This window comes from Scyliorhinus torazame, chromosome 22 (assembly GCF_047496885.1).
Source record: "Scyliorhinus torazame isolate Kashiwa2021f chromosome 22, sScyTor2.1, whole genome shotgun sequence".
Lineage (NCBI taxonomy): Eukaryota > Metazoa > Chordata > Chondrichthyes > Carcharhiniformes > Scyliorhinidae > Scyliorhinus > Scyliorhinus torazame.
The window spans coordinates 11,171,635-11,298,551 of record NC_092728.1 but is presented as its reverse complement, the minus strand read 5'-3'; the positions used below and the strand labels follow the sequence as shown (position 1 = coordinate 11,298,551).

The window sequence follows — 126,917 nt, the reverse complement described above, 5'->3', positions numbered from 1 at the left end:
GGGGGAGCGGAGCAGATGACCATTCAGTCTGCTGGCTCTTTCAAAGAGCTGTCAATCAATTAAACCTGCCTCAGGATCCATTCCCACGCTCCCCCGCCAACCTTTTCCGCGCCATCCTTTCAACCGTTGACCCTCCCACGAGGAAGATCCCATTTTATTGTTTTTACCCTCCTGGGAAACACATCCAGTTCTTGGGAGTTACCGGGGTGGGGGGGGGGGGGGTTGGATTTGATCAAAATAAATCACTTTTCTCCCTCTCCCCATCCCACCAACTACTCTTTGCTCCCAGTCTGGGGACCTCCACTCCATCCCCAATCCAGTTGTTAAAAAGAAATATTAAAAATAAACACACACACACACACCTCAATCTCTATTTGATAAGAGAGGGTGCCAGTCATGCATATTAGCGACGCAGTCTAAGAACCAGCCAAACTATTATTAGTGTGCTTTAACAGTGAGTTCCTGTCACAGAAGATGATTCTTTTTTTTAAAAATCATTTTGGTATTTTTTTTCTTTAGTTGCGGTTTCTCGCTTTCGTGGTTGCGCCTTGCTCAACTTCGAGCAGAAGATTGAGCAGAAATTAGTCTTTCGTTTTTTTTTTTTAAAAAGAACAAAAATTAAATCACGTCAGTTATTGTGAAGAAAATCTCCCCGTGTTCTTTGAACGTACTTATTGATGAGTGAGGAGGGGGAGAAAGGGAGAGGGGGGGGAGAAAGGAAGAGGGGGGGGGGTGAAAGGGAGGGTAGAAAGGGAGAGGGGGGGGAGAAAGGGAGAGGGGGGGGGGAGAAAGGGAGAGGGGGGGGAGAAAGGGGGGGAGAGAAAGGGAGAGGGGGGGGGGAGAAAGGGAGAAGGGGGGGGAGAAAGGGGGGGAGAGAAAGGGAGAGGGGGGGGAGAAAGGGAGAGGGGGGGGAGAAAGGGAGAGGGGGGGGGGAGAAGGGAGAGGGGGGGAGAAAGGGAGAGGGGGGGGAGAAAGGGAGAGGGGGGGGAGAAAGGGAGAGGGGGGGGGAGAAAGGGAGAGGGGGGGGGAGAAAGGGAGAGGGGGGGAGAGAAAGGGAGAGGGGGGGAGAGAAAGGGAGAGGGGGGGGAGAGAAAGGGAGGGGGGGGAGGGGGGGGAGAGAAAGGGAGAAGGGGGGGAGAGAAAGGGAGAGGGGGGGGAGAGAAAGGGAGAGGGGGGGGAGAGAAAGGGAGAGGGGGGAGAGGGGGGGAGAGAAAGGGAGAGGGGGGGAGAGAAAGGGACAGGGGGGGGGAGAAAGGGAGAGAGAAAGGGACAGGGGGGGGGAGAGAAAGGGACAGGGGGGGGAGAAAGGGACGGGGGGGGGAGAAAGGGAGAGGGGGGAGACAGGGAGGAAAAAGGGAGAGGGAGTGAGGGGAGGGAGGGAGTGAGAGAGAGAGAGACAGGGAGGGGGAGAGAGACAGGGAGAGGGGGGGGGGGAAGAGAAAGGGAGGGAGAGAGAAAGGGGGAGGGAGAAAGGGAGGAGGAGTGAGGGGGAGAAAGGGAGAAGGAGTGAGGGGGAGAAAGGGAGAAGGGATGAGGGAGAGAAAGGAAGGAGGGGGAAGGAGAAGAGAGGGAGAGTGTCGGAAGGAAAAACAAAGTGTCATACTTGTGACAAGAGTGGCTCTTCACGCTGGAAGGTTGGTGTGGGACAGCCTGCCCATGCTGACAAGGGGGGGGGTGGACAGAGAGCAACTAGGAGAGCCAGCACTGGGCTGCATGGCGCTGCAAGCTCTATTGTCCATCCGTTCGTCGCAGAGGAGGGCTCCCACTTAACAGCTACAATGACTTGAAATTTTCAGTAATATATTCCCACCCCCACTCGAAGCTGTCCAGCTGGAATTGTCACTGTTGCTCATTGTTGAAACCAGGAGACATTAGGAGTACAGGGAGTACATAGGTACAGGGTTCGCCACTGTAGAGCGTGGGGATACAGGTCTAAACGGCAGGCACGACAATGATGGTGCAGGTCTGTCCCTATTTGACCCGCCTGGTTGGAAGGTGTGCAAATTCGGAACGAGAAACAACGTCAAAGTTTTCTTCTCTTGAAGGCCCCCCCACTCGGATCTGACCGCTTGCCCTGGGAGTTAGAGCTTGAGCTCCGAGCGGCAACGGTTCTGGGGAAAATCCCTCAGCTGAGCCAGTTGCACTCTGGTTGTGGGATGTATGTGCGGGGTGGTAATGGCGGCAGCTGAAGGAAAGCGGGCACACTTTCCTCTTTGGGGTGGGGGGGGGGGGGGGGGGGGTGGGAAAGGGGGGGAAAAGTGTGCTCGCGAGGGTGCCTGACCAGAATCCATTGAGGGGCTTCCTCACCCACCCACTCTGCAACAGGAATCGGGGCCCCACCCAGTAGCCACCGAAGAATGCCGACAGGTTTTGGTGAAGGGTCCTTTTTTTTAAAATAAATTGTTTGGCTCTCTTTTCTAACGAATCCTGAATACGTTGTGGGAGGAAGGGGCCGGGGAGGAGAGACGGCGGAGTTCTATCATGGAGAGAAAAAGAGTCAGAGAGGCAATTGGCAGAACCGTTGCTGGCGTGTGCACACATGTCCGCAAATCTGAATGGCGTGTTTGCACTGCCTGTTATCAGTATGAAGAGTCTTTCTCTTATACATCTATCCTTATAAAATATACACGGATAGATCTATAAAAACAGGAAAGCAATATGAAGTGATTTTCTCGACATTGGATTCCAGACAGGTCCTTGCTAAAGTTTCACGCTGTAAAGTGCAATCTTGCTCTCCCGAGTGCTAGAGGACCTTTTACAAGCCACACCACCTTTTTTTTTGATATATACAGAGTAGCTCTGTCAGTTCATCCCACAGGTTCTTCTTTTAATAAACGGTTACGTGTTTCAACCAGAGACTTGTCATGTCTCAAAACAAGAAACTGTTCTTTCTTCCTCTTGGCTTCATAGCAGGGGGGCTGCGGTGGGTGCACCGGGCAGGGGGGCTGCGGTGGGTGCACCGGGCAGGGGGGCTGCGGTGGGTGCACCGGGCAGGGGGGCTGCGGTGGGTGCACCGGGCAATGTGGGCAAGCCGCTAAACCAAAATTGGCCAACCCCGCCCCCCCCCGCCCCGCATCCAAACCGCCCCAAAGCCACGCCCCCCCCCCCCCCCCGCGAGTGGTTAAAACCCGCCATTTCTATGGGGTGATAATCAGGGGAAAGCAAATGGGGAGGCCAAAGCGGGCAGGGGGGAACAACTTTAGACGGGTTGTCCAGGGAACACAGGCTTTCACAAAGGGGAGATCGGGGATGGGGCAGGAGGGAAAGGAGCCAGGGCTGATTTTAATGGAAACGTTCCCAAATCGTAAAAAAAAAAGTTTATACCTGGTGACTTTGGCATGATATTGCAAACACCCTCACATTCCTTCGAAAAGCCCACAACCCCAAACACAATTGGCCGCAGGAGATTTTCTCTCCCCCCCCCCCCCCCACCCCCAATATCACCACACCTACAATTAAGAGCAGAGGTTTTGGTAGGCAGCAGTGGGGGGGGGGGGGGCTGTTGGTTTGGGATAGATGGGGAGGTGATTGAAAAGTATCCAGACCGGAAAAGTATCCAGACCGGACACTCCCTAGTTTTGGATCACCCATCAGCATGACACAGGGGGAGCCGGTGATGTTGTGGGAGGCGCAGGAACGGGCCACCCGTTGGAATGGCAAGGGAGTCAGGCCTGAGGGGGATCTGGTATGGGGTGGGGGCCTTCTTTTCCTAATGGACCGCAAGGCAGTCGATAAAGCAGAAAGAGAATCCACAGCCCATATCGTTTTAAATTCCTCGGCTAAATCGCCACCTCACCCGCCTCAGCTCGTGCCAATCCATCGCGCCCTCCATCACCCAGATCCTTTTCAAAATCTCACTCATTTTTTGTACTTTAACCAGCACGTGAGATACTCTCATTATTCAGCAGCCCAAAAATATATATCAATCTGCTGCTGCTTTCTGACATTCAAACCAACCCCTTCACGCAAGGCTGGACCCCCCCGCCCCCCCCCCCCCCCCCCTCCCCAAAACGTCACGCAGGGGAAAAAGTACACGTTTCGATGAGGGTCGGAGGAGAGTTATACTGCCCGGAGGGAGCTCGCTGGATCCCGGGACCAGATGGCCTCAGGTTGTCAATTGGAAACAAAAGAAAGTGGGAGGGCCTTTCCAAAATAAACTGCAGTTATACTGCACTGGCGGTGATACACGAGCAGTGCGACACTGCCTGCCCCAACCCCGACAATGACAAATCCGTCAGCATCCGCAGACAGGCAGAGGCACAAAGAGAGAGAGAGGCAGACAGACAGAGAGAGGCAGAGAGAGAGAAAGAGAGAGACAGGCAGAGGGAGAGAGAGACGGCAGAGGGAGAGAGAGACAGGCAGAGGGAGAAAGAGACAGGCAGAGAGAGAAAGAGACAGGCAGAGAGAGAAAGAGACAGGCAGAGAGAGAAAGAGACAGGCAGAGAGAGAAAGAGACAGGCAGAGAGAGAAAGAGACAGGCAGAGAGAGAAAGAGACAGGCAGAGAGAGAGAGACAGGCAGAGAGAGAGAGACAGGCAGAGAGAGAGAGACAGGCAGAGAGAGAGAGACAGGCAGAGAGAGAGAGACAGGCAGAGAGAGAGAGACAGGCAGAGAGAGAGAGACAGGCAGAGAGAGAGAGACAGGCAGAGAGAGAGAGACAGGCAGAGAGAGAGAGACAGGCAGAGAGAGAGAGACAGGCAGAGAGAGAGAGAGACAGGCAGAGAGAGAGAGACAGGCAGAGAGAGAGAGACAGGCAGAGAGAGAGAGACAGGCAGAGAGAGAGAGAGACAGGCAGAGAGAGAGAGAGACAGGCAGAGAGAGAGAGACAGGCAGAGAGAGAGAGACAGGCAGAGAGAGAGAGACAGGCAGAGAGAGAGAGACAGGCAGAGAGAGAGAGACAGGCAGAGAGAGAGAGAGAGACAGGCAGAGAGCGAGACGGGCAGAGAGGGAGAGAGACATGCAGAGAGGGAGACAGACATGCAGAGAGAGAGACAGACAGGCAGAGAGAGAGACAGACAGGCAGAGAGAGAGACAGACAGGCAGAGAGAGAGACAGACAGGCAGAGAGAGAGACAGACAGGCAGAGAGAGAGACAGACAGGCAGAGAGAGAGACAGACAGGCAGAGAGAGAGACAGACAGGCAGAGAGAGAGACAGACAGGCAGAGAGAGAGAGACAGGCAGGCAGAGAGAGAGAGACAGATAGGCAGAGAGAGAGAGAGAGACAGATAGGCAGAGAGAGAGAGAGAGACAGATAGGCAGAGAGAGAGAGAGAGACAGACAGGTAGAGAGAGAGACACACAGGCAGAGAGGAAGAGAGAGTGCAAAAGAGATAATCATGCAGATAATATCCAAGAGGATCTTCTGGGATACGCCATTATAAGAGTATTAAACTTAAAGCAGGAACAGGAGAATTGACACTGGGCCGGTTCCTCGTGCGCGGTCTAACGCAGGTCTTGCAGACCGTGTTCAAGCTGCCTAAAGCCCAGGGGGATTCTCCCTGCAGCCCCCATACCAGCGACAGCTGATGAAAGCCAGGGGAAGCGATGCTGGGATGAAGAAACCTCACCGCGTAACCAATCGGATATCAGAAACATGTATTTTTCAGATTTTCTATAACCTGCCCAGTTCCTCTGCCCCCTGCCCCAACCCCCTCTCCCCCCATAACCAAAATAAAGGGGAAATGTGGAAGAGCAGGTCCCGGCTGATGCAGGGAGGAGGGAGAAATGGGTGGGGCCGTGCTTTATTCCTCCTTCTGGCGGATGGCAGCTTCCGCTCTCTGCTCCCAGTGGCAGCTGTCACCTGTCTTTAGTGCATTGAGGTGAGAAATACTATTGCAAAGGTCACTGTCCCTCTTTAAGGCACTTGGCGATAGGGCGGGAGGCTGCGGTTCCTCCTCCATCTTCGGGCTCCCGTTTAGCTGAGCCTGGCTGTCGCTGGGCTCCTGGCTCTCCGCGGGCATCACTGGCGCTTCCTTCTCCTCCTCCAGCTGGGGGCTCTGGGGGCCGAGAGCCCCACCGGGAGACTCACTCGGCGCGGATGTACTAACGGCCACTGGGTTCTGCTGTGCATTTCGGAAATGAGGATGGGAGAGGGTGAGAGAGAGAGAGAGTGAGAGACAACTCAATTACTGTCCGCAACAAAATGACAACGTGGGGGTGGTGAGTCAGGCACGTTCCGCAAAGTGCCAACTGCGCCCCGCTCCCGTCCCCCTGACACCCAGTGTAAACCAGCACGGGGGAGAGCTCGCCATTACCTGGCTGCCTTCACTGGTGGCCGTTCCGTTCCTCGCGCTGTTCACCCGGGGTCCTCTACCGGTTGGTGCCGAGTCCTTCATTTGCCTTTTGAAGGGGAGACAGATACAAATGCAATCCAAGGTTAGCAATGGACAAGTGGGGAAGGGAGAGCGCGAGCACGCAGAGAGCGAGCGCCCACACGGAGAGCGAGCGAGCGCCCACACGGAGAGCGAGCGAGCGCCCACACGGAGAGCGAGCGAGCGCCCACACGGAGAGCGAGCGAGCGCCCACACGGAGAGCGAGCGAGCGCCCACACGGAGAGCGAGCGAGCGCCCACACGGAGAGCGAGCGAGCGCCCACACGGAGAGCGAGCGAGCGCCCACACGGAGAGCGAGCGAGCGCCCACTCGGAGAGCGAGCGAGCGCCCACTCGGAGAGCGAGCGAGCGCCCACTCGGAGAGCGAGCGAGCGCCCACTCGGAGAGCGAGCGAGCGCCCACTCGGAGAGCGAGCGAGCGCCCACTCGGAGAGCGAGCGAGCGCCCACTCGGAGTGCGAGCGAGCGCCCACTCGGAGTGCGAACGAGCGCCCACAGGGAGAGCGAGCGAGCGCCCACACGGAGAGCGAGCGAGCGCCCTCACGGAGAGCGAGCGAGCGCCCACACGGAGAGCGAGCGAGCGCCCACACGGAGAGCGAGCGAGCGCCCACACGGAGCGCGAGCGAGCGAGCGCCCTCACGGAGAGCGAGCGAGCGCCCTCACGGAGAGCGAGCGAGCGCCCTCACGGAGAGCGAGCGAGCGCCCTCACGGAGAGCGAGCGAGCGCCCTCACGGAGAGCGAGCACACACACGGAGAGCGAGCGAGCGCCCACACGGAGAGCGAGCGAGCGCCCTCACGGAGAGCGAGCGAGCGCCCTCACGGAGAGCGAGCGAGCGCCCTCACGGAGAGCGAACGAGCGCCCACACGGAGAGCGAGCGAGCGCCCACACGGAGAGCGAGCGAGCGCCCACACGGAGAGCGAGCGAGCGCCCACACAGAGAGCGAGCGAGCGCCCACACGGAGAGCGAGCGAGCGCCCACACGGAGAGCGAGCGAGCGCCCACACGGAGAGCGAGCGAGCGCCCACACGGAGAGCGAGCGAGCGCCCACACGGAGAGCGAGCGAGCGCCCACACGGAGAGCGAGCGAGCGCCCACACGGAGAGCGAGCGAGCGCCCACACGGAGAGCGAGCAAGCGCCCACTCGGAGAGCGAGCGAGCGCCCACTCGGAGAGCGAGCGAGCGCCCACTCGGAGAGCGAGCGAGCGCCCACTCGGAGTGCGAACGAGCGCCCACAGGGAGAGCGAGCGAGCGCCCACAGGGAGAGCGAGCGAGCGCCCACACGGAGAGCGAGCGAGCGCTCTCACGGAGAGCGAGCGAGCGCCCACAGGGAGAGCGAGCGAGCGCCCACACGGAGCGCGAGCGAGCGAGCGCCCTCACGGAGAGCGAGCGAGCGCCCTCACGGAGAGCGAGCGAGCGCCCTCACGGAGAGCGAGCGAGCGCCCTCACGGAGAGCGAGCACACACACGGAGAGCGAGCGAGCGAGCGCCCACACGGAGAGCGAGCGAGCGCCCTCACGGAGAGCGAGCGAGCGCCCTCACGGAGAGCGAGCGAGCGCCCTCACGGAGAGCGAGCGAGCGCCCTCACGGAGAGCGAGCGAGCGCCCTCACGGAGAGCGAACGAGCGCCCACACGGAGAGCGAGCGAGCGCCCTCACGGAGAGCGAGCACACACACGGAGAGCGAGCGAGCGCCCACACGGAGAGCGAGCGAGCGCCCACACGGAGAGCGAGCGAGCGCCCACACGGAGAGCGAGCGAGCGCCCACACGGAGAGCGAGCGAGCGCCCACACGGAGAGCGAGCGAGCGCCCACACGGAGAGCGAGCGAGCGCCCACACGGAGAGCGAGCGAGCGCCCACACGGAGAGCGAGCGAGCGCCCACACGGAGAGCGAGCGAGCGCCCACACGGAGAGCGAGCGAGCGCCCACACGGAGAGCGAGCGAGCGCCCTCACGGAGAGCGAGCGAGCGCCTCACGGAGAGCGAGCGAGCGCCCTCACGGAGAGCGAGCGAGCGCCCTCACGGAGAGCGAGCGAGCGCCCTCACGGAGAGCGAGCGAGCGCCCTCACGGAGAGCGAGCGAGCGCCCTCACGGAGAGCGAGCGAGCGCCCACACGGAGAGCGAGCGAGCGCCCTCACGGACAGCAGAAGAAAGCGCCCCATGGAGAGCAAGTGCTTGAACAAAGTGTCTTTTTTTTGGTTCAGTTTTTACAGGCGGTGTCACTGGCTAGACTAGCATGTGTTGCCCATCCCCAATTGCCCTGAGAAGGTGCTGGTCAAGCTGCCTTCTTGAACCGCTGCAGTCTGTGCGATGAATCGGATTACACCACCCTTTCAGGCAGCGCCTCTAGATCACAACAACTTGCTGTGTCAAAAATATCCCCCTCTCCGATTACCGACGCTGCTGCCACCAGGAAACTTCCGCCTATTCCCTCAATCGGAAACCCCCCCTCGTGACTGTGAACGCCCCGATTTAAAACTTCACTTCTCCGCCCGAGAAGAATGGTCCTAGCTTCTCCCAGTCTCTCTCCCCACATTGAACAAACCTCCCTCATCCGTTCTGGCAAATCTCCTCTGCACCTTCTCCAAAGTGCTTACATGCCCTTCCTGGAGTGCTGGGGCCGGAGTTTGGCCACAATACTGAAGGTGGGCCGAACCAGTGATTTGTAAAAGGATCTGAAGATTTATTCAGCATCTTGTCCTGGCTCGACCAGAGCTTGCTTCTTTCTTGGAGTGTCGGCAGCACCAACAAGGACCAGCTTATGTTGCCCAGCCGTAATAACCTCTTGAACTGAGCATGTCGCTCGAACCATTTTGGGGTCAGTTAAAGTGTTGTCCACATTGCTGTGGGGGTCTGGAGTCACATGTAGGCCTGACCGGGTAAGGACGGCAGATTTCCCTCTCCAAAGAGACATCAGTGAACCGGATGGGTCGTTACGACAATCGATGACCGTTTCACGGTTGCCGTTACTGCTTTTTAATTCCCGATTTTAGCAATTAAATGTAAATTCCACCAGCTGCCGTGGAGAGATTTGATCGCCTGCACTGACATCACCACAATCAATGCGCCTCTGGGACCTCGCCGGGGGGGGGGGGGGGGGTCAGGAAAGGAAAGACTCCATGCCGCTGCCGTACTCACCCTCTCCCGTGTCCTCCGACGCAGACGACCTGTAGGTTGAGCGAACCCCGGCCTCGGGCTGGCCGGCTCCCGGCCCACTGCCCCACCACCATTCCGGCAATCTCCAGCTTCCCTCCCTGATGAGGGATCTGCTGGATCCCTGGAGGAGGGGGAAGAGAACAAGGTCACAACCCCAAAAGGAAAAACAAAAACCTGAAGAGAAAACACCTGCTTTATCCTGCTCACCCGACGCCCGATAACCGTCGCCATTACGGAGTCAATTCCAGATTTTATTTGATGAATTTAAATTCCACCAGCTGCCTTATGGGATTTGAACCGGTGTCCCCGGATCGTTAGCCTGGGGACACTGGATACCTGGCCCATTGATATTACCACAAGGTGAAATCTATCGTCTCCTCTCCCACACCCGACTCCGCTCCCTGAGCACTGACCCTCCGACAGTGCAGCGCTCCCTCAGTACTGACCCTCTGACAGTGCGGCAATCCCTCAGTACTGACCCTCTGACAGTGCAGCGCTCCCTCAGTACTGACCCTCTGACAGTGCAGCACTGCCTCAGTACTGACCCTCTGACAGTGCGGCAATCCCTCAGTACTGACCCTCCCACAGTGCGGCACTCCCTCAGCACTCACCCTCCAACAGTGCAGCGCTCCCTCAGTACTGACCCTCTGACAGTGCGGCACTCCCTCAGCACTGACCCTCCGACAGTGCGGCACTCCCTCAGCACTGACCCTCCGACAGTGCAGCGCTCCCTCAGTACTGACCCTCCCACAGTGCGGCACTCCCTCAGTACTGACCCTCCGACAGTGCGGCACTCCCCCAGTACTGACCCTCCGACAGTACGGCACTCCCTCAGTACTGACCCTCCGACAGTGCGGCACTCCCTCAGTACTGACCCTCTGACAGTGCAGCACTCCCTCAGTACTGACCCTCTGACAGTGCGGCGCTCCCTCAGCACTGACCCATCTCAACGGACAGTGCAGGACGCCCTCAGTACTGACCTCCCCCTCCCCAACCCACTGCTCCCTCAGCACTGACCCCCTCCCCCACAGACGGTGCGTGACGCCCTCAGTACTGGCCCTCCAGCTATGCGGCGCTCCCTCAGCACTGACCCCCCCCCCCCCCCTCCACAAGTGTGGCACGCCCTCAGCACGGATCCCCTCCCCCAGAGACAGTGCGGTGCTCTCTCAGCACTGACCCCCACAACAGTGTGGCACTCCCTCAGCACTGACCCCCCTCCCCCAGACAGTGCGGCGCTCCCTCAGCACTGACCCCCCACAACAGTGTGGCACTCCCTCAGCACTGACCCCCTCCCCCACAGACAGTGCGGCGCTCCCTCAGCACTGCCTCTGACAGGGCGGCGCTCCCACAGCACTGACCCTCCCACAACAGTGCAGCGCTCCCTCAGTACTGACCCAGAGGACTGTACTGTAGGAGTGTTGCACTGCCACCGGGGGACAGGGGGTCTTCTGCAACGGGCGATCAAACCCGAGATGTTCCGACAGCTGAGACCTGCGTCAGTTCACCCAGCGGGTCCTGATGTTTTGCAAACTTCACCAGTAAAGGGTAACTCGGTGGGCTGGGTGGGGAGGATGTTACGTGCCCGCGCTCCCCTAGCTTAGTGCTCGCCCAGTCTCCACCCCAGCACTCACCGGCGAAACTCCTGCCCCTGCCCTGAGGGGGTGGAACTGGCCCGAAAGGCCGGCCGTACATCGGCATGGGGTAGAAAGGTGCCATCATCGGCGGTACAAAGGTCGGTGGCGGCATCGGGGGGGGCAGCATGGGCTGGCGGCTCAGATTCAGCCCTTCCAGGATGCTCTGTCTCATCTTCTCCACCCTGGCGACCTGGTCTGCCTGCAATGGGGGGGGGGGGTGAGAGAAGTGAGGAAGATGAGCAAGAAATAAGCCGAGAGTATTGCAAACGTCATAACATTGATCAAGTGTGAAAGCGGGCTCGAGGACACAATCATTGCAACAAGGCCAAGCCCCCCCCCCCCCCCCACCAAACTCCACCCCACCCCCGAGTCAGACATCCTGCACTGGTTTTTAAATACCCGGCCGTTTTCGATATTTACATTTTGAAAGGCACAGTCTGGGATTGTTTGGGGAGTGCAGAAGTTGGTTTCGAGCAGTGGTGACTCTTGACTGCAGTACAGGGCAGGGAAACGTAGTTCTGGGGCACTATAGCGCTACCAGTCGCCGGAGGGCATAATTACAACATGGCACAAAAGAGAGAGAGAGAGAGAGACAGTAAATGGAATTTATTGGCTCTGCCTGCTTTCCCCAAGGAAGTTATTTTAAGCTGGAAGTGCATCCTCAGTTTATTTTAATCGCAGCAATCTCACAATGCGAGTGAACAGCAGAAGGCAAAAATGCTTACCTGACCATCACAGAGGTCAATGAGGGGGGCCCTCTCGCGGGTGGCCCGGACCAATTTGCTGTGCAGGAGCTTCCCGTCGAAGTAAATCCAGGGACAGCAGTGCTCCCAGGGAATGGGCTGACCACAGGCATCATTGGCGAAGAGCGCGGTGTCTACGCCGCTCATGAAGAGGGCGGCGAGCTGGATCCCACGGGCATCCAGCTTGTCGATCTTGACGAGGGTTAAACAAGAAAAGTGGATCGGCAGGTTAGAAACACCAGTGTTCCATTCAAATCTTTTCACCCGCTCCAGCCCCAACACCCGATTCCTGGCCTCCAAAACCGGAGAGGCTTGCTCGTTCCACTGGGTGTGGTTCACACCACGAGGCAGAATCGGCGCTGGGTATGATCTCGGCGCTGGGTATGATCCTGCCCTGACCCAATATTGGTTGTACCAACATGTGAAAGTGCCAACTTCCAACAATTCTGGTCTCCACTTTGTCGAGAAAAATCCAAGGGATTAGAGAAAGTGCATCACGGTTCGGCCCTTTTCTCAAGAAATGGGTGAACATGATGATGATGATGAAGTTCGGCATCTTTACCTAAGGAGAGGGCGGCAATGTGGTTAGCACTGCTACCTACCACGCTGAGGACCCGGGTTTGATTCCGGCCCCAGGTCACTGTGTGGCGTTTGCACATTCTCCCAGTGTCTGGTGGGTTTCACCCCCACAACCCAAAGATGTTCAGGTTAGGTGGATTGGCCACGCTAAATTGGAAAAAAAATAATCGGGTACTCTTAAACTTATTTATTTTAAAAGGCGGAACTTGGGAGAGTGCGAGAATGTGGACAGTTTTTGACCCTCCCGCGCTGCGGCACCCACACAGCGCTGACCCTCCCACGCTGCGGCGCTCCCACAGCGCTGACCCTCCCACGCTGCAGCGCTCCCGCAGCGCTGACCCTCCCACGCTGCCGCGCTCCCGCAGCGCTGACCCTCCCACGCTGCGGCGCTCCCTCAGCGCTGACCCTCCCACGCTGCGGCACCCCACAGCGCTGACCCTCCCCCACAGCGCTGACCCTCCCGCGCTGCGGCACCCCCACAGCGCTGACCCTCCCGCGCTGCGACGCCCCCGCAGCGCTGACCCTCCCACGCTGCGGCGCTCCCGCAGCGCTGACCCTCCCGCGCTGCGGCACCCCCACAGCGCTGACCCTCCCGCGCTGCGGCACCCCCACAGCGCTGACCCTCCCGCGCTGCGACGCTCCCGCAGCGCTGACCCTCCCACGCTGCGGCGCTCCTGCAGCGCTGATCTCCCACAGCGCTGACCCTCCCACGCTGCGGCGCACCTGCAGCGCTGACCCTCCCACGCTGCGGCGCTCCCGCAGCGCTGACCATCCCACAGCGCTGACCCTCCCACGCTGCGGCACTCCCGTAGCGCTGACCCTCCCACGCTGCGGCGCTCCTGCAGCGCTGACCCTCCCACTCTGCGGCGCTCCCACAGCGCTGACCCTCCCACGCTGCGGCGCTCCCGCTGCGCTGACCTCCCACAGCGCTGACCCTCCCACGCTGCGGCACTCCCGCAGCGCTGACCCTCCCACGCTGCGGCGCTCCTGCAGCGCTGACCCTCCCACGCTGCGGCGCTCCCACAGCGCTGACCTCCCGCAGCGCTGACCCTCCCACGCTGCGGCGCTCCCGCAGCGCTGACCTCCCGCAGCGCTGACCCTCCCACGCTGCGGCGCTCCTGCAGCGCTGACCTCCCACAGCGCTGACCCTCCCACGCTGCGGCGCTCCCGCAGCGCTGACCTCCCGCAGCGCTGACCCTCCCACGCTGCGGCGCTCCTGCAGCGCTGACCTCCCACAGCGCTGACCCTCCCACGCTGCGGCGCTCCCGCAGCGCTGACCTCCCACAGCGCTGACCCTCACACACTGCGGCGCTCCTGCAGCGCTGACCTCCCACAGCGCTGACCATCACACGCTGCAGCGCTCCTGCAGCGCTGACCTCCCACAGCGCTGACCCTCACGCTGCGGCGCTCCTGCAGCGCTGACCTCCCACAGCGCTGACCCTCCCACGCTGCGGTGCACCTGCAGCGCTGACCCTCCCACGCTGCGGCGCTCCCGCAGCGCTGACCCTCCCACGCTGCGGCGCTCCTGCAGCGCTGACTTCCCACAGCGCTGACCCTCCCACGCTGCGGCGCTCCTGCAGCGCTGACTTCCCACAGCGCTGACCCTCACGCGCTGCGGCAGCGCTGACCTCCCACAGCGCTGACCCTCCCACGCTGCGGCGCTCCCGCAGCGCTGACCTCCCACAGCGCTGACCCTCACACGCTGCGGCGCTCCTGCAGCGCTGACCCTCCCACGCTGCGGCACCTCCTCAGCGCTGACCATCCCACGCTCCAGTTAGGTATGAGCTCACAATCTTGCGACGCTGTGCCAATGACAAGCCAGCGGGCATGCTCCGCTAAGTTCCCCTCGGCTTTAACCAGGCACGATGCAAGTGGGAAGTTTGACAAGCAACACCCGCCCCTCTGTAGTTGCACGTACCTTCAGCTCCTGCAGCAGGTCTGGTTCGTAGAGTTTTGTTGAGACAGCCTGCGCCAGGAACGCGTCCAGCTCATACCTGTGCAGGATCCTGCTGCCCGGCCACTGCATCATATACCTGCAAAGGAAGACAGAACTCTACTGGTACTGAATTGCAAACAAGGCCCGGGAGAAGGGGCCAGGCACAAGGATCCAGGTCAGGAGTGGATGACAACAGTGAGTATGCAGCGGCTATTCACTAACAAATCCAACAAGGGAAACAGTGTTTACCCAGAGAGCAGCAAGATCGGGTGCATTTGAAGTGAATAGTGTTGAGGAAGTTGGATAAACACTCGAGGGGGAAAGGAAGAGAAAGATATTGAGGGGACGAGTAGAATTAGAGGATGATGCCGCCACGGTGAGGGGCATTTTCTGCCCCTCTTAAATGTCTTTCGATAGTTAGTCTTGAATCTGCGTCCACCAGCCTTTCAGCCAGTGAATTCCAGAGCTCAGCTCGACAAGTTTAAAGTGCTTATTCCTCACCTGCCCTCTGGTTCTTTTGTTATTACTCTCCAATTCAGGTCCCTCTGGCTCCCAACCCACCTGTCAGCAGAGACGGTTAACCCTCGCTTAACTTTCCAAATGACTACGGGGAACAGCTGCTCCCTATCCACCCTGTCCATGCCCCTCATGATCCTGTCCACCTCGATCAGGTCGCCCCTCAGTCGTCTCTGCTCCAGCGAAAACAACCCAAGCCTATCCAACCTCTCTTCACAAATGAAATGTTCCATCCCAGGCAACATCCTGGTGAATCTCCTCTGCACCCCCCTCCAGCGTAATCACATCCTTCCTATAATGTGGCGACCAGAATTGCACACAGTAATCCAGCTGTGGCCTCACCAGATTCTATACAACAAAAGGAGGCCGTTCAGCCCATCAAGCCTGCTCTGCCATTCTCTACGACACTTCAATGCCCCCCCCCCCCTTTGTTATTGTTAATCAGGAATCTATCAATTTCTGCTTTCAACATTCCCAATGACCGAGTTTCCACTGCCCTCTGGGATAGAAAATTCCAAAGATTCCCCACCCTCTGTGTAAAGAAATTTCTCCTCCTCTCGGTCCCAAGTGGCTCCCCCCTTTATTTTGAAATTGTTCCCCCTGGTTCTAGACTCCCCGATCAGGGGAAACATTTAACACCCATTGACCCGGTCTAGTCCTTTCAGTATTCTGCAGATTTCAATGAAATCACTTCTCATTCTTTGAAACGCTTGAGAATACAGGTTAAGTTTCCCCCCCCCCCAATCTCTCTTTAGGAGTCAGTCCCCCACCATCCCCGGGACAAGTCTGCTTATCTTTTCAAAAAATGTTTCCAATTAAGGGGCAATTTAGCCAATCCACCTACCCTGCACATCTTTGTGTTGTGGGGGTGAGACCCACGCAGAGATCAGGAGAATGTGCAAACTCCACACGGACAGTGACCCGGGACCGGGATTGACCCCCCCCCCCCTCTCCCAGCACTCACCGTAAGACACAGCAGAGCAGCAGCAGGTGGGTGGGGATGTTGGCTGGGTTCAGCATCCCGGGGGTGTCTGACTTCATGCAGGCGAGGAAGGCCCTCATCCGCCGGTTCTTGTCCTCCACCGCCTTGCCCAGCCACAGCTTCTTCAGGTTGGGGCAGGTCCACTCCCGGAAGGTCAGCCCCGTCACCAGCTCGGGCGTCTGGGGGGACTTTCCCTTGTAGGCTGACCACTCCTTGATGATGACCGGAGGAACTGATGGAAGCACGAGAGAGAGAGGGAGAGAGACACAATCAGAAAGTAGGTGGATACCCTGTAAATAACAGGAATTGTAAATCCAGTCCACAGCGACTATTGACGATAATCCTAATTGCCCCTTGAACTGATCGTCTCGCAAGGGCCATTTCAGAGGGGCATTTAAGAGTCGACCGCATTCCTGTGGGTCTGGAATAATATGTAGGCCAGACCGAGTAAGCACGGCAGAGTTCCCTCCCGAAAGGGACATTAGTGAACCAGTTGGGGTTTTGCCATCGATGAGGGTCTGAGACTAGATTTCTAATTCCAGATTCCAGCAATGTAATTGACTCCTAACTGCGCCTCTGCCATCAGCCCGAGGGTAATTAGGGAAGGTCCGGCCCAGCCCTACGCGTGGCAACCACATCTGCGCAGGGATAAAGAAAAATCACAAATTGAATTTAAATTGCACCGGCTGCCATGGTGGGGTTCGGATCCCTGTGGTCGTGGGTTAGAAACATAGAAAATAGGAGGAGGCCATTCAGCCCTTCGAGCCTACCCCACCATTCATCATGATAATGGCTGATCATCCAACTCAATAACCAAATCCCGCTTTCCCCCACATCCTTGCATCCCCTTCGTCCCAAGTGCTTTTTCTAACTGTCGGGGTTGGTGCTGCTGGAGGAGTCTTGGTGAGTCGCTGCGGTGCATGTTGTAGACGGTGCACACGGGTGCCACTGTGCGGAAAGCGAATAGAATGTTATTGTTTATTGCAGGGGGGAGGGGGTAGATTGAACACAAACATAGAGAGGTTCTGCTTCAGTTATACGGGTTCGACTGGACGGCTGCGGAGTGAGGCCAGCAGCACGGGTTCAATTCCCACACCGGCTGAGCTTATTCATGAAGAGCCTGCCTTCTCAACCCTTGCCCCCTCGCCCGAGGTGTGGCGACCTTCAGGTTAAATCACCTCCTGTCACCCTCTCTTGAAAGGGAGAGCAGCCTATGATGGCTTTCCCTGAAGATCGGTGAGACCACATCTGGAGGACCACATCTGGAGTACTCTGAACAGCATCGATTGCCTGCCTTGAGGATGGATGTAAGTGCATTGGAAGCAGTTCAGAGAAGGCTAACTGGATTGATACCTGGAACGGAAGGGTTATCTTGTGATAACCAGAAGCAGGAGTCGGCAATTCAGTCCCTGCAGCCTGCTCCACCATTCAAGACGATCAAGACTGGTCTCAACTCGGCCACCTCCCTGCCCCGCTCCTCGTCACCCTTCATCTTGATTAACGAGGGGTGAAAGGTTATGGAGGCGTCGGCCGGGATGAAAGTTTGAGGTTACAATCAGTTCAGCCAATGATTGTGTTGTATTGAATGGCAGTGTAGGCCCGAGGGCCTAACTCTTGCTCCCGATGTGTGCATCGTGGGGGAGGTTGTCACGCTCCCTCTATCGCAACAGGGGCTGCGCGTACCTCTGCCTCGTGTCCGTGGATTAAAGTGCCCTCACACAATGCAAAGGGGAGGAGCAGGCCGTGGCTCCATCGAGCATGCTTCTCCCATTCAGTGTGACCATGGCTTCAACTCCACTTGCCCACCTGCCTGCTCCCCCTATCCAATGATTCCCTGAAACACCACAGCCTTAAATGTCTTCAGCGGTGAAGCGCACACAACCTGGGGTGGGGAATCCCAATATTCACAACCCTTTGAGTGAAGAAATGTCTCCTCATCACAGTCCTAAATAATCGTGCCCCCGCCGCCCCCCCCCCCCCCCATCTCTCTGGAGGAAGACGTTTGGATTCCTCAGCACTGAACCTCCGACAGTGCGGCGCTGTCGAAGGAACAGTACGGAGGGCGAGCCGCAGTGCCGGAGGAACAGTACTAAGGGAGCGTTACGCTCCCTCAGTGTTGCCCCTCCTACAGGGCGGTGCCCCCTCATTACTGTTCCTCCCACAGCACGGCTCTCCCTCAATACTGTTCCTCCCACAGCGCGGCTCTACCTCAGTATTGTTCCTCCGACATTGCAGCTCTCCCTCAGTCCTGTTCCTCCCACAGCGCGGCTCTCCCTCAGTACTGTTCCTCCGACACTGCGGCTCTCCCTCAGTACTGTTCCTCCGACACTGCGGCTCTCCCTCAGTACTGTTCCTCCGACACTGCGGCTCTCCCTCAGTACTGTTCCTCCGACACTGCGGCTCTCCCTCAGTACTGTTTCTCCGACACTGCGGCTCTCCCACAGTATTGTTCCTCCCACAGCGCAGCTCTCCCTCAGTACTGTTCCTCCTACACGGTGGCGCCCCCTCAGTACTGCTGCTATTTAGATTCAGTGCACAACAGCAGAGAAATCTCTCGGGGGCCCCCCAGTAAAGCCTTTCAGAATTTTACACATTTCAATGAGATTTCTCTCCTTCTACAAAGCTCCCAAGAATATAGGCCCGGTTTACTCTGCCTCAATTTGGACAGAACTCTCATCTCATTTGCCGTTCACTGCTAACTATACCTTCCACTGGCATCCTCCTCCTCATGGCCAGACGTTCAGCCCTCCTCTGGGTCTCAGAGAGACTGAAAAGCACGCCATAGATGTACTGCCGGGCTGATCTGTACAACAAAGTGGCAGGGGGCAAATCATTGTTGGCCTCGTCTTCAATGCAGACAGGGAGCTTCAACTCGCCCTGGGGAGTGGGGAGGGGAGAATAAAAATCACATATTAATTCTTGAAGGAAATCCATCCACACAACCATTCACGGTAACACGATCAATCCCATGGGCGAGCAAAGCATATGAATCAGGATTCACCACAGTGGCATAACGCAGAGAGTTCGTGTGTTTGTGTTCCCAATCTCAGGCTGAAATTCACTGGGGTCAGTGCTAATGAAGCACTTTGATGTTCGGCGGCTGGCGCCGAGGCAGTGGCCGGCACCGTCGGAGGTCCGGGGAGCACGGCGGAGGGCCGGCGCTCGGGGAGCGCGCCACAGTCGGAGGGCCGGCACTCGGGGAGCGCGCCGCTGTAGGACCAGCGCTCGGGGAGCGCGCCGCTGTAGGACCAGCGCTCGGGGAGCGCGCCGCTGTAGGACCAGCGCTCGGGGAGCGCGCCGCTGTAGGACCAGCGCTCGGGGAGCGCGCCGCTGTAGGACCAGCGCTCGGGGAGCGCGCCGCTGTAGGACCAGCGCTCGGGGAGCGCGCCGCTGTAGGACCAGCGCTCGGGGAGCGCGCCGCTGTAGGACCAGCGCCGCTGTCAAAAGGCCGGCGCTCGGGGAGCATGGCACTGTCGGAAGGCCAGCGCCCGGGGAGCGCGGCACTGTCGAAGGGCCGGCACTCGGAGAGCAGGGCACTGTCGGAGGACCTGCGCTCAGGGAGCACGCCGCTGTCGAAGGGCCGGCGCTCGGAGAGCACGGAACTGTCGGAGGACCTGCGCTCGGGGAGTGCGCCACTGTCTAAGGGCCGGCGCTCGGTGAGCACGGCACTGTCGGAGGACCTGCGCTCGGTGAGCACGGCGCTGTCGGATGACCTGCGCTCGGGGAGCACGGCGCTGTCGGAGGACCTGCGCTCGGGGAGCACGGCGCTGTCGGAGGACCTGCGCTCGGGGAGCACGGTGCTGTCGGAGGACCTGCGCTCGGGGAGCGCGGCGCTGTCGGAGGACCTGCGCTCGGGGAGCACAGCGCTGTCGGAGGACCTGCGCTCGGGGAGCACGGCGCTGTCGGAGGACCTGCGCTCGGGGAGCACAGCGCTGTCGGAGGACCTGCACTCGGGGAGCACGCCGCTGTCGGAGGACCTGCACTCGGGGAGCGAGGCGCTGTCGGAGGACCTGCGCTCGGGGAGCACGGCGCTGTCGGAGGACCTGCGCTCGGGGAGCACAGCGCTGTCGGAGGACCTGCGCTCGGGGAGCACGGCGCTGTCGGAGGACCTGCACTCGGGGAGCACGGCGCTGTCGGAGGACCTGCACTCGGGGAGCGCGGCGCTGTCGGATGACCTGCGCTCGGGGAGCACGGCACTGTCGGAGGACCTGCGCTCGGGGAGCGCGGCGCTGTCGGAGGACCTGCGCTCGGGGAGCACGGCGCTGTCGGAGGACCTGCGCTCGGGGAGCACGGCGCTGTCGGAGGACCTGCGCTCGGGGAGCACAGCGCTGTCGGAGGACCTGCACTCGGGGAGCACGGCGCTGTCGGAGGACCTGCACTCGGGGAGCGCGGCGCTGTCGGAGGACCTGCGCTCGGGGAGCACGGCGCTGTCGGAGGACCTGCGCTCGGGGAGCACAGCGCTGTCGGAGGACCTGCACTCGGGGAGCACGGCGCTGTCGGCGGACCTGCACTCGGGGAGCGCGGCGCTGTCGGAGGACCTGCGCTCGGGGAGCACGGCGCTGTCGGAGGACCTGCGCTCGGGGAGCACAGCGCTGTCGGAGGACCTGCACTCGGGGAGCACGGCGCTGTCGGAGGACCTGCGCTCGGGGAGCACGGTACTGTCGGATGACCTGCGCTCGGGGAGCACGGTACTGTCGGAGGACCTGCGCTCGGGGAGCGCGGCGCTGTCGGAGGACCTGCGCTCGGGGAGCACGGCGCTGTCGGAGGACCTGCGCTCGGGGAGCACGGTACTGTCGGAGGACCTGCGCTCGGGGAGCGCGGCGCTATCGGAAGACCTGCGCTCGAGGAGCGCGGCGCTTTCGGAGGACCTGCGCTCGGAGAGCACGGCGCTGTCGGAGGACCTGCGCTCGGGGAGCACGGCGCTGTCGGAAGACCTGCACTCGGGGAGCACGGCGCTGTCGGAAGACCTGCGCTCGGGGAGCACGGCGCTGTCGGAGGACCTGCGCTCGGGGAGCACGGCGCTGTCTGAGGACCTGCGCTCGGGGAGCACGGCGCTGTCGGAGGACCTGCGCTCGGGGAGCGCGGCGCTGTCGGAGGACCTGCGCTCGGGGAGCACGGCGCTGTCGGAGGACCTGCGCTCGGGGAGCACGGCGCTGTCGGAGGACCTGCGCTCGGGGAGCACGGCGCTGTCGGAGGACCTGCGCTCGGGGAGCACGGCGCTGTCGGAGGACCTGCGCTCGGGGAGCACGGCGCTGTCGGAGGACCTGCGCTCGGGGAGCACGGCGCTGTCGGAGGACCTGCGCTCGGGGAGCACGGCGCTGTCGGAGGACCTGCGCTCGGGGAGCACGGCGCTGTCGGAGGACCTGCGCTCAGGGAGTGCATGATCATTTTTTTAAAATACATTTAGTGTACTCAATTCACTTTTGAAAGTTACTGCTCAAACTACTTCCACTGCCCTTATATGCCAGACGTCTTGCCGGTGGGACGATCTTCTCCGTCCACACAATGACAAACCTTCATGATTATCAAACACATCTGTTAAATCTCCCCATAACCGGCACTGCTTTAAGAACAACAATCCCAATCCTCAAAGTCCCTCGATGGCTGAATACCTCTGTCCACTTGCAACCGACTACCTGCCTGCTCCAGCGGTCTCCCTTTATAGGTGCCTTAGGTACCAATCTAAACAACACCCTTCGCCTGTGATCTGTGCGCCGACACGTACTTGTTCTCGGTCAGATCAGCGCCAACACTCACCATCGTCAGGACTTGATAGATGTATGGGTACATGAGGCCCTTCCGGTGTCTGTGGTCTGCCACGCGAAGGACCTCCGGTGCGACAAGGGGCAGCGGCGGGGTGGTGATGTCCATGTGGTTCCTGGTTTGCATGGAGAGTAACGACGGGATGTGGGCGGTGGGGTTGACGGGGGTGGTGGGCACATCCTGGGCCACGGGAGCTGGAGGCTGCCTGCTCCCAGCTCTGGCATCCATTGCACCCTGCATCGAATGAAGAGTCATACAATCTCAGAATGCAGGGAAGGAGGTCATTCTGCCTGTGCTCACGCTTTGACAGAGCTATCCAATGAATCCCACCTTGCAGCAACCCACCCACAACCCTCTTCACTCCCAACCCTGATAGTATTGCTTTTCAAGTATTTATTGAATTCCCCCTTTTGAGTGTCCCATTGAATCTGCTACCACCGCCTCAGGCAGCAGCTTCGAGATCACAACAAGCTGCTGTGTTTACAAAAAAAAAAATCTTCTCATTGCTTTAATTGCAAATATAGCGAGGTAGATTATTGAATAGGTATACACCGAGAGAAGTGGATACTCAGCGAGACCTTGGTGTCCTTGTGCATCAGTTGCTGAAAGGAAGCAGGCAGGTACAGCAGGCGGTAAAGACTTAGTAGCGAGAGGATTAGAGGAGCTGGGGTGTTTCATTGCAATTATACAAGGCCTTGGTGAGGCCACACCTGGAGTATTGTGAGCAGCTTTGGTGTCCATGCCTGAGGAAGGATGTTCTTGCTCTCGAGGGAGAGTGCAGCAAAGGTTTACCAGGCTGGTTCCTGGGAGGGCGGGACTGTCATATGAGGAGAGACTGAGTCGGTTAGGATGATATTCACTGGAGTGGAAGAGTGAGAGGGGATCTCATAGAAACATAAAATTCTAACAGGATAGATTCAGAAAGTATCTTCCCAATGGTGGGGGAAGTCCAGAACTAGGGGTCATAGTTTAAGGGTAAGGGGTAAACCTTTTCGGACTGAGGTGAGGAGAAATTCCTTCACCCAGGGAGCGGTGAATCTGTGGAATTCACTCCCACAGGAAGCAGTTGAAACGAAAATGTTGTGTAATTTCAAGGAGGAATTAGATGTTGCTCTTGGGGCTAAAGGGATATTGGGGGGGGGGGGGGGGGGGGAGGAAGGCAGGATCAGGGTATTGATGATCAGCCATGATCATTTTATTTTATAAATTTAGAGTACCCAATTCATTTTTTTTATTAAGGGGCCATTTAGCGTGGCCAATCCACCTGCCCTGCCCATCTTTGGGTTGTGGGGGCGAAACCCACGCAAACACGGGGAGAATGTGCGAACTCCACACAGTGACCCAGAGACGGGATCGAACCTGGGACCTCGGCACCGTGAGGCAGCAGTGCTAATCACTGCACCACCGTGCTGCTCTGATCAGCCATAATCAGAATGAATGGCGGAGCAGGTTCGAAGGGCTGAATGGCCTCCTCCTGCTTCTATTTTCTATGTATAGTTTTGTGAAGGGGAGGTTGTGTGTCTCACTAATATGATCCGAGTTTTTCGAGGAAGTGACAACGGAGATTGATGATGGTAGGGCAGTGGATGGTGTCTACATGACTTCACGAAGGCCTTTGAATAGGGTCCCACATGGCAGACTGGGACAGAAGGTGAAGTCACACAGGATCAGAGGTGGCAAGATGGATACAGAACTGGCTCAGTCGTAGAAGACAAAGGGCAGTAGTAGAAGGGTGCTTTTCTGAATGGAGGGCTGTGACTAGTCGTGTTCCGCAGGAATCAGTGCTGGGACTGTTGCTGTTTGTAGCATATATAAATGAGGAAAATGTAAGTGGCCTGATTAGTAAGTTTGATGAAGGCACAAAGGTTGGTGGAATTGCGGATAGCGATGAGGACTGTCAGAGGATACAGCAGGATATAGATCGGTTGGAGACTTGGGCAGAGAGATGGCAGATGGAGTTTAATCCAGACACATGAGATAATGCATTTTCATAGAATTTACAGTGCAGAAGGAGGCCAATCGGCCCATCGAGTCTGCACCAGCTCTTGGAAAGAGCACCCCATTTAAGCCCACACTTCTAACCCAGTAACCCCAACTAAACTTTTTGGACTCAAAGGGCAATTTTAGCAATCCACCTAACCTGCACATCTTTGGATTGTGGGAGGAAACCGGAGCACCCGGAGGAAACCCATGCAGACACGGGGAGAATGTGCAGACTCCACACAGACAGTGGCGCAAGCCGGGAATCGAACCTGGGACCAGTTCTTTGAAGAGATAACAAATAGGTTAGACCAAGGAGAGCCAATGGATGTTATCTATCTTGACTTCCAAAACGCCTTTGATAAGGTGCCTCACGGGAGACTGCTGAGTAAAATAAGGGCCCATGGTATTCGAGGCAAGGTACTAACATGGATTGACGATTGGCTGTCAGGCAGAAGGCAGAGAGTTGGGATAAAGGTTCTTTTTCGGAATGGCAACCGGTGACGAGTGGTGTCCCGCAGGGTTCAGTGTTGGGGCCACAGCTGTTCTCTTTATATATTAACGATCTAGATGACGGGACTGGGGGCATTCTGGCTAAGTTTGCCGATGATACAAAGATAGGTGGAGGGGCAGGTAGTATGGAGGAGGTGGGGAGGCTGCAGAAAGATTTAGTCAGTTTAGGAGAGTGGTCCAAGAAATGGCTGATGAAATTCAACGTGGGCAAGTGCGAGGTCTTGCACTTTGGAAAAAAGAATAGAGGCATGGACTATTTTTTAAACGGTGACAAAATTCATAACGCTGAAGTGCAAAGGGACTTGGGAGTCCTAGTCCAGGATTCTCTAAAGGTAATCTTGCAGAATGAGTGCGTAATTAAGAAAGCAGCACGGTAGCATTGTGGAAAGAAGGCAGTACGGTAGCATTGTGGATAGCACAATAGCTTCACAGCTCCAGGGTGCCAGGTTTGATTCCGGCTTGGGTCACTGTCTGTGCGGAGTCAGCACATCCTCCCAGTGTGTGCGTGGGTTTCCTCCGGGTGCTCCGGTTTCCTCCCACAGTCCAAAGATGTGCAGGTTAGGTGGATTGGCCATGATAAATTGCCCTTAGTGTCCAAAATTGCCCTTAGTGTTGGGTGGGGTTACTGGGTTATGGGGATAGAATGGAGGTGTTGACCTTGGGTAGGGTGCTCTTTCCAAGAGCCGGTGCAGACTCGATGGGCCGAATGGCCTCCTTCTGCACTGTAAATTCTATGAAAGCAAATGCAATGTTGTCATTTATCTCAAGAGGCTTGGAATATAATAGCAGGGATGTACTTCTGAAGCTTTATAAAGCATTAGTTAGGCCCCATTTAGAATACTGTGAGCAATTTTGGGCCCCACACCTCAGGAAGGACATACTGGCACTGGAGCGGGTCCAGCGGAGATTCACACAGATGATCCCAGGAATGGTAGGCCTAACATACGATGAACGTCTGAGGATCCTGGGATTATATTCATTGGAGTTTAGGAGGTTGAGGGGAGATCTAATAGAAACTTACAAGATAATGAATGGCTTAGATAGGGTGGACGTAGGGAAGTTGTTTCCATTAACAGGGGAGACTAGGACCCGGGGGCACAGCCTTAGAATAAAAGGGAGTCACTTTAGAACAGAGATGAGGAGAAATTTCTTCAGCCAGAGAGTGGTGGGTCTGTGGAATTCATTGCCACAGAGGGCGGTGGAGGCCGGGATGTTGAGTGTCTTTAAGACAGAAGTTGATAAATTCTTGATTTCTCGAGGAATTAAGGGCTATGGAGAGAGAGCGGGTAAATGGAGTTGAAATCAGCCATGATTGAATGGTGGAGTGGACTCGATGGGCCGAATGGCCTTACTTCCGCTCCGATGTCTTATGGTCCCTGGAGCTGTGAAGCAACTGTGCTAACCACTGTGCTACCGTGCTGCCCCAAAGGTCTTTTGAAAGGTCTAACACAGGTGGGACATATGCAGTAAATGGCAGAATCCTTAACAGTATTGATAGGCGGAGGGATCTAGGTGTACAGGTCACTACAAGTGACAACGCAGGTGGAGAAGGTAGTCAAGAGGGCATACGGCATGCTTGCCTTCATTGGCCGGGGCATGGAGTATAAAAATTGGCAAATCATGCAGAAACTGTATAGAACCTTAGTTCGGCCACACTTGCAATATAGTGTTTAATCCTGGTCACCACATTACCACGGATGTGGAGGCTTTGGCGATGGCACAGAAGAGGTTTCCAGGATGTTGCCTGGTATGGAGTGCATTAGCTATGAGGAGAGGTTGAATAAATTCAGTTTGTTCTCACTGGAACGACAGAGGTTGAGGGGCGACCTAATAGAGGTCTACAAAATGGTGAGGGGCATAGACAGAGTAGATAGTCAGAAGCTTTTCCCCCAGGGTGGAAGTCAATTATTAAGGGACATAGGTTTAAGGTGCGAGGGGCAAAGTTTAGAGGAGATGTGCAAGGAAAGTTTTTTCACACAGTGGGTAGTGGGTGCCTGGAACTGGCTGTCGGAGGTGGTAGTAGCAGATACTAAAGCGACATTTAAGGGGCTCTTGACAAATAGATGAATAGAGGGATACGGACCCCGGAAGTGTAGAAGGTTTTAGATTAGACAAGCAGCATGATCGGCGCAGGTTTGGAGGGGCTGAAGGGCCTGTTCTTGTGTTGTCCATTTCTTTGTATGACTCTAAGCATTTCCCCCTCCCTCTGGTTTTTCCGATTCTCTTTAACCTGCCACTGGAAACACTGTCTCTTTATTGACTCAAGTGAAACCCCCTCGCGATTGTGTCTCAATTAAATTTCCCCTTTAACCTTCTCTGTTCAATATTCTGGAGAATAATCTATTTCTTGGCTCTTCTAACACAACCCAATTGTCACGTTCCTGCGACCAAAGTACATCCTGTTGAGGGTCTATGTTCATTCGATTCCAAGCAAGCTAGTTAAATACGAAACCTGACACTGATACTTTTTCTTGATTATAGGTTTATCTGCAGAATTACCTATGACTACTTCCTACTGACTAACCCCGTGTCCCGGCAGTCTCCCTTCACAAGTGCTCTAGGTACTCAATTAAATCTCCTCTGCACCTTCAAGACCTCTTTTTTTAATTTGATCCCAAATCAGCTAGTTAAAGACCAAACTCAACACCAATACCTTTTCTTGATAATAGGTTTATCTGCAGAATGCAGCATTACCTATGTCTGCTTCTGACCAGCTACCCCAGCAGTCTCTCCTTATAAGTGCCTAGGAACTAAAATCAGGCTCTAGGTACGAAATTAAATAACGTTCGTCACCGATATATCTTAATGCAATAACATGCTATTGACACCTTGTCACCCTTTCTCAGAGGTGGTGCATTTGTGTGGGGAGGACTTCACATAGACTCTCAATCACTCTCTTCACCCCAGAATGACAGTAGAACCACAGGCCAAGAGCAGCATGCACACGAGAACGGCATCAGCCATCAAGGTTCCCGTCTTGAGGCATGCACCGTTCCTGCTTGGGAACAATAATCCAGCAATTGTTGCTGGGTCATAAATCCCGGGAGCGAATGAACACCACCCCCTCCACCCAGCACCACCACACACAAATGCAAGGACTGCAGCACGAAGGGCACCACCATTAACTTCTCAGGGCAATTAGGGCTGGGCAAATTGCCCACATCCCAGAGTATTAATGGCACGTGGAAGGGGCTGCTGTCGGAAGTCTGCAGTGGGTTGAGCAGCACATCGTACACTCCTGGCACCCAAACCTCGCCCACGAATGCCTGCATGGCCCTGACTCAACATCCCGCGGCGACGGGGTGAGGCCATTTGAAGCACAAAGTTCCCCACGGTATTTGGTGGTGGTGGTGGTGTTTTGGAGCAGAGCCCACTGACCGCATGAAACAACCCCATGCCGATTTTTTCAAAAATACCCTCTCAGAGATGCCTTTGTCCATTTATAGGGACCAGTTTCTCTGCAAACAAAAGGAATATGTTCAAGCCTTGTGTCTTTTCTGAATTACCCGGGAGCTCGAAGGGCCAATGGCTCCCCATTGCTTGCTCCATGGTAACACCTCAGCCAATCAGCGTTGACTTGCCGACCAGTCAGTACCCTTTTCTCCTGCAGCAGAATGGCTGCGATCCTTTGTAATTTGGTATCTTTGCCTTTGTCCTGATGTGTGCAAGGTGAAAAGCTTTGACAACGTGCACATTGTCTAGTATGAAGTGAGTGTGTCTACTATCTTTGTACAACCATTGCAAGGTTTGTCTCTATTTTCAGTATCCTCTATTGCATGAGGGAGCAGATTGCCGCTCCAACCATCCCGAGCCCCCAGCTCTCTAGAGGGCAGCAGTGCCTTCGCTGATGAGGTGCCCAGAGCCACCATTCTACCCCACCCCCCCAAACCCTGAGCGGCGCCTGCCAGTGAGCAGTCTAGCCAACTCCTGCTTCACTAATCATAGAATCAACAATGCAGGAGGGCATTCGGCCCACCGAGTCTACACCGGCCATGGAAAGACACCCTACTAAAGCCCACACCTCCACCCTATCCCCGTAACCCAATAGCCCCACCTAACCTTTTTGGACACTTCGGGGTAATTTAGAATGGCAATCCACCTAACCTACACATCTTTGGACTGTGGGAGAAAACCGGAGTATCCGGAGGAAACCCACGCAGACACGGGGAGAAAGTGCAAACTCCACACAGGCAGTCACTCAATGCCGGCATTGACCCCGGGGCCCTGGAGCAGTGAGGCAGCAATGCTAACCACCGTGCCGCTTCACTGCTGCCGTTAAATGTTTACCTCAGGGCCACTTGTCTCCGGGTTCTTGCTTGGAGCAGCAGTGGTGCCACCGGCTTCCCAGTTTGCTTTACGTTGAGAGGATTGATCAGAAAGGTGGCTGAAAAAAATAAGAGGATCCTCCAATTAACCACAAGCTGACTCTAATTACAGCCACACAAATCAATCTTCACCTAGGAGTTGGAGATGGACTGGAAATGGTGGGGCTCTCCCCCGATGAGCTTTCCTTTTAAGGTTAATTCTGTGCTTAAGGGAAGGGATCTTAACACAAGGGCATTGACCGACATAACGCTTAAACTAACCGACCACACTGTCAGGGAGTGTTTGATCGAGACAGTGCAGAAGGAGCTTTACTTTATGTCTCCAAGTGTGGTCCCACCAAAGGATATGGAGACTGCAACTGTGCACAGTGCTCCCAGTGTGGGTCTATCCAAGGGATGTGGAGACTGGAATTGTGCACAGTGCTCCCAGTGTGGGTGTAACCGAGCGATATGGAGACTGGAACTGTGCACAGTGCTCCCAGTGTGGGTGTAACCGAGGGATATGGAGACTGGAACTGTGCACAGTGCTCCCAGTGTGGGTCTAACCGAGGGATATGGAGATTGGAACTGTGCACAGTGCTCCCAGTGTGGGTCAAACCAAGGGATATGGAGACTGGAACTGTGCACAGTGCTCCCAGTGTGGGCGTAACCAAGGGATATGGAGACTGCAACTGTGCACAGTGCTCCCAGTGTGGGTGTAACCGAGGGATATGGAGACTGGAACTGTGCACAGTGCTCCCAGTGTGGGTCTAACCGAGGGATATGGAGATTGGAACTGTGCACAGTGCTCCCAGTGTGGGTCAAACCAAGGGATATGGAGACTGGAACTGTGCACAGTGCTCCCAGTGTGGGCGTAACCAAGGGATATGGAGACTGCAACTGTGCACAGTGCTCCCAGTGTGGGTGTAACCGAGGGATATGGAGAATGGAACTGTGCACAGTGTCCCAGTGTGGGTCTAACCAAGGGATATGGAGACTGGAACTGTGCACAGTGCTCCAAGTGTGCGTCTAACAAAGGGATATGGAGATTGGAACTGTGCACAGTGCTCCCAGTGTGGGTGTAACCAAGGGATATGGAGATTGGAACTGTGCACAGTGATCCCAGTGTGGGTCTAACCAAGGGATATGGAGATTGGAACTGTGCAGTGCTCCCAGTGTGGGTCTAACCAAGGGATATGGAGACTGGAAATGTGCACAGAGCTCCCAGTGTGGGTCTATCCAAGGGATATGGAGACTGGAACTGTGCACAGTGCTCCCAGTGTGGGTCTAACCAAGGGATATGGAGACTGGAACTGTGCACAGTGCTCCCAGTGAGGGTCTAACCAAGGGATATGGAGATTGGAACTGTGCGCAGTGCTCCCAGTGTGGGTGTAACCAAGGGATGTGAAGACTGGGACCGTGCACAGTGCTCCCAGTGTGGGTCAAACCAAGGGATATGGAGACTGGAACTGTGCACAGTGCTCCCAGTGTGGGTCTAACCAAGGGATATGGAGAGTGGAACTGTGCACAGTGCTCCCAGTGTGGGTCTAACCAACATGCAATAGAAATTTAACAGAACATCTCTGCTTTTCTGTGGGGGTACAACGGTGTTGATTGGTGTTTTTCGCCTTACTAATCTGTATCACTTCATTTAGAAAAGAGAAACGCAGCTGACTAGAGCACCCACATTTCAAAGACGACGACAGATCGGATTCAAAGTACCCAGAGACTTACTTGGCCGCATTGCCGCCGTTCTGTTCCTCCGGGTCTGAGGAAGAGGAGGGCGAAGAATTGGGAAGAGGTGACGGCGACTCTTTGGCGGGAACGTGGTTAGAGATCCTAGCTGGGGCCGGTGGGCCATAGGAGCCGGCCCACTCGCCAAACGTCTTGCCCCCGGGCCGTTGGAGGGGGCCGTCGAGCTTGGCTGCTCCGGGATCGAAGGGGGGCCCGTGCATCAGGTGAGCCTGGGAGGGCGGGAAGGCGACGGCAGGGCCGTGCCCCGGCGGGAACGTCTGGTACGGCAGCTTCTGCATCATCGGCGGAGGTGGGAACTAGGTGGGATTGGAGGGAGGAGGAAAAGGGAGAGAGGTGTTAGTTGGCGCACAAACCCGCTCGAGGGTCCCGCCGTCAACATAGTTTCGCCCCGCGCCACTATTGCACAAATGGACCAGTCCATTCGTCAGGATCATTATTGAGCAATTCCACTGTGGCTGTCCATTCCTGCCCGTCACTGTCCTCCATCCTACCACCCCTCCCTTGCTCACCCCATCACCGTTCTGCAACTCTTCTCACTTCCCCAATCCAGTGAACACCCCCACACTCCCCCCATCCCCATGGCTGCTTACTCTCCAGCGCCCAAATTCCTTCTATTGGTCAACACCAAACTTCATTTCAGGTACACCGTTCATCCATTTTAAAACAAAATACTTGCAAAGAATGACAAAAGGTGAAGAAAGAAATCCATCCAACCACATAAAGCAACCCCCCCACCCCCCCAACATTCTGAACCCCTCCCATCTCCCAAATCCAGCGGCCTGTCCCACAGTCCAGTTATCCCGACTCTCCATCCAGTAAATCCTGGCACCCCACCCCTCCCAATTTCACTCACCATAGGAGGAGTAGGCCATTTGGCCCCCTAGAGTCCACTGCCATTCAACCAGATCATGGCTGATCTTCTATACCGTATGCCATTTCCAACCCCCCCCCGCTCCCATCAAAGCCCTATACAGCTGCAGGAAGACCGCTTCACTCCAGTACTCTAATCCCCTTGCGATGAAGACCCCCCCACTCTTTCCATTCCCATCATTAGCGAGAATATTTTGACCTTGGAGGGAGCACAACGTTGGTTTACAAGAATGATACCTGTTCTTCAGGGGTTAAGTTATGAGGAGAAATTATACAAATTAGACCTGTTTTCTCTGGCGTTTAGACATAAGACACTGGAGCAGAATTTGACCACTCGGCCCATCGAGTCTTCTCCGCCATTCAATCATGGCTGATATTTTTCTCATCCCCATTCTCCTGCCTTCTCACCATAACCCCTCATAACCTCATTAAGGCAGCACGGTAGCACACGCGGCTAGCACTGTGACTTCACAGCGCCAGTGTTCCAGGTTCGATTCCCGGCTTGGGTCACTGTCTGTGCGGGGTCTGCACGTTCTCCCCGCGTCTGCGGTTTCCTCCGGGTGCTCCGGTTTCCTCCCACAGTCCAAAGACGTGCAGGTTAGGTGGATTGGTCATGATAAATTGCCCTTAGTGTCCAAAAAAAAAGATTAAGAGGGGTTGTGGGGATAGAGGAAGTGAGGGCTTAAGTGGGTCGGTGCAGACTCGATGGGCCGAATGGCCTCCTACGGCACTGTATGTTCTATGTAGCTATGTAATCAAGAACCTATCTATCTCTGTCTTAAAGGCACTCAGTGATTTGGCCTCCACAGCCTTCTGTGGCAAAGAGTTCCACAGATTCACCACCCTCTGTCTGAAGAAATTATCCCTCATCTCTGTTTTAAAGGATCGTCCCTTTAGTCTGAGCTTGTGTCCTCTGGTTCTAGTTTTTCCCTACAAGTGAAAACACCCTCTCCACGTCCAGGCTATCCAGGCCTCGTAGTATCCTGCAAGTTTAGAAGGTTAAGGGATCATCTGATCGGTCTTCAAGATATTAACAGGGAAAAACGGGGCAGATAAAGTTAAACTGTTTCTACTGGTTGGAGATTCTATAGCAAAGAACAAAGAAAAGTACAGCACAGGAACAGGCCCTTCGGCCCTCCAAGCCCGTGCCGACCATGCTGCCCGTCTAAACTAAAATCTTCTCCACTTCCAGGGTCTGTATCCCTCTTTTCCCATCCTATTCATGTATTTAAGATGCCCCTTAAACGTCACTATCGTCCCTGCTTCCACCACCTCCTCCGGCAGCGAGTTCCAGGCACCCACTACCCTCTGTGTAAAAAAACTTGCCTCGTACATCTCCTCTAAACCTTGCCCATCGCACCTTAAACCTATGCCCCCTAGTAATTGACCCCTCTACCCTGGGGAAAAGTCTCTGACTATCCACTCTGTCTATGCCCCTCTTAATTTTGTAGACCTCTATCAAGTCGCCCCTCAACCTCCTTCGTTCAAGTGAGAACAAACCAAGTTTATTCCACCTCTCCTCATAGCTAATGCCCTCCCATACCAGGCAACATCTGGGTAAATCTCTTCTGCACCCTCTCTAAAGCCTCCACATCCTTCTCGTAGTGTGGCGACCAGAATTGAACACTATACTCCAAGTGTGGCCTAACTAAGGTTCTCAACAGCTGCAACATGACTTGCAAATTTTTATACTCAATGCCCCGGCCAATGAAGGCAAGCATGTCGTATGCCTTCTTGACTACCTTCTCCACCTGTGTTGCCCCTTTCAATGACCTGTGGACCTGTACACCTAGATCTCTCCGAGGGGGGCTTGATCTATAAATTAGGTTAGACTGCTCAGTGGAAAGAACTACTTCACTCAAAGGGTGGTAGCGCTTTGGAACTCTGTCCCATAACATCAATTGATGCTAGATCAGTTAATTTTAAATCGCAGATATAGATTTTTGTTACGGTATTAAGGTACACGGAGTGAGGCCAGAGGTCAGCCATGATCTCACTGAATGGCGGGTCAGGCTCGAGGGGCTGAATGGCCTATTCCTGTTCCTACATTCTTATATTATGTTTTTCATCGCAGAGTGAAGACCTACCATCGGTTTGGGCTGAGGAATTCCTTGCATGTGAGAGGCCGGGAAAGATGGCATGCCGAACTGACCTAGGCCCAAACCTACAAGAAGAAAGTAAAATGTTACCGCCCGTTATATTGACTCCTCCCCAATACCACCCACTCCTCAAACAGCCGGGACAAAACAAAATGAGGTGGAGTAACAGAGTCACGTCTCAATCTGTAACAGGTTGCGATGGCCAAGCCCCTGCACTCTGCTCACAGACCTACTGGTTCTGTCGCCAAATCGGTGTTTTTTCAATGGAGGCTCGCAGCCCTGAGCAGCAACCCTCCCACCCCACAAGGACCTGACCAATCCATCTGCTGCTCACCTCCCACCCCGCCAGCCTGTATGGCTAAGACCATCGTGCCGAGGAATACCAGCACAGGCCCCATGTGGCAGTGGGTTGGGGACCCACACACAGCCATTGTCACAGATCCCACAGCCCACCCACCCGGGGCTTAAAACTGGCACGCCAACAGCGGCCATTCCTCCACCATTCCCGCACTGGCCAAAGCCTTTGTGCAGGAGATCGGCACAAGTGGGGCCCACGTAGGGAACCTGCCCTGCAGCCGTGGCTCCCTGTCCCAACAATTACCCTGAAGAGAGAGAGCGTGAGCGAGGCGGAGAGCGAGAGAGGCGGAGAGCGAGCGGAGATCTCGGAGGTTTGTAGGGGCTGGACGAAGTGAGAGCTAGGGAGGGTTGTAGGGGCTGGAGGAGGTTACAGAGATAGGGAGGGTTGAGGAAGGTGACAGAGATAGGGAGGGTTGAGGGAGGTGACAGAGATAGGGAGGGTTGAGGGAGGTGACAGAGATAGGGAGGGTTGAGGGAGGTGACAGAGATAGGGAGGGTTGAGGAAGGTGACAGAGATAGGGAGGGTTGAGGAAGGTGACAGAGATAGGGAGGGTTGAGGGAGGTGACAGAGATAGGGAGGGTTTAGGAAGGTGACAGAGATAGGGAGGGTTGAGGGAGGTGACAGAGATAGGGAGGGTTGAGGGAGGTGACAGAGATAGGGAGGGTTGAGGGAGGTGACAGAGATAGGGAGGGTTTAGGGAGGTGACAGAGATAGGGAGGGTTGAGGGAGGTGACAGAGATAGGGAGGGTTTAGGAAGGTGACAGAGATAGGGAGGGTTTAGGGAGGTGACAGAGATAGGGAGGGTTGAGGGAGGTGACAGAGATAGGGAGGGTTTAGGAAGGTGACAGAGATAGGGAGGGTTTAGGGAGGTGACAGAGATAGGGAGGGTTTAGGGAGGTGACAGAGATAGGGAGGGTTTAGGGAGGTGACAGAGATAGGGAGGGTTTAGGGAGGTGACAGAGATAGGGAGGGTTGAGGGAGGTGACAGATAGGGAGGGTTGAGGGAGGTGACAGCCATATCCTGCAGCCTGGCCATGGAACAGCAGCGTCTCCACATGGGGTTGCAGTTCCTTCTGGTAGCGCTCACCTGTGGAAATGGCACCGAGGGCAGGAAGTGGCAAATGGCAAATCAGCAAAATGAATGAAAAAGTGCGACTCCCGGTGAACTGGCAGTGCGATAACCACTCCAACAGTATACTCACCCAGGAACGGAGAGGGTCCCAGAGGTGGTGGCGGCCTGGGTTTGCTGGCCACGGCGTAATACTCCACAGCTCTCTTAAACCGGTCGATTTTGTCTGCTGTCCGGGCCTGCATACCAAGAGTTTGGAAAGTGTAAAAACGTTAGAAGCTTCTCCACCTCAATCATGGCAGACAAGGTGCTGGAGTGCTATCGCCAGTGCACTCGTGACCCAGAGCTCCAGTGCTCTGGGGCAGAATAATTCTGGAATTGAAAAGTTGTGGTAACTGTTCTCGATCGTTGTAAAAACCCATCCAGTTCACTCGGGTGCCTTCAGCGAAAGAAATCTGCCGCCCTTCTGGTCGACATGCGACCCTCAACAGCGACCCTTAACTGCTCCCCTGAAATATCTCTAGCGAGACAGACCAGTTGGGGTGGGCAGTAAATGCCAGCCTTGCCAGCGACACCCACGTCCCCTTCAAAAACGTATTTTTTTTTTAAAACTGGTTCACCACACGAACTCAGAACCTCCATGTTTACCGAAACTCCTTAAATCACAGAGGAAAGATTGTTTCAGTCTGTTCTGTCCTCCCCTTTGTAACTTATATGTGAACAAACAGTAGGAGGCTATTCGGCCCCTCGAGCCCAATCTGTTACTTAATAAGACCATGGCGTCAAATCCCTCCTCGTCCCAGCACATGCGCCCGCGGTTCCACTGGTACTCACACGTGATTGTTTGAAGACATCCTTGGCCACGGTGTCGAGGTCGCGGATATCGGGAATGCTGCTCACGTAGAGAGCGACGGCTTTGATCACCACATCGCAAGGGGGCAGCACCAGCTGGTGGGCTCTCACCTGGAGGGGGAAATGGGAGTGGGGCGCAAGGAGAGAGTTACAAATGATATCAGCACAGCTTCACGTCAGAGGCTCTTTGTGCACATCTAAGTAACAGTGCTGTACTGTGCCCCAGTGTTATAGGGAGAGACCCGTCCCCACCAGTACTGTGCCCCAGTGTTATGCAGTGACAGACCTGTTCCCACCAGTACTGTACCCAGGTGTTAGTGACAGACCCGTCCCCACCAGTACTGTACCCCAGTGTTAGTGACAGACCCGTCCCCACCAGTACTGTACCCCAGTGTTATAGTGACAGACCCGTCCCCACCAGTACTGTACCCCAGTGTTAGTGACAGACCCGTCCCCACCAGTACTGTGCCCCAGCGTTATAGTGACAGACCCGTCCCCACCAGTACTGTGCCCCAGTGTTATGCAGTGACAGACCTGTTCCCACCAGTACTGTACCCAGGTGTTATAGTGACAGACCCGTCCCCACCAGTACTGTACCCCAGTATTAGTGACAGACCCGTCCCCACCAGTACTGTACCCCAGTGTTATACAGTGACAGACCCGTCCCCACCAGTACTGTACCCCAGTGTTATACAGTGACAGACCCGTCCCCACCAGTACTGTGCCCCAGCGTTATAGTGACAGACCTGTCCCCACCAGTACTGTACCCCAGTGTTATAGGGACAGACCCGTCCCCACCAGTACTGTACCCCAGTGTTATAGTGACAGACCCGTCCCCACCAGTACTGTGCCCCAGTGTTATGCAGTGACAGACCTGTTCCCACCAGTACTGTACCCAGGTGTTATAGTGACAGACCCGTCCCCACCAGTACTGTACCCCAGTGTTAGTGACAGACCCGTCCCCACCAGTACTGTGCCCCAGTGTTATAGTGACAGACCTGTCCCCACCAGTACTGTACCCCAGTGTTATACAGTGACAGACCCGTTCCCTCCAGTACTGTACCCCAGTGTTATAGTGACAGACCCGTCCCCACCAGTACTGTACCCCAGTGTTATAGTGACAGACCCGTCCCCACCAGTACTGTGCCCCAGTGATATGCAGTGACAGACCTGTTCCCAACAGTACTGTACCCAGGTGTTATAGTGACAGACCCGTCCCCACCAGTACTGTACCCCAGTGTTAGTGACAGACCCGTCCCCACCAGTACTGTACCCCAGTGTTAGCAACAGACCCGTCCCCACCAGTACTGTACCCCAGTGTTATAGTGACAGACCCGTCCCCACCAGTACTGTACCCCAGTGTTAGTGACAGACCCGTCCCCACCAGTACTGTGCCCCAGTGTTATAGTGACAGACCTGTCCCCACCAGTACTGTACCCCAATGTTATACAGTGACAGACCTGTTCCCACCAGTACTGTACCCCAGTGTTATAGTGACAGACCCGTCCCCACCTATACTGTACCCCAGTGTAATAGTGAGACCAGTCCCCACCAGTACTGTACCCCAATGTTATACAGTGACAGACCAGTACTGTACCCCAGTGTTATAGTGACAGACCCACCCCACCAGTACTGTACCCCAGTGTTATACAGTGACAGACCCGTCCCCACTAATACTGTGTCCCAGTGTTATTCAGTGACAGACCCATCCCCAGCAGTACTGTACCCGTGTTATACAGTGACAGACCCGTCCCCATTAATACTGTACCCCAGTGTTATACAGTGACAGACCCGTCCCCACCAGTACTGTACCCCAGTGTTATTCAGTGACAGACCTGTCCCCACCAGTACTGTACCCAGTGTTATACAATGACAGACCCGTCCCTACCAGTACTGTACCCCAGTGTTATACAGTGACAGACCCGTTCCCACCAGTACTGTACCCCAGTGTTATACAGTGACAGACCCGTCCCTACCAGTACTGTACCCCAGTGTTATACAGTGACAGACCCGTCCCCACCAGCACTGTACCCCAGTGTTATACAGTGACAGACCCGTCCCCACCAGTACTGTACCCCAGTGTTATACAGTGACAGACCCGTCCCCACCAGCACTGTACCCCAGTGTTATACAGTGACAGACCCGTCCCCACCAGTACTGTACCCCAGTGTTATACAGTGACAGACCCGTCCCCACCAGTACTGTACCCCAGTGTTATACAGTGACAGACCCGTCCCCACCAGTACTGTGCCCAGTGTTATACAGTGACAGACCCGTCCCCACCAGTACTGTACCCCAGTGTTATACAGTGACAGACCCGTCCCCACCAGTACTGTGCCCAGTGTTATACAGTGACAGACCCGTCCCCACCAGTACTGTACCCCAGTGTTATACAGTGACAGACCCGTCCCCACCAGTACTGTACCCCAGTGTTATACAGTGACAGACCCGTCCCCACCAGCACTGTACCCCAGTGTTATACAGTGACAGACCCGTCCCCACCAGTACTGTACCCCAGTGTTATACAGTGACAGATCCATCCCCACCAGTACTGTACCCCAGTGTTATACAGTGACAGATCCATCCCCACCAGTACTGTACCCCAGTGTTATACAGTGACAGACCCGTCCCCACCAGTACTGTACCCCAGTGTTATACAGTGACAGGCCCGTCCCCACCAGTACTGTACTAGTGTTAGACCGTGACAGTTCAAAATTATATTTTGAAGTAAATTCTGTTTTGATAGCTATGTACAGTTATTGTCACCCTATTATAGAAAGGAGAGTTCTTTAAAGATTTACGAGGATGCTACTGGGCCTTGATGGTTTGAGTTATAAGGAGAGGCTGGATAGACTGGGACTTTTTTCCCTGAAACGTAGGAGATTTAGTGGCGAACTTTTAGAGGACTATAAAATAATGAGGGGCATAGATAAGCTAGATTGTGAACATCTTTTCCCAAAGGTAGGGGCGTCTAAAATGAGAGGGCTTAGGTTTAAGGTGAGACGGGAGAGATACAAAAGGGTCCAGAGGGGTAATTGTTTCACAGAGGGTGGAGAGTGTCTGGAACGAGTTGCCAGAGGCAGTTGTAGAGGCGGGTACAATTTTGTCTTTTAAAAAGTATTTAGACAGATATCTGGGTAAGATGGGTATAGAGGGATATGGTCAAATGTGGGCAATTGTGACTAGCTTTGTGGTAAAAACTGGGCGGCGTGGACAAGTTGGGCCGAAGCCTGTTTCCATGCTGTAAACCTCGATCCTCATTACTCTCAGATTGATAACTGTGCAGCAAAAGTTATGTACGTGTGTTTACCTTCAGGGAAGCCAGTGGATGGTCTGGGCCGAGCAGACTCCAGTGGAAAGCAGCCAGGTCTTCATCGGGGAGAATGTGATTACCTGAAAAATCACTGGCATAATTAGATATCCAGAGGTGACCCCAGGCTTCCGTCCGTAGAGCTTCCTATCACTTCACAAGGCGTAAGGCAGCCCAAGTACACTCTGACTTACTGAAGCACCAGGTGCAAGCCTCAGGTCGCTCTCTCTGACAGGAGGTGGGGAGGATATGGCCCGGTGCCCACCCGCGTCTCTCAGGGGAGCTGCTCCAACTTGTACTCCCTTAAACACATGGTGCATAGCCAGCAAGTCACCCGAGAGTGGCGCTCAGGAGATTGAATTCTGGCGGACTCCATTTACAGAAGCTTCTATACACTTGGGGTATGGAGCAAGCGACTGTGGGCATTTGGTGGCGGGGGGTGTTTGTTGACGCCCTCCTCGGAGTGACGGCCGACGCCCTGCTCCGCCGAGGAGACGGCCGACGCCCTGCTCCGCCGAGGAGACGGCCGACGCCCTGCTCCGCCGAGGAGACGGCCGACGCCCTGCTCCGCCGAGGAGACGGCCGACGCCCTGCTCCGCCGAGGAGACGGCCGGCGCCCTGCTCCGCCGAGGAGACGGCCGGCGCCCTGCTCCGCCGAGGAGACGGCCGGCGCCCTGCTCCGCCGAGGAGACGGCCGGCGCCCTGCTCCGCCGAGGAGACGGCCGGCGCCCTGCTCCGCCGAGGAGACGGCCGACGCCCTGCTCCGCCAAGGAGACGGCCGACGCCCTGCTCCGCCGAGGAGACGGCCGACGCCCTGCTCCGCCGAGGAGACGGCCGACGCCCTGCTCCGCCGAGGAGACGGCCGACGCCCTGCTCCGCCGAGGAGACGGCCGACGCCCTGCTCCGCCGAGGAGACGGCCGACGCCCTGCTCCGCCGAGGAGACGGCCGACGCCCTGCTCCGCCGAGGAGACGGCCGACGCCCTGCTCCGCCGAGGAGACGGCCGACGCCCTGCTCCGCCGAGGAGACGGCCGACGCCCTGCTCCGCCAAGGAGACGGCCGACGCCCTGCTCCGCCGAGGAGACGGCCGACGCCCTGCTCCGCCAAGGAGACGGCCGACGCCCTGCTCCGCCGAGGAGACGGCCGACGCCCTGCTCCTCCGAGGAGACGGCCGACGCCCTGCTCCGCCGAGGAGGCGGCCGGCGCCCTGCTCCGCCGAGGAGGCGGCCGGCGCCCTCCTCCTCAGAGGAGGAGGAGAGACGGATAACGCCCTCCTCGGAGGTGAGGTTAAGAGGAGATTTAATCAAGAGGATCAAAATCATGAGAGGGGGGGTGGGGGGCGCGGCGTCTCGGACAGAGGGGGGGGGGGGGGGGAGAAAGAGAGAATCTCCTCCCAATGGCGGGAGGTTTGAGAACCAGAGGGGGTGATACAGATTGAAGGCAATTCGCAAAAGAAGCACTTGCGATGAGGGAGGAAGCCTTTTGAATCAGCAAGTGGTCAGGGTGGGGAAGGTGCTGCCTTAGAGTGTGGCAGAGGCAGGTTCACTCATCACTTTCAGGAAGGAATCTGGTCATCTGAAAAGGAAGAATGGTGTTCAGGGGTACGGGGAAATGGTGGGAAAGTGGGACGAGGCCCATTGCCCATTCGGAGAGGCAGCACAGGAGCTTTGGCACGAGGCAAGCCGTGACCCAGAGGGTAACGAGCTCTGGGGCGTTCATGGGAGCAACGGCAGCACAATGACTGGGGAGTTGGAGCGAGCAAGCGGGCGTTGAAGGAGATAAGGGAGAGAACAGAGCAAAGTCTGACCTCAGGTGACCCGATTGCGAGCCAGCAAGAGCGCGCGGACCCCAACACTGCAATCCCCTCCCCGCCAACTCCCTCGGCCCATGCCGAACCCGCACGCCCTCCACCTACCCAGCAGCGCGGCGAAGATGCTGAAGTGGGCCGGGTTAACGTTCAGCTGCTTGGCCACCTCCTGCATCAGGTACTGGTTGGTGGTGAGGCTCTTGCCATTCCAGCTCAGCTTGAGGGCGTGCGCGCTGAGGTAGCACTGAACGTTGCACAGGGCGTACTCCGAGTCGTAGGCGATGAGGCCGTGGAAGCCATTCTCCCGGTAGAAGGCGATCACCTCCTGGTGGTGGTCTTCAATACTTTGGACAACCTGCAACACAAAAAGTGGAAGAGCAAGTCAGTGGGACCTGAACAGGAGGCGAGGGAGCGGCACAGGAAAATGATCCAAAGACAAAGTGCAATGCTCGCTGGGAATTCCGGTTCAAATCTCACCACAGACGATGGTTCGAATTTAAATTCAATTGAAAAAGACTCTGGAAATAAAAGTCTAATGATCACCAAGAAGCCATCAGAGTCAGCGCGTTTTTCGGCACAGAAAGAGGCCCGTTGGTCCATCGTGTCTGTGCCAGCCGTCAAGCACCCATCTACTCTAATCCCATTTTCCAGCAGTTGGTCCACAGAATCCGTACAATGCAGGAGGCCATGTGGCCCATTGAGCCAGCAGTGATCCCCAGAAAGGCTCCTGAAATCTGCCCCTCCCCCAGTTAATGACTTCTCTACTATGGGGAAAAGTTCCTTCCTATCTACCCTATCCATGACCCTCATAATTGTTCACACTTCAATCAGGCCCGCCCCCCCCCCCCCCTTCTCTGCTTTAAGGAGAACAACCCCAGCCTCTCTTCACAGCTGAAACGCGACAACATGCTCGGGAATCTCCTCTGCACCCTCTCCAGTGCAATCACATCCTTCCTACAGTGTGGCGACGAGAACGGCACACAGTACTCCAGCTGTGGTTTAACCAGCGTTTCATACAGCTCCAGCATAACCTCCCTGCTATTATATTCTGTGCCTCGGTTGATAAAGGCAAGCATTCCATCGGCCTTCTTAACCACCTTATCTACCTGTCCTGCTGCCTTCAGGGATCTATGGACATGCTCTCCAAGATCCCTCTGATCCTCTGGACTTCCTCATGTCGTACCGTTCATTGTGTATTTATTCCCTTGTCTCTTTAGTCCTCCCAAAATACATCACCGCATACTTTTCAAGGTTAAATTCCATTTGCCGCTGTTCTGCTCAATTACCTTGCTGTAAAAAAACTGTTCTGTATCAGAGAATACATTTTTTTTTTAAAGAAATATTTTTATTGGCATTTTGCATTTATAAACAGATCTTTGCAGGCAAAAAAGATACAGGAACAACAACAGTACTAGTCAACACAAGAGCCCCCGGGCTGTCACCACGTCTGTAACGGAGGTTCCAGTTCTGATGCATTGTACAGCTTTTTGAAGGGTTCCTACTGGGACAGTCACCACTTAGTGGCAAGAGTTGCACCCAGCTTTACCCACATGTTTACATCCATTGCCAGGACCCATCCCCTCGTTTGCCGTTGTCTTCGTTTTGCTGGGGGGGGGGGGGTCGAGTCCCCTCCAGTGGGCGGCCCTCCTCCCTGTTCCTTCTCTGCTGTTTGCGAGCTCTTTTTTCATCCAGGCAGCATTCTCTCCCCTACTCAGTTAGCTGCAGGTTGGTGAAGATGCTTGTGAACTTTAGCCATGTGTCGTGGAATCTTTCCTTGGACCTCCTTCTTGCAAATTTTATTTGGATTTAATTTATTGTCACGTGTACCGAGGTGTAGTGAAAAGTATTGTTCATAAGACATAGGAGCAGAATTAGGCCACTCGGCCCATCGAGTCTGCTCCGCAATTTAATCATGGCTGATATTTTCTCATCCCCATAACCCCGATCCCCTTATTAATCAAGAACCTATCTATCTCAGTGAAAAAGGGGATGGCTGATCGGCAGGGGGGGGGGGGGGGGGGGGGGGGGGGGGGGGGCGAAGTGACCCCCAACCAGGCTGATCACCTGGAATGTTAGAGGGCTAAACGGGCCAGTGAAGGGGGTGCGTGTGTTCACGCATTTGCGGGTTTTGAAGGCGGACGTGGTCATGCTGCAGGAGACACACCTGAAAGTGGCAGACCAGGTGAGGCTAAGGAAGGGCTGGGTTAGTCAGGTCTTTCATTCGGGGCTTGACACTAAGACGAGGGGGTTACGATCCTGATTAATAAAAGGGTTCAATCTGAGGCGGAGGGTACAGTTGCGGACGGGGGCGGCAGATTCGTTATGGTTAGGGGTAAGCTCGAAGGGGTGAGAGTAGTCTTGGTTAGTGTGTATGCCCCTAATTGGGACGATGTGGATTTTATCAGGAGGTTGCTAGGGAAGATTCCCGACTTGGACTCGCGCATATTGATCATGGGTGAGGACTTTAACACAGTCCTGGACCCGAGCCTGGATCGGTCGTGTTCAAAAACGGGCAGGTTGCCAGCGATGGCAAAGGAACTGAGCGGGTTCATGGAGCTGATCAGTGGAGATTTAGCCGGCCGTCGGCGAGGGAGTTTTCGTACTACTCCCACATACACAAGGTGTATGCCCGAATTGATTTCTTTGTCATGAGTAGGGACTTGCTGGCCGGGATGGTGGGGGCAGAATATTCGGCAATTGCCAATTTGGACCATGCTCTGCACTGGGTAGATCTACAGATTTGTAACAATAGCTTTCAGCGCCCACAATGGAGGCTGGAAGTTGGATTGCTAGCGGACGAGGCGGTGTGTGAGAGACTCAGGAGTTGCATGCAGAATTACCTGCAGGTAAATGATACCGGCGAAGTCTCAGCAGCGGTGCTCTGGGAGGCGCTGAAGGCAGCGGTGAGAGGGGAGCTGATCTCAATCCGGGCCCATAGTGACAGGACAGATAGGGCAGAAACGGGCCGACTGGTTAAGGAAATTTTACGGACGGACAGGAGCTACGCGGGGTCCCCGAGGCCAGAGTTACTCAGGAAACGACAGAGGCTGCAGGCCGAGTTCGGGGTGCTGACTACAGGCAAAGGCGTAGAGCAGCTTAGAAAGGCAAAATGCGCGATATAGGAGCATGGAGAGAGAGCCAGCAGAATGCTCGCGCAACAACTAAGGAAGAGAGAAGCGGCTAGGGAGATAGGAAGGATAGCGGATGGGGAGGGAAATCTGGTGGGGGACCCGGCAGGGCTGAACAAGGTATTTAAGGACTTTTATAGTAAGCTGTACACTTCGGAACCCCCCTCCCAGGGGACCGGAGGGGATGAAGCGATTCCTGGACGGACTGACCTTCCCAAGAGTGGGTGGGGGGGGGGGGGGGGGGGGGTAGACGGGAAGAGGTATTGGGGGGCCTGAAGGTCTTGCAGTCGGGTAAAGCCCCTGGGGCGATGGTTATCCGGTGGAGTTTTACAAAAGGTTTGCCGAGATGGTAGGGCCGGTGCTGGTCAGGGTTTTTAACGAGGCAAGAGACAGAGGGGTTCTACCCCCGACGATGTCGCAGGCCACTATTTCGCTTATTCTGAAACGGAATAAAGACCCAGAGGTTTGTGGGTCTTACAGGCCGATCTCTTTGATTAACGCAGACGCTAAGTTACTGGCCAAGATCTTGGCGACTAGAATTGAGGACTGTGTACCGGACGTAATTGCGGAGGACCAAACCAGGTTCGTAAAGGGTAGGCAACTGGTGGCCAATCTACGGCGGCTGCTTAATGTGATTATGATGCCCCCGGAGAGCCGGGAGGCAGAGATAGTGATAGCTATGGATGCGGAAAAGGCTTTTGACCGGGTCGAGTGGGACTATCTGTGGGAGGTGCTGGGACAGTTTGGGTTCGGGGTGGGATTCATTGACTGGGTTAGGCTGTTATACCAGGCCCCAGAGGTTAGTGCAAGGATGAACAGGACAACATCAGATTATTTCAGACTGCACCGCGGGACAAGACAGGGTTGCCCTCTCTCCCCACTGCTGTTCGCGCTGGCCATAGAGCCCCTGGCAATTGCTCTGAGAGCTTCAAGGGACTGGAAAGGGCTTGTCCGGGGGGAGTGGAACATAAAAGTCTCGTTATATGCGGATGACCCTGCTGTTATACGTACCGCCAATGGCGGGGATGGACGGTATCATGGAAACCCTGAGGGAATTTGGCCAGTTTTCAGGATATAAACTGAATGTGGCTAAGAGCGAGTTGTTCGTAATTCAGGCGAGGAGGCAGGAGAGTAGGCTGAAGGGGTTGCCGTTCAGGCTGGTAAGAGAAAGCTTCAGATACTTGGGTTTACAGGTGGCACGGGACTGGGACAAGTTGCTTAAGCTCAACCTGTCCCGACTGGTGGAACGAGTGAGGGAGGAGGTTCGGAGTTGGGATGCGCTCCCGCTGTCATTGGCGGGGAGGGTGCAGACTGTTAAGATGATGAATCTCCCGAGATTCTTGTTCATATTTCAGTGTCTCCCCATTTTCATCCTGAGGTCCTTCTTTAAGAGGCTGAATAAAATTATCCTGGGATTTGTCTGGGCAGTGAAGACCCCGCGGGCAAGGAAGGTGATGCTCGAAAGGAACAGAGGGGAAGGGGGGCTGGCGTTGCCGAACTTCAGCAACTACTTCTGGGCGGCCAACATAGCGATGATAAGGAAATGGATGGTGGGTACGGGGTCGGTTTGGGAGCGGACGGAGGCTGCTTCGTGCAGGGGCACCAGTTTGGCAGCCCTGGTTACGGCGCCTCTGCCGCTCCCGCCGGCGCAATACTCCACTAGCCCTATAGTGGTAGCGGCTCTTCGGATCTGGGGCCAGTGAAGGAGGCATATAGCGGAAGTGAGAGCATCGGTGTGGACCCCAATCTGCGGCAATCACCGATTTGCCCCGGGGAACATGGACGGTGGGTATCGACTGTGGCGGAGGGCGGGGATTGCCAGGGTAGGTGATCTGTTCTTGGAAGGAAGCGTCCAGAGCATGAGGGCGTTGGAGGAGACGTTTGGGCTGGCGGGAGGGAATGACTTTAGATACTGGCAGGTGCGGGATTTTGTGCGCAGGCTGGTGCCGTCCTTCCCACGCCTCCCGCCAAAGGGGAGGCAGGACAGGGTAGTATCGAGGAGAGAGGTAGGTGAGGGTAGAGTCTCAGACATTTACAAAGAACTAATGGGAGCAGAGGATACACAGACTGAGGACCTGAAGCTTAAGTGGGAAGAGGAGCTCGGGGGGGGGGGGGAATGGAGGACGGTATTTGGGCAGAAGCTCTGGGCAGAGTAAACACGACTGCAACATGCGCCAGGCTCAGTCTGATCCAGTTTAAGGTCGTGCACCGGGCCCTCATGGCCCGGATGAGTAAGTTCTTCGGGCTGGAGGACAAGTGTGCCAGGTGTGCCGGAGGGCCGGCTAATCACGTGCACATGTTCTGGTCGTGCCCTAAACTCAGGGGGTACTGGCAGGGATTCACGGACATCATGTCCTGGGTTTTGAAAACTGGGGTGGTAAGGAGTCCTGAGGTGGCAATCTTTGGGGTGTCGGAGGTCCCGGGAGTCGAGGAGAAGGAGCTGACGTCTTGGCCTTTGCGTCCCTGGTAGCCCGGCGACGAATACTGTTGGCACGGAGGGACTCAAGGCCCCCGAAGAATGGCTATCGGACTTGGTGAGGTTTCTCAGTCTAGAGAAAGTTAAGTTCGCCTTGAGAGGTTCACTATCGGGGTTCACCCGGAGGTGGCACCCATTCATTGACTTCTTCGCGGAGAATTAACCGTCAACGGGGGGGGGGGCGAGGGTAGAGTAGAGTAGGGGGTGGTTTAGGCAGGTCCTTGAGAGAATGGAGTTGTAGTTTGTACTATATGTTATTTGCTTTTCTTTTTTGTACAGTACTATACAACGTCATTGTTTTCTATGCTAAAAATACCTCAATAAAATGGTTTATTAAAAAAACCCAGTGAATTGGCCTCCACAGCCTTCTGCAGCAAGGAATTCCACAGATTCACCATCCTCTGGCTGAAGGAATTATTCCTCATCTGTTTTAAAGGATTGTCCGTTAATCTGAAATGGTGTCCTCTGGTTCTAGTTTTTTTCCTACAAGTGGAAACATCCTCTCCACGTCCACTCTATCCAGGCCTCGCAGTATCTTGTAAGTTTCAATAAGATGCCCTCTCATCATTCTAAACTCCAACGAGTACAGACCCAGAGTCTTCAAACGTTCCTCATACGACATCTTCAGTCCAGACAGATCATTTCATACATGAAAAACATGGGGCATACATAAATACAAAATGCAAATACTTTTTTCCAGTCTCAGGAACTCTGGCAGGTCAGAGAGCCATTACGAGGCCCTGGGTGGTGCTGCCGACTTCCACTCTGGAAGAATTCTCCGCCTGGCGATCAGTGAGGCAAAGGCTAGGGCATCCACCCCTTCTTTCTCCAGAGCTCTGGGTGCGTTGACTGCCCGAAGACCGTCGCAGATGGGCACAGCTCCCTCTCAACCTCCACCACCCTGGACATGGCCACGAAAAAGGCCGTCCAGAACTCAGAGTCTGGGGTAGGACCAGAACACGTGAGTGTGGTTGGCCAGGCTCCCGGACACAGTTCGCATTTATCTACCACGTCTGGCGCTAACTCGCTCATGCGTGTCTTGGTGAGGTCGCTCTGTGCAACAACTTGAGTTGCATCATGATTAGCCAGGCACAGGAGGAGGTGGAGTTGAATCTGTGCAGAGCCTTGATCCTCCCCCAACTCCATACCCATCTCCTCCCCCATTTTGTCTGGTCTTGTCCAGTGGGATCGTGACCTTTTCTAGAAGTCGCCTTTAGATGAGAGAATACATTTGTGCGGATTCTGCGTCGCGCAATATGCATTGACGTCAGCAGCGTGTTTGCAAGGGCTTTGAGCAGATCACCATCTTGACTCTGTGAGCAACACAATTAATAAACAACTTAACATATTTTACAAGAATCCAGAGTGTGGACACTTCCATACCTTTTCTCTTTGCAGCAACAAAGAATATAACAGGAGAGAAATCAGGCGACGAGGATTAAGACAGAAAATCACTGGAAAGAAGATTTCCGGCGACAAACTGTGGGACGGCATCGGGAGCAATGGAATGTTATGAGGGTCGGACTCGTGCGTACATGCGCACACGTACAAAGACATCGGGCAAAGCACTGACATCAACTGAAGGTTTAACAAAACGTTTCAACAGCAACCGTGATTAAGACGACCGACAGTCGGCGTATGGAGGCGGCTTCATGCAAGGGCACCAGTCTGGGGGCGTTGGTAACTGCGCCTCTGCCGTTCCCGCTGGCACAGTACTCCACCAGCCACGTGGTGGTGGCGGCCCTGAGAGTCTGAGGGCAATGGAGGAGAAATGTGGGAGCAGAGGGAGCATCGGACTGGTCCCCAATCTGTAATAATCACCGGTTTGCCCCGGGAAGTATGGATGGGGGTGGTCCCGGATATGTCAGAGAGCAGGGATTGAGAGGATGGGGGGATATATTTATAGAGGTGAGCTTTCCGAGTATGAGGGCGCTGGAGGAGAAGTTTGGGCTGGCGGGGGGGAAACAAATTCAGGTATCTGCAGGTGCGGGACTTCCTACGTAAACAGGTGTCAACCTTCCCGCTCCTACCGCTAAGGGGGATTCAGGACAGGGTAGTTACTAGAGGGTGGGTAGGAGATGGGAGCATCTCAGGCATTTACTCAAGGAACTCATGGGGTCAGAGGAGATGCAGACCGAGGAGCTGAAGCGCAAGTGGGAGGAGCTGGGAGGAGAGACAGTGGATGGTCTATGGGCGGACGCATTGAGTAGAGTCAACGCGTCCGCAACATGTGCCAGGCTCAGCCTGATACAATTTAAGGTTGTTCACCGGGCTCACATGACTGGCCCGAATGAGCAGATTCTTTGGGGTGGAAGACAGGTGTGAAAAATGTGCGGGAGGACCAGCGAACCATATCCACATGTTCTGGGCATGTCCGAAGCTTAGGAGATTTTGGCAGGGGTTTGCAGATGCCATGCCCACGGTGTTGAAAACAAGGGTGGTGCCGAGTCCAGAGGTGGCAATTTCCGGGGTGGCGGAAGACCCGGGAATCCAGGAGCAGAAAGAGGCAGACGTTCTGGCCTTTGCTTCCCTGGTAGCCCAGAGACGGATACTAGTAGCTTGGAGGGACTCAAAGCCCCCAAAGCCGGAGACCTGGCTATCGGACATGGCTAGCTTTCTCGGTTTGGAGAAAATTAAGTTCGCCTTGAGAGGGTCACTGTTAGGGTTCACCCGGAGGTGGCAAACATTCGTCGACTTCTTCGCGGAAAATTAATAGTCAGCAGAAGGGGGGGGGTGGGAAGAGTTAGTTTAGCTTAGAGTGGGGGTTAATAAAGGTGGGATCTGCAAGGGAGGGAGACGGCTTTTGCACTATGTTTATAGCTTCATGTATATTGTTTATTGTGTTGTTGTTATCATACCAAAAGTGCCTCAATAAAATGTTTATTAAAAAAAAGAAGCCCGATAGTCGGGGAAGTCTTGCTTTAGTTGAAGTGAGTGGGGCCTGGGAAGCAGGGACCATGCACGTGGGAAAGCTACACGGACTGCAGGGAATGATCATTTCGAAGTCTGCCGACTTGGCACAGCTTTCTACTCGGGCGAAAAGTCAACATACTCAAGCATAAAAAAAGGGAACAATTTCCCCGTTTGCTTATTCAAGGAATTGTTTGTCAGAAGTAAGTACAGACCTGCGGAGACGGGATCCACAAATGGTGGGAAAAAAGGCGCCATGGATACTTTTGATGAGGATTATGAAACATGGAATTCATATGAATTGCTTTTAATAGCTAATCAGACACCAGAGGGCCGAAAGGTCACAGCGGTTCTCAGCTCAGTTGGCCATTAAATATTTATGCTGCGACAGAATCATGTTCACCCAGAAAAACCAAGAGATGCAAGGATCCTCCTGTTAATCCTGGTTTTTTTCCTTTTAATTTGTTATTCTGTTATTTAAATGTTGTACATGGACAATAAATGTGCCTATGCCTTGAAGATGGAATTCACCTTTAATTCGAGTGGCTGGTAAACTTGACCTTTGATTTCAGGCAAGGCAGGTTGCAAGGAGCTGTGCATATTTTGGATCAGCAGACTCCAGGGAGATCAGTGCTAACACACCTTGATGGACTTGGCTGTTGGCCAATGGACTTTCGATCGGTTGGAGTTTTCTCTGGAACGTTCCTTCCTCTGTGTGACTGTGTTTTCTCTTTTACTTTTGTTTTGATGTAAGAAGCTGGAGGGTCACAGCTCTGCTCTCTCATCGAATGGATTCTTTCTGAAGATCCAAAGTAAAGATCTTTCTCTCTCCACAGCCAGACTGAACCATCAGGCAATCCAGTCCAGCCACCATCTGAATGCAGGGTCAGTTGTTTAAAGACCCTTTTAAAATGACGTGTGAGGAACTCTGTTCTTATCTCAGTAAAGCTGTTGGTCATTCTGGTGGTGTTGGAATCAAGTAAGATTTGTTCCTTTGAGTGAAGGATGAGGCTGTTAAAGTGCCTCTCCAGAGGAAAATCTATTGTCTGGGAGTACTGGCTGAATGCCCCCGCCAGAAAATCATCTCCAACCATACACCGGTACAAAGACCTCAATATCGGAAGCAAGGACACTCATCTTTAATTTAATTTTAATTCCTATTATTTTTTTACCCCACCCAGTGTATCTGTTTTGTGTGTGTTTGGGTAGAGGGTGGGACGTTAGGGGGAGGCATAGTGGATTAGCTGGCTATTATTCCGTTATAATTATTGCAGATTTAACTTTGTTCCAGTTATGGGTAAATAGTTTGTGTACAACTTACAAACCTGGTGGCTATAACTTATTGAGCAGTCAAAGGGGGGCCAAATATTCTCAAATTGTATATGAATTATTGGTTCATTATTGGTGTTGGGACTCCGGGGTCTGTCGGGCTGGAATCAACCGCGCACTAGCCCAAGGTGTCGCAACAGAGACAAGATCTTCAGTGATTTAGAGGGAAATTTTTCTCCTAAACCGTATTGGTTGTAGAAAATTCCAATTCCACTGCCATAGTCACAAAGAACGCCAAATTCTACCAAAAAGAAATAGAGGTCCATCACAGAGACTATCTTGTTGAATGGTGTGTATATATATATATATATATATATATATATATATAGAAATAGCATTATCAGGGGATCTATTGTATAAATGTTCACTGTTGCCATTGCATTAATGAAGTAAAGCGGGAGGGTTCCTGGGAATACATTCTTACTGGTTCTGCGTCACATGATGTGTAGCGACTTCAGCCGGGTGTTTGAGCAGATCACCATTTTGACTGAATGAGCAACACCTTGAATGAACCTCTCATCGTGTTTTACAAGAATCCAGAGTTTGGGTACCTCCATACCGTTTCTCTTTGCAGCAACAAAGAAATATAACCAAACCCCCATCTGGATGACTAATGTCCTTTAGGTCAGGAAATCTGCCATCCTTACCGGGTCTGGCCTACATGTGACTCCAAACCCACACACAGCAGTGTGGCTGACTCTTGAACACAAGGTGAGTCGGGATGGACAATAAATACCAAACTGACCAGCGGCAGGAAGCAAGAGTCTTCCTGGCATTGTGAACAGAAATAGCAGAGCTAATGTCAGGCCTATGGTACAAAAACGCACCGCGGCTACAGGAGCAGGTCGGAGACTGGGAGTTTGACGGAGTGCAACTCCTGGAAGGTGATAAGAAACAGGAACTGAAGGCCACTCAGCCCCTTGAGCCCATTCTGCCATTCAAAGCTCCTACAGCACTGCACAATGCCAGACCTAAAATAGGTTTATCTTGACTTGTTCCCATTACATACTGCTCCAGGGAACCGCCGGGAAAACAGATTCATCTTCCACACCTTCTTTGCCATCCCGATTAGTCCAGTTGACACTTGGATTGAAGTGGCCCACAATTGTTTCATTGCATTTGTTACATAACCCAATAATTTCTTGGTTAATGCTCTGTCTTACAGTACGACTGTTCAGGGGCCCTTAAACAACCACCGCCTCCACATTTTCTAACACATACTATCTCTAATCGCCACTCAATCGGGTATTTACTCGCTGATCTTCTAAGCCAAGATCCTTTCTCACTGACGTCCTGTCATCCTTTTTTTTTTAAACCAGTGCTACCCAGCCCCCTTTGCCACAGGCTACAAGAGCAGATCAGAGGCTAGGAACCCTGTGATGAGTAACTCGCCTCCTGGCTGCCCAAACCTGTCCAGTCTTCAAGGCACAAGTCAGCAGTGTGATGGAATATTATCCATTTGCCTGATGAGTGCGGCTGCAATAACACTCAAGAAGCTCGACACCATCCAGGACAAAGCAGCCCCCCCTTCATTGGCCCCCCATTTATAAACATTCCATCCCTCCATCACTGACGTAGAGTGGCAACTGTGTGTACCATCTACAGGATGCACTGCAGGAACTCACCAAGGCTCCTCAGGCAACACCTTCCAAACCCACAACCGCTACCTCGAAGGACAAGGATAGCAGACAGGTGGGAACACCACCATCAGGAGGTTCCCCTCTGAGCCACGCACCATTTCAACTTGGAAATATATTGGCCGTTCCTTCCCTGTCACTGGGTCAAAACCCTAGAACTCCCTCAGAATAAGGGGTCACCCATTTGAGACAGAGAGGAGAAATTTCTCATTTCAGAGGGTAGTGAATCCGTGGAATTCTTTACTGCAGAGAGCTATAGAGAGGCTGGACCTTTAAGTATGTTCAAGGCTGCGGGAGACAAGATTTTTGATCAGCAAAGCAATTAAGGGTTATGGGGATAAGGTGGGAAAGCGGAATTGAGGATTATATCAGGTCAGTCATGATCTCATTGAATGGCGGAGCAGACTCGATGGGCCGAGTGGTCGACTTCAGCTCCTACGTCTTGTGGTCTCCCTAACAGCACGTTGGGTGCACCTACACCTCACGGACTGCATCGTTTTAAGGCTCATCACCATCTTCTCTAGGGACAATTAGGGATGGGCAATAAATGCTGGCCTCGCCAGCGATGCAGGCAGTCATAGAGACCAAAGTAAAACAGCCAAGATCACGGTGGGACACAGGGAGGTAGAGTGATCAATATTGAACCTGGATAAAGGTAAGCACAACACCCTCGCTCTCCTGCATCTGATGGGGCAGGCAAAGTCTCGCATTGGCGCCTCATGGAAAAGACAAAAGACAGCTCGTTAAGACCCCCCATCAGTGCAGCAGCGGAACATCAGTCTCGACACAGCCCAAGCATCAACACGTGCCGTTGGCATTGTACACAGAATGGACCAGGGCGCATCATGCCCCAACACCCTCCTATCCCACAGCACAAGACCTGCTGTGCCCGTTAGTGCGATGCAGATAGAACACCAGGTGCCACAAACTGAACATTCATGTTGTGACACACCTGCTAGCAGCTAAAAATAACCTGCAGCTCTCCCCGAGAGCACTCCACCTTCTCAGGTCAGCGGCTGCACAACAAAAACAAGCTCTATATACTCCATCTTCCCAGTGTGCTGCACAGGATCCAGAGGGTGCCAACTGTTAGAAACAGCTCAGTCACTGTATAACGCTCGGGTGGGACATGTCTGTCACTGTATAACACTGGGGCATAGTACTGGTAGGGATGGGTCTGTCACTGGTGGGACGGATACTGTCACTGTATAACTCTAGGGTACAGTACTGGTACGGCTGGGTCTGTCACTATAACACTGGCATACAGTATTGTTGGAAACAGCTGTCACTGTATAACACTGGGGTACAGTACTGGTGGGGACAGATCGGTACTGTATAGCACTGGGTTACAGTACTGCTGGGGACGGGTCTGTCTGTAAAACACTGGGTTACAGTACTAGTGGGGACGGGTCTGTCACTGGATAACACTGGGGTACCGTACTGGTGGAGACGGGTCTGTCACTGTATGACACTGGGGAATAGTACTGGTGGGGATGGGTCTGTCATTGTATAACACTGGGGTACAGTACTGGTGGGGACAGGTCTGTCTCTGTATAACACTGGGGTACAGTACTGGTAGGGACGGGTCTGTCACTGTGGAACACTTGGGTACAGTGCTGGTGGGGATGGGTCTGTCACTGTGGAACACTGGGGTACAGTACTGGTGGGGATGGGTCTGTCACTGTATAACACTGGGTTACAGTACTGGTGGGGGACGGGTCTGTCTCTGTATAACACTGGGTTACAGTACTGGTGGGGATGGGTCTGTCACTGTATAACACTGGGGTACAGTACTGGTGGGGATGGGTCTGCCACTGCATAACACTGGGGTACAGTACTGGTGAGGACGGGTGAATGAGGACAGAGTTGTCTGGAGTGGACTATCAGGATAGTCAGTCGATCAGCAATAGCAGATGCATATGAAACAGTTCATGACTCACAAAAATGATACATCCCAGTGAGGGAGTAGGATTCCAGGAAAGGGATGAATTAACCATGCTTAACCAAGGACATTAAGGAGCATATTAAACTGAAAGAAATGTGGTAAAGATTAGTGGTAAGCCAGAGGATTTGGAAAGTTTTTAAAAACCAACAAAAGTTGACCAAAAATATACACAGGGATAAACTAGCGAGTAATACAAAAACAGACAGCAAGAGCTTCTTTAAGTCCAATAATAATGTTTATCAGTGTCCCAAGTAGGCTTACATGAACACTGCAATGAAGTTCTTGTGAAAATCCCTTAGTTGCCACACTCTGGCACTTGTTCGGGTACACTGAGGGAGAACTCAATGTCTAAATTACCGAACATGCACATCTTTTGGGACTTGTGGGAGGAATCCGGAGCACCCGGGAGAAACCCACGCAGACACGGGGAGAACGTGCAAACTGCACACAGACAGTGAAAGCCGGGAATCGAACCCGGGTCCCTGGCGCTGAGAAGCAACGGTGCTAATCACTGTGAAAGAGAGAGGCTAAAGTGAACACACATGGGCCCCTTAGAGAATGAGGCTGGGAAATAATAATGGAGAACCAGGAAATGGCAGGAGTTACATTAAGTACTTTGCGTCAGTCTTCACGGTGGGAGACATGAAGACATTTCAAAAATACAAATTAATCACCGGGCAAAGAGGTGAGGGAATAAATGTAATAAATGACACTAGAGAAAAACGACTAGGGAAACAAATGAGGCTAAAGTCTGCTGGAGTTGAATGGGTTGCATTCCAGCCTATTAAAGGAAGCAGTTCCAGAAATAGTGGATGCACTGGTAGTAATCTTCCTAAAATCCTTCAATTCTGGAAAAACCCCAGAGGATTGGAAAGCTGTCAATGTAACACATTTATTCAAAAAGAGAGAGACTAAGCACAGGTAATCATCGACCGGGGAGCCTTCTGCTCCATGGATTGGAGAAGCTGGGACTGTTCTCCTTGAAGGTGAGAAGGCTGAGAGGAGATTTTATCAAGTTGCTCAAAATCACGAGGATTCCGGGACGGAGTAGAGCCATGGGTGACTGTGCGGAGTCTGCACGTTCTCCCCGTGTCTGCGTGGGTTTCCTCCGGGTGCTCCAGTTTCCTCCCACAGTCCAAAGATGTGTAGGTTAAGTGGGGTTACGAGGATGAGGCGGGGGAGTGGGCCTAGGTAGTTCTCATTCAGAGGGTCGGTGCAGACTCGACAGGCTGAATGGCCTCCTTCTACACTGTAGAGATTCTGTGGTTTCTATTGAAAAAGAAAGTGAAGGATAACGGTGAAAAGGAAGGGGAATGAGACAAGGTGAGTCGCTCTTGCCAAGAGCTAGCATGGACAGGAGAGGCAGAATGGCCCACTTCTGAACTGCAAGCAATTCAATAGTCACACCATGAGTTGAAGCAAAACAGGAATGGGTGAACAGTGTGGAGTTTTTTTTTTAAAGACATAGACATAATTATATATATATATATATATCTCATATTGTAACACTGCTGGGAGGGAGAAAGAGATTATCATAGAAAATTGACCACACTGGTGGATTTGCATTCCCAGTTGCATCAACAGTTCTAGTATTGACTTGTGGACAAGGTCACATATTCAGTGGTGACAGAGAGTACTAATTGTAACCACTGATTAAATTCTAACACAAAAGACATTCATTATGTATCGCGCATAAAATGGAGATTATGATTTGATCAACATGATTCCTGCTTTTTGCTGTCAATGAGACAAGACCGGCAGATCTGCGTGGCAGGGGTGGGGGGGCTAGATCAGCAAATAAGACCACAAGATATAGGATCAGGAGACCATTCGGCCCATCGAGTCCGTTCCGCCATTCAATGAGATCCTGACGGATGTGATGTGATAATTCTCAACACTTTCCCGTCTTATTCCCTCTATTACCCTCGATTCCCTCACTGGCTAAAAATCTGTCTCTCTCAGCCTTGAACATACTTAACGACCCAGACCCTCTGTGGTAAAGAATTCCGCAGATTCACTCCCCTCGAAAGGAAGAAATTCCTCCTCATCTACCGGTCTCAAATGGATGATCCCCTGACTCTGAGATTCTGCCCTCTGGTCCTAGACTCTCCCACAAGAGGAAACATCCTCTGAGCACCGACCCCGTCACGTTCTGCAGCTTTCTCCCATTTTAATAATATTCAGCTCCTTTATTCTTCCTACCAAAGTGCATAACCACATATTCCTGCATTATACTCCATCTGTCAAATTTTTGCCCACTCACCTAACCCATCTTCTCACCCTTACCATGTCTCCCCAAATCTGTGAGCCGGTGGCCCGGAGTACGGGACTGGACGTTGGAACCTGCCAGCGGCGGTACGCTTTATACACATCCCACATTACCACTGGACAGCATATTACCACCAGCGTATCCCACATTACATTTGCTTGAGTGGATCAGGCGACTTCATTATGAATTCTTACCATGTTTATGCATTTTCCCAAGAAACATGCATTCTAAACAGATTTACTTCACCAACACTGGTCCCGCACTTCAACATTTAAATGCCATTATAATATATGAAATGTGATATGTACATCAGACACAGTATTTCAGATTTTCAAAATATGAGGAACATGATTTAAAACTGTTAAGATTTTTTCACAATTACGTTTACAGTTAAATTTGACATTAAGTGAACATAGGGTGGACATGGTAAACAACACAAGGCTGATTTTAGAGACGAACAAGCCAACCTTTGCAATCGATGGATTGTTATTAGGGGTAAATAAATTCACAAACAGAAACTTCTTGCTGTTTTCACGCGATTAATATTTGGATACCCTGTTCTTCCACGCTTATTTTTAAGTCAAGATAGCTTCCACACTGTGTTCTTATTTGCACCATCCTCGTTTACACTAAATACTGACGTTACTGGACACAGATCATTTATTTACTATTTTTAAACAGATATTACTGCCTGGTTTTACACAAGTAATGTTTGAACGATTACCCCACAGGTGTATATGGAGGGAGCTCACGTTTTACACCACTGTACCCAGTTGCTTACACACTCATTACTCACTATTTCACACTTACTGCTTCCCTGCCACACACTACTGCCCAATTTCGACCCTGCCGCTCACCATTGCACTTTTGCTCACACGTCGCGCGCACACTTCACCACAGCTCACATCTGCACACTAAATCCAAACAGATGACCCAGACTCAATTTGGCACGCCCAACACAATGGGTTTGCAGGACGGCAGCTTTGCATTTTGACCCGCACACAGAGGTTTGCACACTTGCTGCTCACTGTAGCCATCTTGATCACTGTCATTGCAGCCCATTACATAGCATCGAAGATTACCACACCTATTTTGTACACTAGAATTTTCACTTGTATGGCAACCATATTTTCACGGGAATTTGACCACCATACCGCAGCCACATTCTCACTAAAATCTGCACTCATACCTCAGCCATATTCTCACTAGAATTTGCACACTTGTACCACAGCCATATTGTCAGTAGAATTTGAACATTTGTACCAGCCACATTCTCACTAGAATTTGCACACTTGTACCGCAGCCATATTCTCAGTAGAATTTGCACACTTGTACTGCAGCCACATTCTCAGTACAATTTGCATCTTCGTAACATAGCCATATTCTCACTAAAATCTGCACGCTTGTACCATGGCCATGTTCTCACTAGATTTTGCATCCTCATACCGCAGCCATATTCTCACAAGAATCTGCACCCTCGTACCACAGCCATATTCTCACTAAAATCTGCACACTCATATGACAGCCATATTCGCACTAGAATTTGCACTCTAATACAGTGGCCATATTCTCACAAAAATCTGCATCCTAGTACCACAGCGATATTCTCACTAGAATTTGCATTTGTATCGCAGCCACATTCTCACTAAAATCTGCACACTCGTACCACAGCCATACTCTCACTAGAATTTGCACTCGTACCACAGCCATATTCTCACCAGAATTTGCGCTCATAATACCACAGCCATATTCTCACTAAAATCTACACCCTCGTACCAGCCATATTCTCACTAGAATTTGCACACGTGTACCGCAGCCACATTCTCAGTAGAATGTGCACGCTTGTACCACAGCCATATTCTCACTAGAATTTGCACACTTGTACCACAGCCAAATTTGGCACGCCCAACACAATGGGTTTGCAGGACGGCAGCGTCGCATTTTGCCCCGCACACAGAGGTTTGCATACTTTCTGCTCACTGTAGCCATCTTGATCACTGTCATTGCAGCCCATTACATAGCATCGAAGATCACCACACCTATTTTGTACACTAGAACTTTCACTTGTATGGCAACCATATTTTCACGGGAATTTGACCATCATACCGCAGCCACATTCTCACTAAAATCTGCACTCATACCACAGCCATATTCTCACTAGAATTTGCACACTTGTACCGCAGCCATATTCTCACTATAATCTACACTCATACCACAGTCATATTCTCACTAGAAATTTTACCCTTGTAGCGCAGCCATATTCTCACTAAAATCTGCACACTTGTAACGCAGCAATATTCAGTAGAATTTGCACACTTGAACCACAGCCACATTCTCACCAGAATTTACACCCTCGAACCACAGCCATATTCTCACTAGAATTTGCACACTTGTACTGCAGCCACATTCTCACTAGAATTTGCACACTTGTACTGCAGCCACATTCTCAGTACAATTTGCATCCTCGTAACATAGCCATATTCTCACTAAAATCTGCACGCTTGTACCATGGCCATGTTCTCACTAGATTTTGCATCCTCATACTGCAGCCATATTCTCACAAGAATCTGCACCCTCGTACCACAGCCATATTCTCACTAAAATATGCACACTCATATGACAGCCATATTCGCACTAGAATTTGCACTCTAATACAGTGGCCATATTCTCACAAAAATCTGCACCCTAGTACCACAACCATACTCTCACTAGAATTTGCATTCGTATCCCAGCCACATTCTCACTAAAATCTGCACTCGTACCACAGCCATACTCTCACTAGAATTTGCACACTTGTACCACAGCCATATCGTCAGTAGAATTTGAACATTTGTACCAGCCACATTCTCACTAGAATTTGCACGCTTGTACCGCAGCCATATTCTCAGTAGAATTTGCACACTTGTACTGCAGCCACATTCTCAGTACAATTTGCATCCTTGTAACATAGCCATATTCTCACTAAAATCTGCACGCTTGTACCATGGCCATGTTCTCACTAGATTTTGCATCCTCATACCGCAGCCATATTCTCACAAGAATCGGCACCCTCGTACCACAGCCATATTCTCACTAAAATCTGCACTCATATGACAGCCATATACGCACTAGAATTTGCACTCTAATAGTGGCCATATTCTCACAAAAATCTGCACCCTAGTACCACAGCGATATTCTCACTAGAATTTGCATTTGTATCGCAGCCACATTCTCACTAAAATCTGCACACTCGTACCACAGCCATACTCTCACTAGAATTTGCACTCGTACCACAGCCATATTCTCACCAGAATTTGCGCTCATAATACCACAGCCATATTCTCACTAAAATCTACACCCTCGTACCAGCCATATTCTCACTAGAATTTGCACACGTGTACCACAGCCACATTCTCAGTAGAATGTGCACACTTGTACCACAGCCACATTCTCACTAGAATTTGCACACTTGTACCACAGCCAAATTTGGCACGCCCAACACAATGGGTTTGCAGGACGGCAGCGTCACATTTTGCCCCGCACAGAGGTTTGCACACTTTCTGCTCACCGTAGCCTACTTGATCACTGTCATTGCAGCCCATTACATAGCATCGAAGATCACCACACCTATTTTGTACACTAGAACTTTCACTTGTATGGCAACCATATTTTCACGGGAATTTGACCACCATACCGCAGCCACATTCTCACTAAAATCTGCACTCATACCTCAGCCATATTCTCACTATAATCTACACTCATACCACAGCCATATTCTCACTAGAATTTGCACACTTGTACCGCAGCCATATTCTCACTATAATCTACACTCATACCAGTCATATTCTCACTAGAAATTTTACCCTTGTACCGCAGCCATATTCTCACTAAAATCTGCACACTTGTAACGCAGCAATATTCAGTAGAATTTGCACACTTGAACCACAGCCACATTCTCACCAGAATTTACACCCTCATACCAGCCATATCCTCACTAGAATGTGCACACTTGTACTGCAGCCACATTCTCACTAGAATTTGCACACCTGTACCGCAGCCATATTCTCAGTAGAATTTGCACACTTGTACTGCAGCCACATTCTCAGTACAATTTGCATCCTCGTAACATAGCCATATTCTCACTAAAATCTGCACGCTTGTACCATGGCCATGTCTCACTAGATTTTGCATCCTCATACCGCAGCCATATTCTCACAAGAATCTGCACCCTCGTACCACAGCCATATTCTCACTAAAATCTGCACACTCATATGACAGCCATATTCGCACTAGAATTTGCACTCTAATACAGTGGCCATATTCTCACAAAAATCTGCACCCTAATACCACAACCATATTCTCACTAGAATTTGCATTCGTATCGCAGCCACATTCTCACTAAAATCTGCACTCGTACCACAGCCATACTCTCACTAGAATTTGCACTCGTACCACAGCCATATTCTCACCAGAATTTGCGTTCGTACCACAGCCATATTCTCACTAAAATCTGCACACACATACCACAGCCATATTCTCACCAAAATCTGCGCTCGTACCACAGCCATATTCTCACTAAAATCTGCACCCTCATACCAGCCATATTTTAACTAGAATTTGCACACTTGTACCACAGCCATATTCTCTATAGAATGTGCACACTTGTACCACAGCCATATTCTCACTAGAATTTGCACATTTTTACCACAGCCATATTGTGACTAGAATTTGCACCCTCATACCTCAGCCATATTCTCACTAGAATTTGCACACTTGTACCGCAGCCACATTCTCAGTACAATTTGCATCCTCGTAACTTAGCTATATTCTCACTAAAATCTGCACGCTTGTACCATAGCCATGTTCTCACTAGATTTTGCACCCTCGTACCACCATATTCTCACAAGAATCTGCACACTCATACAACAGCCATGTTCGCACTAGAATTTGCACTCTAATACAGTGGCCATATTCTCACAAAAATCTGCACCCTAGTACCACAGCCATATTCTCACTAGAATTTGCATTCGTATCGCAGCCACATTCTCACTAAAATCTGCACACTCGTACCACAGCCATATTCTCACTAAAATCTGCACTCGTACCACTGCCATATTCTCACCAGAATTTGCGCTCGTACCACAGCCTTATTCTCACTAAAGTCTGCACTCATACCACAGACATGTTCTCACTAGAATTTGCACTCATACCACAGCCATACTCTCACTAGAATCTGCACACTCATATCGCAGCCATATTCTTACTAGAATTTACATACCATACCGCAGCCATATTCTCACTAGAATTTGCATTCGTATCGCAGCCACATTCTCATTAAAATCTGCACACTCGTACCACAGCCATACTCTCACTAGAATTTGCACTCGTACCGCAGCAATATTCGCACTAAAATCTGCACTCATACCACCGCCATATTCTCACTAAAATCTGCACACTCATACCACAGACATGTTCTCACTAGAATTTGCACTCATACCACAGCCATACTCTCACTAGAATCTGCACACTCATATCGCAGCCATATTCTCACTAGAATTTACACTATCACACCGCAGCCATATTCTCACTAGAATTTACACTCATACCGCGGCCGTATTGTCACTAAAATCTGCACACACATACCGCAGCCATAGTCTCACTAGAATTTCCACTCTCGTACTGCGGCCATATAGTCACAAAAATCTGCACTCTCATACCGCAGCCATATTCTCACTAGAATTTCCACTCTTATATCGTGGCCATATTCTCACTAAAGTCTGCACACTTATACCACAGCCATATTCTCACTAGAATTTGCACTCATACCGCAGCCATATTCTCGCTAAAATCTGCACACTCATACCGCAGCCATATTCTCACTAGATTTTCACACTGGTACTGCAGCTATATTCTCACCAGAATTTGCACACTTGTGCCATAGCCTCACCAGAATTTGCACGCTTGTGCCACAGCCGTATTCTCACCCGAATCTGCACTTTACCATAGCCATATTCTCACCAGAATTTGCACACTATGACTGCAGCCATTTCCTCACTAGAATTTACACACTAGTACTGCAGCCACATTCTCACTACAATTTGCACACTATTGGCACTGCCATGCTTTCACTATCATCTGCACACTCGCAGCCATATCCTTGCTAGAATTCAGTCACTCTTACTGCGACCATATTCGCACCAGAATTTGCACACTTGTACTGCAGCCATATACTCTAGAATTGGCACTCATTCAGCAGCCATATTCTTACCCGAATTAGCAGTTGCACGGCAGACATATCCGCACTAGAATTTGCACACTTGTACCACAGCCCAATTCTCACTAGATCTTGCACACTATTACCGCAGCCATATCCTCCCCAGAATTTGCACACTAATGCCACAGCCAGATCCTCACCAGAATTTACACATTAGTGCCGCAGCCATACCCTCACCACAATTTGCACTCTATTACCGCAGTCATATCTTCAATAGAATCTGCACACCACTATTGCAGCCATATTTGCACTGAAATTTGCACACTATTAACACACCCATCTTCTCACTAGAATTTGCACACTCATACTGCAGCTGTATTGCCATCAGAATTTGCACACTATTACCAGAAATCAAAGTTTCACCATAATTGCACGCTACAACTGTACCCTATTATTGCTCGATGTGTTTCACCCGATTGGCACTAATATCTCCCTCATATTTGCTCCCCCTGACTATCTCAACTTGCTCAGTCATCTGCACCTCGCGACTTGCTCCCCCTCACCTGGCGACTTGCTCCCCCCTCACCTGCAGCTCATGACATACGACTGGCACCCTACCCTCTGCACCCTATTGCCCCCCACACCCTATTCCCTGTAGCCTACACCTGGCACCCTATCGCCTGGAGTCTACGATTGGCACCTCGAGTGGCACCCTAGCACTTACATTGTGCACCCTATCATCCGAACCTTAACACATGGAGCTTACGGCTGGCGTCGCACCCGCCCTGCAACCTGTGACTTGCAGCCCAACATCCACGCCCTACCCCCTCCTGTCTACATCTGGCATCCCACCATCTACATTTTGCACCCCATGATCTGCACCCTGGTACCTGGAGTCTATATGACTTGCACCCTTGCCCCCTATTACCTGCACCTTACATTTTGCCCCCTATTACCTGCACCCTACATTTTGCCCCCTATTACCTGCACCCTACATTTTGCCCATTACCTGCACCCTACATTTTGCCCATTGCCTGCACCTTACATTTTGCCCATTACCTGTACCTTACATTTTGCCCCCTATTACCTGCACCCTACATTGTTCCCCCTATTACCTGCATCTTACATTTTGCCCCCTATTACCTGCACCCTACATTTTGGTCCCTATTACCTGCACCTTACATTTTGTCCATTACCTGCACCCTACATTTTGCTCCCTATTACCTGCACCCTACATTTTGCCCCCTATTGCCTGGTGTCTATACGATCTGCTCCCCACATTTAGCCCCCTACCCCACCCCCGGCCTTACCTTAACGCGGAAGCGGAGCAGGGCCAGACGGATGCAGTGGGCCAGGCAGGGCGGCGGCAGGAACCAGACGCGGGGCGGCGGGGTACCGCGGCTGCGGACGTGGTTGACGACGAGCTGGGCGCTGTGGCGGGCCTGGCTCTGGCGGCGGGCCCAGTCGGGCAGGCGGCCCTTGGCCAGGGCGCCGTCGAAGGCGACCACCAGCTCGAGGCCGGCGCCGCGGCAGGCGGCCGCCAGCGAGGCCAGGTAGGCCAACGTCTGGTTCCACTGGCCGCCGCTCACCCAGTCGGTGAAGGAGCCGCCGTACAGGCGGTGCAGGCCGCTCTCGGCGTCGAGCAGCAGCCGCAGCGGGGGCGGCGAGGCCGGCAGGGGGGGAGGAGGCAGGGGGGGAGGCGGGAGCGACGGGCAAGGCCCCGGCCGCAGGCCCGAGGCCCGGTGGCGGGCGGCCCGGGCCATCTTCTGCAGCTCGACCGGCACCACGGCCGCGGCGCAGTGCTTCTCGATGAATTCCTGAAACCCTTGCACTCCCATTGTTTTCAATTAAATTGGTTTTAAAAATTAAAAATAATTCTCCTCGGGAGGGGGGGGGGGGGATTTTTTAAAAAAGTGACGGTTAAAACCGTTAGAGCCGTTGGGGGGAGGGGCGACGTCGTCTCTAATGTTTTGTTTTAGGGCCTCTCATTCCTTCCTCCCTCCCCCCCAGCCCGGGGATCGTTAATAACGGAGGAGGAGGGAAATGTGTGTGTTTTCTTCCCCCCCCCCTCTCGTATATATATTTATTTATTTGTTGGGCCCGCCTCTTTTCTGAGGGGATCCGCCATCTTTCCCGGCCCCCCTTCTCCTTCCTGCGCCCCCGCCCCCCGAGGCCTCACGGGAACTGTAGTTTACCGCCCCCTCTTCTGACTGACCGGGCATGGGCGCGCGGACTGCAACTCCCGCCAACCTCCGCGGTCCGCCTTCCACCCTCTTCCCTCGGGTAATGGTGACGATGGGCGACCCCGCCTCCTCTTCTCTCAGCCAATGAGCGAGGAGAGCCTACAGCTCCCGTCGGCCTCTGCGCTCCCGGCCTCACCTTGGCCCGCTCCGTCCATCACCCAGATGCACGATGGGGTTGTAGTTTTTATTCCCCCCACCCCACCATCTTGCCTCTCTGACTTCCGTCGCCCACTGCGACCCCCCCCGCTTCTCCTCCAATCACGCGCCTCCGCGCAGGCGCATTCTGGGGGTTGTAGTTCAAACACTCCCTCCCGATAATGATAACTGGGCGGCCGAACATCAACTTCCATAAGGCCATCCGTCAAACCCTTTTCCCTTGCTGCCATGCGGCGCCTGCGCTCTGTTCGACTAGCCTCCTCTGGCCCCAGCAGTGGGAGACCCCAGGCCAGGATTGCGCGCAACGCCCGCCGGGCGATGTAGTCCATTGCCGCCCGCACACAATGGTGGGACCCGGGGCCGCGGACTACAACCCCCAAGGGGCAACGCGGGGCTGGTTGACCAACTTGGGAACTATGCCTTCTTCCATCTTACACCAAGTTGTGCTGGCTGCTGTTTGCAGCGATTATCCAGGGAATGTAGGCATTAAAAGACCCTTTCTTTTGCAGGAGACTTTTGCAAAATCTTTATGTGACAATTAATTAACTAATAATCTTTATTGTGACAAGTAGGCTTACAAGTAGGGGCAGCACGGTAGCACAAGTGGATAGCACTCTGACTTCACAGCGCCAGGGTCCCAGGTTCGATTCCCCGCTGGGTCACTGCCTGTGCGGAGTCTGCACGTTCTCCCCGTGTCTGCGTGGGTTTCCTCTGGGTGCTCCGGTTTCCTCCCACAGTCCAAAGACGTGCAGGTTAGGTGTATTGGCCATAATAAATTGCCCTTAGTGACCAAAAACGGTTAGGAAGGGTTACGGGGATAGGATGGAAGTAAGGGCTTAAGTGGGTCGGTGCAGACTAGATGGGCCGAATGGCCTCCTTCTGCACTGTATGTTCTATGTTCTACATTAACACTGCAATGAAGTTACTGTGAATGGCCCCTAGTCGCCACTCCGGTGCCTGTTCAGGTACACAGAGGAGAATTCAGAATGTCCTAATTACCTAAACGTCAGCACGGCTTTCGGGATTTGTGGGAGGAAACCGGGGCACCCGGAAGAAAACCATGCAGACTCAAGGAGAATGTTCAGACTCCACACAGACAGTGACCCAAGCCGGGAATCGAACCTGGGATCCTGGAGCTGTGAAACAACAGTGCTAACCACTGTGCTACCGAGCCGCCCATATTAACCCAGGCGTGCGCCATTACACATTTCCAACAACTCCCGAGGTGCCATCCACAGGGAACAATCACAAGAAACCTAGTCCTCTCCAGAATACATAGGGCGGGATTCTCCCATCCGGCGGCAGAGTGTCCACGCCGTCGGATACGCCATCGCATTTCACGAGTGTGTGAACGGGCCGTTGGGAGTACCGATTGTGGCCCCTACAGGGGGCCAGCACGGCGCTGGAGCAGTTCACGCCGCTCCAGCCTCCCATCCCGGCACGGACTGTGCACCGTGGGATCCGCGCCTGCGCAGTGGCGCCGGCGTCAACAAGGACATGCGCAGTGGTGCCGGTGCCAGCCCGCGCATGCGCGGTGGCCTCCCGTAACACGCCGGCGCCGGCGCAACATGGCGCAGGAGTTCAGGGGCCGGCACGTAAGAAAATAGGCCCGGGGAGCGAGAGGCCGACCCACCGATTGGTGGGCCCCGATCGCGGGCCAGGGACCATCCGACCCTGCGCGCAGAGTTCCCGCCGGCTGCGACCAGGTGTGGACAGCGCCAGCGGGACTCTTCCTTTGTACAGCGGCCGCTCGGCCCATCCAGGCTGGAGAATCGGCGGCCCAGCCGCATCGAATGGCCCGCGACCGGCGGCGTGACAATGGCGCCGATTCTCCGCTCTGTGGAGAATCGGGGCGGCGTGGCGCCGTTGCGGGGATTCTGCTGCCCGCCGCGGGGCAGGGAAAATCCCGCCCATGATCTGTCCGGACTTTCGTGGGAAATAAGCATGGATTACATTAACTAAAATACAAAAAAAAAACACAACACAGATAGTTCTAACTAATGTGTCACACAAATTTGAAACAGCGCTCCCTGCAACGCAAAGACATAGTCATCTGTCAAATGGTGGGGTGACTCCCCTTGACATCAAAAGAAGCATTTAACCAAAACTGGTACCAAGGAGGCCGAACAACAAAGGCAATGGGTGCGGGGGTGTAATCTCTGCCCTAACCCCTCTCTTCCCTAACAGAATCTTGGTGAGACCACACCTTGAATATTGTCTACAATTTAGGTATCCTTATCCAAGGAAGGGTATACTAGCAGGGAGGGATATACTGGAGGGAGGGCAGTGGGTGGAGGGGGGAGGGAAACGGCTGACCAGATCATTCCTGGGGGTGGTGGAAGTGTCATTAGGAGAGATCTCTACAGCGCAGATGGAGGCCAATCAGCCCATCGAGTCTGCACCGACCCTCTGTAAGAGCATCTGACCAAGGCCCACTCCCCTGCTCTATCCTCGTAACCTAATCTGCTCATCTTTGGCCTCGGGGGAAAACGAGAGAACCAGGAGGCAACCCACGCAGACATGCGGAGAATGGGAAAATACCAGACAGTCACCCAAGGCAGTGCAAAATTCTTACTTGGCACGATAGGTAGGCTGTCTGCCCCTGGCTGGTGAGTCCAAAAGCAAGGGAGATAATTGATTATTCAGGGGTTAGGGGGAGGACGCAGGAGAATGGGGATGAGAAACACATCAGCCATGATTGAATGGCAGATTAGACCAGATGGGCCGAATAGCCTATTTCTGCTCCTATGTCTTATGGTCTTAATTACAGGATAAAGGGACAGACTGTTTAATTTCTTTACTCAGAGAATCCGGCATTGTTACGCCCAAAAAGGCCATTTCATTGGGCCATTGCGTCTTCCAGATTTGGTGCCACCTCCTGTCTTTTCCTCTTAGTAACCCCCTGCTCATTGATTATTTGCACAGAAACATCTGAGGTCCTCTTGAACGCCACGATTGAACCTGCCTCCACCACATTTGCAGGCAGCACATCCCAGACCCCAAAGACCTCGCTGGGTGAAAAAGAGGGCCGTGGGTCTTTGGAATTCTCTACCCAGGGGGGCCTGGAAATTCCATCCTTGAGCAGGCTCGAGACAGACGTCAATAGATTTCCAGAGATCAATGAATCGAGGGATATGGGGATGGAGCGGGAAGGTGACGATCAAATCGAGCTGTGGAGTCAAATGGCCCACTCCTGTTTCGATCTCACCTTGGTAGCCATAAATGTGAGGTTATCATTTTGGAAGGAATAATAGCAAACGGGATTATTATTTAAATGATAAAATATTAAAACATGCCGCTGTGCAGAGAGACCTGGGTGTGCTAGTACACGAGTCGCAAAAAGTTGGTTTGCAGGTGCAACAGGTGATTAAGAAGGCAAATGGAATTTTTTCATTGCTAGAGGGATGGAGTTTAAGACTAGGGAGGTTCTGCTGCAATTGTATAAGGTGCTAGTGAGGCCACACCTGGAGTATTGTGTTCAGTTTTGGTCTCCTTACCTGAGAAAGGACGTACTGGCACTGGAGGGTGTGCAGAGGAGATTCACTCGGTTAATCCCAGAGCTGAAGGGGTTGGATTACGAGGAGAGGTTGAGTAGACTGGGATTGTACTCGTTGGAATTTAGAATGATGAGGGGGGATCTTACAGAAACGTATAAAATTATGAAGGGAATAGATAGGATAGATGCGGGCACTGGCGGGTGAAAGCAGAACTAGGGGGCATAGCCGTAAAATAAGGGGAAGTAGATTTAGGACTGAGTTTAGGAGGAACTTCTTCACCCAAAGGGTTGTGAATCTATGGAATTCCTTGCCCAGTGAAGCAGTAGAGGCTCCTTCATTAAATGTTTTTAAGATTGTTATAACCTGCCTGCTTACCATTGGCTGGGGACTAATGACAATCCCACAATCCTGTGGGAGTATGAGCTTCCCCAATGAGGGGGGCGGAGAAACCATTAGTAAACTCCCAAGTATAAATAAAGCTGGCCAGTTTGGAACCAGCAGGAAGGAGTGTGCAGCAAGGGAAGTTGCTGCTGCTGTTATATATATATATGTTATTGTAAATAAATGTTATTACTTTGTATCCTTAAAACTCGTGCTGGATTCTTCGTGGCCCTCACAAAAAAGATAAAGATAGTTTTTTGAAGAATAAAGGGATTAAGGGTTATGGTGTTCGGGCCGGAGGGGTCTGTTCTGGGATCGTAATAATAGTCATTCTCACCGAGTCATACCTTACAGATGATGTCCCAGACAACACTATCACCATCCCTGGGTATGTGTTGTCTCACACAGGACAGACCCAGCAGAGGTGATGGCACAGTGGGATACAGTCGGGAGGGAGTTGCCCTGGGAGTCCTCAACATCGACTCTGGACCCCATGAAGTCTCTATGGCTTCAGGTCAGACATGGGCGTGGAAACCTCCAGCTGAGTGCCACGTACCGGCCACCATCAGCTGGGCATCCATGAGGTGCTGTGGGCCAGCAGCAGAATTGTACTCAACCACAATCTGCAACCTCATTGCCCAGCATTTCCCCCACTCTACCATTACCACCAAGCCAGGGGGTCAACCCTGGTTCAATGAAGAGTGCAGGAGAGCATGCTAGGAGTAACATCAGGAAGACCGAAAAATGAGGTGTCAACCTGGTGAAGCTCTAGCAAAGGACTACATGTGTGCCAAACAGCATAAACAGCAAGTAATAGACAGAGCTAAGTGATTGCACAACAAACACATCAGATCTGAGCTCTGCAGTCCTGCCACATCCAGCTGTGAATGGTGGTGGACAATTAAACAACTCACTGGAGGAGGAGGCTCCACAAGTATCCCCATCCTCAATGATGGAGGAGCCCAGCACATCTGTGCAAAAGACAAGGCTGAGGGATTCGCAACAATCTTCAGCCAGAAAGGCAGCACGGTAGCACAGTGGTTAGCACAGTTGCTTCACAGCTCCAGGGTCCCAGGTTCTTTCCCGCTTGGGTCCCTTGCTGTGCGGAGTCTGCACGTTCTCCCCGTGTCTGCGCGGGTTTCCTCCGGGTGTCCGGCTTCCTCCCACAGTCCAAAGATGTGCAGGTTAGGTGATTGGCCAAGATAAATTGCCCTGAGTGTCCAAAAAGGTTAGGTGGGGTTACTGGGTTACAGGGATAAGGATGTGTGGGCTTAAATAGGGTGCTCTTTCCAAGGACCGGTGCAGACTCGATGGGCCAAATGGCCTCCTTCTGAACTAAATTCTATGATTCTATGAATGAAGAATGGACAATAAATGCTGGCCCAGCCAGCGATGCCCATATCCCATGAACAAATATTTTGTAAAAATCTGCCCGGCAAAATGTGGAAAATTGCCCAGGTGTGTCCTGTACACAAGAAACTGGGCAAATCCAACCCAGCCAATTACCGCCCTGTCCGTCTACTCTCCACCATCAGCAAAGTGATGGAAGCAGTCATCAACAGTGCAATCAAGCAGCACTTACTCAGCAATAACCTGTCACGAACACTCAGTTCGGGTCCCACCAGGGTCACTCAGCTCCTGACCTCATTACAGCCTTCGTTCGAACATCGACAAAAGAGCAGAATGCCAGAGGTGAGGTGAGAGTGGCTGCACTTAACATCAAGGCAGCATTTTATTGAGTATGGCTTCAAGGAGCCCGAGCTAAACTGGAGCCAATGGTAGTCAGAGGGAAAACTCTCCGCTGGTTGGAGTCATACCCGGCACAAAGAAAGATGGTTGTGGTGCTTGGAGGTCAATCCTCTCACTCCGGGACATCACTGCAGGAGTTCCTCAGGGTAGTGTCCTCAGCCCAACCATCTTCAGCTGCTTCATTAATGACCTTCCTTCCATCATAAGGTCGAAGTGGTGGTGTTAGCGAAGGACTGCAGCAAGCTAGAATCTAACTATCACTCCTTGACATTCAATGGCATTACCATCGCTGAATTCCCCCCACTATCAACATCCTGGGGGTTACCATTGACCAGTGTCATGTGAGAGTACTTTTAAGACATGGATGTTTAAGCAAAGTACCTTTAAGAAAACAGTGATGTCAAAGAGTAGGTAGGGCTGAGGTCAGGTCAGCCATTTTGCAGTTTAGTTTTGCAGGTTTTTTTTAGTTTCAGTTTTGAAAAGAGCTGGTGAGTGTCTGTGTTTTGCAGTGAGCTGGATGTCTGCCATAAAAGGCCATCTCGGGATCATTTGGGTGATTTAAAGTAAAGCCTTTAACCTGATGTGATTTTGTTTAAAGGTGTTAAATCTCTTGGAAGTTTGAACGAACATTTTAAGGAATTACTTACTGTTGCAATATTTTCGGAGTTATCTTTGAAGTAAGGGGTGTTAAGAGATCCAATGTTTATTTAAGATGTTAAGTTGAGTTCATGGAATAAACAGTGTTTTGTGTTTAAAATCCACGTAGAACACAGAACATTACAGCGCAGTACAGGCCCTTCGGCCCTCGATGTTGCGCCGACCTGTGAAATCACTCTAAAGCCCATCTACACTATTCCTTTATCGTCCATATGTCTATCCAATGACCATTTGAAAGCCCTTAGTGTTGGCGAGTGTTTCAGGTAGGGCATTCCACACCCTTACTACTCTCTGAGTAAAGAACATACCTCTGACATCTGTCTTATATCTATCTCCCCTCAATTTAAAGCTATGTCCCCTTGTGCTAGACATCACCATCCGAGGAAGAAGGCTCTCACTGTCCACCCTACCCAATCCTCTGATCATCTTGTATGCCTCAATTAAGTCACCTCTTAACCTTCTTCTCTCTAACGAAAACAGCCTCAAGTCCCTCAGCCTTTCCTCATAAGATCTTCCCTCCATACCAGGCAACATTCTGGTAAATCTCCTCTGCACCCTTTCCATAATTGTAATCCCACACCTAGGGAAAAGCCTTGTGCTAGGAAAAGCAACAAATCCATTAAAGGGTGAGGCTGGTTGAACTCCATGATACATTTTGAAAACGCCTCGCCCATAACAATTGGGGGCTCGAGGGGGATAAAAGTCTATCTATTGGATTGGCTTTTGTGAGCTTAAAGACAGTGAAGGATTGTTGCTTTTCCGGTGTGGTATTTTAGTTGGGGAGAGTGTTGTGAACAATGGCTCTTTCAGAGGCTCAGACGTTTTTGAGGGTGGAGAATGTCACACGTAGCACTTTACGGACAGAAACGAAAAGCAGACGGTTAGATTTGGCAAGAACATTACAGTTAACATTAGCTGATAAAATGTGAAATTATGAGGTAATTATGGTGGTGGTTAAGCATTTAAAGTTGCCTGAGATAGAGTTTGACTCATTAGAAATGGCAAAAATTCAGTTGCATATTAAACAAATGGAACATGAGAAAGATTTAAAGTGGCTTAAATACGAGAGTGAGAGGGAGGAAAAAGAACGAGAAAGAGAGGGAGAGGAAAAAGAAAGAGAAAGAGAGAGAGGAAAAAGGAAGAGAAAGAGAGAGAGAGGAAAAAGAGAAGGAGAGAGAAGAAAGGAGAAAAGAAAGAATAGCCCTAGCAGAACAAAAAGACAAAGAAAGGGAGATACAGATCAGGGAAAAAGATAAAGAGAGGGAGTTTGAACTTCAGAAAATGGCCATGAAATATGACAATCAGTTAAAATTGGCAGACGTAAAGGGACACGTACAGTTGGAGGAGATGGATGAGGATAATGAGACAGAGCATCATAGTCGAAGGCTTGGTGGGAATCTATTTAAATATGTCCAAGCATTGCCAAGGTTTGACGAGAAGGAAGTGGAAGCCTTTTTCATTTCATATGGGTGTTACTGATTCAAACAAAGCTGGTAGGTAGAGCTAGTGAAGTGTTTGCATCACTACCGGAGGAGGTATCTGGAACATATGAGGAGGTGAAGAAATCCATCTTAAGTACATATGAGCTAGTGCCTGAAGTTTACAAACAAAGGTTTAGAAATTTAAGGAAAGAATTTGGTCAAACATACATGGAGTTTGAAAGGCTCAAACAGAGTAATTTTGATAGGTGGATAAGGGCTTTGAAAATAGACCAAACGTATGAAGCTCTCAGAGAAATTATACTTTTGGAGGAGTTTAAAAATTCAATTCCTGATGTAGTGAGAACTCATGTGGAAGAACAGAGGGTTAAAACTGAGATTAGCAGCGGACATGGTAAATGATTATGAATTAGTTCATAAATCAAAGATTGGTTTCCGACATCAGTTTCATCTGGTGAGGGACAGAAACTGGGGACATGAGAAATACTCAAGTGGTAAAGGTAAAGGTGATCTGATGGGAGACAATAAAGAGAGTGTACCTCAGATTTAAAAAGAAATCCAGGAAGGTGGAAAAGAAATGAAAAGTTTCAGATGTTTTCACTAATAAACTAGGCCATGTAAAGTCACAGTGTTGGTGGTTGAAGAAAAGCACTGGGAAGGCTGATGTGGGGAAACAGGATAAGACAGTGGGGTGTGTTAGAGTGGTAAAGGAAAGCCCAAGTGAAGCGAAGGAGGTGCAAACGATTGTACAGCCTGTTCAAGAAGTAATTGTTAAGAAGGTGCCAGATGTCTTTAAAGAATTTACTTGTGTGGGTAAAGTTTACTCATGTGTATGAGGAGGAGCAGGTAAAGAAGTCACAATTTTAAGAGATACAGGGGCTAGTCAATCTTTAATGGTAAGAGATGAGGAATTATGTAGTTTGGGAAGAATGGTGCCAGAAAAGGTGATATGTGGAATTCAGGGTGAGAGGAGTAGCGTTCCATTATATAAGGTAGGGTTGGAAAGTCCAGTGAAGAGCGGTGAAGTGGTAGTAGGAGTAATAGATAAACTATCTTGTCCAGGAATAGTTTATCTTGGGGAATGATATAGCTGGATCACAGGTGGGAATGATGCCTACTGTGGTTGATAAGCCAGTGGAAAATCAGACAACTGAAGTTTTGAAGGAGAAATATCTTGGGATTTTTCCAGATTGTGTAGTAACTCGGTCGCAAAGTCACAGGTTAAGACACGAGGAGAAATCAAAGTGAAGATGAAGTTGAAGTACAATTATCAGAAACAATTTTTGATCAGATGGTTGAAAAAGAACAAGAATAGGTGGAGGATGAGGCGGATATTTATAGTTCAGGAAAATTGGCGGAGTTACAACAGAAAGATGTAGAAATAAAACGGATATATCAGAAAGCATATACAGTAGAGGAATCTGAGAGTATACCAGAGTTATTACCGTAAAAATGATGTCTTGATGAGAAAATGGAGACCTGTACCTATGCAGGCGAATGAAAAGTGGGCAGAAGTTCATCAAGTAGTATTGCCGGTAGGGTATAGAAAAGAGGTGTTGCGAGTTGCACATGAGGTACCAGTGGGAGGTCATTTGGGAATAAGGAAAACTCAAGCTAAAATCCAGAAACATTTTTATTGGCCTGTACTACATAAAGATATAGTTAATTTTGTCAATCATGTCACACATGTCAAGTGATAGGGAAACCTCAAGCAGTGATAAAACCAGCGCCCTTAATACCCATTCCAGCATTTGAGGAACCTTTTACAAGGGTCCTAATCGATTGTGTAGGACCGCTTCCTAAAACAAAAAGTGAGAATCAATATCTTTTGACTGTAATTAATGTGTCTACTTGGTTTCCAGAGGCCATTCCAGTACATAATATTACAGCTAAAAGGATTGTGGAGGAGTTACTTAAATTCTTTCCTAGATATGGACTACCCACAGAAATTCAATCGGATCAAGGAACAAATTTTACTTCAAAGTTATTCAAAGAAGTTATGGATAGCTTAGGAATAAAACAATTTAAATCAACTGCGTACCATCCAGAATCGCAGGGAGCATTAGAAAGGTGGCATCAGACATTAAAGACAATGTTGAGGGCGTATTGTCAAGATTATCCAGAGAATTGGGATAAAGGAATCCTATTCATATTGTTTGCAATTAGGGATGCACCTAATGAGTCTACCAAATTTAGTCCTTTTGAACTAATTTTTGGTCATGAGGTAAGAGGACATGGGCAATTAATTAAGGAAAAATTGGTGGGTGAGAAATCGGAAATTACATTATTGGATTACGTGTCAAATTTTAGGGAACGATTAAATAGAGCAGGCGAATTGGCTAGACAACATTTGAAAGTTGCACAAAATGTGATGAAACGGGTAGCGGACAAGACATCCAAAGTTCGTAGTTTTGCCAGTGGGGATAAAGTTTTAGTGTTGTTACCAGTGGTAGGGGAGCCTTTAAAAGCTAGGTTTTGTGGACCGTATCAGATTGAAAGGAAATTAAGCGAGGTGAATTATGTGGTAAAAACACCAGATAGAGACTTCCGGGTGCGGCTATGCAGAGCTAGGTCGCATATTCGGTAGCTCCCACTTGGAACTGACTTTTGGGCTCTTTTGCAGGGCCCCCACGGCATTTGTTTGACATTTCCCGGTGTGGGAAGAAGACTGCAACATTCCCCTGACAGTGTCCCCCAGGAATGTTGTGTCTTTTGGCTACCAGACCCGGCAGAAACAGTAAAAGATTTGGCTGCAACAGGATAAACGGAGCCTCTTCCAGCATGCATGCGGAGGAAGGGCAAGCTGAAAGCTGCAAACTGACCTGAGGGCCTGTATCAAAGGTGAATTCTAGCAGCAGAGGGAACAACTGTGAAAAGATCTCACCAAGGCCACTGAAGAAGCGGGGACGAGGCTTCCGGTGGCGGCCATGGAGGAGTAGGTCGCGCATTAGGCAGCTCCCGTCTGGAACGGACTCTGAGACTTTTTCAGGAGTTTCCACAGACATTTTGGGGCAGATTGGTGAAGCGAACACTGCCAAAAGGATTCCCTCTCGAGACTTCCGGTTGCGGCTAGGCGGAACTAAGTCGCACATTCGGCGGCTCCCGCAAAATGGACTTTTGGGCTCTTTTCAGGGCCCCCAAGGGCACTTTTTCGACGTTTCCCGGTGTGGGAAGGAGTTAATAATAGCTCCCCGTCAGTATATGGCTTTAACTAGGAGCGGGGTGACAAAAAAGGTGGTGGTGGACCAGAAGAAGGGAGGGAAGAAGGACAAAATGGCGGCGGGTGGAGACCAGGCAGCGTGGAGGCAGTGGGCGGAGGAGCAACAGGAGGGTATCCAGCGCTGCCTCAGAGAGATTAAAACGGACCTGCTAGAGCCGATGAAGGCTTCTATTGATAAACTGCTGGAGACACAAACGGCCCAGGGGGTGGCGATCCGAGAGGCTCAACAAAAGATCTCTGACAATGAGGACGAGACCTTAGTCCTGGCGGTAAAGGTGGAGGCGCACGAGGCGCTCCACAAGAAACGGCAGGAGCGGTTCGAGGAGATGGAGAATCGATCGAGGCGGAAGAATCTGCGGATTCTGGGCCTCCAGGAGGGGCTGGAGGGGCCGGACGTGGGGGCCTATGTGGTCACCATGTTAAACTCGCTGATGGGAGCGGGGTCCTTCCAGGGGCCCCTGGCGCTGGAAGGGGCCCATAGAGTGTTGGCGAGGAGGCCCAAGGCTAATGAGCCTCCGCGGGCGGTGCTGGTGCGGTTCCATCGGTTCGTCGATCGGGAGTGTGTGCTCAGGTGGGCCAAGAAGGAGAGGAGCAGCAGGTGGGAGAACGTGGAGGTTTGGATATATCAGGACTGGAGTGCGGAGGTGGCGAAGAGGAGGGCCGGGTACAATCGAGCGAAGGCGGCGCTGCACAGGAAGGGGGTGATGTTTGGCATGTTGAAGCCGGCGCGATTGTGGGTTACCTACAAGGACCGGCACCATTATTTTGAGTCTCCGGAGGAGGCGTGGGGCTTTGTTCAGGCCGAGAAGCTGGACACAGACTGAGGGTCGGGATGGGCGATTGGGGACTGCGGTGGATATGTTATGCCTATTTTTGGTTCGGGGGGGGCGGGGCCTTTGCATTGTTTTGGGTTTCGTTTTCTCTGTGTTTTCCCTTTCGGGTTGAGGAGGGTGGATGGGGCGGGTTGGGCACTGTTTTGGTTTGTGGCGGGGCCTGGTAGGTGGAGAGAGCGGGATTTTTTCCCGCGCCGAAGACTGGGGGGGGGCAGGACTGGGGCGGGGATGCGAGGATTGTTTCCCGCGCTTAGAACAGAGGGGGAGAGCCTGTGGATGGGGAGCGGGAGAGGAGGGTGTGCCACACAATGGGAGGAGTCGAAGGGGAGGCGGGAGTGGCCGTGGTCAGCAGGAGTCAGCTGACTTGCGGAAGTGCAATGGGGGGAGTAAACCAGCTAGGATGGGTCCTAGCCGGGAGGGGGGGGGATCGAGTTGCTGCTGCTAAGATCAAGGAGGAGCTGGAGCGAGTGGGGTGGGTCGAGACGGGGGTATGCCGCTGTGGGGAACGGGCCGGGTGTGGGGTGCGGGCGCGTGGCTGGCCGAGGAGGGGTCATGGCTAGTCGGCGGGGGAGGGGGGCGGGTAGCCCCCTGATCCGGCTGATAACCTGGAATGTAAGGGGACTGAATGGGCCGGTTAAGCGGGCCCGCGTGTTCGCGCACCTGTAGGGGCTGAAGGCGGATGTGGTAACGCTCCAGGAGACACACCTGAAGGTGACAGACCAGGTAAGACTGAGGAAAGGGTGGGTAGGTCAGGTGTTTCACTCGGGGCTAGATGCCAAAAATCGAGGGGTGGCGATCTTGGTGGGGAAGAAGGTGTTATTCGAGGCGTCGAGCATTGTGGCAGATAATGGCGGTAGGTACATAATGGTAAGTTGCAGGGAGAGAGGGTGGTACTGGTCAATGTGTATGCTCCGAACTGGGACGATGCGGGTTTTATGCGGCGTATGTTGGGTCGGATCCAAGACTTGGAAGTGAGGGGCCTGATAATGGGGGGAGACTTTAACACGGTGTTGGATCCTGCACTGGATCGCTCCAGGTCTAGGACGGGTAGAAAGCCGGCGGCGGCTAGAGTGTTGAGGGGATTTATGGACCAAATGGGAGGGGTGGACCCTTGGAGATTTGCAAGGCCGGGGGCTAGGAAATTTTCATTCTTCTCACATGTCCATAAGGCTTATTCTCGAATCGACGTTTTCATTTTGAGTAGGGCGCTGATAGCGAGAGTAGAGGATACCGAGTATTCGGCAATAGCCATTTCGGAACACGCCCCGCATTGGGTGGACTTGGAGATGGGGGAGGAGAAGGACCAGCGCCCGCTGTGGCGCTTGGAGGTTGGGCTGTTGGCGGACGAGGAGGTGAGCGAGCGGGTCCGAGGAAGTATAGAGAGGTACTTGGAGACCAACGACAACGGGGAGGTCCGAGTGGGGATGGTATGGGAGGCACTGAAGGCGGTGGTGAGGGGAGAGCTGATCTCCATCAGGGCCCACAAGGAGCGGAGGGAGCAGGGGGAGAGGGAGAGGCTGGTGGGGGAGATGGTGAGGGTAGACAGGAGGTATGCGGAAGAACCTGAGGAAGGATTGTTGAGGAAGAGGCGCAGCCTCCAGGCCGAATTCGACTTGGTGACTACCAGGAAGGCGGAGGTGCAGTGGAGGAAGGCCCAGGGGGTGGTCTACGAGTATGGGGAAAAGGCAAGCCGGATGCTGGCGCATCAGCTTCGGAAGCGGGACGCAGCTAGGGAGATTGGGGGAGTTAAGGACAGGGGAGGGAGCGTGGTGCGGAGTGGGGTTGGCATCAATGGGGTCTTCAGGGACTTCTACGAGGAATTGTACCGATCCGAGCCCCCACGGGAGGAGGGAGGGATGGGCCGTTTCCTGGACTAATTGAGGTTTCCAAAGGTGGAAGAGGGACTGGTGGCGGGACTGGGGGCCCCGATTGGGCTGGAGGAGCTGATCAAAGGGATAGGAAGCATGCAGGCAGGGAAGGCACCGGGGCCGGACGGTTTCCCGGTCGAGTTCTATAAAAAATATATGGATCTGTTGGGCCCGCTGTTAGTTAGGACCTTCAATGAGGCAAGGGAGGTCGGGGCTTTACCCCCGACGATGTCCCGGGCACTGATCTCCTTGATCCTGAAGCGGGACAAGGATCCCCTGCAATGTGGGTCTTACAGAGCGATTTCCTTGCTAAATGTAGATGCCAAGGTGCTGGCGAAGGTCTTAGCCACGAGGATTGAGGATTGTGTGCCGCAGATCATCCATGAAGACCAGACGGGGTTTGTGAAGGGGAGACAGTTGAACGCGAATGTGCGGAGGCTTTTGAACGTTATCATGATGCCGGCGAGGGAGGGGGAGGCGGAGATAGTGGTGGCGATGGACGCTGAGAAAGCCTTCGATAGGGTAGAGTGGGGGTACCTGTGGGAGGTGCTGAAGAGGTTCGGGTTTGGGGAGGGGTTTGTCAGGTGGGTTAGGCTGTTGTATGAGGTCCCGATGGCGAGTGTGGCCACAAATAGGAGGAGGTCTGAGTACTTTCGGTTGCACCGAGGGACGAGACAGGGGTGTCCCCTGTCCCCCCTGCTCTTCGCACTGGCGATTGAACCCCTGGCTATGGCACTGAGAGAGTCGAGGAACTGGAGGGGGTTGGTGCGGGGTGGCGAGGAGCATAGGGTGTCGCTTTATGCGGACGACCTGCTGCTGTATGTGGCGGACCCGGTGGGAGGACGCCAGAGGTAATGAGGATCCTTTGGGAATTCGGGGACTTTTCGGGGTACAAGCTCAATATGGGGAAGAGCGAGCTGTTCGTAGTTCAGCTAGGGGACCAGGAGAGGGGGATTGGCAAGCTCCCACTAAAAAGGGCGGAGAGGAGCTTCAGATATTTGGGGGTCCAGGTGGCCAGGAGCTGGGGGGCCCTGCATAGGCTTAACTTTACAAGGTTTGTGGAGCAAATGGAGGAGGAGTTCAAGAGGTGGGACGCGTTGCCGCTGTCCCTGGCGGGTAGGGTGCAGTCAATCAAAATGACGGTGCTTCCAAGGTTTTTGTCCCTGTTCCAGTGCCTCCCCATGTTTATCCCGAAGGCTTTTTTCAGGCGGGTTAACAGGAGTATAATGGGGTTTGTGTGGGCGCGAGGGACTCCGAGAGTGAGAATGGTGTTCCTGGAGCGGAGTAGAGATAGGGGGGGGACTGGCGCTGCCCAACCTCTGTGGGTACTACTAGGCCGCCAATGCGACAATGGTGCGCAAGTGGGTGATGGAGGGGGAGGGGGCTGCATGGAAGAGGCTGGAGACGGTGTCCTGCGTGGGTACGAGTCTGGGGGCGCTGGCAACGGCGCCGCTGCCGCTCCCTCCAAGGAGGTATACCACGAGCCCGGTGGTGGTGGCGGCCCTCAAAATTTGGGGGCAGTGGAGGCGGCATAGGGGGGAAGTTAGGGCCTCGGCGTGGACCCCGTTACGGGGGAGCCACCGGTTCGCCCCAGGAAGAACAGGTGGAGGGTTTTTGGGGTGGCACAGGGCAGGCATACGAAAGTTGGGGGACCTGTTTGTGGACGGGAAGTTCGCGAGCTTGTGTGAGCTGGAGGAGAAGTACGGGCTCCCCCCGGGGAACACCTTCAGGTACTTACAGGTAAGGGCGTTTGCCAGACGGCAGGTGGTGGAATTCCCACGGCTACTGCCACACATAGTACAGGACAGGGTGCTCTCGGGTGGGTGGGTGGGAGTAGTGGGGAAGATCTCGGAAACTTACCAGGTGATGCAGGAGGAGGAGGAGGCCTGGGTGGTGGAGTTGAAAGGTAAGTGGGAGGAGGAGTTGGGAGAGGAGATCGAAGAGGGGACGTGGGCAGATGCCCTAGGGAGGGTGAACTCTTCCTCTTCATGCACGAGGCTCAGCCTCATACAGATTAAGGTGCTGCACAGGGCACACATGACCGGGACAAGGATGAGCAGGTTCTTTGGGGGTGAGGACAGGTGTGTTAGGTGCTCAGGGAGCCCAGCAAATCACACCCATATGTTCTGGGCATGCCCAGCGCTGGAGGAATTTTGGAAGGGCGTAGCGAGGACGGTGTCGAGGGTGGTAGGATCCAGGGTCAAACCAGGCTGGGGGCTCGCGATATTTGGGGTGGCAGAGGAGCCGGGAGTGCAGGAGGCGAAAGAGGCCGGAATTCTGGCCTTTGCGTCCCTGGTAGCCCGGCGAAGGATTCTCCTTCAGTGGAAAGATACGAGGCCCCCAAGCGTGGAATCCTGGATCAGCGATATGGCAGGGTTCATTAAATTGGAGAGGGTGAAATTCGCCTTGAGAGGGTCGGTACAAGGGTTCTTTAGGCGGTGGCAACCGTTCTTAGACTTTCTGGCAGAACGATAGACATTGGTCAATTGCAGCAGCAGCTCGGGGGGGGTTACTTTATTTTTGTTTACGTTATTTACACTGGAGGGTCTGAGGGGGTGTATACACCTGTTGTCTTAAGTCGGGGTGTTAATGTTAATTTATTATTTAGGTACGGGGGGGGAGGGGTTTGGGGGGTTGCTTTTTTAGATTGTGTTTTGTACTTACCCCTGTTGGGTTCTTTTTTCTTTCTCATTTTGTTATTGATATTTTATGAAAACCTTTAATAAAAATTTTTTTTTTTTTTAAACACCAGATAGAAGGAAGACTCACCGAGTGTGTCATGTGAATATGCTTAAAAGGTACTTCGAAAGGGAAGGAGAGAAAAAGGAGGTTTTAATGATTCTAACTCAAAGTGACGAACCAAATCCAGATGACTTGTGAATTTGACATACCTCAAATTAAATTGGAAAATGAGGATGTTCTTAAAAATTGGGATGAATTGTTCAGTTACCTTCCAGAGGAAAAATGAACTGACCTGAAAGAGTTATTGATATCACATGGGCAAGTTTGTAGCGATAAATTGGGAAGTACTAAAATGTCTGTACATGATGTAGATGTGGGAAACGCTGTTCCTATCAAACAACACCCATACAGACTTAACCCTTTAAAATTGGCACAGATTAGCAGAGAGATTGAGAGTATGCTGAAGAATGGCAGAATTGAAGTGGGTTGCAGCCAATGGAGCTCACCCATAGTGTACCTACACCACACGAGGACTGCAGCGGGTCCAAGAAGGCAGATCACCCACCAGCTTTCCAAGGGGCAATTAGGAATGGGTAATAAAGACTGGGCCTGAGCCAGTGATACCCAATTCCCGAAAATGAATTTTTAAGACTATTAAATCTGGTTGCTGTACCAGGATTATGATTGCACGATATTGAGTTGAAGCCTGAACAAGCAAGTTGATCAACTATGCCCTGCAAAATATCAATACATATATCTCCATAACAACAACCTCCAAATAGGGTATGAGCTGGAACCAATTTAAAATACTTTTGAAGCGTATAAAGCAACAGCAGCTGATCAATGTGTGTCTATGTGGAGAAGTGAGTGTGTACATGTGAATGTGTATGTGTGTGTGCAGAGATGTGAGTGAGGGTGCATGTGTAATTGATTGTGTGTGGACGTGTGAGTATGGAGATGTGAGTGTATGGAGATGTGTGTGTGTACATGAGTGTGTGTGGAGATGTGAGTGCGTGTGTAGGTGTGAGTGTGTGGAGATGTAAGTCAGTGAATGTGTGCGGAGATATGAGTGTGGGGATATGTGTGAGTGAGTGTGCAGAGATGTGGGTGAGTGTGCAGAGATGTGAGTGAGTGTGTGGAGATGTGAGTGAGTGTGTGGAGATGTGAGTTTGTGTGTGTGGAGATGTGAGTGTGTGGAGATGTGAGTGAGTGTGTGGAGATGTGAGTTTGTGTGTGTGGAGATGTGAGTGTGTGGAGATGTGAGAGTGTGTGGAGATGTGAGTGAGTGTGTGGAGATGTGAGTGAGTGTGTGGAGATGTGAGTTTGTGTGTGTGGAGATGTGAGTGTGTGGAGATGTGAGTGAGTGTGTGGAGATGTGAGTTTGTGTGTGTGGAGATGTGAGTGCGTGTGGAGATGTGAGTGTGTGGAGATGTGAGTGAGTGTGTGGAGATGTGAGTGAGTGTGTGGAGATGTGAGTTTGTGTGTGTGGAGATGTGAGTGTGTGGAGATGTGAGTGTGTGGAAATGTGAGTTTGTGTGTGTGGAAATGTGAGTTTGTGTGTGTGGAGATGTGAGTGTGTGGAGATGTGAGTGTGTGGAAATGTGAGTTTGTGTGTGTAGAAATGTGAGTTTGTGTGTGTGGAGATGTGAGTTTGTGTGTGTGGAGATGTGAGTGAGTGTTGTAGCCATCTGGGATGGCCGCTTCCCGATTACAAAATGGACACTTTGCAAAGATTGCAGGGAAAATGGACAATGCTGAGAAAACAAGGTTCAGAGCTTGTCTGTATATTGGAGCCGCAGCTCCCAGACAAGACCAAAACTGTAGGCCCATTAGCATATTGATGGCCCATCTCCGGGAACAAGAGAGTAACATTTGAGTAACCGATACTAAGGCAGACACCCCGCGCCAGAGGAGACCGAAACAAAGCAGGCCAACGGCCACCTCGGACACGCCCAGCCATCAGGGCACCCACCCCTTTATTGGATGAAATCAATAGGAATGATCAAGAAACAGCCCAATTGATTGGGGCCAAATTCACGGCCCGCCCAAAAGCGCGCGAAGCCCCTTTGAGTATAAGAAGGAGTCCCCAAGCGAGAATCGCTCTCTTGGACGCGGCTCTCACAGCAGAGAGACCCGTTCACCAGCTGCCCCAGAAGCAGGTAAGTCCAAGGTCAACGCTCGCTACCAGACGGACGACCTCAGCTGTTCCCCTTCACCACTTCGACCCCAGCAGCCTTAGATCTGAACAACGGCCATTGTTCCTCTGACTGAGTGGGTGCCCGAAGCAAGTATAGGCTTTAGCAGTAGTGATAGTTTAGTCTGTAGAGTTTTCATGCATGAGTAGATTTAAAAGCGACTCTACAGCAAACGTAATTAGAATTAAGGAAGGCGACCACATTGACCACCATATTCAGAGCCAACCAAAGAGAGCAACATTTAAACATAGAACATAGAAAATACAGCACAGAACAGGCCCTTCGGCCCACGATGTTGTCCTAGATTAATCATAGATTATCATTGAATTTACAGTGCAGAAGGAGGCCATTCGGCCCCCTGAGTCTGCACCGGCTCTTGGAAAGAGCACCCTACCCAAACTCAACACCTCCACCCAACACCAAGGGCAATTTTGGACACTAAGGGCAATTTATTATGGCCAATCCACCTACCCTGCACATCTTTGGACTGTGGGAGGAAACCCACGCAGACACGGGGAGGACGTGCAGACTCCGCACAGACAGTGACCCAAGCCGGAATCGAACCTGGGACCCTGGAGCTGTGAAGCAATTGTACTAATCACTATGCTACTGTGCCCCCACTACTCTCTGGGTAAAGAACCTACCTCTGATATCCCTCCTATATCTTCCACCTTTCACCTTAAATTTATGTCCCCTTGTATGGTTTGTTCCACCTGGGGAAAAAGTCTCTGACTGTCTATCTATTCACCTGATCATCTTATAAACCGCTATCAAGTCGCCCCTCATCCTTCTCCGTTCTAATGAGAAAAGGCCTAGCACCCTCAACCTTTCCTCGTAAGACCTACTCTCCATTCCAGGTAACATCCTGTTAAATCTTCTTTGCACCTTTTCCAAAGCTTCCACATCCTTCCTAAAATGAGGTGACCAGAACTGTACACAGTACTCCAAATGTGGCCTTACCAAAGTTTTGTACAGCTGCATCATCACCTCACATCTCTTAAATTCAATCCCTCTGTTAATGAACGCGAGCACACCATAGGCCTTCTTCACAGCTCTATCCACTTGAGTGGCAACTTTCAAAGATGTATGAACATAGACCCCAAGATCTCTCTGCTCCTCCACATTGCCAAGAACTCTACAGTTAACCCTTCATTCCGCATTCATATTTGTCCTTCCAAAATGGACAACCTCACACTTTTCAGGGTTAAACTCCATCTGCCACTTCTCAGCCCAGCTCTTCATCCTATCTATGTCTCTTTGCAGCCGACAACAGCCCTCCTTACTATCCACAACTCCACCAATCTTCGTATCGTCTGCAAATTTACTGACCTCCCTCATCCAAGTCATTAATGAAAATCACAAACAGCAGAGGACCCAGAACTGATCCCTGTGGTACACCACTGGTAACTGGGATCCAGGCTGAATATTTGCCATCCACCACCACTCTCTGACTTCTATCGGTTAGCCAGTTCGTTATCCAACTGGCCAAATTTCCCACTATCCCATGCCTCCTTACTTTCTGCAGAAGCCTACCATGGGGAACCTTATCAAATGCCTTACTAAAATCCATGTACACTACATCCACTGCTTTACCTTCATCCACATGCTTGGTCACCTCCTCAAAGAATTCAATAAGATTTGTAAGGCAAGACCTACCCCTCACAAATCCATGCTGACTATCCCTAATCAAGCAGTGTCTTTCCAGTTGCTCAGAAATCCTATCCTTCAGTACCCTTTCCATTACTTTGCCTACCACCGAAGTAAGACTAACTGGCCTGTAATTCCCAGGGTTATCCCTAGTCCCTTTTTTGAACAGGGGCACGACATTCGCCACTCTCCAATCCCCTGGTACCACCCCTGTTGACAGGACGAAAAGATCATTGCCAACGGCTCTGCAATTTCATCTCTTGCTTCCCATAGAATCCTTGGATATATCCCGTCAGGCCCGGGGGACTTGTCTATCCTCAAGTTTTTCAAAATGCCCAACACATCTTCCTTCCTAACAAGTATTTCCTCGAGCTTACCAGTCTTTTCACACTGTCCTCTCCAACAATATCGCCCCTCTCATTTGTAAATACAGAAGAAAAGTACTCGTTCAAGACCTCTCCTATCTCTTCAGACTTGATACACAATCCCTGGCCCTGGCACCCGGGAGGCAACATACCTTCCGGGAGTCTCGCTCGCGACCACAGAATCTCCTATCTATTCCCCTAACCATTGAATCTCCTACAACTATTGCTTTTCTATTCTCCCCCGTTCCCTTCTGAGCCCCAGAGCCAGACTCAGTGCCAGAGACCTGGCCGCTAGGGCCTTCCCCCGGTAGGTCATCCCCCCCGGGTACTGGCAACCTCTGACCTAGAAGTGGCCTAGTCACTCCGAGAGAACCCAAATTTGATTTGGAATCCAATTGGAAAAAGAAAAACCACAAGTGTGAGAACGATACTGATCAAACCTCCAAGATTCGGAAGTGTGTTAATGCATGCGTACTAACAGGGATATAAGGTAAACCTGAGAGATTTTGTTGCGTAAAACTGTCATAAGCCGTACCCGTGTTTACATCACCACTTTATCACCCCCTGTTCCAAATTCAGTAGAGAACCCAGAGATAGAGAGAAAATGGCAATGAAGGCAATGGAACGCCTTATGAACCCCCAGGAATTTGAGGTCGCAGCGACCAGTAGAGTAGGGCAGTGTCCCGTATGGGAAGAAGAGATCAGAAAATATCTCAAAGGGAAAGAATGGCCCCTTTGGAGTAAATTCTGCACCAATGACAAAACAGATCCCGGGAGTATAGGACATACTTGGTGGGAGAATCTGTCAGAGATTCAGAAGAAGAGCTTGGGGAAAGCTCACAAGTCGATGGCAATCATGTCCTGCTTGGCACAATTGCGAGGCACACAGGAGGTCGTTAGGACGCTCCGTAGAGAGATTGAGGAGAGAGACAGAAATAGTGAGGGAGATGTGAGCGAATTTGAGAAGGAGAATAAGGAGTTAAGAGAACAGTTAGCAGCGAGGGACAGAGAGGTGGATGATGCCAAGTGGGCACACCAGGCTTGTCTCGCCCATTTGAGTAGTTTTCAGACCCAGTACGATAAGGCCTACCAGGACATGCAACGCGCGGTCTTGGTAAGACAAGAAACCGAGCAACAGGTAGAGCAATTGCAGAAACAGTGCAATGATTTAAAAGCAGCCATACGAGCGCTCCACACTTCCACGACGGAACAAAGGCAGAGCTCCGTAGATCACGCAAAGTGCCGGAAGCAAATTGCAGAATTGCAATCTCTGCTTTTGTCCAGAATGGATTTCAAAGTACGTTTGGACCCCAGTTAGACCAGGAAAACGGCCCCGATTGGCAGGAGTTAAATGCAACTGCCCACAGATACGTACATGGGACATGTACGCAAGAAAACCCTCAGAAAAGGAAAGCACCCCAACCCCCGACTGAACAGGTACAACACACCCCCATGAACCCTGTAACCACACACCGCAGGGCCGCAGCAGAAGGAAACACAGATTTCCAATGTACAACCCCGTTAACCGTGACCCAGTTACGGGACGCATGTGGAATAATTACACCGTTCCTTCCCACATCAGACCCCCACCAGTTCTTTGTTAGAGTTAAACAGCAGGCTACCACGTACGGCCTGGACGAAAAGGAGCAAGTGAAGCTCACAGTTTTAAGCCTCGACCCTTCAGTCGTGGCAGGCCTTCCCGACCCACATAATGTAGGAGGGGGCACACTCCAAGAAATGTACACAGCGATCCTGGATGCGATCGGCTATAACAGAGGAGACCCCGTAGAAGGCCTAAACAAGTGTATGCAAAAGAAAACAGAGCACCCCACTGCATTTGCTGGACGCTTGTGGATACATTTCACAGCAGTATTTGGAGAGTTTGTCCGCGGATAATATGGCCAAATGGACTAGAATCCTCGTCTCTCATGCGACAGAGGCAGGACAGAGAGCTTGTGCAAATTACAACCCCTCAGACGAGGCCCACAATGAGAAACGGGTTTTGAAAAGATTGTCCCGCTCTTGGGAACAATCCGTCCAAGGCAAAACCGCATTTGCAAAACCAGAGGAAGAGCAAGCAGACATGCATCCAGTTAGGTCGCACCAGAACCCCGCATGGGTAAATGAGGGCAGGAACAGCCCACAGCAACCTAAATCCCAGGAGTGTTATAAATGTGGACAATTAGGACACTATGCACAAGAGTGCAACGCGCCCCAAAAGCAGCAGAGAAACCAACAGACAGCACCCTAAATAAGAATAGGGCAAAACCAATCCATAGTGTTAGCGCCCTTTTAGAGAATGCAGACATGAACGGCACCGACTGATGGTGTTCGGGCTCCCCAACTTGGGTCTGTGACACACTTTGGGATAGGTCCGGTAGACCGGTAGTAGCAGGCAAAGTCCGGGGACACCCTGTAGAATTTATTTGGGACACAGGAGGGCACCACGCCCAATTCCTCCACGATGTTTCAACGAGACACATGGCCCACAACAGACACCATCACACTCAGCGGCTTTACAGGTCATTTACAGCAGGGACACATCACAGACCCTGTAGCAACACAAATAGGGAACATTACGACTAAACATCCCGTAGTTTTGGTCGATCTACCCCAGACAGCTGAACACATCCTAGGAATCGATTTTATGAGCTCCCACAACTGAACAAAGTAACCCCAGCAGCAGCCCCCACCGTAGCCACAAGTCCCGAGACCATGCTCAAACAGGGACACCAGTCAAATTTTTTTTCGGTTTTGGACATTAGTAATGGCTTTTGGTCCATTCCATTGGATAAAGCGTGCCAATACAAATTCGCTTTTACATTCAAGGACAACAATATACATGGACGTGCCTTCCACAAGGCTTCCACAACTCCCCCTCCATTTTCCAGACAGCTGGCAAATGGACTAGCAAAATTTTCCTGTCCCGATTGTCTGGTCCAGTATGTAGATGACTTGCTACTACAGACAGACACAAAGGGAGAGCACATTTGACTTCTCGCGGAACTCCTAGGACTCCTAAAACAGATTGGATGTAAAGTCAACCCCGAAGGCCCAGATTTTGCAGGAAAAAGTGATTTACTTGGGTACAGTAGTCACACATGGTAAATGCGAGATCGAGCAAAAGAGAATTGACTCAATCGTCAAATTGCCCCTTCCCCATAACTTAACAGCCCTCCGGTCATTTCTAGGGCTGGTTGGCTACTGCCGAAACCATATCAACGGTTTCGCCACAAAGGCAGCGCCCCTATCCGACCTTCTCAAGAAACAGGCACCTTGGGAACGGCTTCCACAGCACACGGAAGCCGTGGATGCTTTAAAAAGACCCTCAGCACAGCCCCCGCATTACAGGTCCCAGATCCACTTTCCCCGTGCGCAATCGAAGTAGCAAGCACCGACCGAACCCTTTCGGCCGTGCTCCTCCAGGAACGCCATGACCGATTAGGCCCCGTGGCATACGCCTCACACGTGTTAGATCCTGTCGAGCAAGGATTTTCTGCCTACGAAAGGCACCTGCTCGCAGTTTTTTGGGCAGTACAATACTTCGCCTACATTACAGGACTCAACCCCATCACCATTCTCACTGAACACACCCCGACACAGCTACTACTAGATGGTCAACTTAAGGATGGCACAGTCAGCCAGATCCACGCAGCCCGTTGGACCCTTCTTTTACAGGGACGGGACATCACAGTTAAAAGAACCAAGACCCACACTTTCCTAGCCGACAATTGCAATATGCAGGTACCCCACATGAGTGTGAAATCATCACCACAAACCATAATTCAGGCCCATTAATACCTAAGTCAGCTCCCAGGAAGGCAAGTAATACACCCCAGAGACCCCAGCCCGCAGACACGTGCGCACCCCTGAAAATTTATGTGGATGGTTCCGCCACAGTTTTGAATGGAAAGAGAATCACCAGTTGCGGCATTTATGTAGAGGACGCGCAGGGACGCGCCCTTGAAGAGATTTCATTAAAGTTGCCAGGACATCTAGGCTCGCAGGCAGCAGAACTGGCAGCCATAGCTTACATTGTTGATCACCATGACTCGTTTCCGACCCCAACAGACATATACTCGGACAGTTTATATGTCTGCAATAGTTTAACAGAATTCCTACCCCTGTGGGAAACTAGAGGATTTGTTTCCGCAGACGGAAAGCCCCTACCCACAGCCCCATTACTCCGGCATATCCTAGAGGCAGCTAAAGATAGGAGATATGGTATCATTAAGGTCCGCAGTCATCACTGTTCTTACCCCCTGGCAACGTTAAAGCAAACGCCCTAGCGAAGGCAGGTTCCAGACATGGTTACTTTTGGAACCCCCCCCCACAAGAGCAACCCAGTACGCACAGTTCAGGTCTCACAGACCAACATTCAGGATCTAGCGAAAGCCCAAAAGGAAGATGAAAAGCTCATGGAAGTTTTAAAAGGAACCTTCCGAGCCCCGTACGATAAGTTTAAGAACGCAATAACCACACATGACGGAGTAATTTTGAAAGACGGCATTTATGTAGTTCCCAGCCAGGACAGGCACCAGATTATTTGTCAGTTCCATGACAATCATGGACATCAAGGCATTGAACCCACCCTAACCCACCTCAGACCTCTCTGCTGGTGGCCTGATTTAAAAGCCGATGTAACCCATTACATTGAAAATTGCTTGATCTGTGCCCAGAACAATCCGGACAGATATGCAAGAAAGGCTCAGCTTAGTCACACCCACCCCGTTAATTGCCCCTGAACGAGTTTACAAATAGATTATATAGGACCCTTACCCCCCTGCAAAAATGGTTTTAAGTATGTTTTGGTGGTCATCGACACCTTCACAAAATGGGTGGAAGCTTTTCCATCCAGAACAAACACGGCCAAAATGACAGCTAAAACCCTCACTCAACACATCTTTACAAGATGGGGCCTCCCACGCAGTATAGAGTCTGATCAAGGCTCCCATTTTATAGGATGAGTAATGAAGAACGTCCTCACAATTTTCGGAATTAGGCAGAAGTTTCACATAGCGTACCACCCCCAGTCAAGCGGCATTGTAGAGAGGATGAACAGGACTTTAAAAGCCACTCTCAGGAAAATGGTACAACAGAACAACAGCACCTGGGATTCAGTTCTCCCATTTGCTTTAATGTTCCTACGAAACACAGTATCCACGTCCACATGATACACCCCCCACACCCGCATGACCGGACGCCCCATGAAAGGGGCAGAGTTTTTATTAGGACTGGATTTGGCCAACCCCGCAGTCACCGCCCTCACGCATGAACATGCTGTACAGCAGCTTATTGAGAATATAAAGGCAGCCCAGCTCACAGCAGCTGTGAGACTTGGGACCAGGAGGAAACAAAGCAAAGCTTGTTTCAATAAAACGGTACACGCCACCGAGTTTGTAGTAGGGCAGCAAGTGATGCTTTCCCTATACAACCCCAGTTCATTCCTTTCCCCCAAATTTTCCGGACCGTACTCCATTTCAGACAAAGTCAGCCCATCGGTATACAAGACATATCCCAACGGCAAGTCTGCGCGGTTTCACATAAACCAGCTGAACGCTTATGGTTCGCAGAACAACCATGCACACCGCATCTTGCTCGCAGCAGCAGACGATCACGCCCCACCCACGCATGATGACGCATTCCTACCCTTCCCCAGCCAGTCCAGCCCGTCCTCAGGCACATCTTCAACTCCACCCCCAGAGGCACGACTCCGCCTCTCCCTTCCTTCAACCAGCAGTGACAGCGACAGTGATAGCGACAGCAATGACGACAGCCACAGCACACCACGTTACGATTACACCGCTGCACCAGGCCCCACTCCCAGCGAATCCGAGCATGATTCCAGTGACCCCTTCGAAATCACGTACATCAAAGCCCCTGACCCAGACCCACCGCCCGACGATTACGGATTAAAACCTAGCAGCTCCAACCTCGACACACGATTCTGGCACCGAGACAATTCGTTCAGGTTCATCCGGAATGATGAGATGGACCCCAATTCGCCCCAAGCAGCTTTAGCCAAACTACTCCAGTCAAGAGTATGGCAGCCAGGAGAAGATAATGACGTAGAGTCTGACTCCCACCAAACGAATCCCTTTGCGACCCTGTTCGCTACTGAGCAGTGAGGTGTCCAGATGATGGTAAAAAGGAACCGCTGGAGAGATACGGTGTCCTTTCTGATGGAACCTGCACCATGTTTGTCGTATGTTTGTTCGTTTAATGTACATGTTAAATGTTGTTTGTGAATTTAAAAGTTTTCATGGCCCCACGCCACCACTCTTTTAACGCCCACTGGCAGTTAATGGAACATGTTTGTCGACAGACAACCGTTCAGAGGAATTAGTTTGTCAGCAGACACGCGATCACAGCTACTCTTCTGATTCGATCATAAAGAGGCAGCCCCCACGACGACCACATTCTTACCCGTTCTTGCCGGTCGCTCAGGCAGTGTAGAAACGGCACTGGTCCCCGCCCTGCCTGAGGACCCCCGCTCTGGTCAGCTATGCTCGGGTAGAGCACATATGGCACTGGTCACCGTCCTACCCGGGGATTCCACCCATTTCTTACCCACCGCGGCCCATACGCACCCCATTTTGGCACTTCTAGTTCGAAACTTTTTTGTTTGTTTCTGGCGACCATTAGGTTGCTTCCGTGTGCTATTTACATCCTCAAACACTAGGATGGTAGATCGCACAGACTGCGAGACGGCTTGCACTGTGGCAGTATTTTTCTCGGATGTCTTGTCCAAATATTCGGTTTAAAAAAAATGAGGGAGTCACAGATGGTGACCAATTATAATGGGTAATTAGCAACAAAGGATAGACAGACAGACATACGAGATCTTACGCAAGATAATAACAGATATTATGCTTGTGTCCACAGAACTCCGGAACCTCAGGAACCCCGGAGGAAGACAAAGAAGAAGACAGAAAGACGGAAAGATGAAAACAGCCTACATCTTTTTCACCTGGATCTTAGCGGGATCCCTTCAGTTGCGCGCAGACGCTACCCCCCTGACCCCTACCACACAAACCGTGAATGATTCCCACCCATACCATACACTGTACCCCGAGATAGTTAACCCCGAGATAGTTACCCCCGAGACAGTTACCGACACCCCGACCTGGTGTGACAAGTCTATCACCTGGTATTAACTATCCTACATCGTAGAAGCCCTCTTAATACTGGCGATACTCTGCAGTGTCATGCAGACACTTAGACTCAGAAAATGGCGGAGGAGAGCCTCCTGCAACCGCACTCCGGTGTACACATTTAGGTCCCCTATCTTCGGACTCCAACAAACCCCCCCAACCCCTTTAAGTGAATTAAAGAGCATCCGTTTTTTGTGTGTATTTTGTTCATTTAACAAAGAAATGTGCTTCACTGCCAAGCCAGAGAGACTTGTGTTGCTGCTATTTGTACAATTTAAAATGTTGTAGATTATTTTTGATTGTTTAAGTGAAAATAGTTTATTGAGGATAGTTAGAGGTTCCAGTTTTTTAATTTTTTTAATGCATGCCTGAATGTCATAGCGCCCTGTAGAATTTTATAATGATGTATGTATATAAAATAGGTAAAGTTGCAATTGATAGGACAGAGCAGTGTAGAGCCTGTGAAGTGCTTGTGAGTGCCCAGCTTGATCAGAGAACGAAGATGACGTGGTAATGTGATCCTTCACGCTTCGCGCTGAGGATCACAAGGAGGGTATGTAGCCATCTAGGATGGCCAGTTCCCGATTACAAAATGGACACTTTGCAAACATTGCAGGGAAAATGGACAGTGCTGAGGAAACAAGCAGGTTCAGAGCTTGTCTGTATATTGGAGCCGCAGCTCGCAGTCAAGACCAAAACTGTAGGCCCATTAGCATATTGATGGCCCATCTCCGGGAACAAAAGAGTAACATTTGAGTAACCGATACTAAGGCAGACACCCCGGCGCCAGAGGAGACCGAAACAAAGCAGCCAACGGCCACCTCGGACACGCCCAGCCATCAGGGCACCCACCCCTTTATTGGTCAGGATCAATATGAATGATCAAGAAATGGCCCAATTGATTGGGGCCAAGTTCAAGGCCCGCCCAAAAAAGCGCGCGAAGCCCCTTTGGGTATAAGAAGGAGCCCCCAAGAGAGAATCGTTCACTTGGACCCCGGCTCTCACCGAGGGGAGACCCGTTCACCAGCTGCCCCAGAAGCAAGTAAGCCCAAGGTCAACGCTCGCTACCAGACAGACGGCCTTAGCTGTTCCCCTTCACCACTTCGACCCCAGCAGCCTCAGAACCGAACAACGGCCATTGTTCCTCTGACTGAGTGGGCGCCCGAAGCTAAGTATAGGCTTTAGCGTTAGAGATAGTTTAGTCTGTAGAGTTTCGTGCATGAGTATATTTAACTGTGTGTGTAAATAAATAAGCATTGACTTTGAACTAACTAACTGGTGTATTGAGTCTTTGATCAGTATTCTGTTTGAACCTTGCGGCGGTATCGAAAGATACCTGGCTACTCTACAGCAAACGTAATTAGAATTAAGGAAGGTGACCATATTGACCGCCATTTACCACAGAATTTACAGTGCAGAAGGAGGCCATTCGGCCCATCGAGTCTGCACCGGCTCTATTTTTTTTGAAAGAGCACCCTACCCAAGCCCACACATCCATCCTATCCCTATAACCCAGTAACCCGACCCAACACTAAGGGCAATTTTGGACACTAAGGGCAATTTATCATGGCCAATCCACCTAAGCTGCACATCTTTGGACTGTGGGAGGAAACCGGAGCACCCAGAGGAAACCCACGCACACACGGGGAGAGCGTGCAGAGTCCACACAGACAGTGAACCAAGCCAGGAATCAAACCTGGGACCCTGGAGCTGTGAAGCAATTGTGCTATCCACCATGCTACCATGCTGTCATATTCAGAGCCAACCAAAGAGAGCAACAGTGTGCGCGGAGATGTGTGTGTGTGGTGTGAGTGTGTGGGTGGAGTTGTGAGTGTGGAGATGTGAGTTTGTGGAGATGTGAGAGTGCGGAGATGTGAGTTTGTGTGTGGAGATGTGTGCGCGCGCAGAGATGTGAGTGTGCGCGGAGATGTGAGTGTGCGCGGAGATGTGAGTGAGTGTGTGGATATGTGCGAGTGTGCGGAGATGTGAGTTTGTGTGTGAAGATGTGAGTGAGTGTGTGCAGAGATGTGCGGGTGTGTGTGGAGTTGTGTGTGTGGAGATGTGAGAGTGCGGAGATGTCAGTTTGTGAGTGAGTGTGTGTAGAAAGGTGAGTGTGTGTAGAGGTGTGAGTGTGTGTGTGGAGATGTGTGAATTTGTGTGTACGGAGATGTGAGGGTGTGTGTGGAGATGTGTGTGGAGATGTGAGTGAGTGTGTTTGTCGATGTGAGTGTGCGTGTGGAGATGTGAGTGTGTGTGGAGATGTGAATGAGTGTGTGCGGAGATGTGTGTGTGGTGTGAGTGTGGGTGGAGTTGTGTGAGTGCGGAGATGTGAGTGAGTGTGGAGATGTGAGTGAGTGTGTGGAAATGTAAGTCTGTGTGTGGAGGTGTGAGTGTGTGTGCGGAGATGTGAGTGAGTGTGTGCAGAGATGTGTGTGTGGAGATGTGAGTGTGTGGTCTTGTGAGTATGTATGGAGTTGTGAGTGTGGAGATGTGAGTGTGTGTGTTGAGGTGTGAGTGTGTGTGTTGAGGTGTGAGTGTGTGGAGATATGAGAGTGTGTGAAAATTTAAGTCTGTGTGGAGGTGTGAGTGTGTGTGGAGATGTGAGTGAGTGTGTGTGGAGATTGTGTGTGTGCGGAGATGTAAGTGAGTGTGTTTGGCGATGTGAGTGTGCGTGTGGAGATGTTAGTGAGTGTGTGTGGAGATGTGAGTGTGTGTGTGGAAATGTAAGTCTGTGTGTGGAAATGTAAGTCTGTGTGTGGAGGTGTGAGTGTGTGTGGAGGTGTGAGTGTGTGTGCGGAGATGTGAGTGTGTGCAGAGATGTGTGTGTGTGCAGAGATGTGAGTGTGCGCGGAGCTGTGAGTGTGCACGGAGATGTGAGTGAGTGTGTGTGAAAATGTGAGTGTGTGTGTACGGAGATGTGAGTGTGTGTGTGTGGAGATGTGAGTGTATTCAGAGATGTGAGTGAGTGTGTGTGAGTGAGTGTATGGAGGATCCGAGTCATTCGCCCAGATAAGCGTGACATCGAACCACTTTTTAAGACTATCTCCAGCTGTTCCCCACACCGAGAGAGAGCGGGTAACGGTGAAGGGTTTTAATTGGGCAGGTGTTTTGAGGGCACCTTGCAAACCCGCTCAGGGGCTTGTCTCAGGAGAGTTCGCAGATAAAGGCACTGCCCCCTAGCTGTCTCTGTGAAGAGGGAGCTGGCTTGGTTGGACCATCTGCAGACAGGGAGAAGAGAACTAACCACTCGCACCACAGCATCGCTGTTCGAGGAGCGTTATCGAGGAAAATCTGACCCCAGCCTTGGGGCAGGTGACCAAAATCTCAACTGAAGACTTCAGTTTTTTAAGGTACAATTTAAAGGAGGCGAGAGAGTTGGGGGAGAGGGAGTGTTGGGTGTGAGAGAGAGTTGGGGGAGAGAGAGAGTTGGTGGAGAGGGAGTGTTGAATGAGAGAGAGTTGAGGGAGAGAGAGAGTTGCAGGAAATGAAATGAAATGAAACACTCGGTGTTGGTTTATTTATTTTGTCTCCTCGTTCTGGAGTTGAGCAGACGTTCCCTTTCCCAAGTTGAAATGAAATGAAAATCGCTTATTGTCACAAGTAGGCTTCAAATGAAGTTACTGTGAAAAGCCCCTAGTCGCCACATTCCGGCGCCTGTTCGGGGAGGCTGTTACAGGAATTGAACCGTGCTGCTGGCCTGCCTTGGTCTGCTTTCAAAGCCAAGAGAGGAAGAGTTGGTGGAGGGAGAGTTGGGTGAGAGAGTTGGGGAGAGAGAGTTGGGGGAGAGAGTTGGTGGAGAAGGAGTGTTGGGTGAGAGAGAGTTGGGGCGAGTGAGTTGGGGGAGCGAGAGAGTTGGTGGAGAAGGAGTGTTGGGTGAGAGAGAGCTGGGGAGAGAGAGAGTTGATGGAGAAGGAGTGTCGGGTGAGAGAAAGTTGGGGAGAGTGAGTTGGGTGAGAGTGAGAGAGTTGGAGGACAGTTGGAGAGAGAGACAGAATTGGGGAAGAGAGTTGAGGGAGAGGAGAAAGAGAGGGAGATTTTGGGGAAAGAGTAGGGAAGTGGAAGGTGGGAGGTGAGGGCAGAGAGTATTGGGGAGGTAGAAAGTTGGGAAGAAGGAGTGTTGGGGCGAGGGAGAGAGAGTTAAGGTAGTGTATGTGAGTGTCCCTTTAAGAAAGGTTTAGTCTGTTATCATGTGACTTGTATCACATTGGGCTGTGGCTGTCAGGTGAGAGGGGGTTTCAGTTTCAGTTTGATTGCTTTGGACTGTAGAAAGAGAAAGACGTGTTTTCCCTGTTTTCATTTTCAAAGCTGTTCCAGTAAAAAGCATTGGCTGTGGCTAACTTTAAAGATATAGATGTTTTCCGGAAGAAGTTTGAATCTGCTGTTTGGAACTGGATCAGAATTTCAGAAAAAGGACCTGGCCCATTCAAGTGAGAATGCGGTGTGCTGGGCCACACACTTGAAAAGGGGTTTTGGTTTATTGGATTTTGTTATTGAATTGGAACAGTTAAGGGGAATTCATTAAGTGTTATACATAGATTGCTGTAGCTGTGCGGTGTCTTTATGTTACTAATTAATAAAAATTATTGCTGTGTTATTTATATATATATATATGTTAACTATATTCTTAGAATACACCTAGTTTTGATTAAAGTGTCTAGGGAGTCTGATGAATCAGACCTGCAGTGAAGGCTCTTGTGCTCTAGCCATAAAGATTGTAGGTCAGGTGAACTTCATAATACATTTTGGAGTTTCTAAGCCCTGGCCCATAACAGTAGATAGAGAGAGAGAGGGAGAGAGAGAGTTGGGTGGGAGATCTCTTGATGCAACAAGGGGACAGACAATATTCGTCTTAGTTACGAGCCCAATTTAATTAGTAAATAGTGATCACAACTTCGAGAGGCAGTGGTTGGGGGTTTCTGGGAAGCGGGGTTGGGGTAGGGGTAGCTGGCTGATGGTGACTAAGGGTAGGGCTGGATCCCATTTGTGGGTTCGGGGGCCATGGTTGATGGGGGGGGGTGAGAGACCCCCAGTCTAAATGGTAACATGGAATGTGCTGGGGTTGGGTGGACTGGTGAGGCGAGCAAAAGTCTTCTCTCAGTTGAAGAGTTTGAAAGCTGATGCGGTGCTGTTGCAGGAGACCCACTTGAGGGTGAAGGACCAGGTGAGGCTTCGGAAGGGTTGGGTGAGTCAGGTGGTCCAGCAGGGCCTGTGGGGTGGGTGGTGGTAGGGGTACTGGTGGGTAAGAGAGGCAGCTTCCAGATGGAGAAGGTAGTGGAATATCAGGGGGGCAGATACATTATAGTAACGGGAGGTTTGGAGGGAAGGCTGGTGGTGCTGGTTAGCATGTATGCACCGAATTGGAACGATGTAGGGGTTATGAAGAGGATGTTGGTGGCTATACCAAGTCTGGACGCATCAGTGAATTCTGGGTGGGGATTTAAATACAGTATTGCATCCGAAGATGGATCGATCTAAGCCACGCTCATTGACCCCTTCCAGGGGGTGGAAATGTTGGCAGCATTTATGAAGGAGATGGAGGACAGAGGACCTGCAGTTGAGGGGTTCCACAAAAGATGGGGTTTGTTTATTCGTCATTTGAAAGAGTTAGATATTGTCATGTGCTAGGGGGAGGGGGGGAGGGATGGAGGCTATTCAAGGATAGGACTCCTTCAATCACGATGGTGGCGGGAAGGGGATGGGCACTGGGTGGTGGAGTGTGGGCACTGGATGGGGGATGATCAGCACTGGATTGGGGATGATGGAACACTGGATTGTGGATGATGGGGTGGCACGCTGGTTGGCGCTGCTGCCTTGCGGCGCCGGGGTCCCAGGTTCGGTTCTGGCCTTGGGTCACTGTCTCTGTGGAGTTTGCACTTTCTTCCTGTGTCTGTGTGGGTTTCCTTGAGGTGCTCCAGTTTCCTCCCACTGTCCAAGAAGATGCAGATTAGGTGGATTGGTCATGATAAATTGCCCTTAGTGTCAAAAAGGTTAGGTTAGGTTGGGTTATGGGAATAGGGTGGTGTAGGCTTAAGTAGGGTGCTCTTTCCAAGGGCTGGTGCAGACTTGATGGGCCGAATTGCCTCCTTCTGCACTGTAAATTCTATGATTCTATTGTTTGAGTTATTGGGGTGGTGGTTGGTAGTGTAGGGGGTGGGGTAGTTGTTCTTGTTGTTTTGCATTGCTTTGTTTTAGGTATAAAATGTTAAATGATTACATATTTTCAAATAAAAAATAGTGATCACAACATGGTTGAATTCAGTGTAACTTTTGAAAGTGAAAAGCACGATTCAGATACTAGAATTTTAGACTTGGGTAAGGCTGGCTTTAACGGGATGAGAGAGTCTGTCCACAGTAAACTGGGAAGATCTGTTAATGGGTCAAAGGACTGAAGATTAGTGGGGAATATTTAAAGAAACATTAATGAGATACAGAGTAAGTGTGTACACCCCTGGGAGGAAAAGGCTATGCTTCATAAAAAACAGCCATGGACAACCTAAAGAGGTGGGACAGCATAAAACTGAACGAAAGGGCCGACAACAATGCAAGAAGCAGCACAGATGTGGACAAACGGGGTGGATACAAGGAGCAGAAAACGGTCGTGAAGCAGCTTGCAAGAGCTACTGAGAGGGGTTATGAAAGGAAACTTGCAAAGACATCAAAATCTATAAGAAGAGACGTTACAGTTGCGTAAAAGCTGAAAGTGGAGATATTGTCAGTGAATGGGGAAATGGCAGACATGTTGAACAATGACTTTATCTCAGTGTTTACAGTAGAAAAGGAGGATAACTTGCCGGAAATCCCCAGAAAATTAATAGTCAATAGAGGACGGGGAATTAATACGATTAACGTAAATACAGCAGCAGTAACTTGGAAATTAAGGGAAATAAAGAGTTTGAAATCGCCAGGATCTGATGGTTTCCACCCAAGGGTGTTAAAGGAAGTAGGGGGGCACATTGTAGATTCCCTGACTATAATCATCAAGAGTTCTCTAGATTCAGGAGTTGTCCCTCTGGATTGGGAAATTGCACACGTCACTCCACTTTTTAAGAAGGGGGAAACCAGGGAATTACAGGCCGGTTAGCCTGAGGTCTGTGGTGGGGAAATTGCTGGAATCTATAATCAGGGGTGGGATAACAACACCTTGAAAGGTTTGATCGATCAGGGAGAGCCAGCATGGATTTGTGAAGGGAAGGTCATCCCTGACTAACCTTATTGAATTTTTTGTCATGTGAGAGTACCTTTAAGAAATGGGTGTTTATAAATGGGTGTTTAAGAAAGGTACCTTTAAGAAATGGGTGTTTATAAATGGGTGTGTATATAAGTATCTGTAGTGAGAGTACCTTTAAGAAATGGGTGTTTATTACTGCAGTGATGTCAGAGAGTGGGTGGAGCTGGGTTGTCTGTCAGTTTTTTACTTTTGTTTTAGGCTGTTTGCTGCAGGGTGTGCTTTAGTTTTGTTTTCAGAGCTGGATAGCTGCAGTCACAGCCAGAAGCCAGAAGATCTATAATCTCAAGACTGTAAATCGATCCTGGTGATTTAAAACTAATAACAGGAGTGACTTTAACCTGATGTGCTTCTGGTAAAAGGTGTTTTAAGTCTTATGGATGTTAAAAGGAAAGCTTAAAGGATTCCTTAGTGTTGTATTCTTTGGGGGTTGTATTTGAATTGATGGTTGCTAAGATGTTCACTGTATTTTTTAAAAAGGTTAACTTGAGTTCATAGATTAAACATTGTTTTGCTTTAAAAAATACTTTTCCATTTCTGCTGTCCCACACCTGTAGAGTGGGCCGTGTGCTCCCCATACCACAATCTATTAAAAGTTGTGGGTCAGGTGAACTTCATGATACACCTTGGGGTTCTCTAAACCCTGGGCCATAACATTTTTGAGGAGCAGACTGAGGTAGTGGACAGGGGAATGTCTGTGGATGTGAATCATATAAAGTCCCACTCAAGAGACTGTTAACTAAGGTGGAAGACATGGGGCTGGATTCTCTGACCCCAATGCCGAAATCGGATTCGGCGATGGGGCGGAGAATCCCCGCGATGCCCCCCCCCCCCCGAGAAGAGGCGTATTCTAGGAGTACGTTGCACGCTGTACCCATGGCCTCAGGCCATTGCCTGAGGCCCGCCTCGCGATGCTCCGTCCATGACCAGCTGCGTTCCCGACGGTGGCAGGTGACAGAGAGTGGGTATAACGGGTAAACACTCTAATCGGCTGGGGGTGGCTGGTGGTGTACCACAGAGATTCTCTCGCGTTGTGAGGTGGTCACTGCCTGGCACCTGTGTGGCACAAACCTTACTGGCCACCTGTGATCAGGAACCTGGATATTGTCCAGGTTTTGCCTGGCACAGGGGTATCTGGACAGAGATCATTGAAGGTGGCAGAAAATGAAATGAAACGAAAATCGCTTATTGTCACAAGTAGGCTTCAAATGAAGTTACTGTGAAAAGCCCCTAGTCGCCACATTCCGGCGCCTGTTCGGGGAGGCTGTTACGGGAATCGAACCGTGCTGCTGGCCTGCTTTGGTCTGCTTTCAATGCCAGCGATTTAGCCCTGTGCTAAACAGCCCCAAACGGGTCTAAACAGCCCCAAACAGAACGGGTGGAGAGAGCAGTTAGCAAAGCAGGTACTATTCTGGGGGCTTTGTGAACAGGGGCAGAGAGTACAGGAGCGAGGAGGTCATACTGAACTTATACAAGGCACTAGTTAGACCTCGGCTGGAATATTGTGCACAGTTAGTTCTGGGAGCCACGCTGTAGGAAGGATGTGAGCACATTGGAGAGAGTGGGGAAGGGGTTCACAAGAACGGTCCCAGGGAGGAGAAACTTCAGGACGTTTGGAGAGCTTGGGATTGTTCTCCTCGGAGGCTGAGAGATTTGATCGAGATGTTCAAAATGCTGAGGGGGCCGGACAGAGTAGACGGGGGGGGGGGGGGGGGGGGGGGGGGGGGGGGGTGAAAGTGATTTGTAAAAAGAAGCAAATGTGATGTAAGAAGAATGTTTCTCAGCCCAGCGGGTGGTTGGTGTCTGGGACGTGCGGCCTGGCGGTGTGGCGGAGGCAGGTTTCATCGAGGAGGTAAGAGAACAGAGGCTCATTGAATTATATACAATATTCTGCTTCCATGAATGGTCCTGGGAAATTCCCATGTAGACGCATCCATGGGAGGTCCTGGCCATCCCCAAGGATGAAGGGAGGCCACCAGTGGTAGTTTTTGATGCTTCTGGGATGCCGGGCAGCTGCGCAGGACAATCTATCCCCATCGATGCCGGGCCACCAGGCATAACTACGAGCCAATATCTTTATTCTGGAGGTGCCCGGGCTCCCACGGTGAGAAGTTTCTGTAGCAGGGATTCCTCACCCTGCGGGTGGGGTGGCCACACGAGCTCCCCACAATACGGCACCGTCTTCCAGGCTGACTTCCGCGAACCTCTGGGCAAAAGGCCAGGGAGCTACAGGAAGGCTCCCCTGCGCTCCGACACAACAACATGAGGCAAAGTTTGGTCAGTCCCCAATCCGCGGCATCCATGCGCGCACCTGACAGAACCTTTCCAGCATCAAGCAAGTTTGGAAAATTAACACCGAGTGATTGTAATTTTTTGTAAGGGCCACGAAGAATCCAGCACGAGTTTTAAGGATACAAAGTCATAACATTTATTTACAATAACATATATATATATATAACAGCAGCAGCAACTTCCCTTGCTGCACACTTCTTCCTGCTGGTTGCAAACGGGCCAGCTTTATTTATACTAGGAGTTTACTAATGGTTTCTCCGCCCCCCCTCATTGGGGAAGCTCATACTCCCACAGGATTGTGGGATTGTCTTTAGTCCCCAGCCAATGGTAAGCAGGAAGGTTATAACATCCCTCCCCCCCAGAGTCCAAGGAATCCACCAAAGACCCTGGCGAAGGAGGGCGTCGGACTCGTTTTGCCGCAGGCCGGACACCATTTGCACGCGGCGCTGGATCAGGCGGCGTGTAACGAGACGGAGACCGGCGCTTCCGTGATGAACGGCGCAATGGTTGTACATCCACGGCCCATGGACCCGAGGATTCCCCCTCTGATGCATCCTGTGTCTCCATCTCGGAGTCAGAGTCTGCTGCCTCCGTCATGTCAGCGTCTCTATCTCCATTCGGTTCCGTAACGACCTGCGCAGGCTTCGAGTGAGGCACCAGTGGAAGATTGTGAGGACTACCTTCCCTTGTCTCTGGTCTCTGCGGCTGTAGAAATGAGCTCCGGGGGTGGGGAATCTTTGGAGGGGATGGTCTTCTGGACCGAACGTGGTCTACATGTTTGCGCTGGAGACGACCCTGGGCTTGCACCTGGTAAGATATAGGGCCCGTTTGGCGAAAGATTACACCAGGAACCCACTGGGCACCACCAGCAAAATTCCGAACGAACACTGGGTCACCGGGCGCAAACTGCCGAATCGGCCGATGCCGAGAAAATCCCTGTTGTTCTTGTGTGCGGCGTACTTTTGCGCCAATGTCCAGGAAAACCATACTAAGGCGGGTGCAAAGTCTCCGGCCCATTAGGAGTTCTGCGGGAGCTACTCCAGTCACCGCATGGGGGGTGGTCCTATACGTAAACAAAAAGCGAGCCAGTCTCGTGTCCATTGATCCGGAAGACTGCCTCTTTAGGCCTTTTTTGAATGTCTGCACTGCCAACCCATTTGAAGCCGGGTGGTAAGGGGCAGTGCGGATATGGCGTATGCCGTTCATCTTCGTGAACCTCGCAAACTCCTCACTCGTGAATGGAGTGCCGTTATCCGTGACCAGCACCTCGGGGAGGCCATGCGTATTGAACGACAAACGCATCTTTTCAATTGTTGCGCAGGATGTTGTCCCCTGCATCTTATGCACCTCTAGCCATTTGGACTGGGCGTCAATTAGTAGAAGGAACATGGATCCTTGAAAAGGGCCTGCGAAATCTGCATGCAAGCGTGCCCAAGGCCGCCCTGGCCATTCCCAGTGATGTAGGGGCGCGGCCGGCGGAAGCTTCTGATGCTCCTGGCAAATGGAGCAGTTTTGGGCCACCTTCTCAATGTCGGTGTCGAGGCCTGGCCACCAGACATAACTCCGGGCCAACATTTTCATCTTGGTCACGCCCGGATGCCCATTGTGCAAGTCTCTTAGTATCAGCTCCTGGCCTTTTCCCGGGACAATCACACGCGTCCCCCACAAGAGGATGCCGTCTTCCACGCTGAATTCTGACAGCTTGGAGGAAAATGTCCGCAACTCACCTGGGAGCTGTCTATGCTGCCCACCATACAGGACTATGTGCCGAACCTTTGACAGGACTGGCTCCGTCTGGGTCCACTCACGGATCTGTGATGCCGTGACAGGCAAGGTGTCCATAAAATTTAGGGTTGCAACCACCTCACCGGTCGTGGGGGTCGACATGGGGCCGGTCGATAAAGGCAATCGGCTCAGTGCGTCGGCATTTGCCATCTGCGTACCTGGTTTGTGCTCCAGAGAATACTCGTATGCAGCAAGCAACAAAGCCCAGCGCTGGATCCGTGCGGAAGCAGTGGTATTGGCTTATCCTCTCTGAAAAGTCCCAGCAGAGGCTTATGATCTGTCACGATAGTGAAATGACGGCCATACACGTACTGGTGGAAGCGTTTCACCGCAAAAACCACTGCCAGGCCCTCCTTCTCGATCTGTGCGTACTTTTTCTCCGCTGCAGTCAATGTGCGGGAGGCGAAAGCTATTGGTCGCTCGGCCCCGTTCTCCATCTTGTGGGACAGGACGGCCCCAATACCATACGGGGATGCATCACATGTGACGAGCAAAGGCTTTCCAGGATCATAGTGGGTTAGTAACCCAGACGACGACAATTGTTGCTTTACCCGCCGGAAAGCGGTTTCTTGCAGCTGACCCCAAACCCAGGTGTGATTTTTCTTTAGCAGAAGGTGCAACGGGGCCAGCGTAGTTGCCGGATTGGGGAGGAACTTCCCGTAATAGTTTACGAGACCGAGAAAAAAACAAAGATGCAAAGTGTCAGTCGGGGGGGGGGGGCCTGTTGAATCGCACGCACCTTCTCTGCGACAGGGTGCAAACCTTTGCGGTCCACCCGATAACCTAGGTAGACTACTTCCTTTGCCTGAAATACGCACTTTGTGCGACGTAAACGGACTCCAGCCTCCGAAAGGTGTCTAAGGACAGCCTCCAGATTTTCGAAATGTTCCTGCTCCGACGTCCCTGTAATCAAAACGTCATCTAAGTAGACAGCAACACGTGGTAAACCTCTCAAAATGCCCTCCATAACACGTTGAAAAATTGCGCAGGCAGAGGATACTCCAAAGGGCAACCGTGTATATTCATACAGGGCCCGGTGTGTATTGATCGTTACATATGGTCGGGAGGCAGGATCCAGCTCCAACTGCAGGTAGGCGTGACTCATATCTAATTTTGTGAATGAGAGTCCACCTGCAAGCTTCGCGTAGAGATCCTCTATGCGGGGCATTGGATATCGGTCGAGTCGGGAAGCCGTATTCACTGTAAGTTTATAGTCGCCACACAAGCGAACTGTGGCATCTGGCTTCATTACAGGTACAATTGGTGCTGCCAAGTCAGCAAAACGGACGGGCCTGATAATACCCAAACTCTCCAAACGAGTGAGCTCCCCTTCTACCTTCTTGAGCAAGGCGTAAGGCACCGGCCGTGCCCAGAAATAGCGCGGCGTGGCTCCTGGTTCGACTTGGATATGGGCTACGGCCCCTTTTATTTTCCCCAAACCGATCTGGGTATCATCCTAGCACCTCAGTCAACCCTTCAGAAACTGTTTGGAGGATGTGCTGCCATTGCAACCGCAAATGGCGCAACCAGTCCCGACCCAACAGGCTGGGCCCATGGTCGCGCACCACGATAAGTGGGAAACGCCCCTCCTGGTGTCCATAAACAACAGGGCTCATTGTAGTTCCTGCAATGTCCAGTGGTTCCCCCGTGTAGGCGGCCAATCTGGCCTGTGAGTCGGTTAATGTAAGGGTCTGTATACCCTGCTTGATGCGGTCGAATGTCCTCTGGGCGATCACGGAGACCGCTGCGCCAGTGTCCAACTCCATCTCAAGCGGGTGGCCATTGACCCGTACTGTCACCTTAATGGAGGCCACACGGGGAGCTGCCACACAATGCAGTTGCAGGCAGTCGTCCTCCGTCTCCACGTCCTCAGGAGTAGTCGCCGCAGGTTCATCCACATGGAAGGTACGGCCCCTGGGCTGGTCCCAGTTACGGCCCCTGGGCTGGTCCCAGTTTCGGTCGGAACGACGGCGCCTCTGGCGCCCCCAGGACCACCGTCCGCGACGGGGTCGGCGCCTACAAGTCTGACACGGACATGGCTCCTCATCCATTGGTTCTGGAGAAGGCTCCCTTCGGGGAGGAATGTCCAACGGCCAATGGCGTCGGTCCGGACGTTGCCTCGCCCAAGGTACTGCAGGAGTGCGGGGGGACGTTTTTGGATGGAAGGGGTTGCGCCCCAAGGCATGCACTTCCATTCCCTGTAGCTCCTGCACTCCTCGTTCTGCGCTCTCTCGGGACAATACTATTTGAATGGCCTGTTGAAAAGTCAATGTTGGCTCAGCTAACAACTTTCTCTGGGTGGCCGCATTGTTAATACCGCAAACCAAATGGTCGCGTAACATTTCTGACAAGGTCTCACCATAGTCACAGTACTCCGCAATCCTGTGTAGCCTGGATAGAAAATCAGCAAGGGATTCTCTCAGCGGTATTAAACCGTTAACACTGGACTATCATGGACGTGGTTGAGTTAAAATGTTGCCCCACTATATTCACAAGTTCATCAAACGTTTTGGTGTCCGGCGCAGCTGGGTTCGTAAGGCTCCTAATCACCCCAAACGTATGCGGGCCGCAGGCGGTGAGCAATATGACCACCTGGCGTTCGTTTTCAGTGATATTGTTTGCCCGGAAATAGTAACGCATTCGTTGTGTGTACTGGTTCCAGCTTTCCAGCGCAGCATCAAAAACACCCAAACGTCCGTACAGAGGCATGGTATAATAGAAAACAACTTCCAACCTGTATCCAACAAAAATCCAGGGAGGTGGCTTCAGCAGTGTAGACAGGTATTCACTTTAACCTTCGTCGCTAGTTTTGTGAGGGCCATGAAGAATCCAGCACGAGTTTTAAGGATACAAAGTAATAACATTTATTTTCAATAACATATGTATATATATAACAGCAGCAGCAACTTCCCTTGCTGCACACTTCTTCCTGCTGGTTGCAAACTGGCTAGCTTTATTTATACTTGGAGTTTACTAATGATTTCTCCGCCCCCCTCATTGGGGAATCTCATACTCCCACAGGATTGTGGGATTGTCGTTAGTCTCCAGCCAATGGTAAGTAGGCAGGTTATAACATAATTGCACCAATTACAATCCCACTTCCACTCTATACTTTCTTAACCGCACGCACTCCCAACTTGGCCGACCACCTTTTATGATTTATGCGCATTGACACTCATGACCCTCTGTTCCTGCACCCGTTTTTGGAATTGTATCTTTTATTTTATATGTTCTCCCAACCCGAATGAATCACTTCACATTTCTCTGCCTCCGTATTGATCTGCCATCTGTGCGCCCGCTCCATCAACTTGTCTGTGTCCTCCTCACAGTTTTCAATGCTTCCAAGTTTTGTATCATCCGCAAATTTTGAAATCGTGCCCTGCACTCCAGGGTTTACTGTGAATGACTGTAGGAAAAATTGTTTTATATATCTGTTACAATAATGCTATTAAAAGAACTTGGGTTAAGATGTCCAGATTATATGTCGGCAAAAGCTGTGGTTAAGGAGTTAACAGGCTGAGATGTTACTTGGGAGGGGCTGGGTCTGTTTTTGGTTTCATTTTCAGCCCTGCCCTGTGTCTGTTGATTTTAGTTTCATTTTCAGCCCTGCCCTGTGTCTGTTGCTTTTAGTTTCATTTTCAGCCCTGCGCCTGTTGATTTTAGTTTCAATTTCAGCCCTGCCCTGTGACTATTGATTTTAGTTTCCTTTTCAGCCCTGCATCTGTTGATTTTAGTTTCATTCTCAGCCCTGTCCTGTGTCTTGTTTTTAGTTTCATTTTCAACCGTGCCCTATGTCTGTTGATTTTAGTTTCATTTTCAGCCCTGCCCTACGTCTGTTGTTTTTAGTTTCATTTTCAGCCCTGCCCTGTGTCTGTTGTTTTTAGTTCCATTTTTAAGAGTACTGCTCTGGGATCTGAGGAAAGCGGTTGTGTTTCTCAGACTGACTTCTGAAAGTATCTCTCACAAGGACTTTGCGAATAAATCTGTAGGCTACAGTGTTACCTGTTTTAATAAGTGGCATTTGACCTGTGTGTGTGTGGATTGAAAGTAGTTAGTGATGTGTTGGGTGCTCGGGATCCGTGGAACACATACAGGCCACCGACAGTTAAAATAATGCAACACTATTTTATTAAGTCAGGAACTGTTGAACATACTTTCACTGTTGGTTAACACGATATTAGATTGAACTGAAGATCTATGCCTTGTCCTAACCAGTCTATGCACTCAGCACATGGTGAAGATCTGTGCTGCAAGCTGTAAGCTCTGTCCTACTAGGAGGCTGCATCTCAAATGAGCGGGAACTCTGATGCCCCGTCTTTCTCGTGCGTGTGCTCTAACTGGTGGTTGGCTGTGGTGTTGTGTGTGTTGATTGGTCCCGCTGTGTGTCCATCAGTGTGTCTATCTGCACCATGATATACTGGTGTATATTATGACAGTTGGGAAAGTAAGATCAAAGACCCGTCTTTCGTATCCACCTCGCTGCTGCCCTTTTACTCGGCGCAGGTTATAACGTTGCCCACAAGCCTGTCGTGCCGCACTTCATCAGCAATCTCTGTCACCTTATCGAATACTCCAGTTAGTTAAACACTATTTTCCATGCTGGCTTTCCTTCATTAACTCACATTTGTCCGGGTGACTTTGAATTTTGTCCCAATTATTTGATCCAGAGGTCTCCCCACCCTAGCGGCTAGACTGACTGCCGTGTAGCTACTGAGTCTTGTAAAGCCTTTGGGGGGTTTGGTGTGGACGTACATCCTAGGTCCTGCTGGAGACTGTAGTTATAATCGAGGAGATTGATTCATGAGGATTCTTTCTTTCATTCATCCATGAGCCTGGAGGAAGGTCCTTGGTGTGTCCGCTGCTGATGTGCCATCCTGGCCGGTTTCATTGGCAGCTTGTTTCAGTGTCTGTGTGTGTGTATCTGAGAGCGAGTGTGTGCCGGAGTGAATTTCTCAGTGTGTGTCTGACTGTGTGTGTGTGTCTGAGTGAGTTTCTCAGTGTGTGTGTGTATCGGTGCGTGTCTGAGAGTAAGTGTGTGCCTGAGTGAGTTTCTCAGTCTGTCTGTGTGTGTGTGTGGTGTGCGTGTCTGAGAGTGAGTGTGTCTGAGTGAGTATCTCGGTGTGTGCGTGTGTGTCGGTGCGTCTGAGTGAATGTCTCAGTGTGTGTCTGACCGTGTGTCTGTCTGAGTGAGTTTCTCAGTGTGTGTCTGAGTGAATGTGTGTGCATCTGAGTGTGTCAGTCAGTGTGTGTGTATCGGAGTGGGCGTGTCTTTTTAAAATTCATTTACGGGGTGTGGGCATCGCTGATTAGGCCAGAATTAATTGCTATCCCTAGTTACCCTTCAGAAGGTGGTAGTGAGTTGTCTTGAACCGCTAGTCCCCGTGTGGTGTAGGTACACCCACAGTGCTGTTAGGGAGGGAGTTCCAGGATGTTGCCCAGCGACAGTGAAGGAATAGCCGATATATTTCCAAGTCAGGGTGGTGAGGGGCTCAGAGGGGAACCTCCAGGTGGTGGGGTTACCAGGTATCTGCTGCTCTTGTCCTTCTAGATGGTAGAGGTCGTGGGTTTGGAAGGTGTTGTCTAAGGAACCTTGGTGAGTTACCGCAGTGCATTACGCAGTTAGTTTCGGCTGCGTCGGTGGTGGAAGGTGGACTTTGGGAGGAACAGCCAGAAGAGCAGAGGAATAAAAGCGGATGCTGGAGATCAGAAATGTAAACAGAAAGTGCTGGAAAAACTCAGCGAGTCTGGCAGAGAAACAGAGTTAACCTTTTGAGTCCAATATGAGTCTTCTATGGAACTCAAATATTACAAGGCTTGGATAGCATTGTGGAAGCTCGATTGGAGTTGCGATGCTTTTGATAAGTGGAAGTGCAAAGAGTCACAATTGACAAAGTTCAGAAAGTTACCATCTGATTATACTCGGTGTTGTGGATCATCATAGGGGAGGAGGCCATTCAGCCCATCAGGCTTGCTACATCAATCAAAACAATCATGGCTAATCGGACACTTCAACGCCTCCCCCAGACCATCCCCCTAACCCTTTGTTATTGTTAATCAGGAATCTATCAATCTCTGCTTTCAACATTCCCAGTGTCTGAGCTTCCACTGTCCTCTGGGATAGAGAATTCCAAAGCTTCACCACCCTCTGTATAAAGAAATTTCTCCTCCTCTCGCTCCCAAGTGGCTCCCCCTTTATTTTGAAATTGCTCCCCCTGGTTCTCCCCGCCCAGGGGAAACATCTGACCCCCATCGACCCAGTCTAGTCCTTTCAGTATTCTGTAAGTTTCAACGAGATCACCTCTCATTCTTTTAAACTCTGGAGAATACAGACCCCAGTTTGCCCCAATCTCTCTTCATAGGACAGTCCCGTCATCCCTGGGACAAGTCTGGTGAATCTTTGCTGCTCTCCCTCTGTGGCAATACTATCCTTTCCTCAGGTAAGGGGACCGACACTGCCCACAGTACTCCAGGTGTGATCTAGCTAAGCTCCTATACAATTGAAGAACTTGCGACTACTGTAGCTATTAGGCTGGCTATTCGCTGAGCTTGCAACCTTTTCCTGATATATATATATATATTGGTGACTTAGACCTTTGTGTACAGGCCAGTTTCAGAGCTGGTGGATGGTACAAACATTGGCAGCATTGTGGGCAGTGTAAAACATCATAAGGCTACAGGCAATGTTGGTGGAATGGGCAGACAGGCAGCAGTCAGGGTTAAAGGTGGAGGAATGTGAGGTGATTCATTTTGGTAGGAAGAACATGGAGTACCAGAACAAAATAAAACTCAAGGGGGTGCATTGAACATGGGATAGGTTCAGAGAATGGTTTATAAAGCATTTATTTTGCTATTCAATCACAGGATGAGGGCGTCGCTGGCTCAGGCCCGGCATTTATTGTCCATCCCTAATTGCCCCTTGAGAAGGTGGTGGGTGAGCCACCTCTTGAACCCATTGCAGTCCCAGTGGTGTAGGTACACCCACAGTGCTGTTAGGGAGGGAGTTCCAGGGCTTTGACCCAGCGACAGTGAAGGAACGGTTGCTATATTTCCAAGTCAGCACCCAGGGCTTTGGTAATAGGAGCAAAACACTAGTTCAGCCTCAACTAGAGTAATAATAATAATTTTTATTAGTGTCACAAGTAGGCTTACATTACACTGCAACGAAGTTATGTCCCGAGATGGGCGAAAGGCCTCCTTCTGCACCGTGAACAATTCCGCAGCTGGCACTTCCATTGCCGAGGATGGGCACCAGGATGGACCACTTCAGTCAAATGGCCACAATTCCAACCAGCGGCGATTGCGATGCGACACAGGCCTGCTGGCCAAGTCCACCACAACAGCTCCCACTAGTTAGTGACGGTGCTGTGGCCATCGGCCTCCATTCTCGGCGGTTGGGAGAACAGGGCAGTAGGTGCAACTGGGTAAGGACGGCCAGCATCACTATGGGCAAGAAGCTGTGTGTAACCATAGCACATGGATCAGTGCAGGGGCCTCAGCTATTTACAAGCTTAGACAGGGACTGCCGAGGGTAATGGCTCAGGACGGATAGCACTGTGGCGAAGGCTACACGACTTTCTGCGCTCTACTCGTTCCTGGTGGCTGGTCTGAAGAGAAATGGTTGAGCAGGTTGGGCTGACACATTGGAGCTCAGAAAAACAAGGCGAGCTGATGAAAACGTCTGAATTCCTGAGGATGTTTCTGCTTGAGGGGGCAAGATGAGAATCAGGCGACGCAGTTTTAAGGATAAAGGGAGGTCTCCCTTTTAAGACTCCTCGGGGGTCATTTGTGTTTGCAATTCTGAGTCGTAGAGCCTTACAGCACAGAAAGAGGCTCTTTGGCCCATCAGGTCTGCTCCGGCCATCAAACAACGATCTATTCTAATACCTTGTTCCAGCACTTGGCCCTTAGCCTTGTACACTCTGGCGTTTCAAGAGCTCATCTAAATGCTCAAATGTTGAGAGGGTTCCCGCCTCTATGACCCTTTCAGGCAGAGAGTCCCAGATACCCACCCCATCTGGGTGAAAAAGATTTTCCTTAAATCTTCTGCCTCTTACCTTAAATCAATGTCCCCTGGTTATTGACCCCTCGACTAAGGGGAAAAAGGTTCTGCCCATCTACCTTCATAATTTTGTACACCTCAATCAGCCTGCTTTCTCCCAGAAAGTAGCAGAAAGCTGGGTCGTTCAACTTACTCAAGGTTACGTTAGGTAGATTTCTGATCATAGAATTTACAAATTTGGCCCATCGAGTCTGCACTGGCCTTGGAAAGGGCACCCTAGTTAAGTCCATGCCTCCACCTTATCCTTTTGGAAGGTCTAATTCAGGTAGGGAATATACAGTGAATATATATCAAGAGTAATGAAAGTCAGAGAGAGATAGGTGTACAAGTCCACAGGTCACTGAAAGGGGCAACACAGGTGGAGAAGGTAGTCAAGAAGACATATGGCATGCTTGCCTTCATTGGCCGGGGCATTGAGTATAAAAATTGGCAAGTCATGTTGCAGCTGGATGGAATCTTAGTTAGGTTCAATTCTGGAGGCCTTAGAGAGGGTGCAGAAGAGATTTACCAGGATGGTGCCTGGTATGGAGGGCATTAGCTATGAGGAGTGGCTGAATAAACTCAGTTTGTTCTCACTGGAATGAAGGAGGTTGAGGGGCGACCTGATAGAGGTCTACAAAATTACGGGTATAGACAGTGGATAGTCAGAGACTTTTTCCCAGGGTAGAGGGGTCAATTACTAGGGGGCATAGTTTTAAGGTGCGAGGGGCAAGGTTTAGAGTAGATGCGCGAGGCAAGTTTTTTTACACTGAGGGTAGCGGGTGCCTGTAACTCGCTGCCGGAGGAGGTGGTGGAAGCAGGGACGGTAGTGACATTTAAGGGGCATCATGGCAAATACATGAATAGGATGGGAATAGAGGGATACGCACGCCGGAAGAGTAGATGATTTTAGTTTAAAGGGGCAGCATGGTCGGTGAAGGCTTCGGAGGGCCGAAGGGCTTGTTCCTGTGCTGTACTTTTCTTTGTTTATTCCCGTAACCCCACCTAACCTTTTGGACACTAAGGGGCAATTTATCATGGTCAATCCACCTAACCTGCACATCTTTGGACTGTGGGAAACCGGAGCACCCGGAGGAAACCCACGCAGACATGGGGAGAAAGTGCAAACTCCACACACAGTCACCCGAGGAATTGAACCTCGGACCCTGGAGCGGTGAGGCAGCAGTGCTAACCACTATGCCGCCCCGATGAGGGAGCCCAGGGTTGTAGGGGAGGGTGGACAGACAGGGAGGTGGAGTTGAGACCACCAGCGGATGCTATGATCTTATAGAAGGGCAGAGCAGACTCGAAGGGCCGAATGGCCTACACCTAAGCCTGATGTTTGCTGCAAGTTCAAAGTGGGACAATATCCTGCAAAAAAAAAAAAGGGGGGGGGAAAGAGAGAGAGAGAGAGAGAGAGAACGAGATGGTAAACTGGGATGGAGAACGGAAAGTGGCAGCAAAGGGACATGGACAATGTGAATGAGCAGGCACTCAAAGTTCTAAAGTCAGCCAAAGGGAATTTCTTTTTCTAAATGAGGAGAAATATTGGTACTCTGAGGAAGCTGGGTGTCCTCGAACGCGAATCGCAGCAATTTGACATGCTGGTACATCAAGCAATTAGGAAGGTAAATGGTATGTTTTTACACTCCAATCCATTTTAAAAAAATGTAGAGTACCCAATTCCTTTTTTTCCCCCAATCAATTTAGTGTGGCCAATTCACCTCTCCTACACATATAGAATTTACAGTGTAGAAGGAGGCCATTCGGCCCATCGAGTCTGCACCGGCTCTTGGAAAGAGCATGCTACCCAAGGTCAACACCTCCACCCTATCCCCATAACCCAGTAACCCCACCCAACACTAAGGGCACTTTGGGACACTAAGGGCAATTTATCATGGCCAATCCACCTAACCTGCACATCTTTGGACTGTGGGAGGAAACCGGAGCACCCGGAGGAAACCCACGCACACACGGGGAGGATGTGCAGACTCCGCACAGACAGTGACCCAAGCCGGGAATCGAACCTGGGACCCTGGAGCTGTGAAGCAATTGTGCTATCCACAATGCTACCGTGCTGCCCTCTTTGGGTTGTGGAGGTGAGACCTATGCTGACACGGGGAGAACGTGCAAACTCCACACAGACAGTGACCTAGGGATCGGGATCAAACCAGGGTCCTCAGTGCTGTAGGCAGCAGTGCTAACCACTGCACCACCCCTTACATTCCATTCCCAGAGCAAAATCTTACAATTAACCAGGTCATTGGCGAGATTGCACCGGAGCAGTCTACAGTTTGGGTGGCCTTACCCAAGGAAGGACATATGTCAGGGGAGGACAACGGTTCACTAGATTCAACAGTTCACTAGTCCCCTGGGGTGATGGTACCATGCAACATGGAGAGAAAGAGACCAGGCCTATTATTCCTCGGATTGAGAAGAATGAGGGGCCAAATGCATAACTTTTAAGGGGACTTGATAGGTTAGATATTGAGGGTGTTTACCTCTGAAATTAGCTCAGGGGGCAGTGGGTGGTCAGTCAAGTGTATTCAGGACTATCGGGAGATCTTTTTGGACACTATGTGGAATGAGGTAGACAATCAGCTATAAATCTTATTGAATGGTGCAGCAGGCATGAGGAGGGGTCCAAATGGCCGACTGTACCTTGTTCTCCTACCATGTTCACAGGCATTGTAAACGTGCACATAGGGATTGATAAGTGTTGGCGGAATTTCTGCCTCCCTCACTTCTTACGGAGACAATCCTTACTGCTAGTCTTTTGTCACCAGCTAAGTATTTTAAAATAGTTTTATTCAAGGGTAAATTGTAAATTTGGTAATCGTCTTTGGATAAGGGCTGGTGAGATGAATGGAGGAATTTCAGATATATTGGTGCAGTAAGGGTTAAGAGCTGGGCTAGTGTGTGTTTGACTGCTGCAGTCATGTTTAAAAGAAATCCTAGTTTGAAATGCAAGTCTACTTTGGGAGGGGTGCAATTAAAGCATCATGAAAAGCTTGGGCTAATGGAATTTTGTTTTGATTAAGGGGATTCCCTGTAGAGTTTAGATGTCAGCTTGGTGGGACGATATCTTTGCTGGGTGGAGCTAAGGCATTTTGAGAAAGCAGGGCAGTTCTGAGCTGAAAGAAGCTGTTTCCAGAAGTCAAACGGTTTTCTCTCCCCGCAGTTCAGTTAAAAAGAGATTAACAGTCTTTAAAGCAGCGCTGCCTTGTCTGAGAACAAGCTGAGAAGTAGCTGCGGAAGATAAACAGCCAGAGTTTCTGCATGGGTCTGACAGGATTCAGATCTTTCTTTAAAGCAATATCCAGAGATCTCTATTTCTCAAAGAACATCTCTGTGAAGCAGATATTCCTGAATGCCATTGGTAGTCACAGTGGATGGAGAGCTGAGATTTTTGTTTAGATGGGAATAAAGATCGCAATGAAGGGTATTGTATTTACTGTATTGAGTAGTATTGTTTAAGTGGTAATTGGAAGCTATTTTCGGATGTGATGTTAAAGATTTTAATACTGTGTTATTAATAAAAGTTTGTTTTAATAATCAACAGTCCTATTTTCTTTGTGGAAATACTCCTGGAGCCAAGTATCCTTTTCTCAGTCTTACAAAATTAAAATTAAATATTGGGATTTCTGTTCAGTCTCCTTTTCTTAAACTTTCTAAGGGGCAATTTAGCATGGCCAATCCACCTACCCTGCGCATCTTTGGGTCATGGGGGTGAGACCCACGGAGACGCGGGGAGAATGTGCAAACTCCACTCGGACAGTGACACGGGGCCGAGATCGAACCCGGGTCCTTGCGCTGTGAGGCAGCAGTGCTAACCATGCGCCACTGTGCCGTCAATCTGTCAAGTATCCTAACCACTGTTGGAGTCTGGTCTGGGATAATAATGCCGAGGGGAATGGATTGAAAGTTGATGGTATCACAAATAGCAGGTAAGTGTTGGTTTTCAAAAGATTATTTGGGGTGTGGGCGTCGCTGGCTAGCTCGGCATTTGTTGCCCATCTCTAATTGCCCCCTGAACAGTGTCTCGCTGGGGCCATTTCAGAGGGGCAGTTCAGTGTTGGCCACATTGCTGTCAGTGGGGTCTGGAGTCACACGTCGGCCAGACTGGCAGAATTCCCTCCTTAAAGGAACATTAGTGAACCAGATGGGTTTTTATAGTTCACCATTACCGAAATTAGCTTTCGATTGCAGATTTTATTAATTTAATTTAAATTCCACCAACTGCCCACAGTGGAATTTGAACCCGTTTTACGACGAACCTTTGGGACGAACACCACGCTCTCGTGACGCTGCCAGCATCAGTTTGTCAAAATGAAAGGAGTGAAGATTCTCACGGTCTGTCGAAGGCGAAGAAACTGTTCTCCAAAAGGAGAAACACCAAGGCGAAGTCATTCCCATGGCTGCCAACCAAGTGCCCAACTCACCCCCCTATTGTTTTCAATAGTCCGGAGGAATTATGCCCCAGTAGTGTGTCCAGTAGCTTGCTGTAAAATACAGCGATGATTCTGGGGCAGTTTCTCAACTCTTTCTAAAATAGTATGACTGTGGGCTAAGTTTGGTTGTCATTCTTTATTATTTTGTGTCCCCCCCACCCCCCCCCCCCCCGGCCGCAAGAGTACCCAATTGTGTTTTCCAATTAATGGGCAATTTAGCATGGCCAATCCACCAACCCTGCACATCTTTGGGCTGTGGGGGTGAGACCAACGTAGACATGGGGAGAATGTGCAAACTCCACACGGACAGTGACCCGGGCCGGGATCGAACCTGCGTCCTTGGTGCCGTGAGGCAGCAGTGCTAACCAGTGCGCCACCCCCTAACATGGCGAACTTTACCCATGTCTTGCAGCACACTGCTGACAGAAGTTGGCACTGCTCTTTACCGTTCTATCATTCTGTCAACAAATCTGGCCATTGAGCTTAGCCTGTTTGGTGCTGTGCTTTCTCTACCATAGACAGATGGCGGTACATTGTGAGCATTATAGGTGTCCTACAGTACACTGCTGTCGGAAAGCTAATTTTAAAAACTGCCAACTTCTATGTATAATTATATGGGTGAATAAATCAGACTACTGAGCTTAGCCTGTATGGTACTGTGCTTTCCTCCATCTTTGAAGGAAGGTGGAATGGAACGAGCCTCTCCTCTGGCACACTGCTGACAGAAGCTGGCGATTAAAGATGCGGGTTTCAGTTCATGAGAGACTTGGATCGGGCTAGAAGCTCACTGGACAAGATATGGCGGGGTGGGAAAATGCCCAGGAGATGACCTTCCATTCTCCTTCTCAGACGAAGGAAGCAATATCGGACTGGTGACCAGAAACTGGAAAAGGGGAATACAAGATGGGACAGAGGGGAGACGCTTGACTGCACCTAGAAACCGGGAAGAACGACTTTCGGGGCTGGTTTAGCACACTGGGCTAAATAGCAGGCTCTTAAAGCAGACCAAGGCAGGCCAGCAGCACGGTTCAATTCCCGTACCAGCCTCCCCGAACAGGCGCCGGAATGTGGCGACTAGGGGCTTTTCACAGTAACTTCATTTGAAGCCTACTTGTGACAATAAGCGATTTTTATTTAATTTCAACTTGGGAAAGGGAACGTCTGCTCAACTCCAGAACGAGGAGACAAAATAAATAAACCAACACCGAGTGTTTAGGTCAGTTTTTTTTTTCTCTTCCCGTCTAATTTTAGAAAGATACAAAAGTCATCTTGCACATGCAGCTAAACTTTGAGGAATGTTTTGACTTTTGGACAATGTTCAACACAAACCTCTTCTCCGCCCCCCCACCCCACCCCTTGATGGGAGGAGAGGGGGGCAGGGAAAGAGAGAAAGAACAGGCATCGACTTACAAACTGCTTTACTACACAGTATATATATTTTTTTAAAAGACAAAAGAAAATAGGCTCAGAGGCGGCACAAAAATAAAATCACAGTTTGAATTTACCAATAATACTGTTTTAACTCTCCTCACGCACCAGAGAAGAGCGAGGAGCCCCCGACTGCTTGACGTCAGTCACCCTTCAACCACCACCACCCGCCTCATTACACCTCGATTTCCTGCCAATTAACATTGGCCACTCTAAAAGCAGCTTCCTTTTAAAGTGAACAGAGGAATGAACAGCAGCCGGGAGGGAGGCAAGTGGGTCCACCGTCACACTGCGTCTCTCTCGGCCTGAATTCTGGCTGGTCCTCCCCTCCCCGTCCACCAGTACCCAGGCCCGGGGGGGGGGGGGGGCGCAGTCAGGGACCACTTCAGCCCACCCCTGGCAGACACGGCGGTTATCAAAAGTAAAATGGTAGCAGCAGCACACGCAACAATGACAACAAAAAATAAACAGCTGCGTTCCAGTTAGGGAAAGAATAACCTGGAAAGCTTTCAATATCAAGGCACTGCAAGTCTGCAGGGTTGTTATTTTTCAAATAAAAAGCACATTTAAAAAGACTGTGCATAAATGGTGGCTAGTGCAGGTATGAGCGCTATTTACTCCATGCTGCACACACACACTGGGGCTGAAAAGCCACTCTCTGAATTCAGATTACAGCACATTACCACCCAGATGGCAGCACACTTCAGCTCACTCAAAGGTCCATTCACCAGACGATGCAAGTGACTTTTCGCCAAAGCTTGTCCAGTGTACTGGCATGGATATTCACATTTACAGTAAAGTACATGACTAACTTGTGCAATATGGTGCTTATGCAAGCCTCTCACCTTGTCCCATTCTTCAAGGTCAGACCCGTTCCTCCCAGTACTGCACCCGTGTTATACAGTGACAGACCCGTCCCCACCTGTACTGTACCCCAGTGTTACAAAGTGACAGACCCGTCCCCACCAGTACTGTACCCCAGTGTTATACAGTGACAGACCCGTCCCCACCAGTACTGTACCTCAGTGTTATACAGTGACAGACCCGTCCCGACCAGTACTGTACCCCGTGTTATACAGTGACAGACCCATCCCCACCGGTACTGTACCCCAGTGTTATACAGTGACAGACATCCCCACCAGTACTGTACCCCAGTGTTATACATTGACAGATCCATCCCCACCAGTACTGTAACCCAGTGTCATACAGTGACAGACCCGTCCCCACCAGTACTGTACCCCAGTGTTATACAGTGACAGACCCAGCCCCACCAGTACTGTATCCCAGTGTTCTACAGTGACAGACCCGTCCCCACCAGTCCTGTACCCCAGTGTTATACAGTGACAGACCCGTCCCCACCAGTACTGTACCCCAGTGTTATACAGCGACAGACCCGTCCCCACCAGTACTGTACCCCAGTGTTATACAGTGACAGACCCGTCCCCACCAGTACCGTACCCGTGTTATACAGTGACAGACCTGTCCCCACCAGTACTGTACCCGTGTTATAGTGATGGACCCATCCCCACCAAGACTGTACCCCAGTGTTGTACAGAGACAGACATTTCCCCACCAGTACTGCACCCCAGTGTTATACAATGACAGACACTTCCCCACTAGTACTGTACCCGGGCGTATACAGCACAAAATGCTTGTATTTTAAAAGACACAAACTGGGTTTGGTGAGTCAGAATGTGGAACTGTATAGCCAGGTGTCTTTCACAGTTCAAGAGGATGATAATACAGAAATGCCACACCCCAACCAGTACCAGGTGATTTTCATCTTAGGACAGGGAAGCTATAAAGACAAGAGATAACAGGTCTCCTCACATACCATAAACCATGATCATTTCACTGCTGCACCTCGCCCCCAAAATCCACCCCCTCCCCAGGTTTCTGCGATCAAGTAAACAGAAAATTAAACTGGAACGGAAAGAGGCTCACAGATTACAATCAAAACAACACAATATAGAATAACAAAACATCGGCAACGAGAGAATTCCCAAACCACAACTTGAGGTTTTCCAAAACGTGCTTTTAAATGTTCACAGTATTCTCCCCCCCACCCCAAGACCACAAAACAGTTGTGCGTGCATGTTAGTCAGGTTAAGGCAACCAAATTGGCACTTGGGAGAAGCCAGGGTGCAGACAGAAAGAGGCATCAGTGGACAGAGAGAGCGATAGCGCGAGGGCGAGCAAGAGGGCGAGCAAGAGGGCGAGCGCGAGGGCGAGCGCGAGGGCGAGCAAGAGGGCGAGCAAGAGCGAGGGTGAGCGCAAGGGCGAGGGCGAGCAAGAGGGCGAGCAAGAGGGCGAGGGCGAGCAAGAGGGCGAGGGCGAGCAAGAGGGCGAGGGCGAGCAAGAGGGCGAGGGCGAGCAAGAGGGCGAGAGCGAGCAAGAGGGCGAGGGCGAGCAAGAGGGCGAGGGCGAGCAAGAGGGCGAGGGCGAGCAAGAGGGCGAGGGCGAGCAAGAGGGCGAGGGCGAGCAAGAGGGCGAGGGCGAGCAAGAGGGCGAGGGCGAGCAAGAGGGCGAGGGCGAGCAAGAGGGCGAGGGCGAGCAAGAGGGCGAGGGCGAGGGCGAGGGCGAGGGCGAGGGCGAGGGCGAGGGCGAGGGCGAGGGCGAGCAAGAGGGCGAGGGCGAGCAAGAGGGCGAGGGCGAGCAAGAGGGCGAGGGCGAGCAAGAGGGCGAGGGCGAGCAAGAGGGCGAGGGCGAGCAAGAGGGCGAGGGCGAGCAAGAGGGCGAGGGCGAGCAAGAGGGCGAGGGCGAGCAAGAGGGCGAGGGCGAGCAAGAGGGCGAGGGCGAGCAAGAGGGCGAGGGCGAGCAAGAGGGCGAGGGCGAGCAAGAGGGCGAGGGCGAGCAAGAGGGCGAGGGCGAGCAAGAGGGCGAGGGCGAGCAAGAGGGCGAGGGCGAGCAAGAGGGCGAGGGCGAGCAAGAGGGCGAGGGCGAGCAAGAGGGCGAGGGCGAGCAAGAGGGCGAGGGCGAGCAAGAGGGCGAGGGCGAGCAAGAGGGCGAGGGCGAGCAAGAGGGCGAGGGCGAGCAAGAGGGCGAGGGCGAGCAAGAGGGCGAGGGCGAGCAAGAGGGCGAGGGCGAGCAAGAGGGCGAGGGCGAGCAAGAGGGCGAGGGCGAGCAAGAGGGCGAGGGCGAGCAAGAGGGCGAGGGCGAGCAAGAGGGCGAGGGCGAGCAAGAGGGCGAGGGCGAGCAAGAGGGCGAGGGCGAGCAAGAGGGCGAGAAAGAGCAAGAGGGCGAGGAAGAGCAAGAGGGCGAGGAAGAGCAAGAGGGCGAGGAAGAGCAAGAGGGCGAGGAAGAGCAAGAGGGCGAGGAAGAGCAAGAGGGCGAGGAAGAGCAAGAGGGCGAGGAAGAGCAAGAGGGCGAGGAAGAGCAAGAGGGCGAGGAAGAGCAAGAGGGCGAGAAAGAGCAAGAGGGCGAGAAAGAGCAAGAGGGCGAGAAAGAGCAAGAGGGCGAGAAAGAGCAAGAGGGCGAGAAAGAGCAAGAGGGCGAGAAAGAGCAAGAGGGCGAGAAAGAGCAAGAGGGCGAGAAAGAGCAAGAGGGCGAGAAAGAGCAAGAGGGCGAGAAAGAGCAAGAGGGCGAGAAAGAGCAAGAGGGCGAGAAAGAGCAAGAGGGCGAGAAAGAGCAAGAGGGCGAGAAAGAGCAAGAGGGCGAGCACAAGAGCGAGAGGTCGAGCGTGGGAGAGAGTTCTCGAGCAAGCAAGAAAGAGCAAGAGAGAGAGAGCGAGCACGGGAGCAAGCGAGCGAAAGGTGAATGGGAGGAAAGCAAAGAGGGAAATGGCAAACTTGCTCGTCTCTGCATGCACCACTCAGATGCAAAAGACACGCGAGGCCTGAAGTTGTTAAATGTTCGTACATTGCTGATTGAGGAGGTTCAGATCCATGCCAGAAAGGGGGGGGGCGCCCCTCCTTCTGCCCCACCCCAATACTCCCCAACGTCCATGCATACCTCTTAGCTTATCTTTTCAAGTATCCCCCCCACTTCACCCTTGTGGCTGTGGATTCAACGTGGAGCTCAAAACAATTGCTGAGACAACACAGCTCAGATGCAAACGGGATTCAACACGGCCGCGGGAAAATCTACACCGTCGGCGTGCAATTAAAAATAAATATTTGAAAATAATTCTTCTTGTAACAAACTCAGGGTGCTTTTGGTTCACCCTGGCAACCCCCATGATGGACCTTTGTGATGTAGCTGGCGTTTTAAATAATTTTTTTTAAAAAAAGAACATGATATGCAACGAGAGACTGGGGGTTGGAAGGGGTGGGGAAAGCCCCCCCCCAAAAAAACACATACAGCGCACACTCTGGGCGCACACAAAGGTTTCAGTACAACATCCCTTTCAAGTAAGTTATTCACAATCCGATGCTGCAGCAGAATGTTAACAGGTACACATGAGGAGGGGGGGGGGAGCAGACAGAACGTAAAGTGTCCATGTAGGTCGTAATTCACATTGTTGGCTCTGCGTTGCACTGGTATCTCCCACCGCCCTCTCCGTACAAGTGTGAGCAGAGCGGCTCCTCCCCATCTCTCACCGCTGCCTCACTCCTCCATCCATCGATGCTCGCCCAGTACAGTCCTTCAGCGAGAGCTGACCTCGAGTTCTCTCCCCAGCCCCTCGCCTGCTCAGTCTTCAGCAGGAAGCCGTTCCAAGTCCAAAGCCAAGAAAGGTGCCCAGTTCATCGGCCTCCCGCTTTCCCCACGAGGTGGGCGAGTGAAGTCAAACCTCCGCCTGGGCCCCCTCTCCGGCCTGACGTTCTGTCCCGTGATGTGGGGCGGGAGACGGGTGGCGTTTTGATGCTGGGCAACCACGGCCAGGAACACGACCGGGAGACGGGTCAAGGTCAGGCGCACAGGCTGAAGATGGACTCGTTGAGGAGAGGAAGACAAAACCCATTGACGAATCCTGGCACATTCAGGGCACTTGGGAGCAAGTGTGGTGGGGGGCACGAATAAAGCTAGACTCAACTCCCACAGGTCAGGTGGCGAAATAGCTGCTTTAATTCACAAATTGCCACCACCTGGGCAAAAATTATTTATAAAACTACCCCCCCCCCGGCCCCAATACCCGGCTCACTGGGAGAGAGTGTGTGTTCTGTGCTTCTGCAATTCTCAGTTTCTCTCAGTATTAAAATCGCAGCACGCTCTCTCTCTCATCCATTTGGGGGAGGGTGGGGGGGAATAGGTAAATGGGTGCAAAAATGACCACCCCTACCCCCTGCAACTCCCCCCTGCAAACCCTGTTCAACTTCTGAGGGCCCAGCCCGCAGAGTGGCCACTCTTTTGAGGAAGGGGTGGTGGGGAGGAGAAAGGGGCATCAGTCAAAGCAAGGGGGCAGCAGAGGGTGGCAGCTCGTCCATCGGTCTTAGGTGACCTCCTTCAGGCTGGCGGAGAGGTGCGGGGTGGGGGAGGCTGCGGTGGTTACGGGAAAGGACACAGATTTTTAAAAACGCTGTTGCTGGTCATGTGGCTCAGGGTCTTCCGTCCTCCTGGAAGCAGCCTCTGTTGGCCGGTGCCGCTAGTTTCAAGCCCGCCTGCCCCCTCTCTCCCCACCAACCCTCCCCCTCCATCCCCCAACTCCCACCAGCCGACCCCGAGCTTGGTAGGTGCCGTTCGGGCCGCCTTACTTTGACCGTGGAGGGGCCGTGGGGGAGCCCTGCACTGGGAATGTCTGCACAGCACCACCACCTCCTCCTCCTCCACTACCACCACCGCCGGCTGCAAGATACTGAGCCAGTCCCTGTGGGGGCGTGGGCCCGGCGGGCTGCGTCTGATACGCTCCTCTGCCAGCCCCACTGTACTGGCATAAGCTCGGGAGGGCGTAAGGGGCCACGGTGCCCGGGAATGAATTTGACGGGGGGATCCCTGGCGGCAGTGCAGCCTGCTGTGTCCCTTGACCTTGCGATCCTGACCCTGCCCAACCAACATTGCTGGCTTGGGAAGTTCCCTGAAAAGGAAAAGAAAGAGGGAGCGGGTTAGTAGGGAAGGAAATTAAACACACAGGAGAGAGAACACAACCCCCGAGAAAATAATTTTCCGCATGTCTGTCCTAATTTTAAAACTGTGCCCCCTGGTTCTGGTCTCGCCCACAAGAGGAAACATCCTTTCCACATCCACCTTGTCAAACCATTCAGGGTCTTATAGACTCAGGTCACCCGCCCTCTCTCGGTGGAAACAAGCCCAGCCTGTCTAACCTCTCCACATAAGACAACCCGCCCATTCCTGTTGTCGATCCAGTAAACCTCAGAACCAGCTCCAACACATTTACATCCTTCCTTAAATAAGGAGACCCAAACTGCTCAGAACATTCTCAACACGGTCACGGTCGATCATTTGTCTCAACCCCACTCTCTCCCGTCCCACTCCCTCGACTTATCAGTGTTCCCAAAATCTATCCATCTGGAGCTTGAATATATTAACATCCAAAACTGTCTGAGTGAGGGGCCTCTTAATGCTTCCGGCTGGGTTTTTCTCCCCCCCCCCCCCTACCAAGGATGGGGAGCAGTACAAGAGGCGGCAGCCGTGTTGGGACACATTTGGACTCTAACCTCTAAAGGAAGGGCCAAGGTGTGGGACACACAAGACAGCGGCAGACAAAGCCCTCGTGCTTTGGTCTGTCAGGCCTCAGAGGAGTCAGGGCTGCCGGGGAATGCGGGCACCTCACCTCACGGTGTCCAGTCCGCACGCTGGGTTGATGTTGACACAGAGCTGCCGCTCGATGCCACGTGAGTGACGCATTACTCGCCAGCGATCTCCGCCTCTGGAACAAGGGAACCATCCTCTCGCAACCTCAGAATATTATGTTTCAATAAGATTGAGGTGATGATCACAGTGATGGGTGGGCAGCAAACATTGGCTCCGGCCTTTCAAACAGCCAGTTCCTGAAAGAGTGCAATCTTCTGACCCACCCGTGGGGGCGGATGGGCTGTTCGGTTTAACAGCCTGCTTTGAGCGCGCGGCCGACCTCTTGCCGTCTTCCCTGCTACTCACGTCACAAACTTGATGCCAGCTCTCCAGGTCCTGACGGTTCTGGATCTGCCGGATTTCGTTCAGGCTGGGCTTCAGGCTGGCGGCTCCAATCCTTTCCTTGGCCCAGTCATCCACGAGTTTGTGCAGGTCGTCCGTGAACGTCCCTTTCTTGGCGCCGGCGGTCTGCTGGGAGTTGTAGGAATCCGAGCAGCAGAACGACCCTGGAGAAAGAAAGAGCGAAGGCCAAACATCAGCCGGCCTGTCCATTGGACGGTGCACCTCATCCAAGAATCTGAGCGGAGGAATGAAAACTGCATCTCTCCAGAAAATCAGATTTTCACTGCACCAAAGGAGGCCATTCAGCCCATTGGGACTGTGCTAGCTCACTGAAAGATCTGTCCATTTAATCCCCCCCACGCACTTTTCCCCACAGCCCTTCAAATCTCTCCTCCCCCACCCCCCCGCCCCTGGTATTTATCCTTCTTTTTGGAGGGTGAATCTGCCCTTTCAAGCAGTGACACAGATCACAGCAACTCACGGTGTATAAAGATTCTCTTCATCTCCCCTCTCAGGTTCTTTTTCCAATTCTCCTCAATCTGTTCCCCCTCTTCTTACCACTGGGAAAGATTTTCTCCTTATTTACTTGACTGAAATCCCCTAACTTTCTATGCACTGAGATCAATCTTATCATTCACTCTGACAGTACGGCTCTCCCTCAGCACTGACCCCCCCCCACAGTGCGGCTCCCTCAGCACTGACCCTCCCAGTGCTGTGCTCCCTCAGCACTGACCCTCCCACAGTGAGGCACTCCCACAGTGCGGTGCTCCCTCAGTACTGACCCTCCCACAGTGTGGTGCTCTCTCAGTACTGACCCTCCCACAGTGTGGTGCTCTCTCAGTACTGACCCTCCTACAGTGCGACGTTCCCTCAGTACTGACCCTCCCACAGTGTGGTGCTCTCTCAGTACTGACCCTCCCACAGTGTGGTGCTCTCTCAGTACTGACCCTCCTACAGTGCGACGTTCCCTCAGTACTGACCCTCCTACAGTGCGGCGCTCTCTCAGTACTGACCCTCCTACAGTGCGACGTTCCCTCAGTACTGACACTCCGACAGTGCGGTGCTCCCTCAGTACTGACCCTCCCACACTGTGGCGCTCTCTCAGTACTGACCCTCCGACAGTGCGGTGCTCCCTCAGTACTGACCCTCCCACACTGTGGCGCTCTCTCAGTATTGACCCTCCTACAGTGCGACGTTCCCTCAGTACTGACACTCCCACAGTGTGGTGCTCTCTCAGTACTGACCCTCCTACAGTGCGACGTTCCCTCAGTACTGACCCTCCGACAGTGCGGTGCTCCCTCAGTACTGACCCTCCCACACTGTGGCGCTCTCTCAGTACTGACCCTCCTACAGTGCGACGTTCCCTCAGTACTGACCCTCCCAGTGTGGTGCTCTCTTCAGTACTGACCCTCCTACAGTGCGGCGCTCTCTCAGCACTGACCCTCCCAGTGCGGCACTCCCTCAGCACTGACCCTCCTATAGTGTGGCCTTCCCTCAGTACTGACCCTCCCACAGTGCAGTGCTCCCTCAGTACTGACCCTCCGACAGTGCGGTGCTCCCTCAGCACTGACCCTCCGACAGTGCGGCGCTCCCTCAGCACTGACCCTCCGACAGTGCAGCACCCCCTCAGCAGTGACCCTCCGACAGTGCGGCACTCCCTCAGCACTGACCCTCCGACAGTGCGGCGCTCCCTCAGCACTGACCGTCCTATAGTGTGGCCTTCCCTCAGCACTGACCCTCCTATAGTGTGGCCTTCCCTCAGTACTGACCCTCCCACAGCGGCCCCCTATCGTTTGTCATTTATATAAACAACATCGATGACTATGTGGGGGGGTAGAATCAGTAAGTTTGCGGATGACACAAAGATTGGCCGGGTGGTTAACAGTGAGGTTGAATGTCTTGGATTACAGGAAGATATAGATGCGATGGTTAATTGGGCAGAAAAGTGACAGATGGAATTTAACCCTGAAAGTGTGAGGTGATATACTTTGGAAGGAGTAATGTGGCAAGGAAATATTCAATGAATGGTCTGACACTGAAAGTTCTGAGGGACAAAGGGACCTTGATGTGTTTGTCCATCGATCTCTGAAGGCAGAAACGCAGGTTAATAGGGAGGTGAAAAACATACACTTGCCTTTATCAATCGAGGCATA

At 51.8% G+C, this 126,917-nt stretch overlaps 3 protein-coding genes across 4 annotated transcripts in view; 1 reads left to right on the top strand and 2 right to left on the bottom strand.

The window, feature by feature from the left end:
- Positions 1-5,367: 5,367 nt before the first annotated feature.
- fam120c (family with sequence similarity 120 member C) lies at positions 5,368-64,507 on the bottom strand. 2 transcript variants are annotated; one of them, XM_072487879.1, is made up of 17 exons: positions 63,741-64,507; positions 40,652-40,898; positions 38,738-38,820; positions 35,410-35,538; positions 34,709-34,814; positions 33,137-33,213; positions 30,159-30,475; positions 28,408-28,504; positions 21,622-21,861; positions 18,570-18,741; positions 15,847-16,096; positions 14,349-14,463; positions 11,834-12,043; positions 11,106-11,307; positions 9,457-9,595; positions 6,253-6,337; positions 5,368-6,060 (listed from the first exon to the last, which is right to left on the bottom strand). In XM_072487879.1, the coding sequence occupies exons 1-17, from the start codon at positions 64,266-64,268 to the stop codon at positions 5,740-5,742; spliced, it is 3,318 nt and encodes a 1,105-aa protein (XP_072343980.1). In that variant the 5' UTR covers positions 64,269-64,507; the 3' UTR covers positions 5,368-5,739. The 2 variants fall into 2 exon arrangements, with proteins under 2 accessions (XP_072343980.1, XP_072343981.1); XM_072487880.1 differs by having other exon boundaries at positions 5,368-6,057.
- Positions 64,508-113,391: 48,884 nt separating this feature from the next.
- On the top strand, positions 113,392-121,693 carry LOC140399427 (uncharacterized). The gene is made up of 2 exons (XM_072489005.1): positions 113,392-113,484; positions 119,873-121,693. Exons 1-2 carry the CDS (start codon positions 113,392-113,394, stop codon positions 121,691-121,693), a joined length of 1,914 nt encoding a protein of 637 aa, XP_072345106.1.
- A 1,623-nt stretch (positions 121,694-123,316) lies between these two features.
- Positions 123,317-126,917, bottom strand: part of LOC140399426 (serine/threonine-protein kinase WNK3-like) — a 178,118-nt gene continuing 174,517 nt past the window's right edge. Inside the window, 2 exon segments of the mRNA XM_072489004.1 lie at positions 123,317-123,685; positions 124,729-124,928. Of these exon segments, the coding sequence (XP_072345105.1) occupies positions 123,362-123,685; positions 124,729-124,928 (524 nt within the window). The 3' untranslated portion in view covers positions 123,317-123,361.

Bases quoted from the DNA above. Each gene is read 5' to 3' on its own strand.
- LOC140399427 (XM_072489005.1), top strand. From the start codon at position 113,392: ATGAGGAGAAATATTGGTACTCTGAGGAAGCTGGGTGTCCTCGAACGC. The intron at 113,485-119,872 runs GTAAATGGTATG...ACTTGGGAGAAG, and splicing joins TACATCAAGCAATTAGGAAG to CCAGGGTGCAGACAGAAAGA.
- fam120c (XM_072487879.1), bottom strand. From the start codon at position 64,268: ATGGGAGTGCAAGGGTTTCAGGAATTCATCGAGAAGCACTGCGCCGCG. The intron at 30,476-33,136 runs GTAGGTCTTCAC...AATCCCACCTAG, and splicing joins TTCCTCAGCCCAAACCGATG to TTCCCACCTCCGCCGATGAT. The intron at 12,044-14,348 runs GTACGTGCAACT...ACCCTCGTCAAG, and splicing joins ACCTGCTGCAGGAGCTGAAG to ATCGACAAGCTGGATGCCCG.